General features: G+C 38.9%; 12 protein-coding genes and 1 long non-coding RNA gene across 22 annotated transcripts; 6 read left to right on the top strand and 7 right to left on the bottom strand.

Annotated features, from left to right (window-relative positions):
• Window positions 1-10229: 10229 nt before the first annotated feature.
• On the bottom strand, window positions 10230-20820 carry man2b2 (mannosidase, alpha, class 2B, member 2). The gene is made up of 19 exons (XM_084405972.1): window positions 20596-20820; window positions 20367-20513; window positions 19600-19705; window positions 19217-19389; window positions 18500-18615; window positions 17675-17852; window positions 17375-17573; window positions 17095-17285; window positions 15472-15661; window positions 14936-15072; window positions 14467-14744; window positions 14185-14376; window positions 13075-13318; window positions 12869-12979; window positions 12562-12754; window positions 11030-11176; window positions 10773-10879; window positions 10557-10677; window positions 10230-10456 (listed from the first exon to the last, which is right to left on the bottom strand). Exons 1-19 carry the CDS (start codon window positions 20725-20727, stop codon window positions 10365-10367), a joined length of 3054 nt encoding a protein of 1017 aa, XP_084262098.1. The 5' UTR covers window positions 20728-20820; the 3' UTR covers window positions 10230-10364.
• On the top strand, window positions 19397-30577 carry ttc5 (tetratricopeptide repeat domain 5). The gene is made up of 13 exons (XM_084405973.1): window positions 19397-19411; window positions 19592-19712; window positions 20217-20292; window positions 21126-21256; window positions 22016-22148; window positions 23078-23289; window positions 25583-25736; window positions 26112-26203; window positions 26291-26347; window positions 26590-26736; window positions 27387-27601; window positions 28459-28603; window positions 30202-30577. The coding sequence occupies exons 4-13, from the start codon at window positions 21185-21187 to the stop codon at window positions 30319-30321; spliced, it is 1347 nt and encodes a 448-aa protein (XP_084262099.1). The 5' UTR covers window positions 19397-19411; window positions 19592-19712; window positions 20217-20292; window positions 21126-21184; the 3' UTR covers window positions 30322-30577.
• A 53-nt stretch (window positions 30578-30630) lies between these two features.
• On the bottom strand, window positions 30631-33171 carry ccnb1ip1 (cyclin B1 interacting protein 1). Its single transcript, XM_084405976.1, has 4 exons — window positions 32874-33171; window positions 32647-32793; window positions 31190-31346; window positions 30631-30997 (listed from the first exon to the last, which is right to left on the bottom strand). The coding sequence occupies exons 1-4, from the start codon at window positions 33168-33170 to the stop codon at window positions 30846-30848; spliced, it is 753 nt and encodes a 250-aa protein (XP_084262102.1). The 5' UTR covers window position 33171; the 3' UTR covers window positions 30631-30845.
• A 5145-nt stretch (window positions 33172-38316) lies between these two features.
• Window positions 38317-44774, top strand: LOC311288267 (uncharacterized protein). The gene is made up of 3 exons (XM_084405588.1): window positions 38317-38708; window positions 40363-43529; window positions 43663-44774. Exons 1-3 carry the CDS (start codon window positions 38633-38635, stop codon window positions 43885-43887), a joined length of 3468 nt encoding a protein of 1155 aa, XP_084261714.1. The 5' UTR covers window positions 38317-38632; the 3' UTR covers window positions 43888-44774.
• A 3740-nt stretch (window positions 44775-48514) lies between these two features.
• slc7a7 (solute carrier family 7 member 7) lies at window positions 48515-65920 on the top strand. 2 transcript variants are annotated; one of them, XM_084406092.1, is made up of 10 exons: window positions 48515-48731; window positions 50198-50804; window positions 60080-60205; window positions 60320-60464; window positions 61043-61166; window positions 61784-61887; window positions 62405-62501; window positions 62650-62799; window positions 64352-64535; window positions 64624-65920. In XM_084406092.1, exons 2-10 carry the CDS (start codon window positions 50309-50311, stop codon window positions 64701-64703), a joined length of 1506 nt encoding a protein of 501 aa, XP_084262218.1. In that variant the 5' UTR covers window positions 48515-48731; window positions 50198-50308; the 3' UTR covers window positions 64704-65920. The 2 variants fall into 2 exon arrangements, with proteins under 2 accessions (XP_084262218.1, XP_084262217.1); XM_084406091.1 differs by having other exon boundaries at window positions 48593-48731; window positions 60080-60464.
• Window positions 65921-66125: 205 nt separating this feature from the next.
• Window positions 66126-72498, bottom strand: oxa1l (OXA1L mitochondrial inner membrane protein). Its single transcript, XM_084406093.1, has 10 exons — window positions 72343-72498; window positions 70884-71018; window positions 70383-70680; window positions 70140-70283; window positions 69862-69947; window positions 69582-69746; window positions 69184-69288; window positions 68929-69091; window positions 66866-66946; window positions 66126-66397 (listed from the first exon to the last, which is right to left on the bottom strand). Exons 1-10 carry the CDS (start codon window positions 72451-72453, stop codon window positions 66276-66278), a joined length of 1410 nt encoding a protein of 469 aa, XP_084262219.1. The 5' UTR covers window positions 72454-72498; the 3' UTR covers window positions 66126-66275.
• On the top strand, window positions 72490-78851 carry LOC311288597 (caspase a-like). Its single transcript, XM_084406094.1, has 11 exons — window positions 72490-72744; window positions 72980-73036; window positions 73154-73224; window positions 73306-73479; window positions 75405-75584; window positions 75680-75748; window positions 75998-76174; window positions 76827-77070; window positions 77223-77324; window positions 77798-77907; window positions 78077-78851. Exons 1-11 carry the CDS (start codon window positions 72666-72668, stop codon window positions 78170-78172), a joined length of 1359 nt encoding a protein of 452 aa, XP_084262220.1. The 5' UTR covers window positions 72490-72665; the 3' UTR covers window positions 78173-78851.
• A 3107-nt stretch (window positions 78852-81958) lies between these two features.
• LOC311288045 (E3 ubiquitin-protein ligase TRIM39-like) lies at window positions 81959-87285 on the top strand. Of its 2 annotated transcripts, XM_084405249.1 has the most exons (7): window positions 81959-82646; window positions 83466-84018; window positions 84132-84227; window positions 84334-84549; window positions 84637-84781; window positions 84885-84920; window positions 86623-87285. In XM_084405249.1, exons 2-7 carry the CDS (start codon window positions 83476-83478, stop codon window positions 87168-87170), a joined length of 1584 nt encoding a protein of 527 aa, XP_084261375.1. In that variant the 5' UTR covers window positions 81959-82646; window positions 83466-83475; the 3' UTR covers window positions 87171-87285. The 2 variants fall into 2 exon arrangements, with proteins under 2 accessions (XP_084261375.1, XP_084261376.1); XM_084405250.1 differs by lacking the exon at window positions 81959-82646 and having other exon boundaries at window positions 83415-84018.
• A 271-nt stretch (window positions 87286-87556) lies between these two features.
• On the bottom strand, window positions 87557-90293 carry LOC311287198. 2 transcript variants are annotated; one of them, XR_014626704.1, is made up of 6 exons: window positions 89743-90293; window positions 89248-89299; window positions 88988-89052; window positions 88826-88887; window positions 88645-88742; window positions 87557-88428 (listed from the first exon to the last, which is right to left on the bottom strand). It is a non-coding gene; the product is annotated as an uncharacterized lncRNA (long non-coding RNA). The 2 variants fall into 2 exon arrangements; XR_014626705.1 differs by lacking the exon at window positions 89743-90293 and having other exon boundaries at window positions 89248-89326.
• Window positions 90294-90507: 214 nt separating this feature from the next.
• LOC311287193 (caspase a) lies at window positions 90508-118880 on the bottom strand. 6 transcript variants are annotated; one of them, XM_084403877.1, is made up of 12 exons: window positions 95937-96067; window positions 95642-95781; window positions 95290-95394; window positions 95031-95155; window positions 92716-92786; window positions 92466-92588; window positions 92265-92360; window positions 92003-92131; window positions 91781-91915; window positions 91663-91685; window positions 91542-91576; window positions 90508-91455 (listed from the first exon to the last, which is right to left on the bottom strand). In XM_084403877.1, exons 2-12 carry the CDS (start codon window positions 95728-95730, stop codon window positions 90779-90781), a joined length of 1608 nt encoding a protein of 535 aa, XP_084260003.1. In that variant the 5' UTR covers window positions 95731-95781; window positions 95937-96067; the 3' UTR covers window positions 90508-90778. The 6 variants fall into 6 exon arrangements, with proteins under 6 accessions (XP_084260003.1, XP_084260001.1, XP_084260002.1 ...); XM_084403875.1 differs by having other exon boundaries at window positions 90508-91452; XM_084403879.1 differs by lacking the exons at window positions 90508-91455; window positions 91542-91576; window positions 91663-91685; ... (7 more) ...; window positions 95642-95781; window positions 95937-96067 and adding exons at window positions 114328-114448; window positions 114637-115404; window positions 115489-115523; ... (7 more) ...; window positions 117871-117975; window positions 118225-118880.
• On the top strand, window positions 93251-100783 carry LOC311287195 (putative E3 ubiquitin-protein ligase ariadne-2). The gene is made up of 5 exons (XM_084403883.1): window positions 93251-93573; window positions 97893-98091; window positions 98685-98785; window positions 98867-99040; window positions 99983-100783. The coding sequence occupies exons 2-5, from the start codon at window positions 98010-98012 to the stop codon at window positions 100442-100444; spliced, it is 819 nt and encodes a 272-aa protein (XP_084260009.1). The 5' UTR covers window positions 93251-93573; window positions 97893-98009; the 3' UTR covers window positions 100445-100783.
• LOC311287196 (uncharacterized protein) lies at window positions 95909-97506 on the bottom strand (the record flags this gene model as incomplete). Its single annotated transcript, XM_084403884.1, has 2 exons — window positions 95909-96617; window positions 97362-97506. 2 exons carry the CDS (start codon window positions 97504-97506, stop codon window positions 96448-96450), a joined length of 315 nt encoding a protein of 104 aa, XP_084260010.1. The 3' UTR covers window positions 95909-96447.
• LOC311287194 (uncharacterized protein) lies at window positions 101545-104766 on the bottom strand. Of its 2 annotated transcripts, XM_084403882.1 has the most exons (9): window positions 104653-104766; window positions 104403-104525; window positions 104204-104299; window positions 103807-103858; window positions 103461-103720; window positions 102420-102474; window positions 102185-102307; window positions 101898-102019; window positions 101545-101749 (listed from the first exon to the last, which is right to left on the bottom strand). In XM_084403882.1, the coding sequence occupies exons 2-9, from the start codon at window positions 104508-104510 to the stop codon at window positions 101687-101689; spliced, it is 879 nt and encodes a 292-aa protein (XP_084260008.1). In that variant the 5' UTR covers window positions 104511-104525; window positions 104653-104766; the 3' UTR covers window positions 101545-101686. The 2 variants fall into 2 exon arrangements, with proteins under 2 accessions (XP_084260008.1, XP_084260007.1); XM_084403881.1 differs by lacking the exon at window positions 104653-104766 and having other exon boundaries at window positions 104403-104609.
• Window positions 118881-122338: the final 3458 nt, after the last annotated feature.

The following is a 122338-nucleotide window of genomic DNA, read 5'->3' as shown; positions in this document are numbered from 1 at the left end:
TCATTTTCTGCCTCGCCTGCAGGGACATCACGTTCTAGTACGGTGCGACAATACCACGGCAGTGGCTTATATCAACCGTCAGGGCGGCATGCGCTCGTCGAAACTCCACGCTCTAGCGTACAAGCTTTTGGTGTGGAGCAGACGGGTGTTTCTGTCATCACGCGCGACTCATGTTCCGGGCATTCTGAACAGAGGCGCGGATCTGCTATCGAGGGGAAACCCAATCTTCGGGGATTGGCGTCTTCACCCGCAGATAGTGGAGATTTTATGGGCGAGATTCGGACAGGCAGCCGTAGATCTATTCGCCTCGCGCAAAAACCACCATTGTCCTATGTTCTTCTCGCTAAAGGACGTGGACGCGCCCCTCGGGGCGGACGCACTGGCCCACCCATGGCCCAAAGTGCTGCTGTATGCTTTTCCTCCCCTGTGCCTTATAATTCCTACACTGGCCAGGGTGAGGGAGCATGGCCTGTCTCTTATTCTGATAGCACCCAGGTGGCCCAAAGCCCCGTGGCTGGCAGAGATAATCCCTCTGTTATACGCCGAGCCATGGCGCCTCCCCCCTCGCACGGACCTGTTGTCCCAAGCCAACGGGGAGATTTACCACCCCCACCCGGACAGGGTGGCTCTCTGGGCCTGGCCCGTGAGAGGACGAACCTAAATGCACTGGGGCTCCCGCCGCGTGTAATTGCCACGATCCAGAATGCCAGGGCCGCGTCCACGCGATCCCTGTATGGTGGTAAGTGGCAAGTGTTCGAGGGGTGGTGTGATGGACGTGGTCTCACATCTTATCAGTGCTCGGTGCCCGATATTTTGTGTTTCCTGCAGGACCTCATGGAGAAGGGCAGGTCCTTTTCCACTATTAAGGTCTATCTGGCTGCGATTTCAGCCTGCCATGTGGGTTTTGAGGGCTCGTCGGTTGGGCAGCACCCTCTAATCCGCAGGTTAATGAAGGGTGCACGCCGCTCTTTACCGGTCACCAGGAGATTTGTTCCGGAGTGGGACCTCTCCATGGTGCTGGAAGCGCTGTCTCTACATCCCTTTGAGCCGCTGGGGAGTATCTCCCTTAAGCTGCTGTCCCTCAAGACAGCTTTGCTCTTGGCCTTGGCATCTGCTAAACGGGTCAGTGAGCTACACGCACTCTCGGTTCATTCTAGGGCTGCAACTAACGATTATTTTGATAATCGATTAATCGGGCGATTATTTTTACGATTAATCGATTAATCGGTTTATGTACTTATATTTTAGTTTTGCCCATTTTTCCCCAAGTAAATTATTAACAAAGGGTCTTTATCATTCAACATAGACTTTTTAGAGATTTTAACCATTTTGCATTCATATCCACATCAAAAACATACCTGGAGTTGTGTTTTATTATGTGTTAGTAATCCTTTGTCGAACTCTTCTGCAATCAAAACACTGACCCATAACGTTACGTACGTTACGTAGCAAATTTCACAAGGAGATTTCAAATAATGTTTTCACCATGGCAGTCATTAGGTCTCCTAAAGTAGTTTAGGGGGGGGATAAAAGTATAGATAAAAGCCCTCCCGCACTTACAATTGATTGCTTGGGTCCTTGTATGCGCTTCGTGAGGCACACTGGCACACACACACACGCAAGGTCTCTCGCTCGCTCCCTCTCTCTACACGTTCTTCCGGCCGGTAGACGTAGAATCCACAGCTAAATCAATGAGAAGCCCTATGATTACAACGACCATCATTTGTCATTGTCATTGTCACACAGTTCTGAAATTATCGTACATTATAAGATTTTTTCCATTATTGATCGTACATCGTACAGAGGTCAAAATTATCGTACAAATACGATAATTATCGTACATCTGGCAACACTGTATTCGCTACTTCTCCTGCTGTACTGGCTGAGTAAAACCTCCGGTGGCTCATAACTGCCACACTTTGGTCACCGCAGATTTAAAATATGCACGAGCCGCTTATGGCAAATAAAAGTTATTTAGCAACTAATCGATGACTAAATTAGTTGACAACTATTTTAATAATCGATTTTAATCGATTAAATCGATTAGTTGTTTCAGCTCTAGTTCATTCCTCGTGCGCTAAATTCTCCCTAAGTGGAGATAAGGTTTCTCTTAAGCCTAACCCGGCCTTCATGCCGAAATGCTTCCCTGCGTTCACGTCGGAGGTTTTGGAGCTGTCCGCTTTTCACCCTCCACCCTTCGCTTCCCCGGAGGATCAGAGGCTGAATGCTCTGTGTCCCGTCCGTGCTCTGCGAGCATATATGACCAGGACCAGTGCTTTCCGTAAGAGCGACCAGCTCTTTGTTTCATGGGCTCCTCCGCACAGGGGGAGTCCCATTTCGAAGCAACGCCTCTCACATTGGCTTGTGGATGCGATAACTATGGCGTATGAAGCGAAGGGAGTGCAGCCCCCAGAGGGCATCAGAGCTCATTCCACAAGAGGCTTAGCCACCTCTTGGGCTTTGTTCAGGGGAGTGTCACTGCAGGACGTCTGCTCCGCTGCCAGCTGGGCCTCTCCTCATACCTTCGTGCGTTACTACCAGTTAGATGTCACTAGAACCTCGGTGGCACACTCGGTCCTAGGGGTAGGGTCCTCTTAACCCTTTCCCTCAAGCTCCGTTGGGTATCCAACAAGGAGTGAACGGGCGGGCCAGTCATGTTCATTCCAGTCACCAAACACTTGCATTCCTTCTTGGGTTTAGCTATGTGCATTGGTAATGGGGGGCTAATTTCATGTATGTGTCTCATGCATGGTGCATGCTCTGCTTGTCCACTGCAGTCAGCGTGGCGTTATGCTGGCAGGGTCATGTTTTTCTTCTAGGACGTGTCAGGCACCACCTCTCGGAGGTGACCGTCCTTCTCTGGTTGCAGAATTTCACTGTAGGTGTATTGGGCAATTGGGGAGCTGTCCAGGTCTCCCATAGGTGGATCTCGAAACGAGATGATGAAAGAGAACAATAGGTTACTGTCGTAACCCCGGTTCTCTGAAACATCGAGTGGAGAGATCCACCAGCTTTGCCCCGCTTGCTGCACGAGAAGCGAATATACTTACTGAGGTACATGAGCGCGCATTGGGGTATATATGCCTTAGGTAAGGGGGTGTGGCCTTACTGGGCATTGGCTGCGCGCTTCTGTCTGTTAACCAGACTTGGTGCAATTGGATGCTTCTACAGAGGTCAGGTACCGGATGCCCTTCCCATAGGTGGATCTCTCCACTCGATGTTTCAGAGAACCGGGGTTACGGCAGTAACCTATTGTTTTCCAGCGGCCTTCGGACGGCCGGGCCAATCAACGAACAGAGGGCGGGCTGAGAACCGTGATGTAGACGCTGATTGTACCGTGGATGCGTAGATTTACTTCACATAATCTGCAAAAGTCGTTCACAGCCATGTTCACTCCGGTATTTCGCTCGATGGTTTTGTTTTCGCATCATACATGTGTTTACAGTGGAAGTTAGATGCGGCTGAGCATGCGCATAACACACGCCATAACCAAACGTCATGTGATTGGCTTACGGGTAACCAATGATTTTAAACTTCAGACAAGCGCCCCCCCCCCGCGCGAGAGAAAACACTTCTCTATTATGCCATTCCAGACTCTGTCTACTAAGCAAAGCGAAGTAGCAGAGTTTGGTATTACCAGGCTATTCTTCTAGCATACATGCATGACAAAAATTATATTAATGTATTAATAGCTTTGTTTCCATCCACCCATTTTTATGTGAATTTTGGGATATCGCATGAAAAAAAACACTGGATGGAAACGGCAAGATGCGCATAAAAACTTATGTGCTCAATTGAGTCGGATCATTTTTTTTCCGTCCGATAAGAAGACGTGCATAAACTATGATAGAAACAAATTTACCTAATAAATCCCTCAATGCACTGCAAAAAACTCACGTGACTTTGCCCCAACAGTGGATGTGATATGTCCAGTTCTATTTCGTTCTTCCTGACCGCCAGAGGCAGTGCTTCACACTGGATACTATCTCTCGTTGCAAATGCATAGGTCGAGTCTAATACAAACAATGTCCCTCGTGACCAGGATGACTCGGGGTGCTCCCCTATTTAACCCCGTGACTTCCTGCAGACTGTCCCTATAATCTTCTCGCGTGCATGTATGCAGGTCGTAGATTATGTAAAAAAAAAACCTGGAATCCGTTCTACACAGCCTCGCAACAGGAAGCATTGTTGGTGTCTCGCGATTGCGCGTCCTCCAGAGGCTGCAACGGATTCGTTGGGATTGCATTGATAATAAAGCAGGTGAGTTTGTTTACATTTATGCTGGGGTTCGTTCTCGTTTTCCTGGCATTGTGTTGGTCGCTGGACAGAGTGTTTTCGCTCGTTGAAAAGACCATAATAACTTGCAGCTGTAAGTTAAGTTAGTTAAGACCACGCTCGGAGTGTGTGCGCTCTGTATAGCGATTGATATCTAGACTAATAGGTACAATACTCATCTACTGTGTCATTGAATGAGCTAGCAGTTGTAAAAAAAAAAAAAAAAAATTATTATAAGCTTGGGCCTCGTGTATATATAAATATACATGCATTAATTATAATATAGGATTGTTATATATTACATGTACACTACAATGGTGTGTGTATAATATATTGTATAGAAATTATTTCTCTCTAGTAAGTTTTCTGGCAAGGCTTGCTTGGGACAGTGACAGTCAGAGTGTTTCCGCTCGACCTACTAAATATCTTCCGGAACCAGAATGGAAAAGTTACCTCATACTTGCACATTGTGCATGGCTGTTCTCCAGGCGGATGATGGGCATGACTGCTGCCCTTCCTGTTTAGGCCTAGAACACCTTAAACAGGGCCTTACAGAAGACGCCTGCATGAACTGTAGCGTCATGTCTTGGGAGAGGAGGACTTCGAGGGTAACCATGGTGGAAGGGCTTTTGGGAGAGTCGCTACCACCACCTCCACCACGTAAAACAACAAGTAAGCGTAAAAATACTGAATCAACCAGTGCTTCCGCTGGTAAAAGACCCAAGGAAGACCCTTTAGGGAAGAAGGTGGATGTGCTGACGGCTGAGTTTGCTCAGATCAAGTCTTTGCTTATGAAGTTGCAACCGAGCGAGAGACTAGTATCCTCAGTCGAAAGCCCTGCTAAGGAGTCACCCATTGGGGAGGAGGATGTCCTTTCAATGGCGGCTTCTCAGAGCCAGTTCTATGATGATGATGATGGAGAAATGGAGGTTATATCTGATCATCAATCCCAATTCTCCCATGATGGCTCACAGGAAGCTGGACATGGATCGGCAGAAGGTCCACAGTCAGAGCAAGAGCTGGTGAAGCAAGCTCTTCAGGCTGCATTGGCTCGCTTGGGTCTTGACACAGCCCCGGCGGTGGCAACCTCTTCTAGTGCTTTTTTCAGAGGTTCAGCGCATCCCTCTCCTCTTACAATTCCACCATCAAAGGATTATATCGAGGAGTTGCAAAGATGCTGGGCTAACCCTAGGTCTCTTATGCACCCCACTAGTGCAAACAGGGCATTGGCTGCGATGCAGGATGCAGACACTTATGGCTTGGGTCAGATGCCTAAGGTTGATCCTTTTATTGCCTCGTTTGTTCTTTCCCCAGAGGAGGTATTGAGGCCTAATGTTCGATGCCCCCGGCCACAATGCAGGATTACAGATGATCATCTTATCCAGGCATATAACACGGCAGCACGAATGGGTCGCATTGGCAATTCTCTCTCCCATCTCATGTTGGCCCTGTCTCAGTCCCTTCAATCATCAGGGAGTGATCCTTTTAACCAAAACTTAAGTGATGCCTCCCTTCAGGCAGTGGCATTCATGACAAGAGAGCTGGGAAGGCTTATGTCAACGCTCACACAAGCACGCCGCCAAGTCTGGCTTGCACAATCACCTCTGTCTGAGGCATGTAGGAGAACACTAAGGGACCTTCCTGTAGTTCCAGGGCAACTCTTTGGGCCAGCTGCACAGGAGACGCTGGAGCGTAGTGTCCAGGTGAATCAGACCAGGCAGCAGTTTGCTGACCTGAGGAGAGTTCCACAGGCTCACGTAAATTACCGACAGCCTTCTAGGGGGTATGAACTGCCACGCTCTACGTTTTCAACACGCCCAGGTGCTCTTCACAGGGGCCAGCCTCCGAGATCACCACGTGTAGAAAATTCTACTCCGCGGCCCCGGGCTCGGGGTCAGCAAGTATTTCAGGCTCCTAGGGGTAGAGCACCTGGCCAACGGCCCACCAGGGATGCTAGAGGCCATGGACGTAGGTCCTGAAGGTCAGCGGCCGGCCGTCGGACGGTTTTCTTATCAGCAGCTCAGTTACTGGGAAACAACAACTTCCGACCCATGGGTTATAGCAACACTAACCCAGGGGTACAAGCTGCAGTTCCGACGGCGGCCGCCCGCTTTCAAAGGGGTCAGGATGACCGTAGTCTCAGACCCCAACAGTTCACTTGCCTTAAAACAAGAAATAGCAAAACTCCTAGAGAAAGGTGCCATCGAACCAGTAGATTGGTCAGAACGGCTAGGTGGGTTTTTCTCCATTTACTTCCTCATTCCAAAGAAGGATGGCGGTGTAAGGCCCATACTCGACCTTCGCGGCCTCAACAAGTTCCTGAAGATCTTGCCATTTCGAATGTTGCGCATAACCGATGTTCTTCAGGCGGTCAAGCAGCAGCACTGGTTTACTACGGTAGACCTAAAGGATGCTTACTTCCATATTCCAATTGCTCCTCAACACAGGCCGTTCCTCCGATTTGCATTCCAGGACCAGGTCTATCAATTCCGTGTCCTCCCATTCGGCCTTTCTCTATCGCCACGAGTCTTCACGAGGTGCATGGCGGCCGCACTGGCTCCAATCCAAGCCACAGGGCTACAGGTGCTTCCATACTTGGACGACTGGCTCCTTTGCTCCCACTCTCAGGAGCAGGCAGTGTTAGAAATCACACAGCTGCTCGCACATATTACTCGACTGGGCCTTTCTGTGAATTTCAGCAAGAGCCGATTAATTCCAAGTCAATCTGTGGGGTTCCTAGGTCTCGCGCTGGACTCACAGTCAATGAAAGCCACTCCATCAGAACAACGAGTGGACAATATACTACTACTCCTTCAACGGTTTCGGAGGCATGCCAGACTTCCATTCAGGTGCTTCCTCAGGCTCACAGGTATGTTGGCGGCAGCAGCGGCAGTCATACCATTGGGCCTCCTTTCACTACGCCCCTTTCAAAGATGGGTGAACAGTCTCCACTTGAACCCCAGTTGGCACAAGAACAGGTTGATCAAGGTGACACAGCGATGCCTTCTGGCCCTGAAGTCTTGGAGGAGCAGATTGTATCTGACCAAGGGGGTTGTTCTGGGCATGATTCCTTCTCGAAGGGAGATAGTCCAGACCGATGCGTCCCTTACTGGCTGGGGGGCAGTCTGGCAACACAGAGCAGTCACAGGACAATGGGGTCCTCGGGAAGAGGGCGAGAATATAAATACCCTGGAACTTCGTGCAGTTCTGCGAGCTCTGAAGCACCTCGCTCCGTTTTTGAAGGGCAGGCATATTCTCGTCAGGTCGGACAACAAATCGGTGGTTTATCACATCAACCATCAAGGGGGCACAAGGTCCAGCCAATCCCTTCAAGTATCGCAGGAACTGCTGACTTGGGCCTTCCCTCGCTTGGCAAGTATCAGAGCAATGCATATTCCAGGGGTATTAAACGTGGTTCCAGATTTGTTGTCGCGCCACAGAATTCCATCAACGGAGTGGAGGCTCAACCCAGAAGTGGTAGAGATGATATGGCAGCGGTTTGGCAGGGCAGAAGTGGACCTATTTGCCTCGGCGACAACGACCCACTGCCGTCTCTGGTTCTCACTAGCAGAGGAATCCAGTCCGCTGGGGCAGGATGCTCTAGCCCACGCCTGGCCAGATCGGTTACTCTATGCCTTTCCCCCGATACCGATGATCGGGGTGACTGTTCACAGGGTTCTTCAAGAGCACCACAGGCTCCTGCTAGTGGCGCCAAACTGGCCGGGGAGACCTTGGTTTCCAGTGATGTACAGGCTCCTAGACGGGGATCCTTGGACTCTTCCCAGGAGAAAGGATCTCCTCCAGCAGTTGGAGGGTCAGATTTGGCACCCGAATCCAGACCGCCTGCAGCTTTGTGTGTGGCCTCTGAGGGGCCGGAACCACTCTTTGGAGCCTGCGATCAAGGGGTCCAGAACACCATATTGAACTCTAGAGCACCTTCCACCAGGAGTGCTTATGCCTTTCGATGGAAGCTTTTCTCTGATTGGTGTAGGGAGCAGGCAGTGGTCCCAGAGCACTGCCCTGTTCCTCTGATTTTACGTTTTCTGCAGTCACTATTAGAAAAGAATAGAGCAGCTGCTACTTTAAGAGTTTATGTGGCTGCAATTTCAGCACATCACGTAAGAATAGATGGTCAGCAATTGGGTTCTCATGCCTTGGTTACTCAGTTTCTTAGAGGTGCTCAGCGACTGCGCCCCCCTCAGGCCATTAGGGTTTCTTTATGGGACCTGGGCCTAGTCTTAAAGTCTCTTACATTGCCCCCGTTTGAACCTCTAGAGCAGAGCGATCTGAAGTGGATCTCATTGAAGGCAGCGTTTCTCTTGGCCATTGCTTCAGCTAAGCGGGTGAGTGAACTTCACGCGTTATCAGTTAACACATCCTGTATGCGTTGGAACGCAGATGGCTCAGTTGTGACGTTATGGCCCAACCCAGCATTTCTCCCCAAGCGGCTTTCTGCCCTTTTTAGGAACCAGGCTATTGAGCTGGCAGTGTTTAATCCTCCGATGTCAAACACGCTGGAAGAAAGTGGAAGCACACTGCTGTGCCCAGTAAGAGCTCTCCGGGCCTATCTGAGGGCCACAGAAGTTTTTCGACAATCAGACCAACTTTTTCTCTGTCACGGGGGCCCAAAAAGAGGTCAGCCCCTCTCAAAGCAGAGATTGTCGCACTGGGTAGTTGAGGTTATCACCCACGCCTACACATCTAATAAATATCCAGTGCCTTTGGGGGTGAGATGCCATTCGACAAGAGGCATATCAACGTCTTGGGCTGCATTAAAAGGGGTCCTTCTAAGTGACATCTGTGCAGCAGCTACGTGGTCATCAACAAATACATTTGCCAGATACTACAGGGTCAATGTGGCTGCTTCCGGTAATATTGGAACAGCTGTCCTGTCAGGACCCTCAACTTCCTCTTAAGGGTGAGTTGGACCTCCTCGTGACCTTGTTGTATAAGTCATCCAGTGTGAAGCACTGCCTCTGGCGGTCAGGAAGAACGAAATAGAACGAGAGTTACGTATGTAACTGCGGTTCTATGAGTTCTGGATGACCGCCAGAGCTTTCTGTCACTCGGAGTCAGGCGAGAAGATTCCGTAGGGACAGTCTGCAGGAAGTCACGGGGTTAAATAGGGGAGCACCCCGAGTCATCCTGGTCACGAGGGACATTGTTTGTATTAGACTCGACCTATGCATTTGCAACGAGAGATAGTATCCAGTGTGAAGCACTGCCTCTGGCGGTCATCCAGAACTCATAGAACCGCAGTTACATACGTAACTCTCGTTATGTGGTTATATCACATCCACTGTTGGGGCAAAGTCACGTGAGATTTTTGCTGTGCATTGAGGGATTTATTTGGTCAATTTGTTTCTATCCTAGTTCTATCATGTAACCAGTGGATCAGTTTCATCGCAGCATCTCAAATGTTGGTTTGATCATTCTGAAACACCTGAGCCAAAGTCTGTCATCAGAATGATTTGGTTTAATTCCCTCCCTGAAGCGTCTCACATGATTGTTCACAAACACCAGCATCCGAACACAAGATGAACATGACAGTGTTTATTGTGTTTCATCCGTGCGCTCTGAGACTCAAGTCATTTATGATGTAAGAAAAAAGAGCCACAGTTTCTTCCCCAATTGCAGCAACTTCCATTTTTATTACAGATATTTTGCATCAATTTCCAAGGAAGTGACGATTTTGTCCTCTTGAACACATGGGATGGAAACGCAAACACTTTATTCACGTTTATTAGATTTTTCAATTTTAAGCACGAGTTAAAATCACAACTTTGGATGGAAACATAGCTAATGATGATGAAGTTTTTGCACTGAACTTGAACTGAGAAAGTTTACATTTACCCACTGACCTGAAGTAGAGACTGTATTTGTTCTTTTTAAATAAGCAGAGGACAAACAGTTGGCAAAAATCCACTGTGCATGATGCTTTACACTATCTTATCATATTTATCCCAAGAAAAAACAAAGAAGTTTCAATTATTCATATTGTGCACCTCTTAAAATCATTACTGACACTTTAGAAATAATCTTAATAAACAATCTTCACAGAAGATAATCGTCGGCTTCTGCAAATCAGTCTATTTAAAGTGAATGAAAAAGGTTCTGATCTCCTTCGGGTGAATGGTCACGTTGAGGTCCTGGGTTACGCCACTGAAAAAATCGGTTTCCTCTGTAAAAAGAGGGGAAAAAATATAACAATGACAATTAGTACTGACATCTATTCAATCTGATTCAAGCACTGTAGGTATCCATCAAGGGTGAAAACTCACCATCTTTTCGTACTCTTTCATTGGTTTTCCAGCTCCACCTCTGGAGGTCTGATATATCCCATGTTCCAGTAAGTGAACGCTCCTGCACATCAGTTACCTCCCCTATGCCCCGCATAACGTCCTATTACCAAATTAATTTACTGTTAATGGCACTGCTTGAGAAGTAAAACATTAATCCTCCAATGTAAATGCCAAAAATGTATAGATTTCATGTACCTTCAGGTTAATAGTGATGGGTTGTGACAGGACTGGGTCTTCTCCTACTTCATACAGGTGTGTGATCCTCAAAAGAATCCGGTCAAAGTCTATCTTTCCCTCTCCACCTAGAAAAACAACATATACACTTTGAATATAGCTTCTGGTTTGAAGTAGAAAATCCCTCCACACGGCGCAGAAACACTCAGATAACTGTTATGATACACGCTGGCAGTTAAACTGTGTATTGTGTACTACTGTACTCTACTGTATATCACCTGCGCTGAGGTTGTGGAGGTGCTGGGTGTGATCAGGACTGTAGTTCCAGCCAGGGACGCTGAGGGTCTGCATGTGGAGGTTCTGGGGCAGAACAACCGGCTGAACGGACGGACCGCTACATCTCTCTCTCCGATTCAGTGGCTTTTCTGTGCAAGGGGAACATTTTACACTCCTTTGTCTCTGTTTGTTTACCAAAATGTACGAAACACACAAAAATGATATGGAAAATGTTTTGTTATTTAGGTTAAGTTTTTTTTTTAATTTATGATTTTAGAGAAAAAATAATAAAGAAAAAAAATTCACACAAAAATCGAATTAAATATTAATTACTGCATGAAGGTAAAACACTAAAATGTACGGTGTAGCAAAATGTACAGCCATTGTTAAAAATAAATAAAAAACAGTAGGTGCATTAAGTACAATTCTATACATCTGACATGTGGATGATGATGCTAAAATATAATATTCAGTGCCCAGGATGGAAAAAGACAAATCGAGTTGCAGAGTCTGTGCACATGATAAAAACGATGTAGAGAGCAGTGTTATTGTAGTATGATTGAGAGTTGAGAGTTGAGATGATAGTTTTTTAAAAGTTTTTTAGTACATAGAGTAAAACTAAATGTAAACAAGAAATTTTGGCTTGGCAACTAGCTGAAATAATAATAAAAAAGTTTGTTTTTAATTTTTTTACATTTTATTTCAGTTCAAGTTTATTTTATTTCAGGTAAAGTTTTTATGGTTTAGTTTTATGGTTTAGAGTTGTGAGTTACATAGTCTGAATTGCAAGATTATGAACTCGCAATTACGAGAAAAAGTAATAAATGAATGCTAGGCCTGACTATTTAAGTGACTATATTCTGATTATAAACTAAGTATTACACTATTAAAGCGGTTCAAGTTGCAAGTTTAGATCTTGCAAGTTCTTAAAGAGCGTTTCGTGCATATGGTCAATTGTGAGGTAAAAAGTCACAATTACCTTTTCTATTTTTATTCCATAGTTTGTTAGTATTTGTACATTAGTAATAGTGAGTATTTGAATGCATGTCATTTTGTGATTTCACTGGACTGGACAGTGTTTGGATGAAAGGAAAGTGGAGGGCACACTATAGAGTGGTGCAGGGATTACATATTTTTGTAGGCCAAAACCTGGAAATGAGTTTGCATTTTTGCTCTTCCTGTTCCATTGTCCTGAAGTCTTGGCTAAATGCTTGAAATAAGGTCTGTGGTGAACACAAGCTCAAGATAGTTTCACGTTTTATTCTACCATATAAATGTCATTTATATGACACAAGCTAATGCTAACCATTGGCTAAATGGGACCACAGAGGTTGTTGGGGACATTAAACGTCATCAGCCGAACAGGTAAACTCATCTACTCACTAGTCTGCTTTCATGGCCTTGTTCTGATTATAATTGTGCTCTTGCAAGGATTATAACTCAAACTTTGAGGGAATTTTTATTTATTTTTTACAGATACAGGGGCTGAGATTAAAAACCTAGTCTAGAAATGCCTGCATGTCTGCAAACTCACGCGGTTGGTCAATAGGCATAACCACTGGTCTGTGCTGCAGCTCTAGTGCCTCCTGTTGGTAGATGGATGATATTGCAGCAGGGGATCCCAGCATCATCCAAAGAACGGGCCGCACCACAGAAGAGTCATTGAGAGTCAGGTTATAACCCAGATTCCACTCCTGGTTGTTCCAAAGCCGTCTATGAAGCATCACCTTATACAAAGACAAAGAATGCACAGAATACAAATGGTACTTTTAGATAGTAAATTGCTGGGAAAAGCCTAAGAGACTGACACTACAGTGCCAAGTAATGTGCGAAGCCCTCACTTCTAGTTGACCCTGACTCAGACTGGCCACTCCATGAGCTCTTTCACTGAGGAACACAAGTCTGCTGGAATCATCTTCTATGTAAGCCGCTCGTACCATTGGGTAGTAGTTCTGTGCACGTAAACACACGACAGATGTACGTGTAAAAAAGATGTGCATCGAAAGTGCAGTATAATTTATGAATCTTAACGGTCAAGCATCCTTACACGGGAGACTGTGTTGTTGACGAAGCTCTTGAATGTCCTTTTCATCATCTGGTAGCCGTTGTTGTCAGTAAACAGTGTTCTGTTGTTCTGCAGACTCGTGCGGGTTCTGAACACAGTCTCTCGGTTCACCTCTAGGGGTCCCACTTTATAGCTCTGCTCCAGTCTGAAGCACGCCAGCCGACCCTGAAACCCTACCGGCACTCTGGTGACCACCGAGTAAGTGTGGTTCTGGTCTTCCTCCTCCCTGCAGAGAGAACAGACACACTTTAGCTTTGAGAACTACTACTAGATTTTTAAGAGAGTTATGAACATATGCACCATCGCACCATAAGCCCCGCCCACTGGTGTCAGTCGCTTAACGCCGGACATTTGCTTTCACTGGATGTGAGCGTAACGCCATGTCAAAAGCAAGTAGAGCCCATTATAATCACTGACGCTGTCTACGCCAAATACAGCTTACAGATTCAGTTCAGTTTCTGAAATACTCCACACTTGAGTCTATCGACAACAGGACAAATGCATGGATGACGTACATCCGAGTGTAATGGATTATCAAAAAAGAATGATTGGCTAAGTCTGCAATACATCACCAGAAAATATCCTGTCATTTTGAGTTATGACATTTTGTTATAACACAAGTTATTGATTTTTCTATTTATTGGCATCTCTTGGATTTATTTATTATCTATTTTGGATTTTTAATTGTGCAAGATTATTTCCTATAATTTTACATTTAGATTACCTTACCTTAGTCTTTAAAACACTGTAAAATACATTCTTAAGAAAAACAAATATATATTTTTTTTGTTATTTTTTTTTATATGCCTAAATTCGCTTTGTAGCATTTAAAACAACTACTTGTAGTTTTTAGTGTTTTACTTTTAACTTATTTAGACGAAATAGTATAGAATTTAAATATCGACCATTTCTCGGTTATCAGCCTCAACATGAAAATACTTATTAGCTAACTGTATCGACTAGAAATTGAATGTCACATCGCTACTTTAAATAAAGGAAAACATTGTTTACTTGTATTTCAAGGAGAACAACAGCCTTAAAAACAGACAGACATAATAGATTATGTATCTCAAAGAACATCTTTTCTTTCACCTGTAGAAATACTGACGTATCTCTGAAACTATCTTCCCCGGCACAATCTCCATGGCCACAGATTTGTATGCAGGAACAGCAGAGCCGTTGGCAGTGAAGATGTAGTTGTCTGAGATCGGCCCAGAGTGCATGTCCCCGTTGGCCTCATACTCCCAGAAGTCCTGCTGTACTCGAACTCTCATCTTTTTGCACCTGTAATTGGATAGGCAAGGTCCGAAATGACATTTATAAATGTTCCATTGAACAAAACTGTGGTGATTTAGACACATGAAACACACTTGCCGGTCTGTGATGCTGTGCAGAAGGTTTGTCTCTTGGTCAAACATCAGTTTGTAGCACTCATTCAGCACTGGTAACAACTTCCTTCCTGTCTTCTTCCACTGGCTCACATTCTTCTTCTTAAATTTCACTACTCTGGCCACATGAGTCGCCCCACACGCAGACCCAGCGTCACAGTGGGATTGTGGGAACTGCACAATGTACTTTCTGTACTGCAGTCCACCCAGCTCAACAACGAAGAACAGATCGTAGTCAGTGGAAGACTCCATCGATTGCTGGATCTGCAGTGAATTATGGAGTTTGTTATCAGTTGAAACAACAGATGACTACATGTCATGATAGAAGCAATGATTGGGATGAAGAGAAAGAATATGAAATCTGAATATTAAAAAGAAAAACTCTGAAAATACTGAACTAAATGATCAGTGTATACACATTGAGAACGGAATATGCACAGATTATGTTTTGGTACCTGAGCCGGTGCTGCCTTTCCATAATCGTCGAGCACAACTGCCATTGCAAATGGCACAGAAATATTAATATATGTTGAAATGTTCCAGGCTAGAGGGTTGTACACGATGATATGCTGTTCAAGAACATTTTCTGAGTCTGAAACCACAAAGAAAAAAACTCTATTAGACCCATGGTCAACCAATATTTTAATATTGATGACTATTAATATTGATACTAGTGCTGGCAAATAGACTACGATAATATAATTAAAATGCACAACATTTATGAGTCTGTCATATCAATTGATTGTGAACAGGTATCAAATGACAGAAATAATGAACCAAAAGAGGCAAAAAGCTACAGTCACATATTGTGTATCTACTGTATCAGTAAAGAGGAATATTAGGACAAAATAAAATATTAAATATTATACAGACAACAAAACCGCACTGTGCGCTTACTGTATGAACAGATATAGCGAGTACAGTTCTTTATAGTGTTTACTCATTTCTTGTGGTTATATTATATTTGTCAAATCTAAATACAGAAATATACCAGTCTTCTCTGTGGTGGGTCTGGTTTGGGGTGGGTGGTGGATGTCATTGGAAAGTTTGATGGTCTGTGGAAGCAAGAAAATGGCTGCCAAGAGTTCCTCAGCTCCCATCATGCCTTGCATGAGATGCTCCATATACATATCAGCCACTTTGGGGGATTCTGTCCCTGTGATGCCATCATGATGCTGAACCTGGCATGTCAGACCAGATAATGGCTAGTCAAATCATGTCTTGTCATATGCAAACCATTAATATCTTAGAGGGATAATGTTTGATTTGGGCCTACTTCATGAGAGACAGGAATTTAGTACTAGGTAAATATTAAAGGTGCAGTAAGCGATTTCTGAGAAGCGCTGTTAAAAGTGGATCGGACCAAGCAGCACAACACACTTGTAGCCAATCAGCAGAAGGGGGCGTGCCCACTCGTGATGGAGAAGGAGAGAGTGAACCAATCAGCAGTAGGGGGCGTGTCCACTCATGTTGGGGGAGGAGAGTGAGCCAATCAGCAGAAGGGGGCATGTCCACTCATTATGGGGGAGGAGAGAGCGTGAGCCAATCAGCAGTAGGGGGTGTGTCCACTCATGATGGGGTGGAGAGAGTGTGAGCCAATCAGCAGTAGTGGGTGTGTCCACTCATGTTGGGGGAGGAGAGAGTGAACCAATCAGCAGTAGGGGGCGTGTCCACTCATGTTGGGGGAGGAGAGTGAGCCAATCAGCAGTAGGGGGCATGTCCACTCATGATGGGGGAGGAAAGAGTGAGCCAATCAGCAGTAGGGGGTGTGTCCATTCATGATGGGAGAGGAGAGTGAGCAAAGGGGAGATTTGAAGAACGACTGTAGAAAGAGAGATGGCTGAGAGACATTACAAAAGAGAAAAGCTGGGGAAAAGGGGTTATGATCAGGCAAGAGGTTTAGAACCCACGTTAATATTAGAAAAGCTTTCCAGTGCTGGAGAGACCGAAGCGGGAAGACCTGAAAACAGATGCTAGGTTACGTTGTTTTTGCTTCATACGTGAGTAACATTGGTTTTGCTCTTTTTAACAGAACTAAGATATGCTGTTGTTGTCAGTGTCATTGTTTGTCTGGAGCTGGTGGGAACTAACAACTCTTGCTTGTATTTACTCTTGTGTACTGTTTTTGTTCTTCCTTGTCGTTCATTCATCAACTTTACTTTATTTTTTGCCAAGCATTATTTTGCTTCACTTCAGCCACACTAAATCCTAATGCTCAAAATAATTAATTGGTTTGAGTAGGGTAAACTTAAATTAAAGGTGGGATCAGTAGTTTGTGAAAAACACTTTTGGCCAATGTTGATATTTGAAATCACCAAAACAAACCGAGCACCCTACCCCAACATTTTTTTTTTTTTTTCAACTTATTTGGGTGTACAGTGTATGATAAAGAGACATTCACTCTCGCATTGAGTGTTCATGAATTTCAGAGCAATGAAGGGAGGGGTGTGTTTGTTTGGGCTGATTTCATATATCAACAGTGTTCCTCAGAAATCGCTTACGACACCTTCAATGAAATACAACTTATTAATAGTAATTTGCGAATGCCACTCTACCTAAAGTTGACCACATGGAAATGATTGTGGCACACCAAGATAAGTTAAAAACCAGGCACCTCAGAGACAGCCCATCGCAGGGCCTTGAGTTTGTCTAGAGCCCACTCTCTCTGAACCGGGCCTTCTGGGTATCTGATGCGGTATCTAGTGAAGAGAGACTCTGCTGCATACAGGAGGGCGCTCGCTCGTCTGGCTACTCCTTTCAGAATATTTCTGGAACCATAGAACCCAGTCCAGGCCTGAAACGGTTCTAGGAAACCAGGATAAAAGACCATTCAGGACCATTTTGTCATTCAGAAATGCAGTAATCACAATTATAGAAGTAGCTGTTGAGAAAACCTGTTGAGTAAGGGAGGAAGTCTTGGTTTTCCCTCACATCCCAGGAAAGATTTGTTTGGTGCACCGTCTGAAAATAGTCCTTTAGCGTGGCGTACTGAACTGCAACTCCATACTTGTCACTGTGTGCATTAATGTAGTTCATTAAAAAATCCATGTTCGTGAATTGCACTGATGCATTGTAGAACTGCTTGTCACAACCCTGTAAATACAACATATCCCATTAAATTTTAATCCTAATGAGTGAATATATAAAAGAAACAATGTGCAAGTTAGCCTGCAGGATGATGGAGCTAAACTGACCCAAGGCCAGAGAACATGGCTGGTTCTGAACCACTGGGCCCTCATTCTGATGTTGTCCACCATGGTCTGTGCATACAGCTCTACAGTTTCCTTGGTCACTGGCAGACTCATGTTAGGGTATATGCCATCCTTAGGAGGGTTCGGAAACAAGGCAACACCATTCCAGTAAAACCCAGACCTGGAATCAACCACCATCAATTTTTAAAGCATCCTCAAACTTGTTTTTTTTTTTTTTTATGCTTTTTGTTTAACACTTTTATATACTATCATGCAAAATTTTGGGGTTGGTAAGGTTTTTATAATGTTTTTGAAAGAAGTCTCTTATGCTCACCAAGGCTGTAAATCAGTAAAAAAAAATATATATATATACAGTAATATTGTGAAATATTATTACAATTTAAAATTACGGTTTTCTATTTGAGTTTTAAAATGAATTTATTCCTGTGATGCAAAGCTGAATTTTCAGCATCATTACTCCAGTCTTCAGCATCACATGATCCTTCAGAAATCATTTAATATGCTGATTTGCTGCTCAAGAAATATTTATTATTATTACCAATGTTGAAAACAGTTGTGCTGCTTAATATTTTTGTGGAAACCGTGACACATTTCTTTCAGGATTATTTAATGAATAGTAAGAACAGCATTTCTTTTAAAATATAAATCTTTTGTAACATTATAAATGTCTTTATGGTCACTATTTAATGCATCCTTGTTACATTTCTTTAAAAAAAAATGTTAATCACCCCAAACGGCAAAAAACAAGGAGAGAAAACACAAAAGAGGTGTTACAAAATTAAAATTAAAAATGTTACTGGACGTTACCTGTTAGAGAAGGGGAGGTATGACGGCGTGCAGTAGCTGAACTGGTCCATGGTGTGTGTGAATATCTCTTGTTTTTCCTTTAAGGAGGGAGAACCTCTCCACACAAACTGCAAGTTCTACAAATACAGTTGCATTATTATCAGATGTACCAATGTATCATCATTTAAGGCACTCTGAAAACTAAATATGCAGCGCTGCACTCATGTACAGTGATAAGCCAAAACATTATAAGCAGTCACAGGTGAAGCGCATATTGTTGATCATCTCTTAACAAGGCCACATATTACGGTCTGGGTAGATTAGATGGAAAGCAAACAATCAGTTCTCATAATCAACGTGTTGGATGCAGGAGAAATGGGCAGGAATAAAGATCTGAGCGACTCTGACAAGGGCCAAAATTGATACGTCAAGGGTATCTCTGAAACGGCAAGGCTTGATCGTGAAACGGCACCATGATCACTGTGGGACGACGACAAGCCGGTGGAGGGAGTGTGATGATCTGGGAAACCCTGGGTCCGGCCATTCACGTGGACATAAATTAGACATGTGCCACATGGGTTTCGTAGACTCCATGCCTCGGTGGGTCAGCGCTGTTTTGGCAGCAAGCGGTGGACCATCAGCATATTAAGAAGGTGGTCATAATGTTTTGGCTCATTGGTGTATAAAACATATTTCCCACAATAAATAAAGAACAAACCACTGACGCAAAAGTACAACCTTTTTTTTCTGCATGTCATCTTTAAGGTCGTAGTCAATGCGAGAGATGAGGTGAGCGTCAAACCCCGCAAGGGCAAAGAGGATGGGGGTGGTGGCCGACGCACCAAACGGATCGACATGCCACGCAAAACGTGGCCGAACGCCAAAAGTCTCATACAAGAAACCATGACCCTCTACAAGCCAGACAGAGATGGGGTAAGAAGAGCTATAACTATATGCAACACATTTAGCAACACTAATACCATAGTACTATGTAAATGCCATGATGTTACATAAATATGGTAATCATTTAATGGTAAGGCCATCTGTCAGCATCACTTTACCATGGCAAAATCACATGCTCTACAGTTTCATTTGTAAGTGATGGGTTCACAGTCACACACCTGTGAGTTGAAGAATGGCATCATCTACATCTGTCACTGCTTCATCATGCATCACCTGACCACCAATTATGAACTCCAGACGACCCTCGTGCAGCAGCTGTCTCACCTGACAGGTAAAAACAAGTCACCTTAAACCAGGGGTTTTCAGTCTTTTAGATGTTGTCAAAATGATCCCCATTCACACGGATCTTGTGAAAACGACTAAAAATGCTGTATCATGTCAGGCCAGTAGTCGGCGATGTCACTTTGTAAAGAAAAACAATGCGCCTATAGACTGCTGTACACATAATGCGCATGTGCATAACATCACCGTTTTCACAAATTCGCTTTTTTTTAAAATAGTTTACACAAAGGCAATAACTGTATCGTTTTCAAAAACGTGCACTTTAAAACCCATTTTCAAAGGTTTGCATTTTTAGGTCCCCAAAACGCCATTGTGGTGTAAATGAACAGCCAAAACACATGTAAATTAAGTTGTCTGTTTTTAGTTGAAAACAGTCTCTTGTAAACGGCCCCTGAACTATTATTTAAATAGTTTTTTATTTATTTTACTCAATTCATTTAGTTATTTTAATTTTATTTCTACTATTTATATATTCTTACATTTTTTTCCAAAGCTTGTCTCTTTTCCACGGACACCCCTATTGCTCCCTTGTGGCCCCAAGTTTGAAAACTTCTTCCTTGAGTTTTAAGGTAAACTGATTTACCCACATTATGTAATAATAATAAAAACTAAAACACCCAATAAGACATCAATCAGTCCTTACCTGTTTCTTGTGCCAGTCTGATGCCACATTCACCCACCAGAGTCGGAAAAACTCCTGTTCAACTGCGATGAATTTGCGGCTTTTGACTCTTGACAGCTCTTCCACTACACTGCTGTACACATTGCTGGCATACGCATGCATGCTCTCCTACGACAGAAAAGTTTGACAACACTGACAGCTCCACTTTCGGAAACACACAAGTCATTTAAAATCGAAATCTGCGTTTTACCTGGACCGTGTACACCCAGCCAACATCCATATGACTGTGAGGAACGACGAAAGCTTGAATCTTCTCAACCGCATCGTTTTCAGAGACTGTCATGAGCAGTAAACCGAGAAATAAAGAGAAAAACATCATCATCGCCGCTACAAGATTATCGGAACATCATAACCTGTGTTTTCAGAGAGTCTTATGACTGCATTTGAGCACGTGCGCATGCGCACTTTTACTTCCTATTTCATTCGCTGTGCTCGGATTGGAGCTTCACCATTTCCACTAAAATGTATTAATTAATTTTATTTATTTAGTTATTTGTAGTTATGTAAATATATGTAAATGTATTTATTTATTGCTCGTTTGTTTGTAAAAAAAAAACATCCAACCTCAAAGCATTATTTTCCTATTTATAAAGTATGCCATACAAACCCAAAATACTTTAGTGAACGAAGAACGCGACAAAATTGATAAAAATATTTGTAACTATCTATTGTATTTGTCTTGGTCAAGCTCTGAATAAACTTCCGTCTCCTGGCCACTAGGAGGCGCTCATATCCGCTCGTCTGTGTTTGTCGTCTCCCTTGCTCGGGTCCTGCTTTGTATGCTAAAGATGGCCGATGTTGACAATGATGGGGAGAAAACAACAGACAAAGATGATTTGCAAGCGTTAAAGGTTTGAACTGACCATTTCATTTCCTTCTCTCTTTTAATGAGCTCAAATAAATAGGCTTCACCGCATTCAGATGATGATGTCGGCGATGTATAATGTACACATGGCTGATGCACCGCCTGTCACTATAACAACTGATACACTGCATTGCAACATCAGAGAACGAGCAGGTTACAAAACAAGCAGCATCTCTGAATCTTTTTTTATTAAACTCTGTGTAGTGTCGTGTAATGCTTGTTTTACCCATTATTCACCTCTCTCTGCAAGAAAACACTTTGTTGTAGTAATACTCTAAAACCACAATAAACTCATTTGAGCTCCTTTTAATCAATGAAAGAATGTTTTGTCATTTTATTTATTACATCTCTCTTTAATTATGATCACCTTTTTTACGGCAAATACTGTTATGTCAAAGTTCTGCAGTTAATATTTGATAGAAGCTGTAGTAATGTGTGTAACGCAGCAATTAAGTAGAATCTCTTTAACATTCTTTTTTCTGTGAATGCAAAAGGAGATTTTCTGACAAACTCGCTCTCAAATTGCTTTCATTTAACATTGAAACATTGAAAATGGATGCAATGAAAGTGAGCGGTGACTGAGGCTGTTATTCTGTCAAATATCTGCTTTTGTCTTTCACAGGGAGACTAAATGATGACAGGATTTATTTTTGGCTCAACTATTTCTATCTTTAATGTGTGAAATGATTCTTGAGGAATTTCAAATGTGCAGTTGTTTAATAATAGCACTTTCTCTGTCTCGCAGGAGCTGGTGGATGATCTGTACTCCTTTAGGGACCGTTACTTTGAGTCACACAGTGTTGAAGATGCTGGTAGGAAACAGAATGATGTTGCTGAAGAGATGGCAAAGACACTTGAGAGGCTGCAGGAAAAGGAAGGTGGGCATTACTTCTTTGTTTTCTACAATTTGTTTTGTAAATGTTTATTAAAATATATTCTGACAGTTCACCCAGAAATGAAAATTTTGTCAGTAATTACTCACCCTCATGTTGTTCCAAACCCGTAAGACTTTCGTTCATCTTCAAAACACAAAATCTTTTTGATGTAATCTGAGAGCTTTCTGTCCCTCCATTGACAGCTACACAACACAAGTACCACTTTGATGCTTTAAAAAGTTCATAAAGAGATCGTAAAACGAATCCATATAAATAGAGCGGTTTAGTCCAAAAATTTCTGAAGAGACTCGATCGCTTTATATGATGAACTGATTTGATTTAGGCTTTTATTCACATATAAACTTTCATCCACTCACACATCAGAAGCTCAAGCATGTTCGCTCGACATGCGAGAACCAATGAGGTTCATTCTCGTGTTACTCATCACTTTTGAGCTTCAACAAGAGGTTTGTTCTCGCGCGTCAAGTTCGGTTGAGCTTCTGTTTACCTTCACTGACCAATGTTTAAATGTGAATAAAAGCCTCAATTAAATCTGTTCATCACGTAAAGTGATCGAGACTCTTCAGAAAATTTGGACTAAACGGCTCAACTCATATGGATTAGTTTTACGATCTCTTTATGAACTTTTTTTGAAGCGTCAAAGTGGTAGTTGCGTAGCTGTCAATGTCAATCAGATTTCATCAAAAAGATCTTAATTTGTGTTCCGAAGATGAATGAATGTCTTACGGGTTTGGAACAACACGAGGGTGAATAATTAATGACAGAATTTTCATTTTTGGCTGAACTATCCCTTTAATAAAAAGAATGCTAAATATAGCAAAATCCCTCATTATTGACTATCTAGTCACTTGGGTAAGTAAAATGTATATAATGTATTATTAGTATATATGCCCTGCCCTCTCTTTCAACAGATTTGTACAAACACAGCGCCCAGTTCCTGCTGCTACGGGGTCGGTGTCTGAATGTCGGTCCGGGATTCAGTCAGTCTGCAGAGGAGTGTCTGTCCCGGGCTGTTAAACTGGAGCCGGGTTTGGTTGAGGGCTGGAACACACTGGGAGAGCAATACTGGAAAAAAGGAGACCTGACGGCGGCCAAGACCTGCTTCACAGGTGCACTACAGAAGGTGAGTCTTATTATAGCAAAAAAACAATGGGTCTCTTTCATATAAGCCCTATTCGGAAGGGATTAGTTTCCCTGGAGGACATTAGAGAAATTTGTTTTTCGCAGGCGTACTTTGTGGTTTTAATCCTGTCCGAATCTGCCAAGTCTGTGTTTTTCAGTAAAAATTCCAGGGAGAATCACCGACTGTTTTTCAGCAAACTCAACGGTCCTCTGAGAAATCTAATCCCGTCCAAATGTGAATGTCTGTATGTCGTATTATACTAACGCTTCTCCTCATGTGTTTTTTGGCCTACCGTTTGCACAACAATCTTTCGCATGCTTTCATTTAATTTCAAAATGGATGGTATCCAGTGAAAACATTATACAAATATTAATAAATAGAGCCAAATTGTGGAAATTGCTAAGATTGCCTATTTTAATATCTGTGTCAGGTATGAGTAAGATACTTGACTAGATTTTATGCACGTTTATTATAAACAGCCACTTCTATAAACTCATGTGAAGTTTACTTAAATAGGGTTTTTATAATAAATTAGAATTATAGCATTAATGGACATTAATTCATTATTTAATGTTTTCGCCCAACAAATCACGATTCACTAAAAACGTTTATACTAAAATGTATTCTAAATTTAAAAATGTAGGAACAGCTGAAACCACCTGTATGCATACATCACGTACTCTGGATGGCCTTTTACATACTCTGGATGGCCTGGATGAAATTTTATACAGAAATATTTCTTCTTAAATCTAAAAAATATTATATATACAGTGAAAGAGGAAGAATAGCTGCATTATATCTTGAGCTGCCGCTGTTTGTACTTCTAGCTATTTACCTATAACGGCTAATGAATCTTAAAGGAACACTCCACCGTTTTTTGAAATAGGGCTTATTCACCTTCTTTCCTACATTTAGAAAGGTGGGCAAATGCATTTTTGTCTCAGTGCATGCATTGTTTTAGTTTGACAGGGTCAGCGCTAGTTTAGCTTAGCTTAATGAATGGAATCCTTTGTTGCCAGCTAGCATGTCCTGAGTAAAAGTGATATAAAAAATAATAAAAAAACACCTAATTACTTCTTGTGGCCTGCGTATTCACAACAAGTACAAATAGCGATGCAGATTAACACTAGGTGATTTCCTATGCAGATATTGACTTGGGACTATATTAGGGGGAAGCACAGGCGAAGCACTGCTACTTGGGCGCAGAGATATCACGCCCAAGTAGCAGTGCTTCGCCTGTGCTTCCCCCTAATATAGTCCTTAATATATAAGTCAATATCTGCCTAGGAAATCGCCTAGTGTTAATCTGCAGCGCTATTTGTACTTGTTGTGAATACGCAGGCCACAAGAAGTAATTAGTTTTTTTTTTTAGGTTTTTATATCACTTTTACTCAGGACATGCTAGCTGGCAACAAAGGATTCCATTCATTATGCTAAGCTAAGCTAGCGCCGACCCTGTCAAACTAAAACAATGCATGCACTGAGACAAAAATGCATTTGCCCACCTATCTAAATGTAGGAAAGAAAGTGAATAAGCCCTATTTCAAAAAACGGTGGAGTGTTCCTTTAAGTCTTGCACGTTCACATAAAATAGCTTACTTCTGCGTTGCAAAATAAAGTGGATACAACAGCGTAGATCTGCATATGTACATACAGATGGCTAATGAAAGTACAAAAGATGTGTATTGTGTTTAAACTGGTTTTGAGGATGGCACACTTGGCCTTGCTCTCAGGCGTCTTTGTTTTGTTTGCCGAGAGTGACGAAAGGGTGTAAAAGAAAGGTTGTTTGGGAGACCTTATATGGAGATGGTTTAGTCGTATTTTATGCAAATGACTAACCTCAGGAATGAGGTTGCTCATTTAGAATACTCCAATTCATTATTATTAGTTTTATTTTCAAATTCATGTGCCCTCGTAATCTTTAATCAAAATATCTTCTCCTCCCTCTTGCATCTGTGATGGCATGTTTACTGGCTCGAGTGCACTCAAATGACTCGCGTGAGATCGACCAATAGCAAACCACAACCATCCGATCAATTCCCTATAGACAAAATCAAGTCCCTTCCTAAGACGTATCTTAAAATATGTCAAGTCTCAAAATGCACACCAGTAATGTTTTATTCAAGGCACGTTTATAAAAGCTACTTAAATGTCCTAATCGAACTAAGACCTAATCCTGGCTTAATCTAAGCCCTGTCTGTGAAACCAGGCCCGATGACTTTTATGATATCTGCCTCTTTTGATGTGGTACTGTCATGAAGCGCACTCATTAACGCTAGGTTTGTTCATTCAGAGTAAAAACAAAGTGTCTCTGAGAAGCTTGTCTATGGTGCTGCGCCAGCTGCCACCGGAAGGCGACGCACAGGAGCAGAGCAAGCGCATTGTGGAGAGTGTGGAGCTGGCCAGGCAGGCAGTGCAAATCGACGTCACCGATGGGACTTCGTGGTGTGAGTGAATTACTCTGATAATGTAGAAAAGGACACATTAGGTGCCTTCCTTGCGACCGTAAATGCCATACGTGGTAGACTTCACATAAATGTATTAAATATACATGCATATTACACAAACATATAGTGATTTATATTAAATCAATTTATAATAGTATAATTCTTTAATATGCACAACTCAAGTGTCGTCCATGTTGAATAAACGCATTTTCTCTAGTGAAATGAAGTAGGGAGTAGTGAATAGCAGTTGATCAGAACGCAGCTATTGTTTCCTAACAGCATTTCTTCTGAATACACACCGATTATAATGTTGGTGTAATGAGATTTTTTTTTTTTTTATAAATGATTCTTGTTTTGCTTTGCTTTGGATAACAGATATTTTAGGGAACGCATATATCTCCATGTTTTTCACCAGTGGACAGAAGCCACAGCTCTCTCAACAGGCCCTCAGTGCCTATGCACAGGCTGTGAGTATCTCTCTCATGGATCACCTAAATCATATATATATATATATATGGTTGACTGACATCATCATCATCTGTCCATATTTACAGGAGAAAATCGACAAAGCATCCTCAATGAATCCTGACCTCCACTTCAACAGAGCTACGGTAACAATCCTTTCAGTTGCTTTCACACATGCTTTCTCAAACACAGGTGAGCACCAGCAAATGTGTCACAGTGAGATTATTATTATCCTTACTTCATCTCCTGCTTTCTGCTCTTCTCTGGCTTTTTCATTCAACCTCTTAGCTGATGGAAGCCTGTTAGTATAGTTTGGTTACCAGACAAAACGCTGATTTTTTGGGTACCAGTCAAGCCAAAGAAACCAACATGTCCTTTCTGTCACCAGTTGTTCCAGTATGAGGAGATGTTCAGTTCAGCTCTGGATGGATACAGTCGTGCTGCAGCCCTGGACCCTGGCTGGGAAGATGCTCAGGAGAGGGAAAAACAGCTGCTGAAATACCTAGACCAGATTACAATGTTATTAGAGAACAAGGTGAGAGAAATTGGCAGTGACATTGTAACATTTATGGTGCATTTACACTGACGCAGATCGGCTGTTTTCAGTTCATCCCTATGGGAGCTGCTGAGCTATTGTGGGATTGACGCCGGATCAGAGAAAGTATTGCACTTGCAAACGTCCAAGTGAAAAATGGCAAGTGACAGCCAATAGCTGTCAGGTACAGGTAGTGATGTCTGTCATAAAACTGTGTATTGTACTGGAGTTTCTGTTGAATTTAGTGTGTAAACCCTGTTACTTGCACTGCAGTTTTCACATATGTTAACTATTGCAGTTTGGATGCTTTGTGAATTAAATCGCTGGGTTTACAAAAGTTCATTAAATTGACACTCTATCTTTATGTTGAGCATATGATGATTAAATTGTACTTAAAAAAAAATAACATTTATTAAACACACCTGCTACAGAAACACCCCAAAGCCGTTGTAGTGTTTTGAGTGGCACTGAGCAGAGTTTTGCCATGCAATACACACACACCCTTATGTAGAATCTTTATGTAGTTTCATCAAAAAGGTTGTTTGGTTGTTGTTTTGTGTTGTTTCCATCAGATGGCAGTGGAGTACAGTTAAATAATATTCCAGATGTCCACAAGCAATCACAATAACCACACTCTCTCTGTGTTTCAGGGAAAAGTAAAGGCGCGGCGTCTTCGCAACATGCTCTCGTCCCTCAGCACCTCCGCCTTGGGCCCGTGCTCTTCCCCTCAGTTCCGGTCTCCCTCGGGCCGCGTGGGAAGCCTTGAACCCCGCATCTTATCCGCCCTCACTCACGGCCACAACGGTGGGGTGGCAGCACTTGGAAAAGTTGTCTTCAGCCTGATGTCAGAGGGCCGTATGGCTTTGTGAGTTGAAATGCCTCGGCTGAATATTTAATAAACTTTTCTCAATATGTATGCATACATCTAATACTAGCAGTCAGATACTGGATATAGCCTAGTTAAAGGTGCAGTAAGTGATTTCTGAGAAACACTGTTGATAATAGAAATAAACCTGAATAAACACACCTCTCTCTCTTCGTTGCTCCGCCCACAGAGTGAATGTCTCTTTATCATGCCTGAAGCTAAGCAAAATAATGCAAAGATGACGAATGAATAACAAGGAGGAACAAACAATGAACATACAGTACACAGGAGTAAATACAAGCAAGAGTTGGTTGTTAGTTTCCAGCAGCAGCAGCTCCAGACAAACAATGACACTCAAAACTGTCCTGTTACTAGAGCTCACATTACAACAGCATATCTTGATTCTGTGAAACAGAGCAAAACCAATGTTACTCACGTATGGAGCAGAAACAACGAAACGTCTGTTTTCAGGTCTTCCCGCTCAGGTTCCTGAGCTTTCCTCTTTTGTAATGTCTCTCAGCCATCTCTCTTTCTACAGTCTTTCTTCAAATCTCCCTCTTGCTCACTCTCTCTCCTCCCCCATCATGAGTGGACACACCCCCTACTGCTGATTGGCTCTCTCTCTCCTCCCCCATCATGAGTGGACACGCCCCCTACTGCTGATTGGCTCTCTCCTCCCCCATCATGAATGGACACGCCCCCTACTGCTGATTGGCTCACTCTCCTCCCCCATTACGAGTGGACACGCCTCCTACCGCTGATTGGCTCCCTCTCTCTCAGAAATCACTTACTGCACCTTTAAATGTTTGCTTTTAGCATTGTGTTTTACTTTTTAAATTCCTGTTGTTGTTTTGCAGCACATTTGGCATGGTGGACAGTGATGAGACCTGCTGTCTAGTCATGGTGTACAATACAGCAGACAGCTGGGGTGTTTTAATAGGAGACACTGTAGTCATTCCTGAACCACAGGTCAAACGGCACAGCGTAACACATAAAGATAAGGTTTGTGTACCAAACTTTAAAGTTTTATATGTTTGCTTACACTACCGATCAAAGTTTGGGGCCTGTAAAATCTCTTATGCTCACCATGACCACATTTACACAATCAAATATACATTAACATACATTAAAATTATTACAATTTTACATTCCTTTTTTAATTTTAATATTTTCAGCATCATTACTCCAGTCTTCACTGTCACATGGTCCTTCAGAAATCATTCTATAGGCCTGTTCAGACCAAGGATGATGACTGTAACGACAGTTCAAAATACTGTTCTAAATATAAAAGTAAATCAGAGTTCACACCACAACTATCCAGCAATATCATTTCTCTGTTCCCTTTCATTAATCACTTTCAGAACGATTTTTTTTTCCAGCTGATGATTGTTAAAAACTTTGACAGCCAATCAGAATCCATTCTGCTTTAAAGAGCTCAAGCATTTAAAGTGAGACGACAAAACTTCAGCACACGCTTAGAATAAACAGAACGATATCGTACGTTGGTGTGAACGCTAATATAGTTATCTTTATAGTTATTGCTCTTATTGGTGTTTAAGAAATATTTCTTATTTTTATCAATGTTGAAAGTCGTTGTGCTGCTTAATAGTTTTGTGGAAACGGTTGTACTTTTTTTTTAGCCTGGCTAACGTCAGACCAAGTCTCATTGAGACTTGGTCTGGGAACTACGTGCGCATTTTCTCGTATTTGAGGCGTGGTTTACGAATGCCCAGAGCCGTTTATTGGGCGCTATGAATGTCTATCAAATGCGCCTGTATGTAGCTCATAGCCAATCGCTTCAATTATACCAGATGACGTATGTAGAGTGAGAGAAATTCGACGAGGAAAAAGACGATGGGTCAAAGATTTATTTGTACACGATGGCGTTTAGCGAATATTACCGTTTGTGAAAGATAAACATGAGGGTAGAAGGTAACGTCGAGTCTGATATAAACAAACTGCTTCGGTGTCGTCATCATCTTGCTGCTCCCTCCCCGTTCTGTGATTGGTTCCCTTTTTCAGGGGAAAAATTGTCCCATGGTGTCCAGACTGCCATAGCAGCGTGAATAGAATCGCGCTGCGAGCAAGGCAGTATGGGGAAACCCAGGCTACTTTTTTTTTAGGATTCTTTAATGAATTGAAGGTCCAGCAGCATTATTATTTTTTTTTTTAAATAGAAATCTTTTGTAACATAAATGTCTTTAATGTCACTTTTGTCTTCAAAAAAAAAAAAAAAAAAATCCTACTAACCCCAAACTTTTAATCGGAAGTGTATAGATTTACAAAATGAAGCTTAATTTAACCCTCTGGTTCTGCTCGCATGGCTGTTTATTTCAATGAAATTAATGTACTATATTTTAGTTTGATAATGTTTAATGTTTCATATTTTTTATTTTCAGGATATTTTATGGTACTAAATTATATGTATGCAGTGTTCACATAGCAAGAAAAAATTCTAAAATACCAAAATGTAAAAATTGAGCACCAGAGGGTTAAACAAGTTTGCAGCTATAGGTGTGATAACGGCAAAGTGCTCAGTGTTTGCATTATTATAGGTGATGTCTTTGTAATATGTTTCTTGTTTGCTTCTCCCTATACAGTCATATGACTTCCGAAGTATACGTGTGGACTCTCCCTTGCTCCTCATAGTCAATGGGAAAAAACAGGTGATGAAAAGCCAAAGTGCAGCCTTTGTTACTTACAAACCACAGAGTGAATGAAAGCCCAGAGACAGGACATGCAGTGAGAACATTGAGAGCAATGAGGGTAGTGTTTTTTTTCCATTTGTATATATTGTGTTGTGTTCCTGTTTGCGAGGACAGGAAAACTCTTTGTACATATTTTTTTTTCAAATCATTTCCCTTTTTAATCTTCCTCTTGTCTGTTGATGGTCATCATTGTTTAAATTGTGTTGTGGTCCGTTTCATATTTGGGTTGTGAAAATAACAATAAAAAAAACCCCAGTAGTGCTCTTAAGTCTTACTCTCATCAGTTTGGCAGTGCTTGCAGAAAATAAACCTAATTTACATCGGGGTTTTCACATATATTTTAATTGACTTATTTTCGACACTGAAGTCATTTACATTAGTAGAAACACGTTGGAGGAGTATTTACGACCATCTCCAAACTCAATAAATAACACATTTGAAAAAACATGAAAAACTAAACAGAAACAACCATACTTGGCCGTCAGAACTGGAATAAAAATTCATAAATGGGAAAAAAAAAAGACATCCTGGTGAACTCAGTTTTTCTTGATGAAAGAGTGTGTTCTGTCGCGGGTGGGTGTGCTGAACTGGAAGAAACTTTGAGCGCTGTCTGGTCCCAATGAGAAAAACCTGTCCCCCTCTGGTCTCAGGAATGAAGGACTACGGGGAGAGTGTTGTTTGACCAACCCTGAAGACAATAATTGCAAAGACATTTTGTATACTATGCTTTAAAACAGTCGATCACATTTGAACAATTTAACTCTCGGTGGGATAAAGAACGCTTTACCTGATTTGAATGCAATAGAAAATAGACTGATAGAGTGTCAGAGTAGACTATTGCTATTATACTGGTTTCTCCCTGTTGCTTTTTCCCTCTCACCTGTAGTGAATGTGTGGGGTGTGGGATCTTTCTCTCCTATTCCCAGAGTGTGCATGCGAAGCGAGTCGAGAAGTCCCTGCAGCTTCTGATATTGCCTGTTCCGTTCATTCAGTCGCTCCAAAACCTCATTGTACTTCTGCTTGTATTCCTCCAGCCCCTGGAGAATGGAAAAAGTTGGAAATTAAACATTTATGGCTGTTAAGTATGGAAGCGTTGTTTCCGCCACAGAATAAAACATTTTGAAAGATATTTGCGACTTTTTTATCTCACAATTGTGAGTTTATTTCTCAGAGTTGCGTGTTATAAAGTCAGAATTGCGAGATATAGTCAGAATCTCGCAAATCTGACTTTATATCACGCAATTGCGACTTTATATCTCACAATTCTGACACCTTTTCTCAGAATTGTGGGATAAACTCGCAATTGCAAGTTAAGTCCAATTCTAAGAAAAAAAAAAATACTATTCCTCAGAATTGCAAGACTTTATAACACGCAATTGTGACTTAATATCATGCAATTCTGACTTCATATCTCCCAATTTCGTGTCATAAAGTCAGAATTGCGAGATATAAACATGCAATTCTGAGAAAAAAAGGTCTAAATTGTAAGATAAAAAGTCGCAATTACCTTTTTTATTTTTTATGCTGTGGCGGAAACAAGCTTCAATAGTTAAGAGATGTTTGAATGAAATACAAAAAAAGCATCCCTCTCGTGCTTTTACATACACTAATGAGACAAAACATTATGACCAGACACAGGTGAAGCGAATATCGTGTTTCTGCATTTGGTTGCGTTGTGAACATTTGCAGCACGTGTTATCAAACTGAAGAAGATGTTTTCTTCATTTGCAGTGCATTGAGCTCTCTCAACCACTGTAGCTAAAGGTACTTGCTTCAATATCTGAAATCCCAAAGCAAGGGGAAATTGATGAGTTCTGATATTGATGTAGTGATATTGTAAAATGCTATTAAAATATTTTAATGTCATTTAAAATGTAATTTTAGAGCTGAATTTTCAGCATCATTACTCCAGTCTTCGGTGTCACATGATCCTTTAAAGGTCATTCTAATATGATGATATGGTGCTTAAGAAACAATTATTATTATCAATGATGAAAACAGTTGTGCAGCTTAATATTTTTGAGGAAGTTGATGCTTTTCAGGATTTTTTTTCATGCATAGAAAGTTCAAAGAACAGAATTTATTTTAAATATTTTTTTTAAATAACAATGTATACTTTTGGTCAATTTAATGCATTAATTTAATGAAATGAGCACTTTTTTTTTTTTTTTTTTTAGATATATGGTTAACATGTTTGGTCTTCTCATCATTTCATGGTTTTGATAACATTTCTATTATTCGGAATTGTGGAAAGTTGAACCTGTTTTTTACTGGTAAGTTACTGTATATAAACAGAGAGTAATAGCATAGGTTTGATGGCATGATCATGTTTGAGACCTTTTTCAGTGATGCGATCTCCCCTTTTAATGCATTTAACTCGAGCTCTTTGCTCTGGTTCTGCTGGATCATAAACTTCTCCATCTGAAGCATTTGACCCCCAGCCCTGGACAAATTGAACTCCATCAGCAACCTCTCCTGGTTTACCTGAAAATGACCACAAACAATAGTGAAAAAGCCTCTTCTCTGTTTATGTATGTGGGATTGCAACCATGCAGACATCAAACCTGGTAGGTCCAAAAGACTAGTGCTTTATGACTGATCTCCAAAACCGTTTCAGGCTGCAGTCCGACCAAAACCATAGCCTTGTATTGCTCTGATGGTGCCAGCTCTGTTCTCAGCACGTCCAGTTTTCCTGAAAGCATGGTGGAGCAAGCGGGACAGACTGAAGGTGTGCGACTGAACTCTTCCGAACCGTGTCGGTCACAGAACACATGAGAGCAGGCCGTGACCCACGCGAACCCACTCAGCTTTACCCGGCACTGATGCGAATTACACTGCAAGGTGTATTTAGATGCAGACATGGCGGCTCTTATGGAAGAAAACAGACAAAAAGCGGTTAAATGTAGCCTAATGTATGAGGTTTTTATGATTAAGCAAACGAACAGCGATTCTGTGTGCACTTTAACAGTTACATATCAGATAGCAACAAAGAGCGGGAAACGTAACGTTATTTCCCTCTCACATATCTGTTCGGATACTAAAACGCTAAATCAAACTAATGCTGTTATAAATATATATCGCTCTTCGGAAATAAGTAGCTTTATAAGCTCATGATAGTTACCGAGAATTTGCAACTGTGTTGTTCATTGTTTACAGTCAGTCACAGGTAACGTTAGATCGCCGCGCGAGCGCAATTGGCCTCATCTGATTGGTTGCTGCTGACTGAGCAAACGCGTCATTTCATTCTCCTGAGACCCAGGGGGAAAAAAAAGGTTTTGAAAAAAATTATGTTTTATTAATGTGTTACGCCATGTCCACTGTAGTGGACACCAGGACTAAAATAAAACAGAAAGACATACAATGACATGTGTGGCTATAGGCAAAACCAATGGGATTTAAAAAAAAAAATCACCAATCAATTTTTAGGTTTCAGGATTTTTTTAACCAAACTTTGTATAAAGATGTTTCTCAACTATGTTATGAAAGATATAACGGAATTAATTGATATACCATTTTACTTTGCAATATAACCAACATAGTCCCATTCAATACAATATAATTTGTATATCAATGTGTTCTTCGGGCACAAATGTAATGAAAACAGAAAGGTAATAATGGTTGTAATAATTGGCAACATTTTCATAATAATATCTAATATTTCATAGGAATATTGATGTATAATTTCTTTCCCTATTCACTTGTGTCTCCCAAAATGGCTGATAAACATTGATGTAAGTCCTGGTGTCTCTACAGTGTATGAAATCAAAGCCATGTTTTGTAACAGAGTCATATTTTGAGAAACCCCATAACATTTTGATGAGATGTCGATTTATGACAAACAATTTGAAAATTAGATTATTATTTTTTATTTAATTACCATGAAATTAAAAAAAAAATCATATTTCCATAAGAGTGCTAAATTTGACCTGTTTTGTGCTGTATTGAATGGAAAATTATAAATACAATTGTATACAAACAAGGGACTTTTTTAAAAGAAAGAAAACAAGCATTTGATTAATATACAGACATGGTATATCCAACCTTGCTATTATCATTGGAACGTTAACTTAAAGTGAGAAATACAAAACATATTGACAAAACATTCTTTCAGTTTTGATCCTACTTGATCTCAGTGCCGCTTTTGACACCGTTGATCACTCAGTTTTAATTACTCGTCTTGAAACTGTTTTTAGGGTTTCAAATACTGTTCTTAATTGGTTTAAGTCCTACCTTTTTGATCGGAAGCAGTTCGTTGCCATGGGTGGATTTAGATCTAAGGTTAATGTTGTGCATTCTGGCGTCCCCCAGGGGTCGATTTTGGGCCCTCTTCTTTTTAATATGTATGTTTATCCTCTTGGCCAGCTTTATTCCCTGTGTTGCAAGGTAAAACTTTTGCAACAGATTCCATGTATGGGGATGATGATGAGAGCTCATTCTGTTATAGGATTTTTACAACTATTGCCTCCCTTGCATCTGCAGTACTTGCAACAACGGATACCAGCTACCCGACAGGGACACCCATTCTTGTGTGCACACTTGCCACACGAGCAGGGATCTGGCAAACCTTCAGGTTTTGAGATTACAATCTCAGGGACTAATAAACTGTCCTTTCTTACAAAACCATAAGCATCTGCATTTAAGATCGAGGTGGCGTCTGTAAATGGTGCTTGGACCCAAAGCTGCTGTTGATAATAGGCTCTTTGTATATGTTTTCTTGCATTAGTTGAGGTGCAAGCGGTCCTCTCAAAGTCCATCTTAAGGGCATTACTATCGAACGCAGCAATGCGCAGGTCGTCAAATACAGTAGTTTTTTAGCCATTTTCTATATATCAAATCAGTGCTTACACTCTTCTATGACCTTATAATCATGGTCATTGTGAACATTGTGATCACCTCAGAAAATCTGTCGCTTCAAGGGTTTATTATATGTACGCATATTTAATGAGATATTGCCTAATTTGCATATTGTATTTTATTTTCAAGACAAAGTGCAATACAAAAAGTATTTCTCTTAATATGAAGATTAAACTGGGAGAAATGTATGAGGATATCTATAAAAAAAAAAAAAAAAGTCCCATTCACCTGTAGTGTGATAATAGTGTCACCGGTTGTGGTAATTTTCAGGACTTTCGTCCCGTGGGTAGAGATTTTGGCACACATCTATAACAGTTGAGATATTCTCCGCTAAATGAAGTGCATACAAATCTTACCCAGGACCTAGACTACAAGATGAAACCTCCAAACATTTGATATATCTGAAAAGCCCTGAATGTGCTCTTTACAGGACATCCAGACTGTGACATGTGGTGTCAGAGAAATTAATTAAAATCTAATATCAAAAGTCTATTCCTGGGTCCCAGGGGGGATATGCACTTTTTTCCCCTCAGGAGGACAAACAGATACTCTAAAACATTCATAAATAATTTTAATATGGACGTTCATTGGTCAAGTATGCTGCACTTACCAAAACATTCGGTGGTTTGCTCTAAAAGAAACAGATACATGAAAAGGGACTGTTTTTTTACATACAATATGTGATGTACATACAGAATGTACAACATATAATATTTACAAGTGAGATTAGTTTAGGGGAAGAATATAGAGAAACTAACTCTAGTAGCCTATATGATTTAAAAGATTTGTATTGTTGATCTCCTGCTCACCAAGGCAAGAAGAACATAGCCAGAACAGTATGTAGTATTTAGTCTTATTGGTTATCAATGTTGAAAACAGTTGTGCTGCTTAATATTTCTGACAGATACAGCATTTCTCCATGTTGTTGTGCATCAACTGAGCATGAGAAAGGTATAGGGTAGAGCAGGGGAAATGCATTTGCTTTATAGGCTATATTTACACCAAAATCAGAGTAAAAGCAGTTTTAGCTTCCAATTAAAGAGACAAGCTAAAACAATTAACAGTAGATACATATGAATATGTATTAATCAACCATTTAGAAAATCAACCTATTTGAAAATTATTGTTAGCTAATGCTAACTGGCTAGCTAACTAGATAGCTGTAGTCTATAGCTCGCAGTTACTTACATTTGAAGAAAAAACAAAGGATGTGATGTTGAGAACATGGTAACAGTAATTATGATGGGGCGTTTTACCCCACAGACTAGGTTTGAAAATATATATATATATAATTATATTTTCCCTAAATAACATGTTCTCCCTAACTACAGGCCTTAGCCTCTATTCTCATATAACTGTAATGTTCTGCAAAACAATAAGATTTCAAACACCTTTTTTTCTTACTGTTAAAATTAAATCACATAACGTGATTTTTTAGATTGACTATAGGTATTATGACCTATTTGAGCGAACACATTTTATTTGATATTTGAAAAATGTGTTGGTTTGTGTGGTAACTTTGTACGTCCTCTGAACAGGATTGAATAAATGTTTATGTCAATCAGTGTTTTGGCTGATTTTAATAACCTAAATGATTAAAAGAGGAGCTACATTTTTATCTTTTTACATTTTTTTCCCATTTTTATTTGTTTAAACAACAATCAACAACAAACATATTAACACATCAACACAACCAACAACACAGCATACATACAGACATTGTGCTTTTACATTGTGTGTGTATCCTAAGAAAAAAAGTGAAAGAATAACATCAGTAAATCATAAGCAAAATCTGACACCAGCATCAGTTCATCCACTTACAGTTATAATTGGTTTTGAAGATCATTTATGAAAGGACGCCACATGACAGTGAACATAGACCTGGAGCAAGGACATTTTCTTAAATTTTGTTGCAAAAAAAGAAGAAGCCCAGATTGTTCCAAATCAGCCTAATTTGTTGTCCATCCAACCAAGAACATTTCCCCTACACAATTCAGCCAAATTTACAGTATAGGCTATTCATTTAAATCTACAGTAGGCTATAGGCCTATAATAAGATTTTTGTTATTTTTTTTTATATATTTTTAAATAAGGTTAATTTTATGCCAAATGCGCTCACATATAAGAGAAGCTGCTTTATATGGTTAGTGGACAGCTTGGCCTTATGTGAGAGACGGTGCAGGTCGGGTGCTTGTTTTTGATACATCTAATTAAAAATGGCTTTTCACTTCATCCCTCCTCCACGTGGTGTATGGGAACAGAGGCGGGGGTGAAAGGGGGGCATTGTGCGGAGCGGCAATGGATCCTGGGGGTGAGGAGAGAGAAAGAGATGCCCACTCAACTGTGTCCAGGTCGCCATTGTTGGAAATTCCCTTCCCATTCAATGCATTTTAAATAGAGCTCCGAATATTCGGACGCACCGACAAAGTGAGCGAGCCGCAGGGGGTCTTTACTGCAGTAGCGCGTGCAGTTATAGTCTATAAGCCGCTTGACGTACAGGCTGCCTCATCCCATCACCTTCCTCATCATCTCCCTCAAGTCATTACTATTCATTATTATTATTATTTAACATAACTTTCTCATCTGGCATTCCCCCCCTACCCATACCCCCCATTAACCTACAGTAGAATAATCTTCCTATAGGCTCCTTTCTAATTAAGCTATTTTATATGTTCTTTCTAGGTAACCTGATTAGGCCTACAGTAAAAAAAAAAAACTAAAAAAAAAAAAAAAAAAAACTTTACCTTCTTGTAAATCAGAAAAATTGCAAATGTCGCCTATTACATTTCCCATAAATCGTAGACAAAAGGTGTCTCATTCTATGGGCGCGCTAAATGAAGTGCAGTCATTAAGTTGTTTTAAAACGGACAGATGATGTCAGAATCTTGAAGGGTATGAACTTTTTTTATGTTGTTGCATAAATTAAACTACAAGTGTAGGCTATGTAGATAAAAAACGTAAGGAAATTTCATCTTGACGCATATTGATAAAACTCGGTTGTCTAAATTAGGCTACTAGAGCTGCTGCTTTTAGCATTAAGAGAAACGCAAAAGAGGGAGAAAGAAAGAAAAAGAGACGGTGTTCCGCACCATTGAAATGCAAATGTCAGAACAAGGGGAGATTGTATTTTTGTGTGAGTGTGTGTGTGTCTTTGGAGAGGAGGGGAGGGGGGTCCGCAGAGTGGACAAGTTTGAGAAAGAGGGGACTTGTTGAGGAAAAACAGCCACACACGCACTCGCCAGTTCACACAGCAACAGCGGACGACGTCACGGTCCGCTTCAGCAGTCCACGCGAATTTTAAGTTTTTTTTTTTCTTCCTTTTACTTACTTTTTAACAGATGTCGGTGCTGTCTTAACGCGTCCTGCCAGGTGGATTATTGGCGAACAAGGGGGTTCGTAATTTATTTATTCACAACATAACTTGCAAAGTTGTTTGATGCCCGTAACTCTCACCGTCTGCTCGTGAATCATGTCACGCCGGAAACAGAAACGGCCCCAACAGCTTGTTAACTCAGACCCCGGGGGCACGCGCTTGATACTGCAAGGTGAGGAAATCATTCATTTGTTAATTATTTGTTACCCTAGACTAATAAATAGTTATGCTTTAAGGTTTAAAAAACGACATGTTAATAAAAAGGGTTTTGCAGTTTACATAGAGCACCTGTTACCCAAATAAGATTTTATATCAAATTTTTTCTTTATTGCTTAAATTGGGCACTTTTATCACCTGAAGTGTTATGATACAGGTTAAAATGCACTAGAGCGTTTGGCCCTCTACTCAGTGAGCCATTGTTTGAGAGCTGCAACACATAGCTCACATTTCTACCATGACTGAACTTTTCAAAACTAAGTAGTTTACTGACATTTCCCGCTAAAAATGTCTGCCAAATGTGTTGTATTGAAAGAAAGCTCTTATAGATATAGCCAGAGGGTTGGTCTAAAGGTGTTCAGCCGTATGGCCGGTCATTATGTTGACATGAATCACTCAGGAGGGGCCATAACTGCGTTAGCTTTTCAGTAATGTCAATCCACCAAGAGACTTGCAGCATAGTCAGTTTGATTGCTGGGGGTCTTTCATGCATTTAGAGGAGTCTCCTATTCAGTGTGAATAAGGTGCAGGCAAGGGGGAGGGGACGAAGGGGGTGTTTGGGTAAAGATTAATCTCTTCTCATTCTATTCTGTTCTATTCTGTCCTCTTCTCCCTTATTCTCTCTCTCATGTTTCCATGTGCTCCTCTTTTCTGCTTCAACTGTGTTCCCCCCCTCTTCCCACTCCCTTGCCTCTATTCACTTTGTACCTCTGCTCAGTTGGGGGTTCCACTGTTAGAATACAGAGAGGAGAAAGAATGCACTGTTGCATGCATGCATGCATGGAAGGAAAAAAGTTAGCTCAGGAATCTTAAAGATACAGCACTTTTGTGATTTGATTTCAATAGCTTTTGGCAAGAACAGGTAGTATGTTGTGAGGGAATTTCTCAGGGTTTTAACATTTTTGGGCATTTCAGTAGATTTGATTCCACAGGTCTGTGTACAGTCATTTAGTACATCCGTGTGCCACAGAGAGTGAAAATAGTTTGTCTGTCAGTCAACCCACTATTTTCCCAACCCCCTCCTTCTAGTTCTTTCTCCGCTCAAGATTCTAAAAGAATTTGACCTTAGAGCTCATGAGGTTAGGTCATCTAGCCAATCAGAGCACATGGACAGTGCCCAAAACCCTTTCTATACCCTAACCTCTGACCCTGTGTAGGGTCAGGGGGGAAGGGTGAATAGAGAGATGAAAGATGTAGTTGATGGACAGAGGGTTGGGTTAAGAGGGGTTGTGGGTTGTTGTGGTGATATCTATTGTCCTTTAAAAAAGCGTTGCAATAGCTGCAAGGTGGCTAGTGAGTTGTGGCAATAGTGAGGACAGAAGATGTGAGTGTGGTTTATGAAGGTTGTGTTTTAAGGGTGAAAGATCATTAAGAATGCGGAATGACGAGTGGAGTGGTATTCAGCGTTTTGTGAAAGAAAACTGTTGACAAAGGAGTTGGCCTATATTATGAAGGGTTTCTCATGACTTACTGTTATAGAACTCAATTGTAATGATTATAAAAGCTAAATTATAAAATAAAGCAACGATGCTATAGCAATATAATGGTTTTAAATAATTGTAATTTTCTGAGGATGTATAAACTTATTCCTTATTTTCTCTATTTTCCAGATGACCAGCTTCCAGTGAAATCTCCATCCACCTCTCTTGCCTCTGAAGCTACCTCATCATCTTCTTCTTCCTCACCTACATCCCTTCAGGACTGTCAGCCTCCTTTGGCCCCAAGACCATCTCCAGGTGGCATTCATGCTCCCTCGCTCCCCAACGAGAGCTCATCTCCTCCCCACTGGCCAAATCACATTGCCTCATATTCCACATCACTGCCTAATGCACACTCATCTCTCTCTCCGGACTTCCCACACCCTTCTTTGTCCTCCCAGACCCACTCTCCTCCTCCTGGCCAGCAGAAATCCATTCATATTTTGTCTCATCAGCCACTGTCCACTGTGACGTCCCCACCAATGGGTATTTCTGCAACCACCACTACCTCCTCTTCCTCTTCTTTATCCTCTTCATCATCGCTGGGTGCCCCACCACATCAAGGAAGCCCTAGTCCCATCCACCAAACTCCTTCGTCGCCTTCAGAGCAACTCCAGGTGCCTCCGACCCTCGCTGTATTATTGGAGGAGCTTAGGGTCCTGCAGCAAAGACAGATTCACCAAATGCAGATTACAGAAGAGATCTGCAGACAGGTGCTGCGTCTAGGTGGTATGGTCAGTGCCCAAGATGCACCTCAGGGATCTGTAGAGAATCAACAGAGAGATGCAGGCTCTAGCTCCCCACCTAATACTGTCTCTGGTGTCTCTTTAATTCCCCAAGCTCCTACATCCAAGCCCAACCTATCTCACACTAATGGAACCAGAGCTCCTTATTCCACAACTTCATCTTCAACATCTTCCTCATCCTTATTCACCTCTTCAGCCTCTATGCACCCTCTCTCTCTAACGCTTGGACTTCCACCTCGTTACCTCAATGAAAAGTCTCCGAACACCTCAACCAGTCATGGAAATGGTGTGAATTTCCCAACTCCACCCTTGCCCACGGTCAGCCTCTCCCAGGACCACCTATCTCTCAGTTCCACTGTTAGTACGTCAAATGGATCTTCAAGCTCCTCTTCGAGCCGCCAACAGCACGTCTGCCGTTTTTGTGGGAAGGTTCTGAGCAGTGACTCTTCCCTACAGATCCATCTGAGATCCCACACCGGCGAGCGCCCGTACCAGTGTCCAGTCTGCCTCAGTCGCTTCACTACCCGTGGCAACCTCAAAGCCCACTTCCTTCGTCACCGTGAACAAAATCCCGAGCTGTCACTTTCGCTCTTGCCACCTGCTTTGTCCGAGCAAAGCCAATCAGGATCTGGCTCAGGGACATCACAGAGGCGCAGAAAACGTCGAGCTGAGGATGAGGAGCCTTTTGGAGTTAAGGGTAGTATAGGTGTGCCAGACAGTTTAGCCTTGGGTTTCCTCTCTGGGTCATCTCATCCGTCTCCCTCCTCCCTACCATTGCCACCCAGTGTTGATCTGGCCCTGCTTTCCACCGCCCACTCGTTGCTACAGCTAAACCGTGCCTCGGCTGCGGCCGCAGCCTCCGTTTCCACTAGTGTGCAGTCGTCATCTTCATCCATCACCTCCTCTGCCATGAACAGTCAATTCAAAGGTGCGAAGCAGCAGAGGTTTGATGAGAATACACCACCCCACTCCACCTTACATCCTGGTTCTCCATATTCCCAGCTGGCACATCTTCCCAAGATACTCTTCCCATCAGGTCCATCTGCCCACCATCCTAGCCTTGCCCTTCTTCGCCCTCCTCACCTTTCCTCCCCTCACCTCCCACTTACCTTCCCTTTCTCCTCTTACCCCAAACCTCAAAACTCCTCTTCTCCATCCTCCTCTCCATCATCATCCTCTGTCACCTCGGACACCTCCAAGCTGCAGAGATTGGCGCAGAAGTTAGAGAAGCAGCCTCTTCCAAAAAGCACCAATGATGGCCAGGTGAACTGCAATACTCAGGCTAATGACATATCCACAACTAATGCTATCTCAGCTTACAGGAGGGAGATGATGGCGGCTTTAGGGCTTAACCCCAACAGTGAGCCGACTAGCCAAGAGCTACATGGGTCAACTGCCTCCTCTTTGGTCCCTAATCAGTGTGGGGTGTGCCTCCGTGTCCTCAGCTGCCCAAGAGCGTTACGTCTCCACCAGGCCACTCACTTGGGCGAACGTCCATTCCCCTGCAAACTCTGTGGCCGCTCCTTCTCCACAAAGGGAAGTCTAAGGGCTCATCTAGCCACTCACAGAGCACGTCCGGCCAATGCACGTGGCCAGAACTCTTGCCCACTCTGTCAGCGCAAGTTTACCAATGCCGTGGTACTGCAGCATCACATTCGCATGCATCTGGGAGGCCAATTACCTCCAGAAGGTAACGGGGACCTGCAGTCAGAGGAAGATTCTGGTCAAATGGTTTCCTTACCCACAACCCTTCAGTCTCTTCCTCTCAATATGAGCATGTCTTCCTCTGCCAGCTTACTGGAGTCTAGTGCTAGCCTAAGAGATGCTACATCAGGTGATGCAGACCAGATCATGGAGTCAGATCAAGATCCCTATGGCAACACACCTGAGACTAGTCCAACCCTCACCGTGGAGAAGCAGGACCCCTCCAGAGAAAACAGCCCACCTGACAATTCCATTGCCTCAGATGAGAAACATTATGGCACAGTACATCACAGCAAATCTCAAGTTGTCAATGGCTCTGCAGAAGAGGACGAAGACACACCTTTATCCCTCTGTACCAGGACCAACTCCCAAGACACCTTGTTTGATAAAAAAAGGCACAATGGGGCTTCAATTCACACGGCGATCAGTGGACCAAAACCTAGTTTAAGCTCTGAAGCTCTCGATCTGTCACCTACCCTAACTCCACCCTCGAGCCCAGGGTTGTCCACTGAGTTAAAATCAGACCAAAGCAGCGAGCAGACAACACTTCATGTGAATGGAATAGACCATGTTCTTGAGCCCAATGATGGTGACTCTCAGCCAGCCACAGAGAATGCTTCTTTGCACTCTAAAATGCCTGACAAAGCCGTAGAGCAGAAGCTAAAAGCTGAGGATGCACAAGAATCCAAAATAGACGAATCTGCAGAAGAGGATCAAAGGAAAGATAGAGAAAAGACTGAAATTACATCACCAGAGACTCCCGTGGCCCATCCACTACCGCAGCGTTCTGAGAAACCTTACAGCTGTGCAGAGTGTGGAAAAGAGTATGCTAGCCGCAGTGGATTGAAGGTACAGTAATACAGTAAACAATTAATGTGTACAGTATTTTTGTTAGATGACATTTTATCCATTAAATATTTATGAACTTCCTGTGATATTGTTTGTGTGCGAAACAAGACTTCTAATTATTGTGTTTCAACAGGGGCATATGAAAATCCACAGCGGGAGTATGAATCAGTTGGCCAGTACTGCATCCTCACAGTCCTCTGAGGGAAAAGTTGTGGAGCGTACAGAGGAGTCGACCCATCGAAAACTGAGAGGAGAGGATGCTAAAAACTTGTCAGAGGATAGTGCAGATAAACTTTCCTTGCCTGAGCATCTGGTGTCTACGACTGACAGAGACGACAGAACTGAAGACACTGCTTGAAAGAATGTGATTAGTTAGGTTTTAGCACTATTCTTGTTTACTGATTTCTATGACACCTTTTTTTTTTTTTCAATTTTGTGGTTAGGGGTAGTTTTTAATTGTTTGGTATTGTAGAATGGTAGTGAATCAGTCCATATGTAATAGTAGTGCCTTTTCATGAAGACAATTAAATCATATTGATAAAGACTTTCGACTTCAAATATCAGGATGCACTGAAATTGGATCTTGAAAAAAGTATTTGTGTGTAACAAATGGCAAGCAAACTAATTATGTGTCTAAGTGCAATTTCAGAAATCAATTTGGAATTCCAGGATATACATAAAAAAAAAGCGCAAATAAAAAAAAAAACTTGAGGAAAAAAGGGACGTGAGATGTGTTATATGAGATGAGAGAGGATGTGGGATCATACCAAAACTGATCATCTGATGTGCAGCTGAATGTAAATATCCTTTTTGTTTTATGTACCCTGTTTGTATTTTCTTTCATGCTGCTGTACTTTGTAGGTGTTTCTCTAAATAGCTGCACTATATCTGAGACTGCTGAAACTCTTCTTGACAAGGGAGGTTTATAATAACAATGATGGAATGGAAATGCTGAGATAGTCAGATTTACTTTCTGCCCAATCAATGCCTGTTCTTCATCCTACTTTATTTAGGGTTTTTTTTATTTTTTTTATGAAAAACAGCAAATCAGATCAGTTTTCACAATGCTGTAGATGAGCAAAAGCGGCTCAAAATTGCTAAAGATTAATGCATTACTTTCTGTTATCTTGAATGTTGAAACTTTGTTGGCCCTGTTGAACACTATCCAGCTTTGTTTTGTAAATTTCTTGGATGTAATGTGGTCCTAACTTGTCAAAGAGAGAAATAAAGTCAGAATGAATGTTTCACGATTTGTTTTTACTTAAAAAAAAATATAGATATTTTTACGATCACTCATAAAGCTATTTTTCTGTTTGAGGCATCTTTTTGTTTTTGTTCCATAAGGTTCTATGTTCCTGAGCAATTGTCTTCACCCCCCCCTTAAAAAAAGAAAAAAGGTCTGCTTCCTTTAATATGTTTAGTTCCCCAGTTCGGTGGTGTGCATGTTGATGGCTGTATGTGTTTGTGTGTGTGTGTGTGTGTGTGTCTGTGTGTGTGTGTGTTTGTTCACACACACGGATACTTGTGTAATGTGATTGAGTGTGCAGCTGTACAGACTTCACTCCCTCCCCTCAAACACCCACTCGCTCTCTGTGTCATGCTCTCTTTCATATGCTCGCTCTTTCATTTTCTCTTTCATTCTTTGCCTCTTTCACTCTCTTTCTACCCCCCCCCCCCCCCTCCCTGTGTAATGCGGCTGACACACAGGAAGCTCTAATCCTCGCACAATGTCCCCCCTCATCCCCCCTGAGCGTCTCTGCGCGGGATGAAGGGGAGGTGGAGCCCGACCCGGCCAGCTGTCCCTAAAATGGCTCCTAATCCTGCCTCTGCCAGGCCCTCGAAACCATGACAACCTGTAACCAAGGAGAGAAATTTTGAGGTTGAGAGGGAGACGAACAATGAGCCAGAAACAAGGCATGTGGTAGAAGTTTGTCCACATGCATTCAGGAAGGGATAAAGACATGTCTCAATCAAAAATAAGGAAATCTTCCAGAGAAAATGCCAAATGTGCAATAATGTAGTGCCTTAAGAGGCAAAAAAGCAGCAGAAGTGATGAATCGGTCTTCAATGAGCTGTCAAAGATATTTAAAAGATTGCTAATTTATTAAATAGATTTAAGGTAAATCTTCTTTTTATTTAGACTCAACAGTGCAGGTGGTTCATAAGTTATCCCCACAATATTTCACAATATATAAAATTATTGTACAACTAAATTCTGTATATTTACAGTATATACACAGTGTGTATATATATATATATACACTGTATATACACACACACACACACCGTATACCATATATATATATATATATATATATATATGGGCCAGTGACATGACGTGCATATTTTTGTGTCCAAGTGCATTATTTCCTTTTAAAATAATTTGATAAATTGAAATGGTTTGTAGATCTCTCTCAAATACTGGAAAAACTGCTCATTTTAAGTATGGGTATGCTTTCCATGTCAAATTTCTCAGAAAAACTTCCATCTTGCTCTTAAATACTTTCTATGGGATCCTATACAAGGAAAAATCTGTTTTTATTGGTTTTAAATGAGATCAAATAAGTCAGTACCAAAGGCAAAATTGGAACTATTTTAACAAAATAATTTAAGAGCATGGTGCAAAAATGAGTACACCCCAATGAATGTGTCTAATCAATCAATCAATCAATCATCATACAGATGGCCACAGGATAATTGACAATTAAAAGTGGTACTCAAGAGAGAAAATCCACTCCCATAATGCTGACAAAATGGCTCCACATGGAAAAGAAATGTCACAAGACCTGAGATAGAAGATCATTTCTTTGCAAAAAAAAAAAAAAAGATCAAGTTTATAAGAAAGTTAGTAAATCATTCGCAGACAGCAACAAAGTGTCGGCCCAGATCCGGCCCACATCTGGTATGTGTTGAATCCACTGTTGCTGTCTGGGTTGCTAATACGTTTGAATTACAACTGAACGTACAATTGAAACATTACAAAAATACAGTAAAAATACAGTAAAGTACTGTTTTGTAGTTTACAGTACTGATCTTGAAATCAAAATACAGTAACTTGCTGGCAACCTTGCTGCCAGTACTGTACTGTAAAAATACAAGAAAATCGTTAACAGTGAATGTTGCCAAAGTATCCAAAAACTCAAAAAGGATGGACTTGTGGGAAGCTCGCTGAGACGTCCAGGCCTTGTCAGACCTTGTCAAGAGCGTTTTGTGATGACAGAAGTTGAAGAAAATCTCCATGCAAGTTCAGCACAGTTGGCTAAATCATTAGAAAGTCAAACTGGGGTGAGTGTTTCCAGTGACACCATGCGATGTACACTGTGGAGGAGTGCCATACATGGCTGTCGTCCACCAAGGAAGCCACTGCTGAAGCCCATGCTCAAAAAAAGCATCTCGAATTTGCCCAAGCTCGTGTTGACGAAGGCGAAGACTATTGGGACTCTATACTTTGGAGTGATGAGACAATTCTGATGGTACCAACAGTAAAGCATGGTGGTGGTAGTGTTCTTGTGTGGGGAAGAGGAGAAGATGCTACCGGTCCCTCTTTCAACATGATAATGACCCAAAAATTACATCTAAGATCACTGGTTCATTTCTGAGGAAGAACAGGGTAAAAGTGATTCAGTGGCCAAGCATGTCACCAGACCTCAACCCAACTGAACAACAGAGTTCAGAAAAGACAAGCTGAACTTCTTTCTAGATCCAGCCATACAAATTATTAGATTTAGTTTAATTTGTTGTAGGGTGTAGTCATTTTTGCAACACCTCATTTGAATTAAATGTATTATTTTTCTTATCCTAAAGATGCAAGGTGACCACACTCTTATGTTAATAAAAATATACGTTTAATAAAACTTTTGTAAAAAAAAAAAAGGCAGCAAATTGGTCTTATATTCACTGAGAAATGGATCAAAATCTTAATTTTCAAATGGGTGTACTCATTTATAATATGTCAAATTAATATAAATGAATATATAGAATATATACATATATAGTATGTATATATGGATGCTGCACACTGGTGGCGGTTGAGGAGAGATCCCCTGATGTGATTGTGAAAGCACTTTGGGTGTACAGTAGAACATATGAAAGCGCTATATAAATGCCTCATTCATATATATGTATCTGTGTGTGTGTGTGTGTGTGTGTATTACATGGAACCATAACATAAAAAGCTGTAAAGTGTTATAAAAGTACTAAAGTAGAGGTAAAACAGCAACAATGGAAAAGTGTTTCCTTTGCAAATCAGGAAAAACCGATGTGGTGTAACGTCCAATTCTGACCACACGATGGCGACACATGTACAGGTGTGTGCAGTGCCGTAAATAATCCAAACATCCGCTCTCAAAACAGTTACAACTAAGCACTCATTTTGAGAGTTACATCATTTTTATTGGGTAGTTTATGGTATATGAGGAAATACAACATTCAGAAGCAACATGCTTAAAATTGGCTATAAGATAATTTTATGGTTATTCATTCATTCAGTCATCCATTCATTTTATTTTTGTCTATTTTTAAATCAGTTTCTGTAAATAATAGTTTCTTTTAGTATTATTTTTATACTACTATTATGGTATTTATCAATATTTTAAATTGGCTTCATATGCTATAATATAGGCTAGCCTATATATAGCGCTATATAAATGAAGGTGACATATACATAATATGTATATAATGTACAATATATATAGCTTTATTTAATATTTATTTCAGTAGCCAAAGCAACATTTCTAATTGATTAATAATTTATTGCATTATTCATATTTCAATTACCGAAAACTATTTTAATAGTTGTAGTTAACCACAACAACTCTGCTATATTCAGATAGCTTACCTTAATGTATCCGCCACAAAATATTTTGAGATGTGTTTAGATGGTATCAAATGTTTCCCCAGACATTCATCATAAGGTTCAGTAGTTTACCGCGCTGTGTCCCATCCCTTTTCTCCTCCCCTTACGCATCAGTGTTTGACTGAGAGCAGAAGTTCATCAATCTACCCCGAACGTCTCGAACGCACACGAGCTGAACGGAAGAGACCTCGAGCACGAGTCGCCGTGACAGAGACCATATGACTGAGATCTCACAGCGAAATAACATGAGCTGCACTTCGACTTAGATCGTGTCTACGAAAATGAACGGCAGATAAAGCACCAGTACAATCTGCATCCTGATGCCAGTTCAGCACCTGGAGGAAAAGGTAATGCAAACCCATTCTGCTCTGATGTACTGTGGTCAGAATTCATCACGCTTTGATTCACATAGACCTCATTATAGAAATGTTTATTGTTTTATATGGGAAAGATTTAAGCGTACTAAAAATTTCTGCTAAGTAATATAATGGAAGTAGTTTCTATACAGTTAGTTTCTGAGGAAAATCATTTTCACTCACTGTTCTGCTTTACAGCAAGCTACGGTGGCTTAGGCTGTAACCTTGAGTGATTTTATTTTATAGTTGTTGTTTTTTATCAGAGCTCTTATCAGCATGTCCTGAACCTTGCTCTCAGTGCTTAAAGATCTTGCATTGGTGTGGTTTTTTAATTATCACGTGCAGTAATTGCCCACTGTCCACCCACTCAGCTCAGCTCTTTAATCATCTTCTCTATCTCTTTTGGTCTTTCCTGAATGCGACTTTCTTCTTTTGTGATAAGACCTTCCTAACCATTACACAAGGCGATTCATCAGATTTATGACTGCTGAGTTAGTGTGTGAAAGGTGGGAACAATTGCAACAATTTCAAATTCTAAATTTAAATGTTTTTTTTCATGGAATCCAGAATTCTGCAGTGTAAAATTCCCATTTATTCCTCTCAGATTTCAGGATGTCATTAACTCTTATTAGATAACCATGCCTCGTCAGTGTATAGTTTGTCATAGTCAGCATCAATGGCTCTCAACTTTGAGCTTAAAATATACAAGCTGTCAATTAACTAGACATGTCCCTGAATGTGCATTTTTTCATTTCATCACGTGAAGACGTTTTCAAAGCTTGTGCTTTTGAGCGTAGCTCTTTTGAGTCCATTGAACCTTGAGGAGCATGTGACAGATCAGCATGCTGACACACCAAGAAGTCTCCATACTAAAAGTGAGAGAGAGAGTTGAGTTGGACTTGACGTATTAAAAATCCATCCACACTCTCAGAAAAAAAGGTACAAAAGCTGTCACTGTGGCGGTACCTTTTCAAAAGGTACACCTTTGTACCTAAAGAGTGCATATAAGTCCCTCAAAGGTACATATTGGTACCAAACGTGTCCATATTAGTACCTAAATGGTACATATTAGTGACAGCTTTTGTACCTTTTTTTCTGAGAGTGTTGGTCTTGGTTGAATAGCGATCAGGTGGATCAATGTTCACGTCAGGGATGGCGATTGAGTAAGCTGTTGGATAAGACACACAATCCTGTCTCACGCAGTAAGGAATACGAGCAAGCTGGGTGTTTTACTTGCATGTAGACCTCTTTCTCCGGGTCTGTGTTTACACACCTTTAAAAAGCCATTTGCCCTGACGTCTAATGGATCAGTAATAGCCATATGTACGTTTGAAAAGCAAGAGTGTGTATGTGAGCTTTTTATGATTGCCCTGTTTCTTTGGAGATTATTATATGTGCATGCATGTGTGTGTGTGTGTTTGCATAAGTACTGAACACTCTCCTTCTTTCTTTCCCAGATGTCACCTCAAGATCTCAAGAACTAGCTGGGAACTTTTCAGATCTTCCTAAAACTGACTGTAGAACTGGTTTAGACAGTCTTATTTGTATCTATCAGGCCTTTTAAAACAATGGCGTCTTACAGTCCTGCTCCCACAGAAGAGCCGTCCTCAGAGGTAACGAACGGCGACCTGAAGGCAGGCGGCTCGAAGGAGTGCATGAAACTGAAAAAAGAAATATCTTTGCTCAATGGCGTGTGCCTCATCGTGGGAAACATGATCGGCTCCGGGATCTTCGTCTCACCTAAAGGCGTACTGATGTATAGCGGCTCCTACGGGTTATCTCTGGTAGTATGGACAGTCGGTGGGATCTTCTCAGTGTTTGGTGCGCTCTGTTATGCCGAGCTCGGGACCACCATCAGCAAGTCGGGCGCCAGCTACGCTTACATCCTGGAGGCCTTTGGAGGCTTTTTGGCTTTCATCCGTCTATGGACTTCTCTTCTGATCATCGAGCCCACCAGTCAGGCCGTGATAGCCATCACTTTCTCCAACTACATGGTGCAGCCCATCTTCCCAACGTGTATAGCGCCCTACGCAGCCAATCGTCTGCTGGCCGCAGCCTGCATCTGTGAGTTGGAGTGTGTGTGTGTGTGTGGATGTATTTAGGAGGTGCTTTTGTAGATTACCTGTGAAGGTTTGTGTACTTCAAGTCTCCAAGAACATCATTTGAGATATGAGAGTTAAAAGGAATCCCAGACAGCAACATGGTTTCGGCCCAGGTCCGGCCCACATCTGGTCCGTGTGGAATCCATGTGTACCAGATGTGGGCCGGATCTGGGCCAACTCCATGGTGCTGTCTGGGATAATTCACCCAGAATCCTTTACTCACCATTCCCAAACCATTTGAATTTATTTGATTTTTTATTGCAAGAGAATAGAATACACTATGGTTCAAAAGCTTGGGGTCAGTAACAATTTTGTTTTAAAGATAATAATACTTTTATTCAGCAAGTATGCATTAAATTGATCATAAATGCTGTTCTTCTGAACTTTCTATTCATTAAAGCAGTGGTTCCCAATTCCAGTCCTCGTGACCCACTGCTCTGCACATTTTGTATGTCTCTCTCTTATCTGACACACTCAGTTCAGTTCATGGAGTTTCTCCTAATGAGCTGATGATCTGGTTCAGGTGTGTTAAATAAGGGAGACATACAAAATGTGCAGAGCAGTGGGTCACGAGGACTGGAATTGGGAACCACTGCATTAAAGAATCCTGAACAAAATATGGTTTCTACAAAAATGTTAAGAAGCACAACTGTTTTCAACATTGATAATAATCAGAAATGTTTCTTGAGCAGCAAATCAGAATGATTTCTGGAGAATCATGTGACACTGAAGACTGGAGTAATGATGCTGAAAATTCAGCTTTGCATCACAGGACTTAATTACATTTTTAAACCATTTAACTTTACGTTTCATATTAAAATATTTTAAGTTTTAAAGTCCGCGTGAACCGGAAGTTGCAAACGACTTTTCTCCAGTGCTGTGACGTATTTCCCAGTGAAAAGGAATATTGAACAGAGGGCAGGGTTTTACTCTAGTGCTCCTCCTCTCCATCTCTCGCTCATTACAGACTAACGGTTTGAGGGGAGTGGTTAAGCGTTTCTCAACCCAAGCCGTCAAGCATACGTCATCAGGGAAGGTCCTCCAATGCAGAGAGGAGGGGCATTTTCAGATTTTGATTAAAGATTACGAAGCCAAAACATTTTTTTCCGTGTTTTAACTTGCACGGATTAATTGTTCACCACAAGACTAGTAATATGCGCTAACAAAGTAAACAGGGTCCATTTTGATTTCAGTTGGACTTTAATGTTTCAATCAAAGCACTCACCATGGTCTGCACTCTAATTTTTTTTATTAGTTTCAAACATTTGTATATTTTATCTCCTGCTTGATACTAATAAAAACATTTTTAGAGTGCAGAACTGTTAATGTGCTTTGCCACTCTGAATCAACTTATATTTCAGTCCGTTTCTCAAAGATTATCATATAAATGAACATACACCGAATGTTGGTAGCACTTCGATATGAAAGAGCGTGTGAACAGTGAAGGAATTGGCAGCAGGAAGTGGGTAGTGGGTTAACATTACACAAACATAAACACAGTGCTACATTTTCCACAGACAATAAGAGTGAATGATGGCATTAAACGTAGTGGAAAATTCAAAAAACACTCACAAAAAAAGTTCTATGGTATCACTGTCTGACATCATCACAGTAGCCTACATTTTTGTAAAGGGAGAAAAGAGCGAGAGAGGAATTATGAAGTTATGAGAAATAATGAAAGCCTGTCAGTATTTAATGTTGAATAAAAAAGGGAAGAAGAAAAGATGAGTACTGCTAATGTTGAGGGCTGATTTCACGTGATTCGTCTAGCTCAGAACAGACATGCACAATAGCACAAAAAGTGCAGTCTGATACAGAAAGTGACGATTGGACTGGCATTTCTTGACATTGACATTTTGAAATCTAAGAAAAACATATTTGTTTTGTCACCTCAAAGAATCAATACATCAAATAATCTAGATCAGTGGTTAATCTAGATCATGGTTCTCAACTGGTTTGGCCATGGGACCCACATTTCCCCATGGCTGTTCAGCCTCGACCCACTTCTTAGAAAACAAAAAAATAACAATAATATATATATACATGTTGTAATAAATAGTTTTTTAAAAAAGAGCAAATTTATTTCACAAAAATTGTTGCCACACACACAAGTACCGCCCCACTTTACTTAACATAAATTGTAAGACTATGACTAATACTGATGAATAAACAGTAGGCCCATAAGGTAAGGCTGTTAAATAGCAGCCCCAAACTAGTTTTTGCTAATACAATAAAGTTTGTAAGTTGGTGAGCCACCACAGTCATTTAAAAATATACCATATAATATAAAACATTTACATAAAGATATACCATGGTGAATACACAATACTAACATGAACTGTTAATAAAACATGGCAACTGCAACTGATTAATAGAATGAACATCATAACTGCATGCAAATCCTTCCCAACTAACATAGTACGTGAAAATTTTGTACTTTACTTTTTTTCATGACTTACTAATTGACAACATAACTACAGAGGTGGACAGTAACAAAGTACATTTACTTGAGTACTGTACTTAAGTACACTTTTTGAGTATCTGTACTTTACTTGAGTATTATTTTTTCTGGAAACTTTACTACATTTGAAAGACAAATATCGTACTTTTTAATCCACTACAATTCTGTCAGGTCCTTGAGTAGAAAGTAGTAACGTCAAAGAGTATAGAAGCACAAGAGGCGAAACTCAATAGAACGCCCCATAGCAACAGTTGCCCCCATGACTTGACGGCGCGGCCGCCATTATGGACTGAAAACTGAAGGAAAACGCCGAAAAATAAAGGGAGTCAATGGCACTGAAAAACTTAAAATAACAAAAACTTAACATAGCTTAATTTTTTCTGGCCGTCATATCTAAATATGAAAACAATTTAAAATACATTAATGAGGATGACCGACGTTAAATGACGTTAAATGACAGAAAATATACGTATATGTGTTGGTTAGGAAAATAGTATTTTGGGACAAAATATTACTATAGAAGTACTATAAGACTACTATAGAAATACTATAGCGGCTCTAGGATATTATAGAGGTATTACAGAACATAACATAGCCTGCTGCTGTGATGTTCTGTATAGCCTCTCTATAATATTTTTAAGCTGCTATAGTAGTCTTCTCGTACTTATGTAGTATGTCCCAAATTACTATAGTATTCCTATAAGATTACTATAATATTTTGTCCCAAAATACTATAAATATGAAAACAATAATAATAAAAAACATTTATTTTGTCCCAAAATACTATAAGATTCCTTAGTACTTTTTAGTAAGGGTATCCCCACCGAATCGGCTTCATTAGCCTACCACTTACGGTTTGCAAAGATACAATTATAAAATTACTGCAAAACTTTAATCTATTAATATTTATGTTCTATTATGCATTTTCCTTGTTATATGACTAACAGAAATTCATGAAATAATATATGCTCGCTTGTCTATAGGCAGATACACAGTAATTAGATATAAGTAATAAGATAGTTATTCAAATGTTGATTTTGAAATTAGTAAACATCACCATATATATGATTTGGATTTTTTTTTATAAATGAACATTTCTAAAGACAGTTAATATTTTACACTGTGAACGTTTCAATGGCAAGAAAAAAAAAACTATGAATGTCCTATTACAGGCGGAAAGGTACAAAAAAGATGTGCAATCCAGCAAGTGCACACATGAACTAATAACACCTACTAAAATGGATTTTGCCATTGACTGGCGCTAACGATTCCAGCAGCTTTCAGTCCATAATGGCGGATTCGCCTCCGCAGCGCCATCTACAGACTGTTACCCATAACACAACAGAGTTTCGCCTCTTGGGCTTCTATACTCTTTGGTAACGTCAGTCAGAGGATGATCTTGGTTGCACGTTGCAGGGACCCGCAGGGGTTGCATTTTTGCCGGGCTGTTGCATTTTGGCTGAAAATGAAAGTCGGATTGACATCAGAAATACATTTGCGCTTGTACTTGCACGGTACAACGTCTGACTGGACAGGAAAGTTTGTTTTTCTTAGGTGAGAGACTTTTTATTTCGTGACAAGCTACGAAAATAACGATAGAATGATGACACGTACATATAGCGTGGCAACATCTGAATCGGGACAACGCGCTATTCTCAGGCACTCTTACTTAAACTGTGCCTGCGTCCCAATGTGCATACTATCCATCCTAAAAAGTATGTGACATTAGTAATTGTCAATACTATTTAGGGCAGATAGGGCGGATAGTATGCACATTGGGACGCAGGGTGTGTCTGACAGAAGAGTCAACAGCTTTCACACACGTCTTTCAAAATAAAAGTCTTGCATCAGAGAAATGTTTCTTTCCACGACTTGTGCCCCACCAGTTGAGAAATTATGTTTTATTAAAGTATAGTAAATACTTTTTATTTTGCTCAGCGCCAGCCAACGCGCGAAAGCAGTTTGAATCTGGCAGTTCTGTGACGTCACTGAACATTCTAAATCATACTCTCAGGGGCACAGAAATAAGAATCCAATATATGGTGCCATAACGCTCAAAATGTTAAAATGTAATTTACAGTTTAAATTATTTTCGTTAAAAAAATATCTGCCGACATTCGGACTGCCAACCAATCAGCAAACAGCAGCTGACTGTGACCCCAGCAGCTCCCCAGAGAAGTTTTCCGCGCATATAAACAACAGTAAACTTTTTCAGGCACTAATGTTATGATTAAGTTATTGGCGATCCTGAGTGTAATGTATAGTTATATTTTATATAGTTTTATGGTTATGTGGGGCATGGTTATATGGTTATGGTTATGGTTAATAATTTTGCACAGTAATCTGACAATAAATGTGGCACACCCAGATTTTCAGATGCACACCCAGAGTCTCTTTTCTGGCTAGCTTCTGCTCCTTCGAATGTGGCCTACACGAATGTCAGAATCAGAATCAGAATCAGAATCAGAAAGAGCTTTATTGCCAAGTGTGCTTGCACCCACAAGGAATTTTTCTTGGTACTGAAGCTTCCAGTGCACATATACAAATACAAATACAACAAGAACATAGTAATACAAATTCTAAGAATGAAAATATATAAAAAATAAATAAAAATAGTATAAAAGTAAAAAAGTAGGGTCACAGTTGGGTTTAGTCTGAGTAAACATTTACAGATTATAAACATATTTACAGTATTTTGAGTAGTATGAATAATATAAATATCACCTGAATTAGAGAATATTACACTAGACAGTGGGAGTCTAGCGCATGTTACAGATTATAAACATATTTACAGTATTTTGAGTAGTATGAATAATATAGATATAAATATCACCTGAGTTTATTGCACTAGACAGTGGGAGTATTGCACTTACAGGCATATGCTTTGGGGGGCATGTTAAGTGTTCAGAAGGGAAATGGCCTGTGGAAAGAAACTGTTCCTGTGCCTGGAAGTTCTTGTGGCCAGTGATCTGTGTCGCCGTCCTGACGGTAACAGTTCAAACAGGGGGTGTCCAGGGTGAGTGGAGTCTGTGATGATTTTACCTGCTCTCTTCCTCACTCTGGAAGAGTACAGGTCCTGGAGGGTTGGCAGGGGGGCACCAATAATCCTCTCTGCAGTCCGGACTGTCCGTTGTAGTCTCCTGATGTCCGATTTGGTAGCTGAACCAAACCAGACAGTGATGGAAGTGCTTAAGACAGACTCAATGACGGCTGAGTAGAACTGGATCAGCTGGATGTGGTCTTTCCCTAGGACATGAAGGATAGAAAGTGGATCCTTCACAGCCTAGTCTATCTCAAGATTAATTGCACGCCGCTCACGACTTGATTTTTTGAGAGAAAATGCACGATTAGCCCTTTTAAAAGTACGTTTTGGGGTTTATCTTACCCCGAAATGATCTAACGATACAAATGTAAAAAAAAAAAAACACGGTTGCACTTTATTTTACAGTATGTGTACTTACAGTGCACTTACCCAAGAAAATACTGTAATATAAGGTAACTACATGGATTAATGTTAAAGGGATAGTTCACCCAAAAATGAAAATTCTGTCATCATTTACTCACCCTCAAGTTATTCCAAACCTGTATGAGTTTCTTTGTTCTGCTGAACACAAAGGAAGATATTTGGAAGAATGTTTGTAATCAACAGATCTCGGTCCCCATTGACTTCCATAGTAGGAAAAAAATATACTATGGTAGTCAATGGGGACCGAGATCTGTTTGGTTACAAACATTCTTCCAAATATCTTCCTTTGTGTTCAGCAGAACAAAGAAACTCATACAGGTTTGGAATAACTTGAGGGTGAGTAAATGATGACAGAATTTTCATTTTTGGGTGAACTATCCCTTTAAGGTTAGAATTAGGAGTAGGTTCAGTTATTGTAATTACTCTAGTAAGTACATTTTTAAAGCTTGTATCTTACCAAGATGCGATTTTATAGATAGTTTATACTTATTAAATACATAAGACCAGTGTTGGGGAAAGTCACTTCTAAAAGTAATGTTACAATATTGCGGTACTCCCTTAAAAAGTAACTAATTGCAACTTTTCTGGGCTTACTTAAGCAATAAAAATAAAAATGAAACAGTAATTTTTGCTTATTCGGATGGTTGAATAGTATCATCGAAGGTCAGTAGCAAAGACGTTGATTAATAAAGTGAGATTAAATACATAAAGTATATTTGTATTATTTAAAAGATTTAATTATTGCAGGTTTGCATAATATTCTGATTTTGCATTTCCCTGTTTTTATTCATTTTGAGGAATACTGAATCTGTATTTGTGCAAGTGATGAGTAAATGCCGGCTCACATTTAATCTAGAACTACAATACCCATCATGTTTACACGCAATGCCTCTGCACTTACTCACGATTTCTCTCAACTTGTGGACAGAAGAGCTGTCAGTAAATACATTTGAAAACAAAGTAACTTGCGTTACTTATTTGAAAAAGCAACTCAGGTATTTTGTTGTACATTTAAAAGTAATGTGATTACTTTACTGGTTACTTGAACAAAGTAATCTGAGTATGTAACTTGTAATGTGTTACCCCAACACTGAAATGGACCATGGTGAACATATTTATACAGGTTGTGAAACCTGTTTTGTTTTCAGACTGTTGAATAAAACTTTTAAAATAGTTCAGTACAAACGTCACTGCCGCTCATCAACAGCAGCTGTCACAGTTGCTATAGGGGATCTTCCGTAGGCTAGACCGTCCCATTTAACAATGCTCGATTTGACCTGAAGTCCACGTTCTTGGAAGGATGCAGCCTCTGAATTGGGACATGCTTTTGTATGCCCCCATAATCAAACACACTTGATTCAGGTCATCAGCCTTTTATAGAGACTTCATGACCTGAAATATGCTTCATTGAGAGATAAGAGGAACTAAGAACCTGCTGATTCCTGGAAGGTAAAGTCCTCCCGATTACCAATCTTGCAGTTATGACTAATAATAGCTAGTTCAGTATGGCATCGAGCCAAAAGGACATTGTGTGAGAGGGAGAGCAATAGCTGTCCTAGTGGACTTATCTAGAATCCAGAGATACACTTTCAATCTCTCTCTTGCATCACAAATACAACGTGTACTATCTTCTGTGTGTATTTCTTTTCTAAGGGACAGTAATACAATGTTAATATTATTGGTATTTAGTACTTCCAACACAAAAGAAGATATATTGGTAACCAAGCAGTTTTAGTGAGCACTGACTTCCATTGTATGGACAAAAAAACAACTCTGTGACATTTCTTAAAATATCAGACCGGTCTGAATTGACACGAGGGAGAGTATATTCATTTTGGGGTGAACTATCACTTAAGATATGCTAAATATTTATATCCAATCATCAGGCCCATCTGAAATCAAATATAATGAATTAATAACATGATTACATGGACATATTCCACAAGTAGAAATAGTTCACCTCAAAAATTTACATTTTGTACAATTACTCAAGTCGTCTAACCACATGAAACACAAAATTAGATGTTAGGCAGAATGTATGAGTTACAGTGAAAGTGAATGGTGTTAGTTTCATATTTCCATTGAATATTCATGGTAAAAAATGAAATAGCAATACAGGAATGAGACACATATCTGCCCTCCATAAGCATTAGTAGATTAGAAACAGGTGTGCGAGCAGTTTATGAACTTGAGGCAACATTGATAGCAGCCATAACAGATAAGATGAAGTCACGGCAAGACGAGAAAACAGTTTTTTTCTTCTTCAGAAATGTGTGCTCAGAGAGAGAAATGTGTGCTCTCGATTCGTGAGAGAGAACTGTAGCATCCACATTTTTCACTTGTTTAATGGGTCAGACTGTGATTGTATCTGGTAAGCGTGATTGTTTTTCCCAAACCAGTTGTGACACATTATTACTTCCTCATTGGTGTTAAGGCGACCTCACACAATCTGCCCGCTCTTGACTCAATTTCAGTTCACTTTCCACTGGTTTATTTCCTGTATGAATGCATCATCAGGGGGTATTTCCAATATAAAGCAATACAAATTTGTTTTGAATTGTTTTAATGCTCTCTCATGGAACGCATTATCGAAGGCGCAGGTGCTTACAGCTGGATTTGCTGTATGACAGAAAAAATACCCCGCTAACGCACGCAAACTTTAGTGCTGCCCTAAGCTCTTTCGTTCCTTGCAAAACAACCAGCAGGAGTGCTAGAGTCAGCAGCCCTGCTTCCTCAAGCCAGGAAGACTACCTTACTAAAGACACACACATGATCACACACACACACACTCGCTCACACGCTCCCTTTGTCTGAACCTCCCACACAAATCAAGACATTCCTGGGTCAAAACAAACTGACCCCTGAGGATCATTGATCCTCTTGGAAAACAGGGGAAGACCATATCTATTTCATGTTATTGCAGTGATGTTGTGACTAGACTGACTCAGACTCACAAGAACACCCATGCGGATCCTTAAAGGGATAGTCCACCCAAAAATGTACATTTCGCCATCATTTACTGACTCTCAGTTCCATTCACATTGACTTCCATTGACATAAATACAAAAGTCTTGTCAAATTAAAATGTGACATTCTTCAAAATATCTTCTTTTGTGTTCAGCAGAAGAAAGAACTGCATACAGGATTGGAACAACATTAGGAGGGAGTAAATGATGACAGAAATGTTCATTTTTGGGTGAACTATCCCCTTTAAAGCCTAGTAGATGCACACCTCATGCACGTCATGTCACCTGAGCTCCTCGGTGCGATGAGAATGAGTTTTTCAGCTTCACCTGTGTTTGTTCTGCAGGTTTGCTGACCTTTGTGAACTGTGCGTATGTGAAGTATGGGACGCGCGTTCAGGACATCTTCACCTACGTAAAGGTCCTAGCTCTCATCGCCGTCATCATCACTGGCCTGGTCAAGATATTCCAAGGTAAAGACACTTCAAGAACATATATATTACACCTGTATAATGTTTGTGACTATTTGTATCTGTATGTATACAGTATAATTAAATCCTGCTGGTTTGTGTGTGTGTTTGTTCCAGGTTACACACAGAACTTTGAAGGGCTGTTCTCAGGTTCCTCTCACGATCCTGGTGACATGGCTCTGGCATTATATTCTGCTCTTTTCTCCTACTCTGGATGGGACACGCTGAACTTCGTCACCGAGGAGATCAAAAACCCTGAGAGGTAATCTATCTATCTATCTATCTATCTATCTATCTATCTATCTATCTATCTATCTATCTATCTATCTATCTATCTATCTATCTATCTATCTATCTATCTATCTAATAAAAGTGCATCTAGCTGGGTTTACCTGTTATAAATGTCTTTATCTTTGATTCACTCCATTTACTGAATGTCTAATTGAACACAGCAAACATGTGGTTTTGTCACATGCCTTTTTGCGGGATGTTTAGGTCCGTCATGTGACAAGAGCTCCCTTTAAACTTTCCTTCACACAAACTATCCAAGCACTTCTCCATTTGGGTCCTGGGTAGAAGTAACTACTCTGTGTTGATAAAGACCAGAGTGAGATGTTATGAAGCTGTAATTATTACAAGAAAAAGATAATCGCCACCAATATACACATCGAAAATGGAAACATCTACTGCACTGTCAAATCTCGGTACTGTCCTGCAGAGTTTATCTGCCTGGAAGTTTCTAATATGCCTATGGGTTTACAGGCCAGGTGTTATATGCACAATAATGCTGCCCTCTGGTGGGATTTTTATTTGTTTGTTGATTTATTTATTTATTTGCAGAAATCTCCCACTGGCCATTGCTATCTCCATGCCCATTGTCACAGTGATCTACATTCTTACCAATCTGGCATACTATACAATCCTGCCCATCCCTGCCATCCTGGACAGTGACGCCGTGGCTGTGGTGAGTATTCATCTCTGGAGCTAGTCAATATTGTTGAGAAACACCAAACATGGCGGGACATATTCATTTAGTAGATATTCTTTTTTAAACTTAGTTTTTATTAGTAGGATTTTGTTGTGCTTTTGAAAGACGTCTCTTTTGTTCACCAAGGCTGCATTTATTTGATCAAAAATACAGTGAAACCAGTAATATTGTGAAATATTATTACAGCTTTAAATGAATTGTTTTCTATTTGAATACATTTTAAAATATAATGTATTCCAGTGAATGCACAGCAACCATTTCTCCAGTCTTCAGTGTCACATGATTCTTCAGAAATCATTCTAATATGCTGATTTGGACCTCAAGAAACATTTCTGATTATTGAATACAATTATGCTGCTTAATAGTTTTGTGGAAACCGGTGAATTTTTTTTTTCATAAAAATCTTTTGTAAATATCTTTACTGTCTCCTGATCAATATAATGCGTCCTTGCTGAATAAAGGTGTTAATTGAAAAAATCTTCCTGACCCAAATTTTTTAAACAGTTGTGTACATTAAAGAAGTAAAGAGAGCCGTTCTAAGTTTGAATCATCTTTTGGCTAGTTCCTGGGCTAATTCAAGTTTTAATTCACAGACGTTTGCAGACCAGGTATTTGGGTATTTCAACTGGACAATACCGGTCGCTGTCGCCTTCTCCTGCTTTGGAGGATTAAATGCATCAATAGTGGCTGCATCGAGGTGAGTACTATCACATGCAGCATAACCAGTGCCATTGGCCCTGTTTACACCTGGTATTGAGATGCGTTTTGGTTGATCTGATCACAAGTGGACGAGGGAGACACATTCACATTTACATTTACATTTACACCAGGTGTTTTAATCCGTCTCTTTTGTCCTCTTTCAACCACTTCTGTCCTGATTTCTTCGAGGGGAGGGTCTATGGGTGGGTAAATGTTTGGGCTTTTTCAGATTTTTTGATCTAATGGATTAAATAAGCTCGTGCAATTTGCATATGAATGTGACTTGAGAAAACATGGACCACAAGACCACACCGAACGCTTTGAGTGTGTGTTAGAAATCAGGAATGGTGAGAGAACATTGTGCTTGGTGCATTTTTCAAAAACGCCTCTTAATACCAGGTGTAAACAGGGACATTGTTGTCATCTGATTCACCACATTCCCTCTCAGGCACCATTTTCATTTTCCTTCTTAACTTCAGTCTCAGCTCATTTCTCATTCACGTATCTCCTGTCAGGCTGTTCTTCGTGGGCTCCAGAGAGGGCCACCTGCCAGACTACCTGTGCATGATTCACGTCACCCGCTACACCCCCATCCCTGCCCTACTCTTCAATGTCAGTTCCCATCATCTCCATTTGTCTCTCACAACATGCTGTTTTATAGATGTACTTTTGTTCTGTTTCAGTCCTGTGCATCCAAATAGCCCATAAATCATTGTGTCTATAACTGTGTAGTGTTCTCACACGTTGTGTTGTGTGACAGGGCGCCATGGCTCTTGTGTATCTGTGTGTGGAGGACGTCTTTAAACTGATCAACTACTACAGCTTCAGCTACTGGTTCTTTGTGGGTCTGTCTATCCTGGGACAGATGTACCTGCGATGGAAACAACCAGACAGAGTACGACCACTAAAGGTAAACCACACAAACCAGAATCTGCTAAAATCATGGTGTCATATGTGACCCTGGATCACAAAACCAGTCATAAGTCGCACGTGTATATTTGTGGCAATAGCCAAAAATACATTGTTTGGGTCAACATTATCGATTTTTCTTTTATGCCAAAAATCATTAGGATATTAAGTAAAGATCATGTTCCATGAAGATATTTTGTAAATTTATTACTGTAAATATATAAAACATTTATTTTTGTGAGTGAATGCAGCTCAATTGCGAACATAAATGGACAACAGTAAAGGAGATTTTCTCGATGTTTCGATTTTTTTTGCACCCTCAGATTCCAGATTTTCAAATAGTTGTATCTCAGCCAAATATTGTCCTATCCTAACAAACCATCCATCAATGGAAAGCTTATTGACCCATGTGACTGGTTTTGTGGTCCAGGGTCACATATAAAGTCTCAATGTGAGATATAAAGTTGCAATTGTGAAATAGCCTGTCGGTAAACGCGTCATCAGAAAAGAGAAGAGAAGTTGCTGCAAGATGGAGGGGAAGTTATGTTGATTAAAGATTATGAGGGCACATGAATTTTAAGAAAATTATGATGTTTACTGATTAAAATGTCATTTTGTCAAGTGTCACCCTGAAAAGGAAGTCAAAACAATGTTGGGGTGATGGGGTTAAAAATACACTTTTATAAATAACTATTCATTTTGGTTTAGTGCACAACCATTATAGTGCTCAAACCATCCCAGACAGCAACATAGTGTCGGCCCAGATCCGGCCCACATCTGGTAGATTACATGTGGAATCCACACGTACCAAATGTGGGCCGGATATGGGCCGACACTATGTTGCTGTCACCGGAAGTCATTTAGTAACAATAATAATTCGCACAGTCTAAACTCTTATTTACGGAAGCGTATTGCATTCACTTGAGAAAAAAAAAATCTACTCTGTTTTTCTGAATTAATGAGTTAATTATCTCAGAATTACGAGATAATTTTTCATGAAAAAAAAGTTTTTGCTCTGCTTTTCTGAATTAATGACTTAATTATCTCAAAATTATGAGATAATGTTTTCTTGAAATAAAAATATTTGCTCTGTTTTTCTGAATTAATGACTTAATTATCTCAGAATTATGAGATCATTTTTCATAAAAAAAATATTTTGAGATAATTAAGTCATTAATTCAGAAAAACAGCAAATTTTTTTTAAATGAAAAATGATCTCATAATTCTGAGATAATTAAGTCGTTAATTCAGAAAAACAGAACAAAATTTTTTTTTATGAAAAATGATCTCATAATTCTGAGATAATTAAGTCATTAATTCAGAAAAACAGAGCAAATATTTTTATTTCAAGAAAAAATTATCTCAGAATTCTGAGATAATTAAGTCATTAATTCAGAAAAACAGAGCAAAACATTTTTATTCATGAAAAATGATCTCGTAATTCTGAGATAATTAACTCGTTAATTCAGAAAAACAGAGTAGATTTTTTTTCCTCAAGTGAATGCAATACGCTTCCGTACTTATTTATCTTACCTTGTTTCTTTTTTTTCCAGCTCAGCCTGTTCTTCCCAATTATATTCTGCCTCTGCACTATATTTCTTGTGGTGGTGCCTTTATATAGCGACACTATCAACTCGTTAATCGGCATTGGCATTGCCTTATCGGGAGTTCCCGTCTACTTCCTGTGCTGCCATATACCTGCCACACGCCGGCCAATGTGGCTCCGCAAGTTTATTGGTATGTCTTCTAATACTAGTTTAGATTTACAGAGTTAAAACTGCTCCTAATATTGATGAGTTAATATTTTCATTCCCCTTTTCCCCAGCATCTTCAGGTATCCTCATTCAGAAGGTGTGCTACTGTGTTCTTACTGAGATGGACACCGGGGATGAAAAGGCAGAGTAGAAGAGGACGATCCGACGATGCACTGATAAGACAACTGTGCTATACCTGGACATGCAATACACAAGCTGCTGATGTGATTAACCTCGTTTCACACTGGTTACAATTTTAGATTTATCAGAAATCATGTGAAAAGTCCCCCGCAAGTCAAAGCAAATCCTTTATATTTATTGGAAATATTTATGTAGAAGAGCTGCATTTTTGACCAGTTGAATGCTGGTTTAATGGGGAACGGTAAACTAACTCCTTGGCCTGGTTTCACAGACATTTAGGCCTTAGTTTAATTAGGACATTTTATTAGGTGCAATAGATTCTCTACAGAAATGGTTTTGTTATGCTGGTTGAAAGTCTCCTCATATCCTGATAGCAATCACTATGTTAAGCGGTCTAAATGTTTTTTTGTTTTTTTTTAAATAAATATATATCGTCTGTCCGAATGAAATGAAGCATGTGTTCCCTGTCAGTCAACGTGTGTTTTTCATCAGCTCGATCACGTACGCTATGCAGACAGAGCGAGAATGGCAGGCAAACAGTACTATTTTAGTACTGTTACTCACTGTACTGTAGTTTTCTCACCGGTGAATGACACATGATGTACTCCAATTACATTGTCTCTGGTCATCTGGAGGAGGCGTGGTTTAGACAGCGATTTGCTTTCAATGCTAGCAGGCTAAAGTTAGCATTTCCCAGATCACCTATTGCACCTTTATGTAGCTTTTATAAATGTGCCTTTTTAAAAACATTACTGGTGTGCATCTTGAGACAAAACAATGGCACTGACATATTTTAAGATATAGGAGTGCAAGTTGCTTTCAGTTAAAACAGCTCAAACATGCATTTCAGTCTGGGACTAGACTTAAGTCTTGTCTGTGAAACCGGTGGATAATGTGCGACAAAACGATTTTTGACTTGTTGCAGGGGTAGGGGTAAGATGATGAAATGATAGCACTGATAACAGAGGAATTACTTAGAGACGTTTGTACCATTGCTTTGAAACAGCTGTAAACCTAAATCAATCTTGCACATGTTAATTTAACATAAATGTAGATGCTTGTACACTGAAAGCCTAATGAAACATCTTGTATTTTGAAGGAATTGCCACTACAAAATGTTTTATCTTTACATGTTTATATCTGAATATCAAAAGCAGTATTTTCCATTTTTTGTAAAGACTGAAATGACAATGGCAGTGTTATTATAAATAACTAGTTGAATAAGACAAAAAAATAAATGAAATAAAGGACAAAATGCAAAACCCACGTGTGTGTTAATCATGAGGACATAAATATTCGTGTTGGGCTCTTAATATTTTATCTGTCGTTTTATTTATGTGCTTTGAATGACAACGTCATGAGGGAGATCCATTGGTGTGTGTGCATGAACGAAAACAGCACTTCAGCAGACTGTAAATGAATGGAGAGGGTGGGAAGGCAATAAGATTGCTCTTTAATGGCATGAAAACAGCACAACACCTCTTCATCAAATGTCAAATTTAATCTTAATATTGCTACCCATCCCGTAGTCCTTCTCAATACATATATGTACAAAGCGATCACAAAATTATCCATCGAAGTGTTAGCCAATCGTCTCTTCCCAGGGCCTCTTCTTGTCTTCCTTTGGACTACTCGATTTTCCTGTTGACATTGGTGCTGCTGACTGCTGAAGGGGGTTGTGGGTAAAAGTCTGCCTTAGAGGACCTTGGAAAGTGCAGGAATAAATGACAAATGTGAACGGCAAGCATCATCTTTAAGAACATTGCCTACCCTAGCTTTAAGCGGCACAACAGTTTTCAACATTGATAATAATAAGAAATGTTGCTTGAGCAACAAATCAGCATAAAATTATTTCTGAAGGATCATGTGACACTGAAGACTGGAGTAATGATGCTGAAATTTCAGCTTTGATCACAAGAATAAATTACATTTTAAAATATATCAAAATAGAAAACCGGTATTTTAAATTGTAACAATATTAAAAAAATATATTACTGTTTTTACTGTATTTTTGATAAAATAAATGCCCCTTTGGGGGGCATAAGATATACATTTAAAAAATATTACAAAAAAATCGTACTGACCCCTAACTTTTGAAAGGTTTTGTAGGCAGTAGACGGCATAGACATTTCAGTAGGTTTTGAAACTGAGCTGTGGAGAGCAAATCCTCACCTTTGGCTGCCATATCCAGGTGTCCTTTAATTCTCCTGTCTCTCTCCTCCAGCTGCTGAGCCAACTGGGCATTCTTCCATCCTGAGGTAAACAGACACAGAAACATTATATAGAGAGAATAAGACCAGGAGAGAAGATTCAGATAACAGAACAGTGTTGTTCTTGTGAACTACAACTAAGGACCTGTTTACTCCTGGTATTAAGATGGGACGATTAAGTGGACGAGGGAGACACATTCCCGTTTACACCTGGTGTTTTAATCCATTTCTTTTGTCCACTTTCAACCACTTCTGTCCTGATTTCTTCGAGGGGAGGGTCTATGAGGTTATATATATTTATATGTATATATACATATATGTTATATATATGTAAATATATGGAGTTTTTCAGATCTTTTAATCTAATGGACGAAATAAGCTCACGCAATTTACATAAAAATGCGACTGGAGACGAACATACAGAGCTTTCATTTCTGCTCTGACAGCTGTAAGATCACACTGAACGCTGTGTGTGTGTTAGGAATCAGGAATGGTGAGAACATTGTGCTAGGTACGTTTTTCTTTTTCAAATCAAACTTGGGTCTCCAGCCGACAAAGTTTAAATCCCGTCTGGCTAGAGCTCTTCCCATAATGTTCATGCATTAGGTCAGTAGGCGGAGAGTAGACGGTCTTTTGTGGCTGTTTGAACACAATCGGCCACATGAGCGTTTACACTACGAAATCAATCCGGTCTAATGTGTTTTCGACGACCTCTTGAAGAGATTGAAAGTGGACAAGCTCAAAACGTTTTAGACCCCGTTTACACCTGTATTTATAGTCGTCCGATCGACCAAAACGCATCTTAATACCAGGTGTAAACATGGCCAAAAACGATGGAACAGCATTTTCAGCAATTGAAATGAGGCTGAAATAAAATATAAATATTAGTTGTTTTTTTTATTAATGAAAATTTGCTAAAATTAACTAACGGAAATAAATACTATTTGATAGAGGCTACTAACTCTGCCCACCATTGTATGATTGAGTCAGACAAAATAGCAAAAGAAATGCCGTTGATAACAGGATCAGTGGCGTGGAGAGTAAGGGAGGTGGCGTTAGTTTTTGATGCGACCGACCAAAGTTCAAATCCACCTTTTTACGAACTCATTCTTCTCCCTTTTCCCATCGCATTCCAGCACTGAGATGTGTTTATTTTTAAATTAAAATGAAGAAAATCTATTATTTAGTAATGGGAATACTTGTGTTTAACAGCTAGGGTTAGAAGTAGGTTTAGGGCTGGGCTTAAGGTACAAATTATGTTATGCATTTTATGGACAAAGTATTATATTTATCTAATGATCTATATATATCATAATATTACACTAAATATGTTGGTATCGTTGCATACTGTTTTATAATATACTACAATGCACTACAAAGATGTAGTAAATATAGAGATATAGAGGTGCAAAGTGACTCTCTGTGGTCATTAAAAATCCCATGGCATTTCTCGTAAAGAGTAGGGGTGTAACCCCGGTGTCCTGGCCACATTCCACCATTGGCCCTTACCAATCATGGCCTCCTAATAATCCCCTTACATTGAATTGGCTCTATCACTCTCTCTCCTCTCTCCACCTATATCCGGTGTGTGGTGAGCGCACTGGCGCCGTTGTACTGTGGCTGCCGTCGCATCATCCAAGTGGATGCTGCACACTGGTGGTGGTTGAGGAGAGATCCCCTGACATGATTGTAAAGCGCTTTGGGTGTACAGTAGCACATATGAAAGCGCTATATAAATGCCGATTGTATTCGATTCTATTCAAAGATATAGTACATAGACAGCATTTAACACTATTTGCACTGTGCCAAAAAAAAAAAGTTCTTCCTATTTACACTTGCAAATACCAGCTGTCAGATAGGTTTAAGTTGAAGTACTAAAATGGAAATAAAAATAAAGCTAAATATCAAAAAATGCACAGTGCATATAGTAAAACTAAACTAAAACTTAAACTTAAAAATAAAACAGCTAATTCAAAATATTAATAAATACTATGATGACCGAACAATCCTTAGAAAGAATCACACCTTTCCTGATGCTTTCTATGAAACCTTCGTTCATAGGCAGAGCTGAAGGTGGGTGTGTGATGCGTTCTGGGATGTTAAGCTTCTGTCTCACTGTCGGGTGCCTCAGCAGGGCCACCTGACCCAGCGAGAAGAGGTTAGAGGTCATCCAGTAGGTAAACACCGCCTGTAAAACACACAGACCACATGACACAGCATGACAAGAGAAGACCGATCCCTTCACAAACACTGTGTGGCGAGCGAGTGCGGGAGACTAACCGTGGGGAAGTGAATCGTCAGAGGCAGGATAACAAAGGGCATGATCCTGAAGACGGTCTTCATGGCCCTCAGATTGGGATTGTCTACACCAGATTCAGCTCCCAACTAAAAACACATTTGAAATGGTTGCAATGCCTCAAAAATGTGGCTGTCATTAATATAGTCCATACAAACCATGGCTAAATTCCAAGTCTCGGAGACATACAGCAGCTTTATGTAAGATACAAAGCAAATCGAATAGTTTAAAAAATAGAAAATGCAAAAGTGATCATATGGTGACTTATCCTTGGCTCATTGCATTAAAAAGACACTCTTGTTCCGTGACAGAAAGACACAGTTTTGGACTTACTTTACAGTTAGTAAATTATTAATTTAGTTCTTTTTATTAACTAATTTACCTCTAAGATGGCAAACATAGTGCCAGTCACGGCAAAGGGGAGAATGTAAAATGGATCAGATGCGGTTAGATCTGTGAACCACCAGAGGCCGCCAGTCTGCAAACTTGGTACAGGGAGATCAGCCATCTTACGCAAGGCAATGAAGAAAGAGACGAAGATTGGAGCCTGAAGAGGACAGAGATAATAAGTTAAATATATGACTACTAAACAGCAGCTGATTATCGTGAAAACTAAACAGCGAACAGATGCTCATAAGAATGAAGCATTGACAGTAACTGACCTGTACCAAGGGCACTAGGAACCCACGCAAAGGGTTCACGTCATGTTTCTTCTGAAACATCACCAAGTCAGTATATGCCTTTGAAACTGAAGAAAGGAAAGTAATTCTTCTTAATTAAAAATAATAATAAAAAATAATCCACTACTAAAAAGTTGGAGACTAGAACAAATTAGAGAACACCAGAGGAAAGAAAAAAGAAGCAATGCATGAGATAAGACCATTTACACACTCAGATAATATGAGGGGAAAATATGGTTTAGAAAAGATGAGACACTTACAATCAAATTTGTTACCGCTCTGCTTGGCTTCATTCATGCGGTTGGTGAGTTTTGTCATTTCTGGCATGACGTTGTTCAGTTTGGCTGCCTCTCTCTGTCCCTTTACAATGACCGGGAACACAAGACACCGGGCAACAATGGTGCCTGAGGAAAACAGACACGTAGTTATGGTAAAAAAAATTATAATAAAAAAACAGACAGACGACAGAATGGATAGATAGACAGAATGATGCACAACTCTACCTGCAACAATGGCCCCCCACCATGGCAGCCCAATGCCAACATGCATAAACTCCAGCAGATTCTGGATCAGGCCCACAGGTGTGGCGCTGCACAGGCCGAGCTCTGATAGGCTGGCTTCAGCTCCAGCTCCCTGCAGAACATCCAATGCCGTGAGAGGAGCCTCGGCCACCTGCTCTGTGATTGGTGGTGTGACTGCGGGGGCGGGGTCAGCAGCAAGACTTGGGATGGAGACTGGGACAGATAGAGCAGCGTCTGCCGTTTCACTAGGAGTCGACAAGCTCTGAGCTGCGTCTATCGTCTGTAAAATAAGCAAAAAATTTGAGCAGTTGAAAATATACCACAATAGTCAATTCACAATTCCTAATAATCACTGCAATAATGATCCGATCGTAGACTTTAAAGCATTTGCCGATTTAAACCCAAACAGCGACTTTTTTTGGCCAGGCAGTGTATTTGGCAGTAGTAGAAACACTAAAAGAAAATTCCTTTGGGGCAACCCACCTGCGAGCTGTTGTGTCTGACTGCCACGGCACTGACCAGCAGGAACTGGCCATGATTGGGACACCCCAAAAGTGCCCTAACTAGAGGACCCCTACTCCCTCTGCCAGTGTGAAGATGTGATCTCGGTACAAACCACTGCAACAAGACGGGAGTCAGGAAAAATGAGTCTTTTTACAGACCTTTTTAAAAATGCAATAAACAACAGGCTGTTCAGGATATTTACATTTATTCATTTTTAGTAGACAATATTATATAATGCAACTTACAAATGAAGAACATCACAATTATTTTGATGCAAGAGGGATTGTAGAGTAGAATGATACTAACTAGATTTGTACAAAGCAAGGCGGAGGCGAAATGCAAAAAAAGAGAAAAATAATTTATAAATAAATGAACAAACAAATAAATAAATAAATAAATAAGAGTTTTGAAAAATAACCTTTTCTTGAATACCTAAGCCAGTGGTTCTCAACCTTTTTGACTTAAAAAATACTAGGCTATATTTTTTAATATAGTCATTACACTGACATTTTTTACACTGTCCAACACTATATTCAAAGACCCCATATTTGACAAACTATAAAATATTATTAATAGAAACTGGGAGTGTCAGTACAGGCAAATTAACCACAATTCATTTTGTGATTCCAGAAGTTCCATGTTCTTCAATAAAAACTAGATTAAAAAGTTGGTAGAGAAACTTTGATGTTGGTTTGAGAAAGATAGGCAAAAAAAAGTTTGAAAGTAGTTTTAAAGTTTTGAGTTTGAAGAAGTTTTAAGGCCATGCTGTTTGTTATGGTGTTTCTGTGTGGTTTCAAGGGTGTTGCTACACAGTTTCTAGGGTGTTGCTATGTGGTTGTTAGGGTATTCTGTCTTAGGGTATTTCATTTTATGTTTGTTTTTTTGCATTTTAATTCAAATCGATCATAAAAATCAAATACTAATATATTACATTTATTAATATATGAATTATATATTACAGTATTATATGAATTAGTTATCCAGCTGCGGAGCCCTTGGAAGTTCGCTAAGGGCCCCTGGTTAAGAACCACAGATCTAAACTATAAGACAAATTGTAAAGAAAATGAGTTATCAGTCACATGACGACGCTGTTATTCTACAAGTATGTACATATTTCAAATTATGACACAAAAATATATATAACACAAATTAAAAATATTTATGATCGCACCAAATAACCCTGATCATGACACCTTGTTACCAGGCAACATATTAAATTATCAACCAATCAACAAATGGTTTCTATGTGAACATTAATCCTGATGTTTTCACAGCTTTATTTTGAAATGTTTTGAAGATGTCAAGAGACAATAAAACCCGCTCTAAACAACACAACCTCAGCTATGCTATTTAGCTTCTGTCAAAGTCATGTCATGTGAAGTACAACGTTTTAAAGTCCTTTGGGGAGCGAATTGTCAATGTGCAAAACGCCACTCACCTTATTCCCTGTCAGAGCAATAGGAAGAGTAGAAATGCTCGCTGTGTTTGTTTGTCGAAACAAACATGTTGTAAGACATTCAGTAACCACTCGACCCCTGAGCGCAGCCATCTTGGATCAAAAGAACGCATTGTACGGTGAGCGCAAAGGGACAATGCGTTTCCGCTCCGCCCCCATTCAAACGAAACCGCACATCTGCATGCATTCTAGCCATAGACTAAAAAAGAGAGCAACTGATCTAGCTGAGGAACAACATGAGAGACTTGTTTCGCTCCTGTAGTGTAACATAGGAAAAAGATCAAACTACATTTTAAACGTTAAAAATGACGGAAGACGTGGATATCTGGGAGGAAGATTTGGAAGAGGACGCCGTGCTAGCAAATCATGTCATCAAAAACTTGAGTAATCTGACTTTTTTTTTTCCATTTGTTTGTCCCATTTTAGACTTTTTTTATGTGTATGATAAAACAAATTATTAAAATGAAAGATTAAGATCATTTGATTAAATTAAATAATAGAATGTTTTAAAAAATCGCGAAAAAAACGAAAGTGAAACGGAACAGTTATTGATTTTAAACGGAAGTTTAAGGGGAAACAACAAAACAGAAAAATATGTTTTATTGTTTTTAAAATCCAGAAATCCAGACACTTCGTTCTTCCGAAGTAAATTCATCACCTGAAAGAGTGGACTCTGGTGAGTTCATCATTAATCAAATACATCAGCATTATGACAGAAAAGTGTGATTTAAACATTTACTTTATGTATAGCCTACTTCATCACGTTTTTAAGTAAATTATTTTTTGTTATCAGTCGCATTGTCATGTGGTCATCAAATGCCAGCAGACTATGTTGTGGCTTGGTTCAAGTATTTCCTTAAACAGGTTGGTCCCTATGACAATGTTTATATTGTTTATTTACTGACACCTGTGCTACCATTTTATGTTCTGTTTCTTGTCTTTTAGAAAAAGACTGAATTTTCCTGCCCTGGTTTTAATGATGTTCAGAGGAAAACCTGTGGCGAAAAGCTATCTTATCAGGACATCTGTCGGCTGATACCACTGACAGACAAACAACGGGAATTCTTAGAGGAGAACCTAGCTTTACTTGTTGCTAAAAGGCTGTTTGACTTTAAAGCTGTAAGATAATTCAATTTGTCTGTTTGCATGCATATTTCTTAAAGCTACACTGTGTAGGATTTTCTCCCATCTAGCGGTGAAATTGTTTATGACTACCAACTGAATATTACTTTTTAGCCCCTCCCATTCCGAGGGCGTTTTAACTCCTACGGTGGCCGTATTATTTCAAAATATGCCGACAGTCGCGAGTAATCTCCCCCTCGCATTCGTCACGGTGCCACTGAGTGTAAAAACGCGAAAGGCGAAGCTTGAATTTCCTAAAAATCGTTCTAAATATCAAAGAATAGCAGAGTCGACACCACAAGTGTAACAATGACGGCAGAGAGGAACGATATCGTTGGAATCACTTTCTGAATGATTATTTTTTCCCAGCGGATGAGTGATAAAAACATTAACAGCCAATCATAATTCACCCCTCTTTAAAGGGATAGTTCACCCAAAAATGAAAATGCTGTCATCATTTACTCTTCCTCAAGTTGTTCCAAACCTTTATGACTTTCTTTCTTCTGCTGAACACAAAAGAAGATATTTTGAAGAAAGTCAGTAACCAAACGACTGATGGACCCCATTGACTTCCATAGTAGGAAAAAAAAATACTATGGAAGTCAATGGGGACCAGCAACTGTTTAATTACCAACCTTCTTTAAAATATCTTCTTTTGTGTTCAGCAGAAGAAAGAAAGTCATAAAGGTTTGGAACAACTTGAGGAAGAGTAAATGATGACAGCATTTTCATTTTTGGGTGAACTATCCCTTTAAAGAGCTCGAGCATTTAAAGCGACAGTAGACAAAACTTAGAATAAACAGAACGATATCAAACGCTGGTGTGTGGACGCTAAAATTTAGTTAGCTATCTTCATAGTTATCCTTCTTGGTGTGAACCAATCAGGCCTTTACACCACCAGGGGTTTTCACACTAGGGTCCGGGGACCTCCAGGGGGCTGCAAGAGAAGGAGTTTGTGGAGAAGTTTAGAGAATAGCTGTGTGAAAAATTATTTAAAAAAAATATATATAATAAAAAGATTAAACTAAGTAACTGAATAAAAGTAAGAAATTGAATAATATAAATACAATTAGTAAAAAATAATTTTAAAATAACATTGTCGTAAAAATTAACATAGTAGTGGCCTAATGGTTGGAAAGTCAGACTGGTGACCCGAAGGTTGTGGGTTTGATTCTCAATACTGGCAGGAAATGACTGAGGTGCCCTTGAGCAAAACACCTAACCCCCAATCACTCCCCTGGAGCCACAGCATAATGGCTGCCAACTGGTCCAGGGCTGTGTTCCAGTCCACTTTTAGACACGCACTAGTGAACTTCCCTAAGCACTTCCCCTCGAGGGAATCCCTGCCGCCATTTTGAAGTGCGTTCCACTTCGCGAAGTGGATGAGGGAAGTTTATATGGACAGACCCTCGTTCCCTTGATTTTGACAGAGGGAGCGAGTCTACTTCACATGTACACTTCAGGCAGATCCATATACCACAATGCAACACGTTTGTGACATCACCGCAGATCCCATCTAATTATCAAGTTCGCAAGTGTGTGTCTAAAAGTGGACTGGAACGCAGCCCTGGTGTGTGTGTCCACGGTTTGCAGTGTGCGTCCACGGTTTGCAGTGTGTGTGTGTGTGTGTGTGTGTGTGTTCACTAGCCTACTCACTGCTCCTAAACTTAGATGGGTTAAATGCAGAGGGCAAATTCAGAGTATGTCACTTTCTCTTTCACTTTCATATAGGCTAACAGTACAGAACTAAAAATCGCAATGTAATGTAATCAACACATTTATAATATTACTTTTCCACAGTATTATATAAAACTGCCTTTTAAACTTTAGGATAGGGGTTCTCCGCATGAGGATTTGTGAATCTGCAGCGTATAAAAGATTTAACACAACAGTCCAAATGAATCTGTTTGTCATTACTGCAGTGTCCAGGGTGTCAGTCTCATGTGGAAAGACGAGATCGAAGTAACCTGTGTGTAAACTGCACTATCTGCACGGCCAACCTGAAACGGACTTACTACTTCTGCTGGAGCTGCCGGAGGGAATGGAAGGGGCCGGCCTATAATGCTGTGCGGTGTGAAAATAATGGCTGTGGACAGAAAGCGGTAAATAAAATCGTAATTTGACCACAGAAATGAAATGATTTTATTTCATCTTATATTAAAATTATTTTAATAAACATTTTGTTGCATTTGAACAGAGAACTTTAGATCCTCTTAGGCCATGCAAACCCGAGATTAAAAGGGAAAAGCTTGAAGCGGGAGAAGAGGTAAGTGCTAGAATAATACAACACACACACACACACACACACATATATGAATAAATAAATTCATATATAAATGGTAGCATTGAAACAATTAAGAAACACACAATATTGTGGTAATTGTCTTGAGGATGTGGGAATGTACTCTCTATATATATATATTTTTTTATTGTATTATTCTTTATGCTTGTACGATATATTATGTGCAAATTAAGAAAATATGTTTGTGAATTCTTCTTCCTCTTCTTTGTCAAGATTTACCCAATGAAAGACAAATCCCCTGACAGAAAACGCCTGGCACTGCTCATCAACAATGTCGAGTTTAAACACATAAATAACAGGACCGGGGCAGACAAGGATGAACTGAGTATGGAGATCCTGCTTAAGGGTCTGGGTTACACTGTGGTGACACTCAGAGACCTCACTGCACAGGTGCGTACAAGTGTCTCTAAGCCAAATAGGACAACTTGTTTAATTTACTTGAGCCAAGAACCAAATATTTGTGGCATTTTTTAAAAAATATTAGAGGGATAGTTCACCCAAAAATGAAAATTCATGTCGTTCCAAACCCTTAAGACTTTCGGTCATCTTTGGAACACAAATGAATGATGATATTTTTGATGAAATCTGAGAGCTTTCTGTCCCTCCATCGACAGTTAGGCAACTACCACTTTGATGCTTCAAAAGGTTTATAAAGAGATCGTAAAAATAATCCATATGATTTGAGTTTAGACCAAAATTTTCTGAAGAGACTCGATCAGTTTATATGATGAACAGATTGAGGCTTTTATTCACATATAAACACTCATTAAGGCACTCATCAGTTGTGGTAAACGAAAGCTCAAGTATGTTCGCTTGACATGAGAACCAATGAGGTTCATTCTGGTGTTACGCAGCACGTTGCCAATCTCTTTATGAACTTTTTGAAGCGTCAAAGTGGCAGAAATCTCTCAGATTTCCTCAAAAAGATCTTTAGAACGAAAGGCGTATGGGTTTGAAACGACATGAGGGTGAGTAATTAATGACAGAGTTTTCATTTTTTGGTGTACTGTCCCTTTAAAGATATTGATGGTCTGATGTTCAGGGCATGCGTGCTGCCATGCGAGACTTCGCCCGGCGCGAGGAACATGTCCAGTCGGACAGCTGCTTTGTGGTGTTGATGTCTCACGGAGATGCCAGTGGAATCTGTGGAGTTTTTGATTCCCTCAGCAGTGATGATGAAGAGGACATTCTCCCAAGAGATGAAATTTTTAATAGCTTGAACACTCCAAACTGTGCTGGATTGCGGGACAAGCCAAAAATCATCCTCATCCAGGCGTGTAGGGGTGGTGAGTTACAAAACATTATGGTAGAAAATAAAGTAACTCTGCGTTAAGCTCCACTGATCAAAATGTCAGAATTTTTGATTGGTTAGAGACCCATCCAGTTCTGAGCACTGATGTAGCAACATGCTTTGACAAATGTTTCCCTTACGTTATAGATAAAGACGGCAGTGTAGATGTCCAGGATAGTGTGCCAAGACACAGGAGGAGAAAAGAGCACCGTGAAAAAGACTTCTGCTGCCTGATGTCCTCTACTCCAGGTAAATAATATTTCTGTTCCCTGATTCCACTGTAGAGCTGCTAAATTCTGGAGAAATTGAGAATCTCAAGAGATCAGGAATCTCCCACGATTCTGGATAGACAACTAAGAAAAATATCATGTTATTTATTAGAGATTCTGACAAAATGTTTATTTCTGCAGTCTTTGTAAAAATATTGAATTAATTTGATTTATATTTGTAAAATTCTTTTGAATGAATGATTCAATGACTCACTCAGAGTCTTCACTTGCTTCATTACTATGAATCGTTGCTTTCAAACAAATAGTCTCCTGAATGAATGATTAAATGATAAATACTTTTTTTAACAGTCACTTGTCGCCATCTTTTTTTTATTTTGTTATACCCAATGTCATTTATAAGATCTTAATTTTAAGATGCATTATTTGTTCTGCAAGCAGTGAGGATCAGTCACACACACAATGTTTGTCATAATTTGTATTTTTTTTATACAGAGACGGTGTCCTATAGAAACACAGTGAAAGGCTCAAGTTTCTTCCAAGCCATTGTGGAAATATTTAATGAGCACGCCTGCCAGGATGACATCATGGAGCTCTTCAGAAAGGCAAAGTCACATTCGTTAGCAAGACAGACATCAAATCTGTAGACATAAACTTTGTGTGTCAGTTTGTATTGCTCTAACCAGTCGAATACAAACATGCCTAGAATAAACATTTTAGGTTATAATATGCGTAGTTAGTTGTATTGTAATATTTTTTTTTTTTTTGAAACAGGTCCTTAAGAAGTTTAAGGAGATGCATGGAGATCAGATGCCATGCATAGAAAGAACAACATTATCTAATAAAGTCTACCTCTTTCCAGGGTTGTAAAACCTGCAACCTACAACTTCTGCTCTCCTTTTTATATTAGAAACATGATGTATGCATCTATATCATGTTTGGAGAAAAATTTATCACATTTAAATCAGCTTGCATGTTCATATAATTCATGAGTATGATAAACAGATTTAGCTTGCTGTCATCCTGAAGCTCGATTTTTTTTTTTATAAATTCTTCTATTTTACACAAATATTTGTAAATATTTAAATTATTGAAAAAAGGGGGGTGCTGATATTGAAATATTATGTAGCCTATAAAACATAGAATATTATGACCATCAGGAAAATCATGAAAGCAACTGGATGTACTGTATTGTGAACATATTTACCAAATTTAATTTATTTCATTGTTCATTTTAAATTACATATGCATACATTCATACATTTGTATTGTATGTTGACCTGTCTCTTTGCTAAATCTGCTGACAGATTTCAGGTATCATTTCTTGTAACTGCTCAGCTGTAAAGTTGGATTTCCTGTTTTTTAAAACTGAAACCAGCAACACTTTGATCCCTGAAATGAATGTTCATCGCAGTAAACCTGGGAGGCCATGTTATCAATCTTTGAATGTATTTTACACAGATGGAATGAGGCACTGAGGGTAAGAAATGCTTTGCTTTAGGTGAAAAATAACCTCAGTATCTCTCAAATAAAGCATCAGATGCACTTGAATGAAGGCTTTGTCAACTCACTAAATATTTGCTGGTTTTATGTTTTTTTGTAATGTACCAATATGTTGTTATGGAATGTGATATCTGAATATAGCTAGACAGTAGGAGTTTTTTGTGAATTATTGCTATGAAAAAATACTGTGTAGGCAAACTATATTTCACGGGAGGAGATGTGAAATTTGTCCACAGCAAGAGCCATACATCTCTCCCTGTGAGGGATCTAATACTAAATAAAATCAAATCAATCAAAACAGAGAATGCATAACTAAAATAAAAAACGAGTTTTGAGATTTTTGTCTCCACAACCGTACAAGATCTCTTCTCTTAAGAGGAATAAGACCATCTGTTGTAAGTGTTCTGATTCACTGTGACGTGGGCAATGCATTAATTGTTGGAATGCATAATCTAACTGTTCGATGAAAATTAAATAGGTAACTTTTATATCCTCCTGGGACCCAGGAATATTCTTTTGTTCACTATAGTGGACATTATATTTTAGTGAATTTCTCTGACACCACACATGTCACAATCTGGATGTCCTGTAAAGAGCACATTCAGAGATACCAAATGTTTGGAGGTTTCACCATGAAAACAACTTATCCTTGGTCTTTAAAAATGTCTGACATTAATTTAGTGATAAAATGTAGCACTCTTATGGAAATATGATAATATATTGTAATTATAATTTAAATCGGACTACTTTTCAAATTGTATTTCATAAACCAACATCTTAGGAAAACGTTATGGAGTTTCAAATAAAAAAATGACTTTCTGTTACAGACCAGGGCATTGATGTTTTCATAGATGTCCACTGTAGAGCACATCAGCACTTAAATCATGTTTATCATGCATTTTGTGAGACACAACAAGTGAATATGGAAATAAATTCTACATCAATATTCCTATGAAATATTAGATATCATTATTATTATTAAGATATTGCCAATTATTACACTTCTTTTTTCATAAAATTTTGCTCCAAGAACACATTAATATGCAAGAGATAAGAATACCTGTTTATACTTAGATTTAAACTTAGTGTCATGATTCCTGTCTCGTGTTCCCCTTGTCTTGTGTGGACTTGTTATTTCCTGTTCTGTGCCATGTTTTGTAGTCCTTTGTAGTTTTCTAGTTTATTAGTCTTCCCAGGTGTTTCTAATTAGCCACACCCCCTTGTTATCTTGTTTAGCTTGTTGGTCCCTGTGTATTTATAGCCCTTGTGTTTCACTTGTTACTTTGTCAGTTGTTGTACATGTAATGGTTGCCTCTGTGATTCCCTGGTTTTGTTCCTTTGAGTTCCGTGTTCCTTGTTACTTTATTAAAATACCCTGCGTTTAGATCCTCGTCTTCACCTGTCTTCCTCAGCAACGTTACACTTAGATTCTATAGGCTACTCCACATAAAAATGTAAATAAATCTGAATGTGTAGATTGTTTGATGTGTAGACACATAATATTAACATTACCTCTGTAGGCCTCTCTGTGGCAGCAGAAACTCTTTATCCCCATCGTCCTGTGAAGATGAGCATTTGATTGAGCACACTTTATAAAACTATTTGTCATAATTTCTGGTGTATTGAGTAGGCTACTTACAACTGCCTGGGGTTCTGTTGGGACAGGAGGCTCCAAAAGACCAACAAAAAACCCAACCCAAAGTAAAATAAATGGAAATATCAAAAATAGCCTATATAAAAAATAACACATAGCCTATGTAAACCTCTTACATTTTATGAAGGCCCTTGGATCTTCGGGAGTGACTGGCTCTGAAGTCCCTCCAGGAATTCCCTCAGCCAAAAATGCTGCTGCACTGCTAGACACTGGATGCTATTTAGTTATTTAATATGTCAAATGTTTGTAAAGTTCTAGTAGCCTACACCCATGATATGCTCAAGCCTTACCTGATTGAATTGTTTTTATATTTAATTTTCAGCTGCTGCCAAATGCCTGCAGCATTGCACCTACATGAAAATTAAAATTAGGTTGAATAACATTCTTCCAGTTTCACCCCAGATATTATAACAGTTGGGTAAGTTACTCTAAAATGGTTATTAATTACTAACTACAAATAACATCTTCAACAGTGTAATTAAATTAATGTAATAATGACGATCTTTAGAAAGTATTGGTCTACTTATTACTAAATCCCATATCAACCTCAACCACTTGAACAATACAAGGAGAGACAAGAAACTGCACTTTTAATGCTTTCAAATAAACAATATACAATTGCATGAATTATTCTTGAATTGACTAAAGTGTGTGTAGAGAGAAGGTTACATAAAAAATATACCTTTTAAAAATGTATGTTAAATGAATTGGTCGTCTAATGCAATTACATCAGATTTTACCTTAAATTACAGAAGAATTAAGAGTAATCCCTTTAATTAAATTATATAGATTACTTGGTAATTAATTACACCCATCACTGTATAACAGTAATTAAAATGTAAACGTACCCATTGACGCGAGCTAAGTCTCTGTCCTTCGCTGCTGGAGCCGATATTAAAAAAAAAAAAAAAAAAAGTGTTCTTACTCTCAATATGCTTGCAGAAGCTCATCCAGTTCTGCTGGTGAAAAATATAAAATAATAAGAGAAATACCTCTTTTTGTCTGGCGCTGTTGCCATGGTGATTTATAATATCTGCTCCATTGATGGCTTTTTATAGTTGTGGTGCACGCGCTTAACTCAGAGTCAGTCAACTCTGAGTTTATTGAACTAACTCATTTCAGCTGTTCTGTAACCGAAAACTAAAGGTGATGATACACAGGGCAACTTTTTGAGCAATGTTGCCGTCAACAGGCAACCAGATGAGACACAGGGCCCATGACCCATCTAAATTATCCAGATAGAAATGTATTGCCCATTTTCAATGTGAAAGTGCCCAAGAAACAATCGCTCGGCAGATTGCCCATCAACATTGCTCAAAAAGTTGCCCTGTGTATCATCACATTCAGAGTTTCCCATCTCAGGATAAGTCAACTCAGAGTTCAAGTTTTAACTCGGAAACAGGCCCCAGGGGTCTCTCACCACTGCATATTTTGTATCCCATATCTCCCTCATCAGACACACCCAGTTCAAGTCTTGCAGTCTGTACTTATGAGCTGACAAGTTGAATCAGGTGTGTTCGGTGAGGGAGACATGCAAAATGTGCAGTGGTGAGAAGTCAAAAAAACGTTTTTTTTCTGGGTCTCAGGAGGATATAGATCTAATAATTCTACGTACGCTTTAAACAAAATAGCCTACTTATTTCAAACGAGGCCTACTTTTAACTGGTTGATTTAACTAACTGTCCGACCGAGCTGATTTGTTTAAACGAACGGGACTTCTCAATGTTATTATTGTCAAGTGGTTTTGCTTTTAGGTAATGTAATTGTGTAGCCTACTATAGTAATCAAGAAAATAGTTCGTTTTGAAATCTCTCGATACGTGCTTTGGCTAGATGCGTCATAGCGCAACAAATGGACGTCAATCACATAAAATTGGCCAAAGTTAAATTAGTAACTTTATAACTTTCAATCCATTATTAATTAAAACATATCAGGTCTAAACCATATGATAACGTCTTTCAATATTTTGGACGGTGAAGTTAGACGCCTCAAATGCAAATAGCTGCCATTTCATTCGCTGCAGCCGCAAGGATTAGTTCAGGTCGGCGATCGAATTGTCTAGATTGAATGTGATCTAACCAACGACCAGCAACGATATGCTTTGGATTTAACCGCTGAACCTAGATATATTTCCATAATTGGATGACTTTGTCTCGACGATTAAGCAACTGAATCAACCATTGAAGGGTAAGTAAAACAGAGATGAATTTGACTTGTCACAGAAAAAGGTTTACATGGAGGTAAATATTAGTGCTTTGAATTGTGAAGGCAATTTATTAATGGGCTTTCAAACGATTTACACAACATCGTGAATGTTGTTGTTGTTGTTTATTATTATTATTATCATTATCATCTGTGTCACAATATGTTAGGCTACATATAGGCATATCCTTTTTGATGTAGGCTAGCCTTTGATTCCTGATTTGTATATTCTTCAAACCTGAAAATCAGGTTGGTTGACTAAATAATTTGGTTATAGGTCCTAGGGCAAAACTGATACACACCCCCAAAGACTAGAGGTAGATGACTTTATGATGATTTCAAATGAAACACTATGAATTACAATCAATAAATAATTATTTTAACGATCCAGAACAATCTTAAACGCTGACCAATGAGATAATGTATCAATGCACTGTTACAAACTTACGGGGGAAAACTGCGGTTAAGTTTTACCATAAAAAGGATGATCAAATATATATATTTACAGTTCCTATAAAATGTCATTAAATCGTGTAATGCTAATATACTAACCTGTTTGAGATTTTTTTTTTTTTTTTTAAGTAAAATATTTTTTTATTATTTAATATATGGTAAGGACATTTTACCAATTAACAGGTTTTTACTGTAGCATTTTTAAAGTATTTTTTAGAAGTGTACAGTGAAATTCCTGAGCTCACAAAATATTTGTAACTTGTGAAATATTCATGCAAATCTTTGTTAAATCTGTTTTTAAAGTTTCTAGTTGTTTGCTAAATTAATTCATTAGTTTGTGTATGATTTTAGCTGTAAAGTCATGGCTTCCCCCAGCGGTTTGTCTGAAAAATGCACGTGTTCAATATGCCTGGACGTGTTCACTGACCCTGTAACTACTTCCTGTGGACACAACTTCTGTATGGCCTGCATCAGAAGCCACAGGGACCGAAGTACATGCTCAAGGTGCCCGCTGTGTGGGACGGCATTGGACTCAAAAAAAGATTTTAACATAAACAGAACGATTAGAGAAATCGCAGAGGACATCAAAAGAAAAAGGATCCAGGAGAAGCTTGAAGTGTCCTGTGATAGTTGTCCAAAGAAGAAAATGCGGATTGCTGTTAAGTCATGCTTGCACTGTGGAACTTCTTTCTGCAAGACTCACTTGGAGCCCCATGAAACTGCAGAAAAACTCATGAAACACAAACTAATCAACCCCGTGAAGAATCTCGATGAATACGTTTGCAAGAATCATGAAAGACCTCTGGATGTTTACTGTAGAGATGATCAGACAGCCATCTGTCAATTCTGCACCGAGAGTGACCACAAGAATCACAATACTGTCCCTTTGGAGGAGGAGAGTTTGGTAATGCTAACTACTCGGCAGTCATTAATAGCAACTCTGAAAATATACCGAATCATTTTAGAAACATTACCAACTGATGATATACTACAACCTACATTACTTTATTTTCACAGAAATTGTTGATGAATAAAAAGATAGCGGTGCAGCAGGAAATTCAGGACAAGTTGCGGAAAATTAAAGAAATTAAACATTCTACAAGGTTTAACAAAGTAAGTGGTATTGATTCTGCTCTCAAGCAGATTTTATTTCTGTGCTCCTTCTATATTGTTTGAGTGTCCTTAAGATCATTTAGTTTTAATTTGTGCTTATTTTCAGCAAGCCAAAGAGAGGGAGATCGAAGAGAACATCAAGTTTTTCAAGGATATCTTTGATAAAAACAACGCGGAGCTACTTGAGCTCACGGAGGAAAAGCATAAAGAAACAGAAAGACGAGGCGAGGAGCTCATCAGAGAGCTAGATGAAGAGATCAAGGAGCTAAAGAGAAGACGAACTGAACTGGAGCAGCTCTCAAATCCTATGGATTTCATACAAGTCAGTCTTTCTCATCAAACCATGGTAAGAAATGAAGCCACATGTACACTTGACTTAGGGGTGTTTTTTTCCCTCTATCTATTCTAGATTATTAACCTCCTGCACAACGCCATAAATACCAAGCGCTCAGACAACATCAAGATCAGCATCAGCGCACATGAACATGGCCGTATTCTGAGGAAGACAATATCGCGGCTTCAGAGTGTCTTGGATGAGAAAATGAGAGAAACTGGTAAATATTTACCAATGTAACCAATCATATTTACACCATCATACACTCTTTAATCAGACAGAAACACATATTTAGTTCTTTCCCACTGTTCTTCCCACTGTAGTTGGCAGAGAGCTGCGGAGTATACAACGTTATGCAGGTATGGAAAATCTGATTACTAAAAGTTACATTTTAGTACAGTAAAAATAAACTCTAAGGGCCAGATTTACTAACAGCTAGCATCAACATGAACCCTCTTTTGCTGTTAAAAAACTATACTGTCTGGATGTACTAAAGGTACACAGGGAGAAATTAGCGATGAAAAGGCGTGAACACAGTTATTGTGCATATGAATTTGTAGGAGTTTCTCAATCAAACACAACATTTATGGGAGAGTATTTAAATAAATCACGCAACACTCAGGAAAAAAATGTTCAGTGGGGTTTAGAACCTTTGGTTTCTTGGTTCTCGCACGTCAAGCGAACATGCTTGAACATGTGTGAGTTGATCAATGTTTATACACTCACCTAAAGGATTATTAGGAACACCATACTAATACTGTGTTTGACCCCCTTTCGCCTTCAGAACTGCCTTAATTCTACGTGGCATTGATTCAACAAGGTGCTGAAAGCATTCTTTAGAAATGTTGGCCCATATTGATAGGATAGCATCTTGCAGTTGATGGAGATTTGTGGGATGCACATCCAGGGCACGAAGCTCCCGTTCCACCACATCCCAAAGATGCTCTATTGGGTTGAGATCTGGTGACTGTGGGGGCCATTTTAGTACAGTGAACTCATTGTCATGTTCAAGAAACCAATTTGAAATGATTCGAGCTTTGTGACATGGTGCATTATCCTGCTGGAAGTAGCCATCAGAGGATGGGTACATGGTGGTCATAAAGGGATGGACATGGTCAGAAACAATGCTCAGGTAGGCCGTGGCATTTAAACGATGCCCAATTGACACTTAGGGGCCTAAAGTGTGCCAAGAAAACATCCCCCACACCATTACACCACCACCACCAGCCTGCACAGTGGTAACAAGGCATGATGGACCGGCCCGTCTGGCACCAACAACCACGCCACGCTCAAAATTGCTTAAATCACCTTTCTTTCCCATTCTGACATTCAGTTTGGAGTTCAGGAGATTGTCTTGACCAGGACCACACCCCCCATGCATTGAAGCAACTGCCATGTGATTGGTTGATTAGATAATTGCATTAATGAGAAATTGAACAGGCGTTCCTAATAATCCTTTAGGTGAGTGTATATGAATAAAAGCCTAAATTAAATCATCATAAAAATCAATCGAGTCTCTTCAGAAAATTTGGACTAAACCGCTCAATTCTTATGGATTAGTTTTACGATCTCTTTATGACCTTTTTGAAGCGTCAAAGTGGTAGTTGTGTAGCTGTCAATGGAGGGACAGAAAGCTCTCAGATTTCTTCAAAAAGATCTTAATTTGTGTTCCGAAGATGAACGAAAGTCTTACGGGTTTAGAACGACATGAGGGTGAGTAATTAATGACAGAATTTTAATTAATAATTGCATACTACTTTCTTGTTTAATGGGTTATTTAATTTTTTCTAGTGATAAAGGTTTGTTTATGAGCTGATTAATACAATTTAATTAAAATTAAAAATTAAATAAAACTAAATCCATGAAATGATCCCATGATGGTAACTCCTAAAATAAGTCTTAGTAAATCTGGCCCTACTGTAAAATTTACTATCAAAAAAGAAAGATGATCCTTTATACTGATGTGTTGTAATACAGGACCATATAAACTTTTACGTGAATGAACGTGAACTATACTGACTTGGCCAAAAAATGTACATTAACCCTAATATCTTTTATCAGTGGATGTGACACTTGACCCTGACACGGCTCATCCTGAACTCATGTTGTCTGACAATGGGAAAGAGGTCTGGAATACAGGCAAGTCACAGAAGATTCCTGACACCCCAAAAAGGTTTAACCATTGCTCGTGTGTCTTAGGAACGAAAGGGTTCTCCTCACGGAAATTTTATTACGAAGTTCAAGTCAGCGGGAAGACGGAGTGGGATTTAGGTGTGGCAAAAGAATCCATAGACAGAAAAGGGGAAATTGGGCTCAACCCTGAAAATGGATATTGGACTTTATGGCTGAGGAACAGGGATGAGTATGCAGCGAACGATCTGTCCGCTGTCCCTCTCACCTTGAAAGAGAAGCCAGTGAAAGTGGGAGTTTTTGTGGATTTTCAAGAGGGTCTGGTCTCTTTTTATGATGTTGAAGCCAGGTATCATATTTACTCTTTCACAGGACAGACTTTTCCTAAAAAGCTCTATCCATATTTCAGTCCTGGAGAATACGAAGAAGGGCAGAACTCGCCTCCTCTGATCATTACACCCGTGGACTCAATCGAATAAATCAACTTATAAAGGAAATATTCAAATTAATTGTTATAAGTCTTTTGTATATAACATCTTCAGACCTAAATGATGTTCAATGCAAGTACGACCATTCTTTATTTCTACTCTAAATGCAACCACACTGTTAGACTTTTCAAGGGTTTTTTACAGTAACTTACTGGCAACACTGTTGCCAGTAAGTTACTGTAATTAAGAGTTACAGTACCAAACCGTATTTCAGTTTTGTGTAATACAGTGCATTACTGTAAAAAGGAAGCTAATCAGTAGAGTGCATTACTGTAAAAACTAAGCTAATCAGTACACTACTGTAATTATTATTATTTGTACTAAATATAAATTAGATTTGATAATTTTGATATAAGATTAATTTTATTTGTATCCTACATAAGTACTACTTTCATACAAACCAATTAGACAAAGTTATCACAAAATACCATTTTTTTATTTAAAACATTTCATATATATCACAAAATAAACATGCCAATGCTGGAAATGATGTGTGAAATTTTTACACATTAATGGGTGAGTTTAGAGACAACATTTTTTGTGTTAATTTTAACTCATTCATTGTGTTAATGATTTTAACAAAGTAAATATGTCAGAGAGGTTAGCACAAAGATGTGTAAACGTGTTAAATTAACACATTATGTGCTGTCCTTCACTGCAAACATTTTTGAAAACATACATAAAACCATAAACAAAACATTAGCATTTGACTAAATGAATGTAGAGTCATTGGTTGTTTAGCTTATACAGGTATTATAATGAAATATCAACCATTACATTCATAAAACTGCAGAATATAAATACATTTTTAAGCATTCAAAAAGGAAATGTCCAAAACAGGACAAAACACAGTTCTTTTCACAATACAAGACACATAACCCCATCTTAAAAATAATTTCACTTATTTCCAAAAATGTGTTGGATTCATGTACACTGGTGGCCAAAAGAAGTATTTAAGTGTCGTAATGTTTTTGAAAGAAGTCTCTTTGATGCTCAAGAAACATTTCTTATTATTATCAATGTCTGACTGTCTCCATCTTTTCTACAGCATAGGAGTAAAAGTCATCATCAAAATAATCTTTAAAAAGCCAACACAATGTTTTTGTCCACCTTTGTGAATAAATGAACTTCTCCAAAGATTGGTTCCTGTTCAGAACTTGATTGACAACATCAGAGTGTTCCCTGGTCTGCATGCGTGCCCACAAACACAAATGTACTCAGTCCTTCAGAGGAGATCCCGCTTCCAAAACTATATGAGAGAGAGAGAGAGAGAGAGAGAGAGAGAGAGAGAGAGAGAGAGAGAGAGAGAATATTAGTGTCACATTATTTTTAACCTCCTTTTTTGTTAATTTTTATTATTATTTTCACAAAAACCTAAGAATATATATTTGTAAACAGCTTTTGTCAATAAATAGCATACAAAAGAACTAAATTAAATTATGCCAGATTAAATTTTAATACTTACAAATCCTAAATTCTGTCCAAAAATGCTGAGATCCATAGAGAGAAAGACTGAAATAGATGATTTTAGCCCATTTCAGCTTGTCTGCAGTGAAGGAGTACCTGTTTGAGACAAATACACAGTAAGATACATGCAAGAAATCACTGTGTGATGATCGTTCTCCTTCCTACAGTAGTTAACCCACCTGTGTGCTGATATTAGGACCTTCCTGGTCAGGTGGAACTGCAATGGTAGAGAGTCTTCTGGCTAATAAAATATAAAAATAATGCAAAAATATAAACTTGAGTTGTTTAGAATGCTAGATTTGGTCTGAATGAATTAGTGAGAGTTTTACTGCAGTGCTTACCTGGATACATTTAATCTGGTGAGACTGAACAAAGACAATGGTCCATCTTCTGATTGGTTCATTTGCTGTGTAATAAAGTTAGACATAATGCAAAGGTCACTTATTTGATATAAAGTTAGCCAATTTTATAGAGATTTTATGAGATATTGTAAGCTACCTAGTCTGCACCAGTGGCTCAAAAGCAATTTTCACATACCGTATGCTAATCATTTCAGTAAACTTATCTCAAAATATATCACAAATGGGCTGGCCTAACTTACCTCTGGAATCTTGCTAAGTCACTGGCGCGAATTGGTGCTTTGTTGCAGTTGCCTTTAAACACAAAAATGGAAGTAAATATTAAATTCCATAAAAAATAAATAAATAAAAAAACTATAATAAGGTATAGTTTGCAAACTAATGCTAAAACTATAAAGGTTCTCATCAGTAGGCCAAACATTAGGCTATAAACAGAATTTCACAGTAGTTTATTCACATTTATTGTTAATGTAAACGCGTTGCTCGTTGGCATATTTTAACTCGACAATTCAATAATCTAACAAAGTGTGTAAAATGAAACGTTAGCTCAGTTTACCATGGTAAAGTTCGTTACCGCCATGTTGACGACGAGTAACGTCAGGCTAACGTTAACGTTATAACATACGTTAAACTGGGCACAATTGTGCCCAGTTTAACGTATCCTGGACAGGATTAATCCTGTCAACACCCAGTCTATGGTCAACATACACAGAATGGTTTTTTTTTTTTTTTTTTACCTTGCTTGCTGATCCCTCTCTCGGTGAAGTGAATTCCGTCTCTTCCCCGGGCCAGACACGAACGTCGCGATCCAACAAAAGACAGACCCCATTACCTACACTGGATGTCTGTCTGACGCGACACGACAAATCCCAGACAGTGTAGTGATGCGCCGCGGCCGTTATATTTCAGACGTAGTCCGATACGAGTCCAAGTGCTCGCGCTAGTTCTTACAAGGGATAAACAGGTTTGCATTTAAAGGGCCGGTCGCTTCAATGTGTCCAATATAGACAGCCTCTGGCTATTATAGCGTTGTAGACACGCGGTGTAAGGCAAAAATTAGGAAATAAAAAGCATGGTGGAATGGTGCCAGCCAGAGAGGCAGTTACGTCAAATACAGTAGTATACAGCAAATTTAAAAAATACAGTAAGTCTCTGTATGTGGTGTTAGACGTCACAGAAAAATCCCATGATGCAATTGGAATCACAGTTATTTACTGTAAAGAGAAATAGCAGTATAATACTGGGGGGTTTAAAGTAAATAACTGTAGAAATTACAGAAAAGTCTAACAGTGCATGAATGATCATTAATCAAAAGGATAAATTAATTAATCAAATTATTTCTAATGTTCATTTCAAATTGAATTCCATTGTTGGAAGCATGTATTCTGTACATAACAAGTAAAACATCAGATTACAAATTCATTACATATTTAATACATTTTTCACTTTGCAGATGCTTTTATCCAAAGTGACTCACAAATGAGGAATGGAAACAAATAAAATGTTGTTAAAACATCACTTTTATTTTGCTTCATTTGCTATTTTTCAAATCCAACTTAACATTTTCAACATGTGCTTTATAATCTTATAAATTGTGATATATTCATTTTTATATCAGAATTCAAATTCAGTGTACAAGAAACATAATGAAAAATGTGAATCTTTTATCAATATGTAAGTAACAAAATCACCCAAAATAGCAGCTAAAAAACAGATAACATAAGGACATTCAGAACTTTCAATGTTTCACCACATTTCAAACTAATTTTCTCATTATTCACCAATTTTTTGTCTCTTAAGACTTCTTCTTAAACACTTAAAATGCCTTTGTGTAATTGCAGTAGCTTCCTTTGTCACCATCTTGTTGAGTTTTTCAAGCAGTTGTGAGGTGTTATTGTGACCATCAGTGATGTCAATGACATAGTACCTGTTCTGACAACAACGAACCACTTTACGGAGTTTGGGTTCAATGGGTTGCCAAGGTTTTTCAAGCTCTCTGCCATGTGTGAAGATAATCATCATTAGCATCATGTTTCTTGGATGTAGTCTTTTTTTGAAGGTGTGGAAAAGACCTTGTTGTTGCTCACTGAATTTAGATACCGGTGTTATCCAGAGAATTACATTGGGGCCAGGGTCGGACAACTTAACACACTTCTGCATTTCCTCGTTCCAACTCGATTTGTCGAGGGAAAAGAGATTTGGCGTGTCCACTACAGTGACATTTCCCACTGTCTTTACCATGGACTCTTTCGTCACAGTCTCCACTCCACTTTTGCTAGGAAAGTATTTGCCACCAAGGATGATGTTGCCAACTGTACTTTTCCCAGCTCTGGAAGGCCCTGTCAGAAGGATCCTCATAGGTTGGTGAATGCTGTCAGGGTTCAACGTTGCCATTTTGATGCTGTCAGGGTTCAACGCTGCCGTTTTGATGCTGTCAGGGCTCAATGCTGCTGTTTTGAACAGTAAATAAAGATTTTAAAGATTTTTTTTTCCTTAAAAGTTGGAGAGTATTTCAGAGTATTTGACCTCAACTTACATTTTCTGTACATCAGCATGTATGGTAGGCTTGAACTGTCAAAAAAAGAAATACTTTTTTACTACAAAATACTATGAAATACTTTTTTGACATTCTTCACAAGAGAGAGAACAACACTTACTTTTCCAGTGATGCTTCTGAAGTCTGTAAGATATTGACAATATTAAAGAATAAAATGAACAGTCTTGAGTCATATCAATTTGCTAATGATATAATGCCAATCAAACAAACAAATGTACCTGTGTTACATTGTAGTCATCAAAACAGTACCATATCCCATTTTCAAAAGATCTGATGATTGTATTGTAGTGTCCACTACTGTATCCACCCATATGATTTATAACGGCATGCAGTTCATATATAGGCCAATTATCCTGCAGAGAAAGATGTTAAAGATGTTTAGACCGTTTTACACTGCTTTTAAATAGCATTTTGTTTTTTGTATGGTGGATTGATGAAACCTCTTTGGGTAGACTCAGAGGTACATCCAGACGACATTCATTCTTCTTGTATCTCATCTGCATGTAATCAAAGTCAAACCTCTTCAGATGCAGAGTGAGAACAGTAGGATATTCATCTATTTTACTCCACTGCAGCAAGAGGCAGAACATTGCCAGGAAGAATGAAAAAGCATATGTTAAGCACAAGTTGGAAATACATCATTGGTATCACATAGTTCACTAGTAATGGATGTGGAAAAATCTCACACTTTCATTTACTCACAGTTTCTGTTTCTGTTTTGTGGTCACATTTTTCACAATACATCCAGTCATCCTCTTCTAGTTTTGAATGTTCAAAGAAGGTCTTCAGGCTTTTTTCCTATAGGGTCAGGAAAATAAAACGTGCGGTTTTATACTGCCTCCCAAGAACAACAACAACAAAACATTTGGCTAACATTAACTTTGCATATGATAGTCTTCATACCATATCATATTTATCATTTCCGGCATCGATAGACAGCAGTATTGAGATGAACGTGCTGGTTTCTGGGGTTTCATTGCCACATTGGCCACATTTTGTTATGTTGTTCATTTTCCCTTCAAAGACCTGGAACAAATGCACTGTGCTCATATCTTAATTGCATCACCGTAAAAAATCAATGATGATAAAAGAGACTTATTTACAGTCAATTGTTTCCCTCTCACCGAAACAGATTTGTGTTCATGTGGCATACCTTAGCGGCATCTGTCCCCACTGCTTTTAAAATCTTCCTATAATACTCCACTGCATCTTGTTGCTCATAAACTTGAAGGTATAAAAGAAGAATTATGAAAACAATGTTCTAACCTTTATGTAAATAATCCTGGACAACAAAACCAATCACATGGGTAAAAATTTTTAAATTGAGATTCATACATCATCTGAAAGCTGAATAAATAAGCTTTCCATTGATATTGATGTTTGTTAGGATCGGACAATGTTTGGCCGAGAAACATTGAGAAAATTACCTTAAATTTGTCCATTTATGTTCGCAATTGTGCTGCATTCACTCACAAAAATAAATGTTTTATATATTTACGGTTGGAAATATACTAAATATCTTAATGGACCATGATCTTTACTTAATATCCTAATGATTTTTGGCATAAAAGAAAAATCTATAATTTTGACCGATACAATGTATTGTTGGCCATTGCCAAATATACACGTGCTACTTGTGACTGGATTTGTGATCCTGGGTCACACACACACACTCTAAAAACTAATTCAGAGGACCTTTAGTCATTACTTAAATATATATATTGTTGTGAAATAAAAAATCAAGTTCTGAGATGCTGTTAGACTTTTTACTTGTAATTGTTATTTTATTGAGCTGGGATGACACACAAATTATGCCTATTGATTCAATATACTATCATGACTTGTCAGAGTTTAACATTTTCAGTTAATCAAAAATTTATTTAATTTTAAGTTCTGTTAATGTAAAAAACAATTTGATGACGTGTAAACGGTCCACAGTTTCCCTGTGCATGTTTAAGGCCAGAGGAGTGTGGCCACAGCTGAAACTCGCTGAAGCGTAATGTGGTGAATGGTAAGTAATTTTATGCTTACACATATTCGCATTCGCTCAGGATTCTGTTGGTGATAGCCTACTGTAACCGAATACCGAAATCTGTAAGTCCTTACTCTGAAATTTGAGCAGTGTTGATAGTATACGTTAGTCTGTGTGCCGAGGTAAAGTTAGCTAGTAGCTGTACGTTAGCCTGTCACTGATTGAGTAACCTTACACTATTTGTTCAGATACTTTGCTCAAAACAAGTCGGAGTTATGTAGGGCCCTATGAATTCCGTTTTAGTTTTCCAAATTTCGTTTTTATTGTTTACAATTGTGACAGGCGCCCGTGCATGTTACTGAGAGAACGAGCAGAGAGAGAGAGAGAGACCCTCCTCCGGCCGCGCGCGCGCATTCTCACAGTCTTCAAACTGTCTTGCTCTCCCTCCCTCCCTCGCGCATATTAACGTTAATCAAAATTGATATTACCATCAAAATCAATAGAGAATTGACTCGATGGTAATAGGTCGGAAGAACGAAGTTTCACGTTAAGCATTCAGAGATTTTTTTTTTTTTTCTGAGTTACCGCTGGGTGTGAATTGTACTAAAATAACGTTGCCTTGTCTTCTCTGAAAAGCGTTCCGCACATTCAGCTGACGAACGAAACCTATCCAGTGATGAAATGTTTTCTGTGTTCAAACTTCACAGAGGCAATTTATGAGATCAATGTAGATCGGAGGAGAACAAAAAAATGTTGGCTGATTTTTATTGACAGATTGTCACACTCTACAGCCAATGATATCGTTAACAGTGTGTGCGCGCCTGTCCAATGACAGTGTAGTGACCATACATTTCAATTGAATGTTTGATTTGAAGTGATAAGTACACAGGTTGATTTCTAAGAAAATGTATGCTTTACGTTGTATTAGAAAGGACATGGTAATACAGTTAATTTAAATGTTTTGAAAGGGAAATATATTAAAAGATGAATGTTACATGTATGTTTAAAAGAGTAGCCTAATCAACTTCAAATCAAATCAAAAGGGCTCAACTTAACTCTTGCAGAGATCAACTTAATTATTAAGTTCATGTTACTTAGAAATGTGTTTTATTGTGGCCAAAAAACTGCTTCACCTAACTTAAAACATTATGTTGGATCAACTTAATTACTTGCATTCATGTTGAAAATTATTAAGTTCATGTTACTTAGAAATGCGTTTTATTGTGGCCCAAAAAAAGTAATTCACCGTACTCAAAACATCGCTTTGAATTAATGTAATTCTGCCAGTAGTCTTAACATAAAAATTCTAGTGGAAAACGTTAACATATTTTTTTTTGTTGACCCAATGTTTTATTTTTTAGAGTGCACACACACACACGCATATACTATATATAGGCTACTGTATAGGCTATAGCCTACTATATACAGTATAAAGTTCATAGCCTACACTATATACACAGTATATATATATAGACCTGTAAATTAAATGAACCTACCATGTCTAATTCCAAGACTCCTGGTTATTCCTTCAGTTGTGGCTGCATTTTCTGACAGCTTAGTAAACAGCTTCTTAAGTTGTAGCAAGAGATTTTCCTCACCACAATCTCCAGGAGCTTCTTGTCTAAATTGAAATTACAAATTAAAAAGTAGGCTAAAGAAAAAAGCAATAAAATAAAGTATGAAATTAGTAGCCTAAATAATTGTATAATTAGTCGATACAATAATCATAATAACTTTATTCATTCATCATTTTACCTCACTGCCTCTCTGAATTCTGGGGTCATGAATAGACACTGCAATACTGCGTTTAAGTAGCAGGTGGCGCCTTGATTTTTCAGGCCATTGTATTGGACTTCGTTCCTGAATACAAAAGTAACACACGTAAATATTTCATTAGTTCATTGGGTTCTAGATGTATTCTACAAAAGTGTCCTCAAATAAGAAAACGGAACGTCAAAATTGTGTTTTAATGTTATTTCACATATTTACAGGAACAAGTGCATCACGCAATGAACGGAAAGTTTCGGCTTGATGTTTCGATAGGCATAGGCTACTTTAAATATAGATTTTCTAGGCTATGTCCTGAGGTTTTTAGAAGTCAACCCACCTGTAATGAGATCCATGTGAACGCTTCTGGGCTGTAATATGGGTGCCGGGCTGCTTCATGCTGATTGCGGACATTTTAATCTGGCACATAGGCTAGGAGACTTTAAACTTGTCTGTATTCACCGGTTTTGCACCTGTTGTCTGTTGGTTAATGTTAAACGCATTCCGTGGATCATTTTAAATGCATAATATGCTCAATAACGAGTAGGACTAGGCTATCCATCACAAAGGAACTAATAGACTTGTGAACTGAATTATCCCACATAAATATGAATGAAACTCTAATCAGAATTTACCTTATTAAAACTCTTATTTTCTTCTGGAACAAGGAGGAAATTCATAGAGGACAAAGCACAGTGTATTGTCGTTTACACCGCTTTCAAAGCGAGGCTATTAACATGTAGGCTAGGCTACGTTCAACTTCGCCCAGGCAACTAAGTTATAGTTTTACTTTCGTTTTTTGTACGAAAACAATTTTGTCTTTGACGACAGAAACTATCAAGTAGACTGAGCATAAATTCAGACATAATTATTCAAAACTTATCATTTTGTTTGTAGCATTCGAATTTTATTACAATTATGTCATTAAGAAAGTAAACGTTGGTTTATTAATTTGACCACTTCAAGAATAAAAGTAGCAATCACAAGTCAGTCAGAGACTTTTCTTCATCGATAAAATACCTGAGACTGTTTCAAATAATGTTCTCCCATTATCCCCGATATGTGACAGACAAATTTACAATAGCATACAGATTCCATGCACACTCATAATAACATAGTGATCAACACAAGTCTCTGTGAGTCTGCCTAATAGTTGATGATTCCGGCAGAGACTCGAATTCTTCTCATGCAACCTCCAGGTAAACGTAAGACCATGAAGAGGGTGGAGCGATCCTTAATTTGGTGGTCTAGAAACGTATCGTTGTCCTCCAGTTGTTTATCTGTGTACAGCAGTCTCAGGGACGATGGATCATCCCCTGATAAGATAAAAAGGTTAAACATGTACAGAATGGTAGGCTATAGGCTATTTTACATTTAATTTATTTTATCCATTTTTTATCCAATCTATTTATAAATAAGCTCAACTGATCCTTGTGATAAAAGGTTTGTAGATCTCTCTCAAATACTGGTAAATACAATAAAATAACTACTTTCAAGTATGGGTGGTTGGTATAGCCTACACTTTCCATGTCATGTGGTAGACTACATGGAAAACTAGGAAAATGCTATTTTATCAAACGTATTTGTTGTATTCAAAAAATCTATGTATGAACTTGATAGTATAGGCAAAAGCTAATACAGGCATCCAAGTTGAAGCTGTTCAATGTCAAATTAGTTGCAAAAGTCAGGTGGCGCAACTGCAATGATTGTATACGATTTAAAAAAAACATTATTTAGGCAAAATAAATAATACATTTAAGCTTTTTTATTTTTTTTATTAGCCTATTGTTCTAAAATCTAGATTTAAAATTGTAAAAAAGAATCATTCACTTATTCTCTTCTCTCCGCATTAAAAGGATATAATAACTATTATTGGCTATTACTATATTAGGCCTAAAGACTGCGTCTAAAATTTTCTTGCCGATGTGGAAATCACCACCGGTTATGTGACCAGGAAACGGCCTACTTTCACAAACTTTTTAAGAAAGGCATATAGCTTATTGAGTTTTACTAGAGTTGAATGGACAGCCTATATGTTTTATATTAGCATTCGCTCTTACCTGCTTGACCGGGCAATTTCTCTGCAACTTTCTTTTTGAATGCCAAAATAGTCATTTTGTTGAAATCTTCCTCTGTCGTCGCAACATCAACGGTTTTTTTCTCCCCCTTTATTCCAACCACCATGATCTGGTAAATCTTTCCCATTTTAGGAGAACACCTAAAGCAAGTTAGGCTACTGCAAAACACCGTATAAAATGTGAAAGTTTCACTTTCTGTTTTTATGCAAGGTGCTGACGCCCTGATAAAAAAAAGAGCCTACATTACGCCTACTGTCTATAAACAGGCAATGATAAATCTAATAAACGAAATATAATAAAATCATTTTATTATTCTCATAGGCTATCCTAAATATTCATGGCAAGGCTGCTCCATTTTAGCTACTGTAGGCTATTCAAGTGACTAAGGAAGTTAATTTTGTCGTTCAGATTAAATATTGATTTGTTCTGTGTGTAGCTAAAATAATAGGCTATATAGATTAACTAGCCTCTTTGCAAAAAACAAAAACAAACACAGACATGCCTACTTTACAGGTAGGCTATCTCAACCCATAAGTCGAGAAGCCATGTGACAAACTGGAAAGACAACAAAACTCCGTCAACATCAGTCTTGGTTTCATTTCTAAACCGTTTTGAACTGTTGGACCAAAAATGACGGAACAACAGCACGAAGAAAAACGCTACGATCCCAATGACACAACGCTGAAGTTTGTAACGCGCCAGGATGACATAAGTATGTATTTACTACTGTTTATAAAAAAAATATTTATATTCGTTTTTATTTTAAGGAGGCAGAGAGAAACTGAAACCAAGTTGCGCTTTGTCTTAATAATCCCAACGGCTGTTAAATTTAGATTCGCTAGGCATTCGGTTTCATACCATTAAACTCTCTGGCAATTAAATTTCTTCAGCCCAAACCAATCCAAATATAGCACAAGGCTAATTTCAAGAAATAAAATATTAATTATCCCTATAAATCAATTTAACTAATGACATTATGATACCAAACTAACATTTATTGCAAAGGCTGTTTTTGAAACTGGCATTTCACATCTTTAAATGTATGCAATAGGGCTACTGTAAATCCATTAAACTACAACACTATTTGGCCTCAAGGAATCAAACCAACTGTAAATTACTCAGAATATCAAATTAATAATAAAAAATTAAATGATGAATCAGTTGATTCACTCTTGAAATGAAGCCATGCACACTGCCTGCACAAGCAATGGCCAAAGGTTTTCGCATATATAGAAGCTTGTATTGTCAATAGTACTGAATTTCCTTGTGATTTTGTTAAGTATAAAAATTAACTTTTATATTCAGCCGGGGATGATGACCCTGACACTCGTCGTGCTGAGATGTCATGTGGCCATGCTGTTACTCCACAGTCATTGACTGGCTGGTGTCGAAGTCTACTTGACCAGGTATTTAGAATGAAGAATCAGTACTTCTTAACAGGCACATACTTACAGTAATCTATAATTATTTCTGCCTTTCATTCTCAGGGTCAGCACAAGTTTTTGTGCCCCGCACTTAAAGATGACACAGTACAAAGATGCAATGCAGAATGGCCCTATGTGGAGGTGCGGAGGTTGGCTGTACTGACACAGGAGGAACAGAGCCATTTTGAAGAGACAATGGCTGTCCTGGCTGCAGCTGAGTACTGCGAACACAAAACAGTGAGTTACTGGTGCACACTCAGATGCATGTATCCAAAAATAATGTAAGGATGCAATTTTTAAATTTTTTATTAAAGGTGACATATTATGCCCCTTTTCACAAGATGTAATATAAATCTACGGTGTCCCCAGAATGTGTCTGCAAAATTTCAGCTCTAAATACTTCCCAGATCATTTATTAGCTTGTCAAATATGCCCATTTTAGGCTGTGAACAAAAACGCACTGTTTTTGTGTGTCCCTTTAAATGCAAATGAGCTGCTGCTCCCTGTCCTGTTCAGAACAGGGCCATGAGCTTCGGATATTCAGGTGTTGTGCCGAATTTCGATCCCCGCCAAATTATTACCCCCCTAGCATTGGTAGGTTTAGGATTAGTTGTGAGGGAGGGGTTAGGATTAGGCAATCAGGTATTGACTTCAACGAGGGTAATAATTTGGCAGGGGGTCTAAATTCGGCACAACACCGGCAATAACAAAACATGCGAATAATCTCACTCATCCAAAATCTCAGAAATAACCAGTAGCGGAGTGCAGCCTTACAGAGAGACTCAGGAAGAGGTTGCAACTTTTAGAAACACCTGGACATTTCTAAATGGTTAGTGGATACATTTATGTAGCTGTTGTGGAGTTACATTGATTCATTTCATCGACTTACATGTACCATCATGTTTAACTTTTACACAAGTTGACACAGTTCCCTTAGGTCTTTATAAGACAGCTGTGAAATTGTTTGGTCAAAATACCACAAGGATGAAGCCTGAGCGAGAGATGGCATGCTTTACGTTTTCTGGGTTGGTAGATGCACCGGTGACCCGATTATAGCACTTAAACATGGAAAAAGTCAGATTTTCATGATATGTCCCCTTTAAAATGTTACTTAGAATATATATGCTTCTTTTCCCATTCGTTGATCATTAACTTTATCTATTTACCTTTATTTACCAGTGTCCTGGCTGTCAAACATTTGTTGAGAGAGAAGACATTACCAACCTCTGTGCCATTTGCACAATCTGCACAGCTGAGATGGGTCGGACATATCAGTTCTGCTGGCAGTGTATGAGAGAGTGGAAAGGTCCAGGCCCTCGATCTGACCGCTGTGACAACCCCGGCTGCACCAATCCCGACATCGAAAAGCTGGCAAAATGTCGTGATGTAAAACTACCTGAAGTTAATAATGTGAGTTGTCCCTCCATGAGGGCTTGCCCCACTTGTGGCAATCTTGTTGAGCACGACACAACAGGGTGCAAGAATATCATATGTAATCGCTGCAGGGTAGAATTCTGCTTCGTCTGCCTGAAAGTCACTCAAACGTGTTTACTAACAAGCAGTTACTTCATCGACTGTTCAGCTGGGGTCGCGCCACGGCAGACTTCCATTCCTATCTGGAATAGAAGTGAAAACAATTGAAGAAGCCAATCAAAATGACACGTTAAAGGCTATATTAAAATGTTCCATTCCTTGTGTGTAATAAATAAGCTGTGATTTTATGCAAAAATCAAATATGTAAGGTGAAGGCTTTTTGTGTAGATTTCTGTCCATTGCTCTTGTTCTCTAAATAAAATGGAATGTAATAAAATGTGTTCATAATTGTACCGAATTTGTTGTGGCATAACTGCACTATATGAAAATGAAGTCAGTTAGCTGATGAATATTGTGCCATGGGATATTTAATCAGTACTAAAAAGAAAAGCAGAAAAATTGTGGTTTTTGAAAGTTGTAAATAAAACAAAGATTATAGGAGAAACTTTTCCAAAAAAAAATTATAATTGTGCTTTCAATTTGTTATTTGCCATTTCTTTGTGTACTTTACTAGTAGTTTCTGAGTGAAATCTGTTGCTACACAAACTGTATAACAGATATCCTTCTGGCAAAGAAACTGAGTGGAATGGAGGTATACTGGTTTTGGTTTTTGTTATACTGAAACCAAAAATCTATGCTGACATTTTATTTTCTGAGAAATGGGCCGAGATTCCAGTGGACAAAGTTCCTTTATTCTTCTCTGGAAATTTCTTAATCCAATAGCTCAAATGTTAAGACAGGTAAACAATTTAATTATATGGCAAATGTTGAATGGAGTTTCCCTTAAGGCCCTATGAAAATATGAACTGGTTTTTCAGCTCAGATGTAGTGCCAACAAAAGTTAAGATGCAATACAACTAAATAATGCAACAATTAAGCGTGCAAAACATATACTGATAAAAACGGTACATTCTAGGTTGCATGATAATGTAGCTGATTATGGTACATCTCACACTGATGTGAGCTCTTTTACCAGTGGGGTAATCTGAGCTAAACGGGGAACAAGGTGAAGTCTTAAATCACAGGAGAACGAGAGAAGACCTTGGTACCCATCTCAGTTCTTTTTTAATATTACTGAAACAAGTCTTGAGACCTTTAAGACATCATCAGGCATTCCAGTGATCATTCTGAAAATCTTATATTTGTCATTATAATGCAGACATCACAATATTATAGACATTTCAAACTAATGAAGCACGTATAGAGACTTTTTTTTTACTGATTATGTGTTTATTTAGCATGAGGCAATGTACTTAATTCTAAACAAGAAAATGTAATAAAATTTTACAACAAAATAATTGGACCCATCTGTTAACTTTGATGAAAAAAACAACAACAACTTAATAGGGGCTATTCAGATGCAGAACTTTGACTGGACGTTGTCTGCTGAGACTTGAGCTTCTTGTAGTATTTCTGGAGGAGGGAGAGAAAGAGGATAAAAGGTAACTATAAATAAATGAGAGTGTTCAGAATGGACTTTAACAGCACTTAAAATAATATTTAATCCCAATAAAGTAAATAAGGTGCAATTAACATTCAGAAATTAAATAGTAACTTGTACCTCCATGTTCTGGTAATGCCTTAGGCTACTACAGTGACTTTTCTTAGCAGTTTCCTCATTGCCATAGAACAAAGAGCAGAGTCTGCAGAAGAAACCTGTCTTGGGCACCACAAAGTCAACCCCTGTGAAACACAGATAACAAAAAAAAAAAAAAATCAGCTTGGAGGTGATGTGATAAAGCATATGATTCAGTCATTGTTCACAGCATTATCAAACAAAGCCTTTTTGGTTATAGAAAGCCAATAATTTAGAGCTGATGTTAGTGTCATTTGTAGTGGATCTCTTACCAATGGGGTTGTCTGGGCTAAACGGGGGCAAGGTGAAGTCTTCACTCACAGGGGATTGAGAGCGGGCCTTTTTAACCTCGGGTTCCTGTATCGACTCAGTCTCCCGACGTTGCTTGGACTCTTCTGCAAATTAAAATGAAGGAAAGGTATAAGTGAGAACATGCAACGGTACAAAAAACCCCAGCTAAAATATATTAATATGTGATGTAAAATAGTTGTCTATGAGATTGAATACCTTTGATAGTGGATTTTTTATCAGAGACTGGTGTGCCAACAATATCGCTTTCTGACTTAGTGTAACGAGATAAATGTTATAGGTTGTGGGTTCTTTAAGTAAATCCTGCAATAATGGGATTGTGCTTCCTATTGGCTGCGCTGGTGGCGCTGTAGCCCACTGTGTTTGAACAATCTGCAGCAGAGCTAAAGAGAACTGCTGTGGGTGAGTCGTCTCTATGGTAGCTCCACACTAAAAGTTAAAAATATATAATTTTATCTCAAATGTTTGACACTTTATAAAAGGATTGCTCACAATAGACACTGATTGCTTTGTAGAGAGTGTTTTCTGTTTATATTTATGAGTATTCTGATCGTTTTATATCCGTGTGGATGCACTCAACGATCTTTCTAACTGCGTCATTTTCCATGTGCTTTCTAACGAGGTAAAATGTATTTTGAATAGGTGGAGCTTTATACAACTTAACGATTTACCATCTTCTCTCTTTCACTGCTCTGTGTGCAGGTAAATGTTTTTATCATATAGTGTTTAAGAATGAACTCTGTTCATGAAGTTGTATTTTCTGTATTGTTAAGAAATTTTTGGTACGAACTGTGTTTTATAAAGTACTTAATTCATGGTTTTACTAAAAATACTTGATGTTATTTCCATTAATTTCATACATTTAAGAGTAACAAAATGGATGATGTAAGCTGTGTAATCAGTTTTAGATAATCACAAACCAAAGTCTAAGAATGAAAAGACAGTATTGAATTGGTTACAAAGTCTGTAATTTTCCTGGAGAGATTATTACACTTCAGATTTGTTTTATTTTTGTTCACTATAATGTGAATGAGTAATGTTTACTGTGATATTGAGAGCAGCAGAGCTAAAGAGAACTGCTGTGGGTGGAGCTTTATACAACTTAACGATTTACCATCTTCTCTCTTTCACTGCTCTGTGTGCAGGAGAATAAAATCGGCTGTCATCTACATTTCGAGTGTGTGTGTGTGCTAATGAAGGGTGGGACAAACCGGGTCGAATAAGAAAAGCAACAGTCACATTAGCAGAATTGTCATCATCTTTAGCTCTAGGCCTGTCCTCTTCTGACCCTGAAGAGAGCTCCAGACTCAATGAATCTGGAACTGTTTCAGTCATTTGCGGTTCTGGCTTAACATTAAGATCCATGGATTCTAGAGCTGCAGGAGGACTCTCGCTTATTGAAGCAGCTGCCACTGGTTCACACTCCGCACTCATCTCGGGCTCCTCTTCTTCTTCAGCACTCTTTGTCGCCCCTCTTTTACCCCTTGTGGATCGCCTCACTACAAAGAGCAAGGGACAACAGTGATTACAAAACCCACGTGCCGTTTAGACTTTAAAAAAACCCTCCTTTCTATCCTTTACTCACCTGGGGTCTGACGTGCCCTCTTTTTGGCCCTTGTAGCTCTCTTTTTAATATGCTGTTTTGAACAATAAATAAACAAACATTTTAGAAATATGTTTTTCCCTTAAAAGTTGGAGTGACAGTATTTCACAGGGTAAAATGTATTTCCAATTTAAATTTTTCAATAAATTAGTCCAGTAAGAGATTGCAGGAGAAAAACGGATCTAACTTTATTGTTTCTATCTTTTTTTTTTTCCTGAAAAACATATTTTACCTATTGGAGTTTCAGTTGGCTCAGGAAAAGTAGTAATTATAGTTTTAGAGGATACAAGTTGGAAACTCATAAATACTTCACTGTAATTGGTATCACATAGTTCACTAGTAATGGATGTGGAAAAATCTCACATTTTCATTTACTCACAGTTTCTGTTTCTGTTTTGTGGTCACATTCTTCACAATACATCCTGTCATCCTCTTCTAGTTTTGAATGTTCAAAGAAGGTCTTCAGGCTTTTTTCCTATAGGGTCAGGAAAATAAAACGTGCGGTTTTACTGTCTCCCAAGAACAACAACAACAAAACATTTGGCTAACATTAACTTTGCATATGATAGTCTTCATACCATATCATACTTATCATTTCCGGCATCGATAGACAGCAGTATTGAGATGAACGTGCTGATTTCTGGGGTTTCATTGCCACATTGGCCACATTTTGTTATGTTGTTCATTTTCCCTTCAAAGACCTGGAACAAATGCACTGTGCTCATATCTTAATTGCATCACCGTAAAAAATCAATGATGATAAAAGAGACTTATTTACAGTCAATTGTTTCCCTCTCACCGAAACAGATTTGTGTTCATGTGACATACCTTAGCGGCATCTGTCCCCACTGCTTTTAAAATCTTCCTATAATACTCCACTGCATCTTGTTGCTCATAAACTTGAAGGTATAAAAGAAGAATTATGAAAACAATGTTCTAACCTTTATGTAAATATGTGACCCTGGACAACAAAACCAACCACATGGGTACATTTTTTTAAATTGAGATTTATACATCATCTGAAAACTGAATAAATAAGCTTTCCATTGATATTGATGTATGGTTTGTTAGGATCGGACAATGTTTGGCCGAGATACAACTATTTGAAAATCTGGAATCTGAGGGTGCAAAAAATCGAAACATTGAGAAAATCACCTTTAAATTTGTCCATTTATGTTCGCGATTGTGCTGCATTCACTCACAAAAATAATTGTTTTATATATTTATGGTAGGAAATTTACAAAATATCTTCATGGAACATGATCTTTACTTAATATCCTAATGATTTTTGGCATAAAAGAAAAATCTATAATTTTGACCCATACAATGGATATAATTGCTATTATAAAGTTGGCTATTGCTAAATATACACATGCTACTTGTGACTGGTTTTGTGATCCAGGGTCACACACACACACACACTAACTATATATACTATATACAGTATAAAGTTCATAGCCTACACTTTATACACAGTATATATATATATATATATATATATATATATATATATATTGACCTGTAAATTAAATGAACCTACCATTTCTAATTCCAAGACTCCTGGTTATTTCTTCAGTTGTGGCTGCATTTTCTGACAGCTTAGTAAACAGTTTCTTAAGTTGTAGCAAGAGATTTTCCTCACCACAATCTCCAGGAGCTTCTTGTCTAAATTGAAATTACAAATTAAAAAGTAGGCTAAAGAAAAAAGTAATAAAATAAAGTATGAAATTAGTAGCCTAAATAATTGTATAATTAGTAGATAGAATAATCATAATAACTTAATGGATTGAAAGTTATAAAGTTACTAATTTAACTTTGGCCAATTTTACAACATGAGGAGGATGTGACGGAGAGACGGTTCAGCGAAAAATCGGCAGCTGGCAGCAGGAAGCATAGAAAGTAAAAGAAATGGACACAGTGACCCCATAGATTTAAATGGAGAAAAGTGAAGCCAATTAGAAGCACTCACTTCCTGATGGCTGAGCGTACTGCGCAGACTCAAACTGAGCTTGACGACGTAGATGTGACGTGAGCAACATGTCTTCTAGTAGCTGTGCCAAGAGAAATCTGAATCATTCCCTTCCAAATCTTGCAGAGACGGAGAGCGTGAGTAGGAGCTGTCCATGAGCTAGGAGCAGGAGCAACTTTATGCCTCCACGTCCCCCCGATTGCGCGCAAGCTTCTCCTCCTGTCTATGCGGTAATTTCTCGACTGTGCGACAGAGAGTTGCGTGGTTATGACGCAATCATTAGCCTATTTTTACAAAAACTGCTTCTACGGGGCCATAACGTAAGATACAATGTAATGGAGCCTTTTATACATTGTCGTGTTTCTTTAGAAATAAATAATGGACAAATGGAGTCTTTAAATGCCTCAGATGTGAAGTTATTCCCTGTCAAAGTGACGCCAAAATGAATGGGAGTCAATGGAATGCTCACAGCAGGTGATGGTCTGCTAATCAATGGTGTTGCCATTGGCAGGAAGTAGCTGCCACTGGCTGACAGTAATAACCGGAAGTCGGAGGTGGATGCCGCTTTTAGCCAGGCAAATAAGTTATTATATCAATTTATATAAAAATTTTAGTAGCCTATTTATTTAAATAAAATACTTCTATTAGTAATTATTTGATATTATTTGATTAAAAAAGGTTTATCAAATATAAATTAAGTAACGAAGATCATAGACATAATACAAAAAACAAACTGGTAGGGGTTAACAATTTAGGACCCAAGGACCAGATGTTTGAAATAAGACCCGGGGTCAGAATTATAAAAAATTGAAGAAAAGTTTTAGTGAAGATAGTTTGCAGTTTCATCAGCAGAAGTCAGCTTCAAGACTCACACCGGAGTTCGTAGGCCGCCCCACTTACAGTTACAAAGAACACAGCAGTTATACCATTTCCAAGGTCTAAGCTACATCATTGCTTACAGGTTGAATGATTCTCATTGGCTAAGAAATAGATAAACATAGTAATTTTCCACACATATACAGATAGACTGAAGCATATCTCCATAGATTATGCAGCTGACACTCGGACCCTGAAGTCAGGCACGTCGTGACCTTCCAGGTTGCAGATTTGTGTTGCTGGGTGCCAGCCTGTCTCGAACAACAACTCAGTCAATATCCAACAATGCCAGTGGTTCCTTAACCTGTAACCAAGAAGACTAACACACACACACCGACACACATCTTTTGCAAGGTTGGATTTGGCCAGGCTCTAACTATAAACAAGAGTCTCATCTCAAAACATCAAGATAACAAGTTCTTTCTCTCAGAATAGGACACTTTAGTCTAAATGGAAAATATAGGCTTTAACTGACAAATGGTCCCTTAAACTATAGACTTCAATGACCCCTATGTGTTTTAACACGTTGAAGACCTTTCTCAAACACAAAACATGTCCCTATTTCATTTCTGGAAGCCGGGATAAATAGGCAAAATATCAAATACAGACATTAAAGAATACATGAAAAGAACATTTCAGTAATCACACTGGTAACTTCTATAACAAAGTAAAATTAATTTCAAATTCATCGAGAAGTCATTCAACTCATTTGATATTTAGAAGGAAAAATATTGATTAATACCTTGATTGTAATCACTCCTTACATATACATTGAAGCAGCAGTGGATTCCAATCCATCCCCTTCAAAACATTAAGCTACACATGAAATTATGAATTTGTACACAAACGCATCTAGCCAAAGCACGTATCGAGATATTTTCAAACAAACAATTTTTTCTTGATTACTACAATAGTACACAAATACATTACCTAAAACAAAAACCACTTATGAAGATAACATTGAGAAGTCCTGTTCGTTTAAACAATTCAGCTCGTTCGGACAGTTAGTTAAATCAACCAGTTAAAAGTAGGCCTAATCACTTGAAATAAGTAGGCTATTTTGTTAAATGCGTACGTAAAATTATTAGGCCTATATAAAAGTTACCTATTTAATTTTCATCGAACAGTTAGATTATGCATTCCAACAATCAATGCAAACCACTTTACAATGAATCAAAACACTTACAATAGATAGTCTTCTTCCTCTTAAGAGAAGACATACACTGCTCAAAAAAATAAAGGGAACACTTTAACAACACAATGTAACTCCAAGTCAATCGCACTTCTGTGAAATCAAACTGTCCACTTAGGAAGCAACACTGATTGACAATCAATTTCACATGCTGTTGTGCAAATGGAATAGACAATAGGTGGAAATTATAGGCAATTAGCAAGACACCCCCAATAAAGGAGTGGTTCTGCAGGTGGTGACCACAGACCATTTCTCAGTTCCTATGCTTTCTGGCTGATGTTTTGGTCACTTTTGGATGCTGGCGGTGCTTTCACTCTAGTGGTAGCATGAGACGGAGTCTACAACCCACACAAGTGGCTCAGGTAGTGCAGCTCATCCAGGATGGCACATCAATGCGAGCTGTGGCAAGAACGTTTGCTGTGTCTGTCAGCGTAGTGTCCAGAGCATGGAGGAGCTACCAGGAGACAGGCCAGTACATCAGGAGACGTGGAGGAGGCCGTAGGAGGCCAACAACCCAGCAGCAGGACCGCTACTTCCGCCTTTGTGCAAGGAGGAGCACTGCCAGAGCCCTGCAAAATGACCTCCAGCAGGCCACAAATGTGCATGTGTCTGCTCAAATGGTCAGAAACAGACTCCATGAGGGTGGTATGAGGGCCCGACGTCCACAGGTGGGGGTTGTGCTTACAGCCCAACACCGTGCAGGACGCTTGGCATTTGCCATAGAACACCAAGATTGGCAAATTCGCCACTGGCGCCCTGTGCTCTTCACAGATGTTGCAGGCAGCAGAACATTCTTCACGGCGTCTCCAGACTCTGTCGCGTCTGTCACATGTGCTCAGTGTGAACCTGCTTTCATCTGTGAAGAGCACAGGGCGCCAGTGGCGAATTTGCCAATCTTGGTGTTATTAATTATGCATTAATTTAGTTATGCATTCTCCGTTTTGATTGATTTTATCAAAAATGCACCTGAGACCTGCAGTGACGGATTAATTGACAGCTGCTGTCAGACTCTAAAATGGAGAGTGACTGGAGTGACGCAAGTAGCTTTGCAACAGAGCTGTCATTTGAAGTCGAGGACTTTTCTCCCCCACCTTCACCTGAAGTGGAGGAGGGTGAATTGTTTGTGGACACTGGGCCAGAGCTATGGCAAGCCGTTTTCGCTCAAATTGTACCCAGCGTTACTCGTCGTAATTGCATTTTTACTAGTAAGAATTCAATTGTAGAGCTCCATAAATAAAAATGAATGGAAGTCAATGGAGACATATGATATGACTAGTAAAAATTAATTTGTAGAGCTCTCTAATTGGAATTGTTACTAGTAAGAATTGAATTAGAGAGCTTTGTAATTGTAATTCTTACTAGTAATAATTGAATTAGAGAGCTCTCTAATTGTAAGTAATAACTGAATAAGAGAGCTCTCTAATTGTAATTGCTACTAGTAAGAATTGATTTGTAGAGCTCTCTAAATGAATTCTTACTAGTAAAAATGAAATTACGACGAGTAACGCTGGGTACAATAATTTAAGCTAAAACGGCTTGCCATACAGAGCCATATCAATTCGAGCCGCTGGCTCAAACTGCGGTCTTAACTCCCGCATCGCGATCGGCATCCGACGATGCTAGCGGAGCAAGGGAGAATGGGGCCAGTGTCTGAGTGAAAATAGATACTTCCTCACAAGGTCGCAAGACGACGTAAAGTACATGCTTCTGATGATTTTATCGAGTTGATGTCAATAGCGCGCGCTCTCTGTAGGCATATTCATATTTTGCCGCTATGTGAAAAAATCCAGCAAAATGCGCCACCGCGTTTGTCAACCCCAGAGGATTAACTTTAGCCTAACCATAAATTGTGATTAAAATATATATAATCACTCACATCAAGACGCCGCTGCGGTGGTGGAGTCCATGCAGGAGGAGCAACGTTTGGCACTGCGTCGCTTTTCAACGCGAGCTGTGTGGAGAAGCCCATTTCCATTCTATCCTGATCGTTTTCAATACTCGCAATTCCAACTCCTGACTCGCTACAGAGGTTTTGACGAAACAAGATGTTTTTTTACCGCCAAGGGCGTGGTAGCTCGTACCAAGGGCGTGGTGAGCTGGAACCTGCTTACGTCACGCAGTACTGCAAACATCCAATAGGAAAATTTAACTGCAGTAGCCACCGTTGAACCTGAAGAGGGCAGCACTCAGACATTTTTACACCATATTGTAGAATTAAAACACTTTATACCCAAATGTCAAACAAGTTACTTGAATCAATTCTTACAGATCATTAACTAAAAAAAGTTGGTTAGGGTTTAGTTACCCTTTAAGATGACGAAGTAGTATGTCCCAAAGTTTGCCTACTCTTTTGCTACACACTCAAAAGTATGTACTTTTTCTTCACAAAGAGTACATACTCTTGGGGCGTAGTATAAGTAGGCGAATTGGGACGCAGCAAAAGTGTTGCTGGTTTCTGTTTTAAAAAACAGGAAATCCAACTTTACAGCTGAGCATACAGGAAATTATATCTGCAATCTAGGTCAGCAGATTTAGCAAACTGACAGGTCAACATACAATACAATACAAATGTAACAATGTATTTATATGTAATTTAAAATGAACAATGAAATAAATAAAATTTGGTAAATACAGTACGTTCACAATACAGTACATCCAGTTGCTTTCATGATTTTCCTGATGGTCATAATATTTTATGTTTTATAGGCTACATAATATTCCAATATCAGCACCCCCCTTTTTTTCAAATAAATTGTAGAAATATATATTTGTGTAAAATAGAAGTTTTTTCTCTAGTGCTCGAGTCGAGCTTCAAGATAGACAACCAGCTAAATCTGTTTATCATACTCATGAATTATATGAACATGCAAGCTGATTTAAACGTGAAACATTTTTCTCCAAACATGATATAGATGTATAAATCATGTTTCTAATATAAAAAGGAGAGCAGAAGTTGTAGGTTGCAGGTTTTACAACCCAGGAAAGAGGTAGATTTTTTTTGATAATGTTGTTCTTTCTATGCATGGCATCTGATCTCCATGCATCTCCTTAAACTTCTTAATGACCTGTTTCAAAAATAAAAATAAATATTACAATACAAGTTACAACTAACCACAAATTATAACCTAAAATGTTTATTCTAGGCCTGTTTGTATTCGACTGCTTAGAGCAATACAAACTGACACACAAAGTTTATGTCTACAGATTTGATGTCTGTCTTGCTAACAAATGTGACTTTGCCTTTCTGAAGAGCTCCATGACGTCGTCCTGGCAGGCGTGCTCATTAAATATTTCCACAATGGTTTGGATGAAACGTGAGCCTTTCTCTTTGTTTCTATAGGACACTGTGTCTGTATAAAAAAATACAAATTATGACAAACATTGTCTGTGTGACTGATCCTCACTGCTTGCAAAACAAATAACGCATCTTAAAATAAAGATTGTGTAAATTACATTGTTATACCAGAAGGCGACAAGTGATTGTTAAAAAAAGTATTTATCATTTAATCATTCATTCAAGAGATTTGTTTAAAAGCAACGATTCATAGTAATGAAGCAAGTGAAGACTCTGAGTGAGTCATTGAATCATTCATTCAAAAGAATTTTTAAAATATAATTCAAATTAATTCGATATTTTTAAAAAGACTGTAAAAAATAAACATTTAGTCAGAATCTCCAGAAAATAACGTTATTTTTCTTAGTTCTCTATCCAGAATCGTGGGAGAATCGTGATCTCGTGTGATTCTCAAGAATTCAGCAGCTCTACAGTGGAATCAGGGAACAGAAATATTATTTACCTGGAGTACAGGACATCAGGCAGCAGAAGTCTTTTTCACGGTGCTCTTTTCTCCTCCTGTGTCTTGGCACACTATCCTGGACATCTACACTGCTTTCTCTATCTATTATGTAAGGGAAACATTTGTCAAAGCATGTTGCTACATCAGTGCTCAGAACTGGATCTCTAACCAATCAATTTTTTTTACATTTTGATCAGTGGAGCTTAACGCAGAGTTACTTTATTTTCTACCATAATGTTTTGTAACTCACCACCCCTACACGCCTGGACGAGGATGATTTTTGGCTTGTCCCGCAATCCAGCACAGTTTGGAGTGTTCAAGCTATTAAAAATGTCATCTGTTGGGAGAATGTCCTCTTCATCATCACTGCTGAGGGAATCCAAAACTCCACAGATTCCACTGGCATCTCCGTGAGACATCAACACCACAAAGCAGCTGTCCGACTGGACATGTTCCTCGCGCCGGGCGAAGTCTCGCATGGCAGCACGCATGCCCTGAACATCAGACCATCAATATCTTTAAAGGGACAGTACACCAAAAAATGAAAAAACTGTCATTAATTATTCACCCTCATTTCGTTTCAAACCCATATGCCTTTCGTTCATCTTTGGAACACAAATTATCTTTTTGAGGAAATCTAAGAGATTTCTGCCACTTTGACGCTTCAAAAAGTTCATAAAGAGATTGAAAAACTAATTCATATGATTTGAGCGATTTAGTCCAAATTTTTCTGAAGAGACACTATTGCTTCATATGATGAACATATTTAATTTAGGGTTTTTTCACATATAACCATTGATCAGTGAACATAAAAAGAAGCTCAACTGAACCTGCTTGACGACGCGTGAGAACAAACCTCTTGCTGAAGCTCGTGCTGCGTAACACCAGAATGAACCTTATTTGCTCTCATGTCAAGCGAACATACTTGAGCTTCCGTTTACCACAACTGATGTGTGTTTTAATTTGAATAAAAGCCTAAATTACATCTGTTACATTTGAATCTGTTCATCATCAGTGTTGGGAACGTTACTTTAAAAAAGTAATTAGTTATAGTTACTCACTACTTGTTCCAAAAAGTAACTGAGTTAGTAACTGAATTACTCTATAATAAAAGTAACTCGTTACCAGGGAAAGTAACTATTTGCGTTACTGTAAAAAAAAAAAAAAGTTGCTATATGTCAAAGAATTTGGATTTTTTAAGCAGTTTTCACAAGTCAGTTGAAATGAGTAGAACAGACAGGTGTTTAACTTTAGATATTTATTGCACGTCGACAGACAGCAAGAGGTTTATCCTGCACTTCAAGCATTCTTTGTAAGAAAAGTAAACAGTTACACCATATAAAGTGCATTTAACTCTGCAAATTAAATCAACCTCTCTCAACTTTTTATTTAAAAGTTTTATTAATAAAGTAAAGGCATTGAACCAGTTTATTTGTAGTGCACTGACTGTGCGCATTATATAAGATTAATATATTTGTTTTCCTTAATTTTAATTAGCAGTAACTTAAACACTTTTCAGTTTGAATGTCCTGTATAAACAAAATTACGGATTATGTTTTTGTTTCCACTGTTCGATCGCGTCCGCGCCTCACACACACACACACACGCGCGCACACAAATGTAAACAATTTGCGCCTTTTCGATCGCGCCTCTCTCTCTCTCTCACACACACACACACACACACACACACACACACACACACACACACACACACACAAATGTAACCACTTTGCAACTTTTCAATCGCGCCCGCGAGTCTCTCTCTCTCTCTTTCGGTTCAATACGAATACATGTACCGTTCCACTCCTAGTTCTAGCCTTTGACCTCAATGAATTTGAAGTAGTGCTTATATCTTCACCTTGAAAATGCCAACTTTTCATCGGATTGCTCCTGACCATAGACTGCTACTGACTCGCCATCTCTGCTGCTTCTTCGAATCTCTGTTTAGCTGGTGTGTATGTGTGTGTGTGTGTGGCGCGTGTGCTGGCGTGTGTGTAAAAACACTGGCTCTGATTGGCTACCATGAAACACATGACCCTGCCTTAGCCAATCATAATCGCTTACCTCGTTATTAACCCACCTCCTCACTCGCTGTGCGAGCCAGGGGTGCGTTCGGATTACACAGTTTATTCAATCAATGCATAGTAACGCACCGCATTTAACGTCCAATAATGGTAACGGCGTTGTAATGACGAGAAAAGTAATTAGTTAGATTACACCGTTACTGAAAAAATAACGTCGTTACCTAACGCCGTTCTTTTAAACGGCGTTATTCCAAACACTGTTCATCATATAAATCAATCAAGTCTCTTCAGAAAATTTTGGTCTAAACTCAAATCGTGGATTTTACGATCTCTTTATAAACCTTTTGAAGCATCAAAGTGGTGGTTGCGTAACTGTCGATGGAGGGACAGCAAGCTCTCAAAATTCATCAAAAAGATCTTCATTTGTGTTCAAAGATGAACGAAAGTCTTACGAGTTTGGAACAACATGAATTTTCATTTTTGGGTGAACTATCCCTCTAATATTTTAAAAAATGCCACAAATTTTTGGTTCTTGGTTCAAGTAAATTAAACAAGTTGTCATATTTGGCTTAGAGACACTTGTACGCACCTGTGCAGTGAGGTCTCTGAGTGTCACCACAGTGTAACCCAGACCCTTAAGCAGGATCTCCATACTCAGTTCATCCTTGTCTGCCCCGGTCCTGTCATTTATGTGTTTAAACTCGACATTGTTGATGAGCAGTGCCAGGCGTTTTCTGTCAGGGGATTTGTCTTTCATTGGGTAAATCTTGACAAAGAAGAGGAAGAAGCATTCACAAACATATTTTCTTAACATAACATATTTTCAACATATCACAAACATATTTTTAAACATAAAACAGACTATATATATATATATATATATATATATATATATATATATATATATATATATATATATATATATATATTGCCTAGTATTATTATAGCACTTACATCTTCTCCCTCTTCTCTAAGCATTTCCCTTTTCATCTCGGATTTGCATTGCTTAAGAGGATCTGAAGTTCTCTGTTCAAATGTTCTTCTTCTTAAACACTTCTTAATCATCATACGTTTTGTGGTTCTTGGATCTGGTCTTTTTTTGAAGGTGTGGAAAAGACCTTGTTGTTGCTCACTGAATTTAGATATCGGTGTTATCCAGAGAATTACATTGGGGCCAGGGTCCGATAACTTAACACACTTCTGCATTTCCTCGTTCCAACTCGATTTGTCGAGGGAAAAGAGATTTGGCGTGTCCACTACAGTGACATTTCCCACTGTCTTTACCATGGACTCTTTCGTCACAGTCTCCACTCCACTTTTGCTAGGAAAGTAGTTGCCACCAAGGATGATGTTGCCAACTGAACTTTTCCCAGCTCTGGAAGGCCCTGTCAGAAGGATCCTCATAGGTTGGTGAATGCTGTCAGGGTTCAACGTTGCGGTTTTGATGCTGTCAGGGTTCAATGCTGCCGTTTTGATGCTGCCAGGGTTCAATGCTGCCAGGGCTCAATGCTGCTGTTTTGATGCTGCCAGGGTTCAACGCTGCTGTTTTAATGCTGCCAGGGTTCAACGCTGCTGTTTTGATGCTGTCAAGGTTCAACATTGCCATTTTGATGCTGCCAAGGGTCAACGCTGCTGTTTTGATGCTGCCAGGTTTCAACGCTGCTGTTTTGATGCTGTCAAGGTTCAACGCTGCCGTTTTGATGCTGCCAGGGCTCAACGCTGCTGTTTTGAACAATAAATAAACAAAGATTTTAAACATTTTTTTCCCTCCAAAAGTTGGAGTGAGAGTATTTCACCTCAACTTACATTTTCTGTACATCAGCATGTATGGTAGGCTTGTACTGTAAAAAAAAGGAAATACTTTTTTACTACAAAATACTATTAAATACTTTTTTTTTTACATTCTTCACAATAGAGAGAACAACACTTACTTTTCCAGTGATGCTTCTGAAGTCTGTAAGATATTGACAATATTAAAAAATAAAATGAACAGTCTTGAGTTATATCAATTTGCTAATGATATAATGCCAATCAAACAAACAAATGTACCTGTGTTACATTGTAGTCATCAAAACAGTACCATATCCCATTTTCAAAAGATCTGATGATTGTATTGTAGTGTCCACTACTGTATCCACCCATATGATTTATAACGGCATACAGTTCATATATAGGCCAATTATCCTGCAGAGAAAGATGTTAAAGATGTTTAGACCGTTTTACACTGCTTTTAAATAGCATTTTGTTTTTGGTATGGTGGATTGATGAAACCTCTTTGGGTAGACTTAGAGGTACATCCAGACGACATTCATTCTTCTTGTATCTCATCTGTATGTAATCAAAGTCAAACCTCTTCAGACGCAGAGTGAGAACAGTAGGATATTCATCTATTTTACTCCACTGCAGCAAGAGGCAGAACATTGCCAGGAAGAATGAAAAAGCATATGTTAAGCACAAGTTGGAAACTCATAAATACTTCACTATAATTGGTATCACATAGTTCACTAGTAATGGATGTGGAAAAATCTCACATTTTCATTTACTCACAGTTTCTGTTTCTGTTTTGTGGTCACATTCTTCACAATACATCCAGTCGTCCTCTTCTAGTTTTGAATGTTCAAAGAAGGTCTTCAGGCTTTTTTCCTATAGGGTCAGGAAAATAAAACGTGCGGTTTTACTGTCTCCCAAGAACAACAACAACAAAACATTTGGCTAACATTAACTTTGCATATGATAGTCTTCATACCATATCATACTTATCATTTCCGGCATCGATAGACAGCAGTATTGAGATGAACGTGCTGATTTCTGGGGTTTCATTGCCACATTGGCCACATTTTGTTATGTTGTTCATTTTCCCTTCAAAGACCTGGAACAAATGCACTGTGCTCATATCTTAATTGCATCACCGTAAAAAATCAATGATGATAAAAGAGACTTATTTACAGTCAATTGTTTCCCTCTCACCTAAACAGATTTGTGTTCATGTGACATACCTTAGCGGCATCTGTCCCCACTGCTTTTAAAATCTTCCTATAATACTCCACTGCATCTTGTTGCTCATAAACTTGAAGGTATAAAAGAAGAATTATGAAAACACACTGTAAAAAATTTGTAACACTCCCAAATCAAAAATTTCAATTGACCGATAACATCTAAATTTTTCAATTGGCCCAAGTGAAATTCTGTAAATTCTAAAATTAAATGTACAGATTTTCACTTGGGCCAATTGAAAAATTTAGATGTTATCGGTCAATTGAAATTTTTGATTTGGGAGTGTTACAAATTTTTTACAGTGCAATGTTCTAACCTTTATGTAAATATGTGACCCTGGACAACAAAACCAATCACATGGGTAAAAAAAATGTAAATTGAGATTTACAGTATACATCATCTGAAAGCTGAATAGATAAGCTTTCCATTGATATTGATGTATGGTTTGTTAGGATCGGACAATGTTTGGCCGAGATACAACTATTTGAAAATTTGGAATCTAAGGGTGCAAAAAAATCGAAACATTGAGAAAATTACCTTTAAATTTGTCCATTTATGTTCGCGTTTGTGCTGCATTCACTCACAAAAATAAATGTTTTATATATTTACGGTAGGAAATATACTAAATATCTTAATGGAACATGATCTTTACTTAATATCCTAATGATTTTTGGCATAAAAGAAAAATCTATAATTTTGACCGATACAATGTATTGTTGGCCATTGCCAAATATACACCTGCTACTTGTGACTGGTTTTGTGATCCAGGGTCACACACACACACACACACACACACACACACACACACACACACACACGCATATACTATATGCTACTGTACATAGCTTACTATATACAGTATAAAGTTCATAGCCTACACTATATGCACAGTATATTTATATATATATATTGACCTGTAAATTAAATGAACCTACCATTTCTAATTCCAAGACTCCTGGTTATTCCTTCAGTTGTGGCTGCATTTTCTGACAGCTTAGTAAACAGCTTCTGAAGTTGTAGCAAGAGATTTTCCTCACCACAATCTCCAGGAGCTTCTTGTCTAAATTGAAATTACAAATTAAAAAGTAGGCTAAAGAAGAAAGCAATAAAATAAAGTATGAAATTAGTAGCCTAAATAATTGTATAATTAGTCGATACAATAATCATAATAACTTTATTCATTCATCATTTTACCTCACTGCCTCTCTGAATTCTGGGGTCATGAATAGACACTGCAATACTGCGTTTAAGTAGCAAGTGGCGCCTTGATTTTTCAGGCCATTGTATTGGACTTCGTTCCTGAATGCAAAAGTAACACACGTAAATATTTCATTAGTTCATTGGGTTCTAGATGTATCCTATAAAGTGTCCTCAAATAATAAAACGGAACGTTAAAATTGTGTTTTAAGGTTATTTCACGTGACATATTTACAGGAACAAGCGCACCACGCAATGAAGTTTCGACTTGATGTTTCGATAGACCACTATAGGCTACTTTAAATATTGATTTTCTAGGCTATGTCGTGAGGTTTTTAGAAGTCAACCCACCTGTAATGAGATCCATGTGAACGCTTCTGGGCTGTAATGTGGGTGCCGGGCTTCTTCAGGCTGTTTGCGGACATTTTAATCTGGCACACATATAGGCTAGGAGACTTTAAACGTGTCTGTATTCAAACCGGTTTTGCACCTGTTGTCTGCTCAATAACGAGTAGGCTATTCATCACAAAGAAACTGACTTGTGAATTGAATTATCCCACATAAATATGAATGAAACTATAATTAGAATTTACCTTATTGAAACTCTTCTTTTCTTCTGGAACAAGGAGGAAATTCATAGAGGACAAAGCACAGAGTAGCTATTGCCGATTACACTTAAAACCAATAAGGCTATTAACATGCACGTCCAACTTCGCCCAGGCAACTGAAAAGTTATAGTTTTACTTTCGATTTTGTTGTTGACGACAGAAACTATCAAGTAGACTGAGCATAAATTCAGACATCATTTTGTTTGTAGCATTCAAATTGTATTACAATTATGTCATTAAGAAAGTAAACGTTGGTTTATTAATTTGACCACTTCAGGAATAAAAGTAGCAATCACAAGTCAGTCAGAGACTTTTCTTCATCGATAAAATACCTGAGACTGATTCAAATAATCTTCTCCCATTATCCCCGATATGTGACAGACAAATCCAATTAATTTACAATAGCATTTATGCATATATGTATATATACAGATACAGATTCCATGCACACTCATAATAACATAGTGATCAACACAAGTCTCTGTGAGTCTGCCTAATAGTTGATGATTCCGGCAGAGACTCGAATTCTTCTCATGCAACCTCCAGGTAAACGTAAGACCATGAAGAGGGTGGAGCGATCCTTAATTTGGTGGTCTAGAAACGTATCGTTGTCCTCCAGTTGTTTATCTGTGTACAGCAGTCTCAGGGACGATGGATCATCCCCTGATAAGATAAAAAGGTTAAACATTTACAGAATGGTATAGGCTATTTTACATTTAATTTATTTTATCCATTTTTTATCCAATCTATTTATAAATAAGCTCAACTGATCCTTGTGATAAAATGTTTGTAGATCTCTCTCAAATACTGGTAAAAAACAACAAAAAAAACTACTTTCAAGTATGGGTGGTTGGTATACATGTCATGTGGTAGACTACAACCAATGGAAAACTAGGAAAATGCTATTTTATCAAACGTATTTGTTGTATTTAAAAAATCTATGTATGAATTGATAGCATAGGCAAAAGCTACAGGCATCCAAGTTGAAGCTGTTCAATGTCAAATTAGTTGCAAAAGTCAGGTGGCGCAACTGCAATGATTGTATTTTTTAAAAACATTATTTAGGCAAAATAAATAATAAATTTAAGCTTTTTTTATTTTATTTTTATTAGCCTGTTGTTCTAAAATCTAGATTTTAAATTGTTAAAAAGAATCATTCACTTATTCTCTTCTCTCCGCATGCTTATTAAAAGGATATAGCTTAATAACTATTAGGCTATTACTATATTAGGCCTAAAGACTGCGTCTAACATTTTCTTGCCGATGTGGAAATCACCACCGGTTATGTGACCAGGAAACGGCCTACTTTCACAAACTTTTTAAGAAAGGCATGTATGGGATTAATATCCTGCCATGATTCAAAACTGAAAATAAAGTTCTGAAAGGTTGAAACTAAGTGTTCGAAAACTCAAAATCTTACAAAAAAAGTTTTGCAAGATCGAAAAGTAAGATTTGCAAGCTTGCAAAATGTAAAAAAATAAAAATATCTCTGCAAACATTATGTTGTTTTTGAGATTTCCTTCTTCAGGACTGCAAAAATGTTTTACGATGTTGTGCAATCATTTTTTCAGAGTTTCGAATTTGTCACTGTTCTCCCAGTGTATAGTTTGTTTTCCAGATTTGAAACCTTGTAATGGTCATGGTGATCTGAAAACTGTTGTGCGATTAGGTGAAAAAAAGTTTTGAAACTCTGAAAACTGAGGTCCGAAAGGGAGAAACTTATTACATTACAATACATTTGCACTCCTATTGCAGACTATTTTTTCAGAGGTGAGTTTACAATACCCACTTTGCGGAGATACGCCCACACAGTTGCGAGCTTGCGACTCACGTGATTTGTGGCAGCGTTGTCACGCAGCTCTGCTCTGAAACTAGGCTTGTTTGAGATGAGCAAAATCTGCGCAGAACCGATCACCGGTGATCAGCGCGAGATGCATGCCGGTTAGAAATGTGTCCGAGTGCGGTCCGCCTTGCTCTGATGTCATGCTGACGTATGTCAAAAATCTCTCGCGAGCGCTAGGCGGAGGTGTCGGATTCTGCAGTCGAGCGCAGTTGCTCTCCACCAGAGAATAGGCTTGTTTGAGATGAGCAAAATCTGCGCAGAATCGATCACCGGTGATCAGTGCGAGATGCATGCCGGTTAGAAATGTGTCCGAGTGCGGTCCGCCTTGCTCTGATGTCATGCTGACGTAGCCTATGTCAAAAATCTCTCGCGAGCGCAAGGCGCACCTGTCGGATTCTGCAGTCGAGCGCAGTTGCTCTCCACCGACTGCGCTGATCAAAAGCATGATGGGAAACGACTTGCTGACGACACAGCTTAATGTTCATTGGTTTAAACAACCGTGATGTATTGTTCTCTTTTAAAATGTTTGATTTTAAAACTCTGATATCATGTTTTATGTATAGGTATGTGAATATTCCCAAACTATCTAACAGTGCGATCTCTATGGGTTATGCAATGTATTTTTTATAAAAAATAAATAAAATAAAAAACATGTCTGTATTAAAGAAAAAAAGACTGATAAACATGTATTTGGAATGGAATTAAATAAGTAGGCTACTTTGGGTGTCTTGTTCATTATATTTATTTTCATATAAAAGCAACAGAACTTAAATTCCATCCAGTTTATTAGCAACACTGTGCACGAGCGTGAATCCCGCGAATCCCGCGATATCCATCTTTGATCTCGCAGGTGTCAGATCCACTACGAGAAGAGAGATCTGTCCGGCTTGCCTGCGCTTTTTTCACTCCTCCCCTCACTGCAGCCGCCTACTCTCGCCTTCATTTCAGGCGAGGCGAGGCGAGGCGCATCTCAAACAAGCCTAATGTCTAATATGGCGAGAAGTTTCACTCTCAGTACACTTCCGGCTTCTGAACTGGTTGCAGTTCCTCTCTGATTCCATATGAGGGCGCTCACAGGACGAGTGCAGAATGAATGGAGGTCTATGGCGCTATACCCATCAAAATCCACTTTTCTCAGGATATAATTTTTTGTCTAGTAATTTGAATGTTGTATTCGAAAGGAGATGCAAATAAATTACACATTGCTGGGTGTTAGATTTTTTTGAGTCACTTATTTGCTTTAAAAAGTCTTTTAAAGTGTCAATGACGTCATACACATGTAAGACCAGAGATACTGCTTAACGGCAATCCTTCAGTCACTTTGGTGCTTTCGCGCTCTGCACTTTCTTTTCTCTCGAGGCATCGACAACACAGCTGACACAGGTAAACACACGTGCTAGAAGAGTTTTTGTTTTGTTTGTTTCTGGTCCCGCTGCGGATGACACGATGCCATCAAGCGGTATCTCTGGTCGTAATCAGTCCTTCACTGACCAATCAGCGTTCATTAGCAGAATGCTAGCGTGTTATGGGCAACAACAACTCAACCTGTAAGAAATCAAAAGGACATAAGTACTCATTCATTCAACTTTCGACCTAAAACCCATGTTGAACTTGCAAAATCTACAATCAGATCTGAGATTTCTCAACGGCAATCGGGTGAAAGAGACAAATTTAGCTGTCTAGCCCCATTGACTCCCATTCATTTTGCACTCATGGCGATCGCCCCCAGTGGAACTCTGGTGGAACTACAACCAAAATTCGGTACAATAGAGCTTAATAGGGAGTGGGCAGGCTCTCTGTAGACGGGCTCTGTCTCCACCGACTGCTCTGATCAAAAGCATGATGGGAAACGACTTGCTGATGACACAGCTTAATGCTCATTGGTTTAAACAACTGTGATGTATTGTTCTCTTTTAAAATGTTTGATTTTAAAACTCTAATATCATGTTTTATGTGTATATGTTATGTGTGAATATTCCCAAACTATCTGACAGTGCGATCTCTTTGGGTTATG

This window comes from Rutilus rutilus (assembly GCF_951802725.1).
Source record: "Rutilus rutilus genome assembly, chromosome: 3".
In the NCBI taxonomy this organism is placed as follows: domain Eukaryota; kingdom Metazoa; phylum Chordata; class Actinopteri; order Cypriniformes; family Leuciscidae; genus Rutilus; species Rutilus rutilus.
This window is presented reverse-complemented; position numbering and strand designations above follow the sequence as displayed.

What these genes read in the sequence shown, in the direction of transcription:
- LOC311288045 (XM_084405249.1), top strand. Translation starts at nt 83,476, where the DNA reads ATGGCTTCCCCCAGCGGTTTGTCTGAAAAATGCACGTGTTCAATATGC. An exon ending in ATCCTATGGATTTCATACAA is followed by an intron (nt 84,550 to 84,636) that starts GTCAGTCTTTCT and finishes TATCTATTCTAG; the next exon opens with ATTATTAACCTCCTGCACAA. An exon ending in GAGTATACAACGTTATGCAG is followed by an intron (nt 84,921 to 86,622) that starts GTATGGAAAATC and finishes ATCTTTTATCAG; the next exon opens with TGGATGTGACACTTGACCCT.
- ttc5 (XM_084405973.1), top strand. Translation starts at nt 21,185, where the DNA reads ATGCTAAAGATGGCCGATGTTGACAATGATGGGGAGAAAACAACAGAC. An exon ending in TCACAGGTGCACTACAGAAG is followed by an intron (nt 23,290 to 25,582) that starts GTGAGTCTTATT and finishes TTGTTCATTCAG; the next exon opens with AGTAAAAACAAAGTGTCTCT. An exon ending in CACCGATGGGACTTCGTGGT is followed by an intron (nt 25,737 to 26,111) that starts GTGAGTGAATTA and finishes TTTGGATAACAG; the next exon opens with ATATTTTAGGGAACGCATAT.
- LOC311287195 (XM_084403883.1), top strand. Translation starts at nt 98,010, where the DNA reads ATGACGGAACAACAGCACGAAGAAAAACGCTACGATCCCAATGACACA. An exon ending in GTCGAAGTCTACTTGACCAG is followed by an intron (nt 98,786 to 98,866) that starts GTATTTAGAATG and finishes TTTCATTCTCAG; the next exon opens with GGTCAGCACAAGTTTTTGTG. An exon ending in AGTACTGCGAACACAAAACA is followed by an intron (nt 99,041 to 99,982) that starts GTGAGTTACTGG and finishes TTTATTTACCAG; the next exon opens with TGTCCTGGCTGTCAAACATT.
- man2b2 (XM_084405972.1), bottom strand. Translation starts at nt 20,727, where the DNA reads ATGATGATGTTTTTCTCTTTATTTCTCGGTTTACTGCTCATGACAGTC. An exon ending in GCCATGTTCTCTGGCCTTGG is followed by an intron (nt 17,574 to 17,674) that starts GTCAGTTTAGCT and finishes TTGTATTTACAG; the next exon opens with GGTTGTGACAAGCAGTTCTA. An exon ending in GAAAGGCAGCACCGGCTCAG is followed by an intron (nt 14,745 to 14,935) that starts GTACCAAAACAT and finishes AATTCACTGCAG; the next exon opens with ATCCAGCAATCGATGGAGTC.
- ccnb1ip1 (XM_084405976.1), bottom strand. Translation starts at nt 33,170, where the DNA reads ATGTCTGCATCTAAATACACCTTGCAGTGTAATTCGCATCAGTGCCGG. An exon ending in TAGTCTTTTGGACCTACCAG is followed by an intron (nt 32,794 to 32,873) that starts GTTTGATGTCTG and finishes GGTCATTTTCAG; the next exon opens with GTAAACCAGGAGAGGTTGCT. An exon ending in ACCCCACACATTCACTACAG is followed by an intron (nt 30,998 to 31,189) that starts GTGAGAGGGAAA and finishes TATTGTCTTCAG; the next exon opens with GGTTGGTCAAACAACACTCT.
- LOC311287193 (XM_084403877.1), bottom strand. Translation starts at nt 95,730, where the DNA reads ATGTGCCAGATTAAAATGTCCGCAATCAGCATGAAGCAGCCCGGCACC. An exon ending in TCACATGGATCTCATTACAG is followed by an intron (nt 95,395 to 95,641) that starts GTGGGTTGACTT and finishes TTTTGTATTCAG; the next exon opens with GAACGAAGTCCAATACAATG. An exon ending in ATGACTACAATGTAACACAG is followed by an intron (nt 91,686 to 91,780) that starts GTACATTTGTTT and finishes AATATCTTACAG; the next exon opens with ACTTCAGAAGCATCACTGGA.
- slc7a7 (XM_084406091.1), top strand. Translation starts at nt 50,309, where the DNA reads ATGGCGTCTTACAGTCCTGCTCCCACAGAAGAGCCGTCCTCAGAGGTA. An exon ending in GAGATCAAAAACCCTGAGAG is followed by an intron (nt 60,465 to 61,042) that starts GTAATCTATCTA and finishes ATTTATTTGCAG; the next exon opens with AAATCTCCCACTGGCCATTG. An exon ending in ACAGTGACGCCGTGGCTGTG is followed by an intron (nt 61,167 to 61,783) that starts GTGAGTATTCAT and finishes TTTAATTCACAG; the next exon opens with ACGTTTGCAGACCAGGTATT.
- oxa1l (XM_084406093.1), bottom strand. Translation starts at nt 72,453, where the DNA reads ATGGCTGCGCTCAGGGGTCGAGTGGTTACTGAATGTCTTACAACATGT. An exon ending in GTGGGGGGCCATTGTTGCAG is followed by an intron (nt 70,284 to 70,382) that starts GTAGAGTTGTGC and finishes TGTTTTCCTCAG; the next exon opens with GCACCATTGTTGCCCGGTGT. An exon ending in CCTGGATATGGCAGCCAAAG is followed by an intron (nt 66,398 to 66,865) that starts GTGAGGATTTGC and finishes GCACTTTCCAAG; the next exon opens with GTCCTCTAAGGCAGACTTTT.
- LOC311288597 (XM_084406094.1), top strand. Translation starts at nt 72,666, where the DNA reads ATGACGGAAGACGTGGATATCTGGGAGGAAGATTTGGAAGAGGACGCC. An exon ending in TCAGAGACCTCACTGCACAG is followed by an intron (nt 76,175 to 76,826) that starts GTGCGTACAAGT and finishes TCTGATGTTCAG; the next exon opens with GGCATGCGTGCTGCCATGCG. An exon ending in TCATGGAGCTCTTCAGAAAG is followed by an intron (nt 77,908 to 78,076) that starts GCAAAGTCACAT and finishes TTTTTGAAACAG; the next exon opens with GTCCTTAAGAAGTTTAAGGA.
- LOC311287194 (XM_084403881.1), bottom strand. Translation starts at nt 104,549, where the DNA reads ATGAGCACAGTGCATTTGTTCCAGGTCTTTGAAGGGAAAATGAACAAC. An exon ending in ACAAAACAGAAACAGAAACT is followed by an intron (nt 103,859 to 104,203) that starts GTGAGTAAATGA and finishes TGTTCAAAACAG; the next exon opens with CATATTAAAAAGAGAGCTAC. An exon ending in ATGATGACAATTCTGCTAAT is followed by an intron (nt 102,475 to 103,460) that starts GTGACTGTTGCT and finishes CGTTACACTAAG; the next exon opens with TCAGAAAGCGATATTGTTGG.
- LOC311288267 (XM_084405588.1), top strand. Translation starts at nt 38,633, where the DNA reads ATGTCACGCCGGAAACAGAAACGGCCCCAACAGCTTGTTAACTCAGAC. An exon ending in CACGCGCTTGATACTGCAAG is followed by an intron (nt 38,709 to 40,362) that starts GTGAGGAAATCA and finishes TCTATTTTCCAG; the next exon opens with ATGACCAGCTTCCAGTGAAA. An exon ending in CTAGCCGCAGTGGATTGAAG is followed by an intron (nt 43,530 to 43,662) that starts GTACAGTAATAC and finishes GTGTTTCAACAG; the next exon opens with GGGCATATGAAAATCCACAG.